The sequence below is a fragment of the Pimephales promelas genome, chromosome 11 (assembly GCF_988280905.1).
Source record: "Pimephales promelas chromosome 11, fPimPro1.hap1.1, whole genome shotgun sequence".
Lineage (NCBI taxonomy): Eukaryota > Metazoa > Chordata > Actinopteri > Cypriniformes > Leuciscidae > Pimephales > Pimephales promelas.
In genome coordinates, this window is record NC_142779.1 from 17,691,554 (window position 1) to 17,811,774 (window position 120,221).

A 120,221-nucleotide genomic window follows, 5' to 3' on the forward strand; every position below is an offset into this window, starting at 1 on the left:
CGACCAGAAAAAAAAACGACAGTGTTACCCCTTACGTTTTTTTTTTTTGGGCAAAAATTAAAGTATCCCCAATCTTCTTGAAACTCTGCATTCTGATAGAGGGCCTTGAGACTTACACCTGAGTGCAAAAATGGAGGCTCTAGACCCATCCAGAGCTGAGATATCAAAAATCAAAATTTTGACCAGAAAAAAAAACGACAGTGTTACCCCTTATGTTTTTTTTTTTGGGCGAAAAATTAAGTATCCCCAATCTTCTTGAATCTCTGCATTCTGATAGAGGGCCATGAGACTTACACCTGAGTGCAAAAATGGAGGCTCTAGACCCATCCAGAGCTGAGATATCAAAAATCAAAATTTTGACCAGAAAAAAAAACGACAGTGTTACCCCTTATGTTTTTTTTTTTGGGCGAAAAATTAAGTATCCCCAATCTTCTTGAATCTCTGCATTCTGATAGAGGGCCATGAGACTTACACCTGAGTGCAAAAATGGAGGCTCTAGACCCTTCCAGAGCTGAGATATTGAAAATCAAAATTTCGACCAGAAAAAAAAAGACAGTGTTACCCCTTACGTTTTTTTTTTGGGGCGAAAAATTAAGTATCCCCAATCTTCTTAAAACTCTGCATTCTGATAGAGGGCCATGAGACTTACACCTGAGTGCAAAAATGGAGGCTCTAGACCCTTCCAGAGCTGAGATATCGAAAATCAAAATTTCGACCAGAAAAAAAAACGACAGTGTTACCCCTTACGTTTTTTTTTTTTGGGCGAAAAATTAAGTATCCCCAATCTTCTTAAAACTCTGCATTCTGATAGAGGGCAATGAGACTTACACCTGAGTGCAAAAATGGAGGCTCTAGACCCTTCAAGAGCTGAGATATCGAAAATCAAAATTTCGACCAGGAAAAAAAAAACGACAGTGTTACCCCTTACGTTTTTTTTTTTTGGGCGAAAAATTAAGTATCCCCAATCTTCTTGAAACTCTGCATTCTGATAGAGGGCCATGAGACTTACACCTGAGTGCAAAAATGGAGGCTCTAGACCCTTCCAGAGCTGAGAAATCGAAAATCAAAATTTCGACCAGAAAAAAAAAAACGACAGTGTTACCCCTTACGTTTTTTTTTTTTTTTTGGGCGAAAAATTAAGTATCCCCAATCTTCTTGAAACTCTGCATTCTGATAGAGGGCCATGAGACTTACACCTGAGTGCAAAAATGGAGGCTCTAGACCCTTCCAGAGCTGAGATATCGAAAATCAAAATTTCGACCAGAAAAAAAAAAGACAGTGTTACCCCTTACGTTTTTTTTTTTTTTTGGGCGAAAAATTAAGTATCCCCAATCTTCTTGAAACTCTGCATTCTGATAGAGGGCCATGAGACTTACACCTGAGTGCAAAAATGGAGGCTCTAGACCCTTCCAGAGCTGAGATATTGAAAATCAAAATTTCGACCAGAAAAAAAAAAAAGACAGTGTTACCCCTTACGGTTTTTTTTTGGGGCGAAAAATTAAGTATCCCCAATCTTCTTAAAACTCTGCATTCTGATAGAGGGCCATGAGACTTACACCTGAGTGCAAAAATGGAGGCTCTAGACCCTTCCAGAGCTGAGATATCGAAAATCAAAATTTCGACCAGAAAAAAAAAACGACAGTGTTACCCCTTACGTTTTTTTTTTTTGGGCGAAAAATTAAGTATCCCCAATCTTCTTAAAACTCTGCATTCTGATAGAGGGCCATGAGACTTACACCTGAGTGCAAAAATGGAGGCTCTAGACCCTTCCAGAGCTGAGATATCGAAAATCAAAATTTCGACCAGAAAAAAAAACGACAGTGTTACCCCTTACGTTTTTTTTTTTTGGGCGAAAAATTAAGTATCCCCAATCTTCTTGAAACTCTGCATTCTGATAGAGGGCCATGAGACTTACACCTGAGTGCAAAAATGGAGGCTCTAGACCCTTCCAGAGCTGAGATATTGAAAATCAAAATTTCGACCAGAAAAAAAAAAAAGACAGTGTTACCCCTTACGTTTTTTTTTTGGGGCGAAAAATTAAGTATCCCCAATCTTCTTAAAACTCTGCATTCTGATAGAGGGCCATGAGACTTACACCTGAGTGCAAAAATGGAGGCTCTAGACCCTTCCAGAGCTGAGATATCGAAAATCAAAATTTCGACCAGAAAAAAAAAACGACAGTGTTACCCCTTACGTTTTTTTTTTTTGGGCGAAAAATTAAGTATCCCCAATCTTCTTAAAACTCTGCATTCTGATAGAGGGCCATGAGACTTACACCTGAGTGCAAAAATGGAGGCTCTAGACCCTTCCAGAGCTGAGATATCGAAAATCAAAATTTCGACCAGAAAAAAAAAACGACAGTGTTACCCCTTACGTTTTTTTTTTTTGGGCGAAAAATTAAGTATCCCCAATCTTCTTAAAACTCTGCATTCTGATAGAGGGCCATGAGACTTACACCTGAGTGCAAAAATGGAGGCTCTAGACCCTTCCAGAGCTGAGATATCGAAAATCAAAATTTCGACCAGAAAAAAAAACGACAGTGTTACCCCTTACGTTTTTTTTTTTTGGGCGAAAAATTAAGTATCCCCAATCTTCTTGAAACTCTGCATTCTGATAGAGGGCCATGAGACTTACACCTGAGTGCAAAAATGGAGGCTCTAGACCCTTCCAGAGCTGAGATATCGAAAATCAAAATTTCGACCAGAAAAAAAAAACGACAGTGTTACCCCTTACGTTTTTTTTTTTTGGGCGAAAAATTAAGTATCCCCAATCTTCTTGAAACTCTGCATTCTGATAGAGGGCCATGAGACTTACACCTGAGTGCAAAAATGGAGGCTCTAGACCCTTCCAGAGCTGAGATATCGAAAATCAAAATTTCGACCAGAAAAAAAAACGACAGTGTTACCCCTTACGTTTTTTTTTTTTTGGGCAAAAATTAAAGTATCCCCAATCTTCTTGAAACTCTGCATTCTGATAGAGGGCCTTGAGACTTACACCTGAGTGCAAAAATGGAGGCTCTAGACCCATCCAGAGCTGAGATATCAAAAATCAAAATTTTGACCAGAAAAAAAAACGACAGTGTTACCCCTTATGTTTTTTTTTTTGGGCGAAAAATTAAGTATCCCCAATCTTCTTGAATCTCTGCATTCTGATAGAGGGCCATGAGACTTACACCTGAGTGCAAAAATGGAGGCTCTAGACCCATCCAGAGCTGAGATATCAAAAATCAAAATTTTGACCAGAAAAAAAAACGACAGTGTTACCCCTTATGTTTTTTTTTTTGGGCGAAAAATTAAGTATCCCCAATCTTCTTGAATCTCTGCATTCTGATAGAGGGCCATGAGACTTACACCTGAGTGCAAAAATGGAGGCTCTAGACCCTTCCAGAGCTGAGATATTGAAAATCAAAATTTCGACCAGAAAAAAAAAGACAGTGTTACCCCTTACGTTTTTTTTTTTGGGGCGAAAAATTAAGTATCCCCAATCTTCTTAAAACTCTGCATTCTGATAGAGGGCCATGAGACTTACACCTGAGTGCAAAAATGGAGGCTCTAGACCCTTCCAGAGCTGAGATATCGAAAATCAAAATTTCGACCAGAAAAAAAAACGACAGTGTTACCCCTTACGTTTTTTTTTTTTGGGCGAAAAATTAAGTATCCCCAATCTTCTTAAAACTCTGCATTCTGATAGAGGGCAATGAGACTTACACCTGAGTGCAAAAATGGAGGCTCTAGACCCTTCAAGAGCTGAGATATCGAAAATCAAAATTTCGACCAGGAAAAAAAAAACGACAGTGTTACCCCTTACGTTTTTTTTTTTTGGGCGAAAAATTAAGTATCCCCAATCTTCTTGAAACTCTGCATTCTGATAGAGGGCCATGAGACTTACACCTGAGTGCAAAAATGGAGGCTCTAGACCCTTCCAGAGCTGAGAAATCGAAAATCAAAATTTCGACCAGAAAAAAAAAAACGACAGTGTTACCCCTTACGTTTTTTTTTTTTTTTTGGGCGAAAAATTAAGTATCCCCAATCTTCTTGAAACTCTGCATTCTGATAGAGGGCCATGAGACTTACACCTGAGTGCAAAAATGGAGGCTCTAGACCCTTCCAGAGCTGAGATATCGAAAATCAAAATTTCGACCAGAAAAAAAAAACGACAGTGTTACCCCTTACGTTTTTGTTTTTTTTGGGCGAAAAATTAAGTATCCCCAATCTTCTTGAAACTCTGCATTCTGATAGAGGGCCATGAGACTTACACATGAGTGCAAAAATGGAGGCTCTAGACCCTTCCAGAGCTGAGATATCGAAAATCAAAATTTCGACCAGAAAAAAAAAACGACAGTGTTACCCCTTACGTTTTTTTTTTTGGGTGAAAAATTAAGTATCCCCAATCTTCTTGAATCTCTGCATTCTGATAGAGGGCCATGATACTTACACCTGAGTGCAAAAATGGAGGCTCTAGACCCTTCCAGAGCTGAGATATTGAAAATCAAAATTTCGACCAGAAAAAAAAAAGACAGTGTTACCCCTTACGTTTTTTTTTTGGGGCGAAAAATTAAGTATCCCCAATCTTCTTAAAACTCTGCATTCTGATAGAGGGCCATGAGACTTACACCTGAGTGCAAAAATGGAGGCTCTAGACCCTTCCAGAGCTGAGATATCGAAAATCAAAATTTCGACCAGAAAAAAAAACGACAGTGTTACCCCTTACGTTTTTTTTTTTGGGCGAAAAATTAAGTATCCCCAATCTTCTTGAAACTCTGCATTCTGATAGAGGGCCATGAGACTTACACCTGAGTGCAAAAATGGAGGCTCTAGACCCTTCCAGAGCTGAGATATCGAAAATCAAAATTTCGACCAGAAAAAAAAACGACAGTGTTACCCCTTACGTTTTTTTTTTTGGGCGAAAAATTAAGTATCCCCAATCTTCTTGAAACTCTGCATTCTGATAGAGGGCCATGAGACTTACACCTGAGTGCAAAAATGGAGGCTCTAGACCCTTCCAGAGCTGAGATATCGAAAATCAAAATTTCGACCAGAAAAAAAAACCGACAGTGTTACCCCTTACGTTTTTTTTTTTGGGCGAAAAATTAAGTATCCCCAATCTTCTTGAAACTCTGCATTCTGATAGAGGGCCATGAGACTTACACCTGAGTGCAAAAATGGAGGCTCTAGACCCTTCCAGAGCTGAGATATCGAAAATCAAAATTTCGACCAGAAAAAAAAAACGACAGTGTTACCCCTTACGTTTTTTTTGGGGGGGCGAAAAATTAAGTATCCCCAATCTTCTTGAAACTCTGCATTCTGATAGAGGGCCATGAGACTTACACCTGAGTGCAAAAATGGAGGCTCTAGACCCTTCCAGAGCTGAGATATCGAAAATCAAAATTTCGACCAGAAAAAAAAACGACAGTGTTACCCCTTACGTTTTTTTTTTTGGGCGAAAAATTAAGTATCCCCAATCTTCTTGAAACTCTGCATTCTGATAGAGGGCCATGAGACTTACACCTGAGTGCAAAAATGGAGGCTCTAGACCCTTCCAGAGCTGAGATATCGAAAATCAAAATTTCGACCAGAAAAAAAAACGACAGTGTTACCCCTTACGTTTTTTTTTTTGGGCGAAAAATTAAGTATCCCCAATCTTCTTGAAACTCTGCATTCTGATAGAGGGTCATGAGACTTACACCTGAGTGCAAAAATGGAGGCTCTAGACCCTTCCAGAGCTGAGATATCGAAAATCAAAATTTCGACCAGAAAAAAAAACGACAGTGTTTACCCCTTACGTTTTTTTTTTTGGGCGAAAAATTAAGTATCCCCAATCTTCTTGAAACTCTGCATTCTGATAGAGGGCCATGAGACTTACACCTGAGTGCAAAAATGGAGGCTCTAGACCCTTCCAGAGCTGAGATATCGAAAATCAAAATTTCGACCAGAAAAAAAAACGACAGTGTTACCCCTTACGTTTTTTTTTTTGGGCGAAAAATTAAGTATCCCCAATCTTCTTGAAACTCTGCATTCTGATAGAGGGCCATGAGACTTACACCTGAGTGCAAAAATGGAGGCTCTAGACCCTTCCAGAGCTGAGATATCGAAAATCAAAATTTCGACCAGAAAAAAAAACGACAGTGTTACCCCTTACGTTTTTTTTTTTGGGCGAAAAATTAAGTATCCCCAATCTTCTTGAAACTCTGCATTCTGATAGAGGGTCATGAGACTTACACCTGAGTGCAAAAATGGAGGCTCTAGACCCTTCCAGAGCTGAGATATCGAAAATCAAAATTTCGACCAGAAAAAAAACGACAGTGTTACCCCTTACGTTTTTTTTTTTGGGCGAAAAATTAAGTATCCCCAATCTTCTTGAAACTCTGCATTCTGATAGAGGGCCATGAGACTTACACCTGAGTGCAAAAATGGAGGCTCTAGACCCTTCCAGAGCTGAGATATCGAAAATCAAAATTTCGACCAGAAAAAAAAACGACAGTGTTACCCCTTACGTTTTTTTTTTTTGGGCGAAAAATTAAGTATCCCCAATCTTCTTGAAACTCTGCATTCTGATAGAGGGCCATGAGACTTACACCTGAGTGCAAAAATGGAGGCTCTAGACCCTTCCAGAGCTGAGATATCGAAAATCAAAATTTCGACCAGAAAAAAAAAAACGACAGTGTTACCCCTTACGTTTTTTTTTTTGGGCGAAAAATTAAGTATCCCCAATCTTCTTAAAACTCTGCATTCTGATAGAGGGCCATGAGACTTACACCTGAGTGCAAAAATGGAGGCTCTAGACCCTTCCAGAGCTGAGATATCGAAAATCAAAATTTCGACCAGAAAAAAAAAACGACAGTGTTACCCCTTACGTTTTTTTTTTTTGGGCGAAAAATTAAGTATCCCCAATCTTCTTGAATCTCTGCATTCTGATAGAGGGCCATGAGACTTACACCTGAGTGCAAAAATGGAGGCTCTAGACCCATCCAGAGCTGAGATATCAAAAATCAAAATTTTGACCAGAAAAAAAAACGACAGTGTTACCCCTTATGTTTTTTTTTTTGGGCGAAAAATTAAGTATCCCCAATCTTCTTGAATCTCTGCATTCTGATAGAGGGCCATGAGACTTACACCTGAGTGCAAAAATGGAGGCTCTAGACCCTTCCAGAGCTGAGATATTGAAAATCAAAATTTCGACCAGAAAAAAAAAGACAGTGTTACCCCTTACGTTTTTTTTTTTGGGGCGAAAAATTAAGTATCCCCAATCTTCTTAAAACTCTGCATTCTGATAGAGGGCCATGAGACTTACACCTGAGTGCAAAAATGGAGGCTCTAGACCCTTCCAGAGCTGAGATATCGAAAATCAAAATTTCGACCAGAAAAAAAAACGACAGTGTTACCCCTTACGTTTTTTTTTTTTGGGCGAAAAATTAAGTATCCCCAATCTTCTTAAAACTCTGCATTCTGATAGAGGGCAATGAGACTTACACCTGAGTGCAAAAATGGAGGCTCTAGACCCTTCAAGAGCTGAGATATCGAAAATCAAAATTTCGACCAGAAAAAAAAACGACAGTGTTACCCCTTACGTTTTTTTTTTTTGGGCGAAAAATTAAGTATCCCCAATCTTCTTGAAACTCTGCATTCTGATAGAGGGCCATGAGACTTACACCTGAGTGCAAAAATGGAGGCTCTAGACCCTTCCAGAGCTGAGATATCGAAAATCAAAATTTCGACCAGAAAAAAAAAACGACAGTGTTACCCCTTACGTTTTTTTTTTTTGGGCGAAAAATTAAGTATCCCCAATCTTCTTGAAACTCTGCATTCTGATAGAGGGCCATGAGACTTACACCTGAGTGCAAAAATGGAGGCTCTAGACCCTTCCAGAGCTGAGATATCGAAAATCAAAATTTCGACCAGAAAAAAAAACGACAGTGTTACCCCTTACGTTTTTTTTTTTTTGGGCAAAAATTAAAGTATCCCCAATCTTCTTGAAACTCTGCATTCTGATAGAGGGCCTTGAGACTTACACCTGAGTGCAAAAATGGAGGCTCTAGACCCATCCAGAGCTGAGATATCAAAAATCAAAATTTTGACCAGAAAAAAAAACGACAGTGTTACCCCTTATGTTTTTTTTTTTGGGCGAAAAATTAAGTATCCCCAATCTTCTTGAATCTCTGCATTCTGATAGAGGGCCATGAGACTTACACCTGAGTGCAAAAATGGAGGCTCTAGACCCATCCAGAGCTGAGATATCAAAAATCAAAATTTTGACCAGAAAAAAAAACGACAGTGTTACCCCTTATGTTTTTTTTTTTGGGCGAAAAATTAAGTATCCCCAATCTTCTTGAATCTCTGCATTCTGATAGAGGGCCATGAGACTTACACCTGAGTGCAAAAATGGAGGCTCTAGACCCTTCCAGAGCTGAGATATTAAAAATCAAAATTTCGACCAGAAAAAAAAAGACAGTGTTACCCCTTACGTTTTTTTTTTTGGGGCGAAAAATTAAGTATCCCCAATCTTCTTAAAACTCTGCATTCTGATAGAGGGCCATGAGACTTACACCTGAGTGCAAAAATGGAGGCTCTAGACCCTTCCAGAGCTGAGATATCGAAAATCAAAATTTCGACCAGAAAAAAAAACGACAGTGTTACCCCTTACGTTTTTTTTTTTTGGGCGAAAAATTAAGTATCCCCAATCTTCTTAAAACTCTGCATTCTGATAGAGGGCAATGAGACTTACACCTGAGTGCAAAAATGGAGGCTCTAGACCCTTCAAGAGCTGAGATATCGAAAATCAAAATTTCGACCAGGAAAAAAAAACGACAGTGTTACCCCTTACGTTTTTTTTTTTTGGGCGAAAAATTAAGTATCCCCAATCTTCTTGAAACTCTGCATTCTGATAGAGGGCCATGAGACTTACACCTGAGTGCAAAAATGGAGGCTCTAGACCCTTCCAGAGCTGAGAAATCGAAAATCAAAATTTCGACCAGAAAAAAAAAAACGACAGTGTTACCCCTTACGTTTTTTTTTTTTTTGGGCGAAAAATTAAGTATCCCCAATCTTCTTGAAACTCTGCATTCTGATAGAGGGCCATGAGACTTACACCTGAGTGCAAAAATGGAGGCTCTAGACCCTTCCAGAGCTGAGATATCGAAAATCAAAATTTCGACCAGAAAAAAAAAACGACAGTGTTACCCCTTACGTTTTTGTTTTTTTTGGGCGAAAAATTAAGTATCCCCAATCTTCTTGAAACTCTGCATTCTGATAGAGGGCCATGAGACTTACACATGAGTGCAAAAATGGAGGCTCTAGACCCTTCCAGAGCTGAGATATCGAAAATCAAAATTTCGACCAGAAAAAAAAAACGACAGTGTTACCCCTTACGTTTTTTTTTTTGGGTGAAAAATTAAGTATCCCCAATCTTCTTGAATCTCTGCATTCTGATAGAGGGCCATGATACTTACACCTGAGTGCAAAAATGGAGGCTCTAGACCCTTCCAGAGCTGAGATATTGAAAATCAAAATTTCGACCAGAAAAAAAAAAAGACAGTGTTACCCCTTACGTTTTTTTTTTTGGGCGAAAAATTAAGTATCCCCAATCTTCTTGAAACTCTGCATTCTGATAGAGGGCCATGAGACTTACACCTGAGTGCAAAAATGGAGGCTCTAGACCCTTCCAGAGCTGAGATATCGAAAATCAAAATTTCGACCAGAAAAAAAAAACGACAGTGTTACCCCTTACGTTTTTTTGGGGGGGGCGAAAAATTAAGTATCCCCAATCTTCTTGAAACTCTGCATTCTGATAGAGGGCCATGAGACTTACACCTGAGTGCAAAAATGGAGGCTCTAGACCCTTCCAGAGCTGAGATATCGAAAATCAAAATTTCGACCAGAAAAAAAAACGACAGTGTTACCCCTTACGTTTTTTTTTTGGGCGAAAAATTAAGTATCCCCAATCTTCTTGAAACTCTGCATTCTGATAGAGGGCCATGAGACTTACACCTGAGTGCAAAAATGGAGGCTCTAGACCCTTCCAGAGCTGAGATATCGAAAATCAAAATTTCGACCAGAAAAAAAAACGACAGTGTTACCCCTTACGTTTTTTTTTTGGGCGAAAAATTAAGTATCCCCAATCTTCTTGAAACTCTGCATTCTGATAGAGGGTCATGAGACTTACACCTGAGTGCAAAAATGGAGGCTCTAGACCCTTCCAGAGCTGAGATATCGAAAATCAAAATTTCGACCAGAAAAAAAAACGACAGTGTTACCCCTTACGTTTTTTTTTTTGGGCGAAAAATTAAGTATCCCCAATCTTCTTGAAACTCTGCATTCTGATAGAGGGCCATGAGACTTACACCTGAGTGCAAAAATGGAGGCTCTAGACCCTTCCAGAGCTGAGATATCGAAAATCAAAATTTCGACCAGAAAAAAAAAACGACAGTGTTACCCCTTACGTTTTTTTTTTTGGGCGAAAAATTAAGTATCCCCAATCTTCTTGAAACTCTGCATTCTGATAGAGGGTCATGAGACTTACACCTGAGTGCAAAAATGGAGGCTCTAGACCCTTCCAGAGCTGAGATATCGAAAATCAAAATTTCGACCAGAAAAAAAACGACAGTGTTACCCCTTACGTTTTTTTTTTTGGGCGAAAAATTAAGTATCCCCAATCTTCTTGAAACTCTGCATTCTGATAGAGGGCCATGAGACTTACACCTGAGTGCAAAAATGGAGGCTCTAGACCCTTCCAGAGCTGAGATATCGAAAATCAAAATTTCGACCAGAAAAAAAAACGACAGTGTTACCCCTTACGTTTTTTTTTTTTGGGCGAAAAATTAAGTATCCCCAATCTTCTTGAAACTCTGCATTCTGATAGAGGGCCATGAGACTTACACCTGAGTGCAAAAATGGAGGCTCTAGACCCTTCCAGAGCTGAGATATCGAAAATCAAAATTTCGACCAGAAAAAAAAAAACGACAGTGTTACCCCTTACGTTTTTTTTTTTGGGCGAAAAATTAAGTATCCCCAATCTTCTTAAAACTCTGCATTCTGATAGAGGGCCATGAGACTTACACCTGAGTGCAAAAATGGAGGCTCTAGACCCTTCCAGAGCTGAGATATCGAAAATCAAAATTTCGACCAGAAAAAAAAAACGACAGTGTTACCCCTTACGTTTTTTTTTTTTGGGCGAAAAATTAAGTATCCCCAATCTTCTTGAATCTCTGCATTCTGATAGGGGGCCATGAGACTTACACCTGAGTGCAAAAATGGAGGCTCTAGACCCATCCAGAGCTGAGATATCAAAAATCAAAATTTTGACCAGAAAAAAAAACGACAGTGTTACCCCTTATGTTTTTTTTTTTGGGCGAAAAATTAAGTATCCCCAATCTTCTTGAATCTCTGCATTCTGATAGAGGGCCATGAGACTTACACCTGAGTGCAAAAATGGAGGCTCTAGACCCTTCCAGAGCTGAGATATTGAAAATCAAAATTTCGACCAGAAAAAAAAAGACAGTGTTACCCCTTACGTTTTTTTTTTTGGGGCGAAAAATTAAGTATCCCCAATCTTCTTAAAACTCTGCATTCTGATAGAGGGCCATGAGACTTACACCTGAGTGCAAAAATGGAGGCTCTAGACCCTTCCAGAGCTGAGATATCGAAAATCAAAATTTCGACCAGAAAAAAAAACGACAGTGTTACCCCTTACGTTTTTTTTTTTTGGGCGAAAAATTAAGTATCCCCAATCTTCTTAAAACTCTGCATTCTGATAGAGGGCAATGAGACTTACACCTGAGTGCAAAAATGGAGGCTCTAGACCCTTCAAGAGCTGAGATATCGAAAATCAAAATTTCGACCAGGAAAAAAAAACGACAGTGTTACCCCTTACGTTTTTTTTTTTTGGGCGAAAAATTAAGTATCCCCAATCTTCTTGAAACTCTGCATTCTGATAGAGGGCCATGAGACTTACACCTGAGTGCAAAAATGGAGGCTCTAGACCCTTCCAGAGCTGAGAAATCGAAAATCAAAATTTCGACCAGAAAAAAAAAAACGACAGTGTTACCCCTTACGTTTTTTTTTTTTTTTTGGGCGAAAAATTAAGTATCCCCAATCTTCTTGAAACTCTGCATTCTGATAGAGGGCCATGAGACTTACACCTGAGTGCAAAAATGGAGGCTCTAGACCCTTCCAGAGCTGAGATATCGAAAATCAAAATTTCGACCAGAAAAAAAAACCGACAGTGTTACCCCTTACGTTTTTGTTTTTTTTGGGCGAAAAATTAAGTATCCCCAATCTTCTTGAAACTCTGCATTCTGATAGAGGGCCATGAGACTTACACATGAGTGCAAAAATGGAGGCTCTAGACCCTTCCAGAGCTGAGATATCGAAAATCAAAATTTCGACCAGAAAAAAAAAACGACAGTGTTACCCCTTACGTTTTTTTTTTGGGTGAAAAATTAAGTATCCCCAATCTTCTTGAATCTCTGCATTCTGATAGAGGGCCATGAGACTTACACCTGAGTGCAAAAATGGAGGCTCTAGACCCTTCCAGAGCTGAGATATTGAAAATCAAAATTTCGACCAGAAAAAAAAAAAGACAGTGTTACCCCTTACGTTTTTTTTTTGGGGCGAAAAATTAAGTATCCCCAATCTTCTTAAAACTCTGCATTCTGATAGAGGGCCATGAGACTTACACCTGAGTGCAAAAATGGAGGCTCTAGACCCTTCCAGAGCTGAGATATCGAAAATCAAAATTTCGACCAGAAAAAAAAACGACAGTGTTACCCCTTACGTTTTTTTTTTTGGGCGAAAAATTAAGTATCCCCAATCTTCTTGAAACTCTGCATTCTGATAGAGGGCCATGAGACTTACACCTGTGTGCAAAAATGGAGGCTCTAGACCCTTCCAGAGCTGAGATATCGAAAATCAAAATTTCGACCAGAAAAAAAAACCGACAGTGTTACCCCTTACGTTTTTTTTTTTTGGGCGAAAAATTAAGTATCCCCAATCTTCTTGAAACTCTGCATTCTGATAGAGGGCCATGAGACTTACACCTGAGTGCAAAAATGGAGGCTCTAGACCCTTCCAGAGCTGAGATATCGAAAATCAAAATTTCGACCAGAAAAAAAAAACGACAGTGTTACCCCTTACGTTTTTTTTGGGGGGGCGAAAAATTAAGTATCCCCAATCTTCTTGAAACTCTGCATTCTGATAGAGGGCCATGAGACTTACACCTGAGTGCAAAAATGGAGGCTCTAGACCCTTCCAGAGCTGAGATATCGAAAATCAAAATTTCGACCAGAAAAAAAACGACAGTGTTACCCCTTACGTTTTTTTTGGGGGGGCGAAAAATTAAGTATCCCCAATCTTCTTGAAACTCTGGATTCTGATAGAGGGCCATGAGACTTACACCTGAGTGCAAAAATGGAGGCTCTAGACCCTTCCAGAGCTGAGATATCGAAAATCAAAATTTCGACCAGAAAAAAAACGACAGTGTTACCCCTTACGTTTTTTTTTTTGGGCGAAAAATTAAGTATCCCCAATCTTCTTGAAACTCTGCATTCTGATAGAGGGCCATGAGACTTACACCTGAGTGCAAAAATGGAGGCTCTAGACCCTTCCAGAGCTGAGATATCGAAAATCAAAATTTCGACCAGAAAAAAAAACGACAGTGTTACCCCTTACGTTTTTTTTTTTGGGCGAAAAATTAAGTATCCCCAATCTTCTTGAAACTCTGCATTCTGATAGAGGGTCATGAGACTTACACCTGAGTGCAAAAATGGAGGCTCTAGACCCTTCCAGAGCTGAGATATCGAAAATCAAAATTTCGACCAGAAAAAAAAACGACAGTGTTACCCCTTACGTTTTTTTTTTTGGGCAAAAAATTAAGTATCCCCAATCTTCTTGAAACTCTGCATTCTGATAGAGGGCCATGAGACTTACACCTGAGTGCAAAAATGGAGGCTCTAGACCCTTCCAGAGCTGAGATATCGAAAATCAAAATTTCGACCAGAAAAAAAAAAACGACAGTGTTACCCCTTACGTTTTTTTTTTTGGGCGAAAAATTAAGTATCCCCAATCTTCTTAAAACTCTGCATTCTGATAGAGGGCAATTAGACTTACACCTGAGTGCAAAAATGGAGGCTCTAGACCCTTCCAGAGCTGAGATATCGAAAATCAAAATTTCGACCAGAAAAAAAAAACGACAGTGTTACCCCTTACGTTTTTTTTTTTTGGGCGAAAAATTAAGTATCCCCAATCTTCTTGAAACTCTGCATTCTGATAGAGGGCCATGAGACTTACACCTGAGTGCAAAAATGGAGGCTCTAGACCCTTCCAGAGCTGAGATATCGAAAATCAAAATTTCGACCAGAAAAAAAAACGACAGTGTTACCCCTTACGTTTTTTTTTTTGGGCGAAAAATTAAGTATCCCCAATCTTCTTGAAACTCTGCATTCTGATAGAGGGTCATGAGACTTACACCTGAGTGCAAAAATGGAGGCTCTAGACCCTTCCAGAGCTGAGATATCGAAAATCAAAATTTCGACCAGAAAAAAAAACGACAGTGTTACCCCTTACGTTTTTTTTTTTGGGCAAAAAATTAAGTATCCCCAATCTTCTTGAAACTCTGCATTCTGATAGAGGGCCATGAGACTTACACCTGAGTGCAAAAATGGAGGCTCTAGACCCTTCCAGAGCTGAGATATCGAAAATCAAAATTTCGACCAGAAAAAAAAAAACGACAGTGTTACCCCTTACGTTTTTTTTTTTGGGCGAAAAATTAAGTATCCCCAATCTTCTTAAAACTCTGCATTCTGATAGAGGGCAATTAGACTTACACCTGAGTGCAAAAATGGAGGCTCTAGACCCTTCCAGAGCTGAGATATCGAAAATCAAAATTTCGACCAGAAAAAAAAACGACAGTGTTACCCCTTACGTTTTTTTTTTTTGGGCGAAAAATTAAGTATCCCCAATCTTCTTGAAACTCTGCATTCTGATAGAGGGCCATGAGACTTACACCTGAGTGCAAAAATGGAGGCTCTAGACCCTTCCAGAGCTGAGATATCGAAAATCAAAATTTCGACCAGAAAAAAAAAACGACAGTGTTACCCCTTACGTTTTTTTTTTTTGGGGCGAAAAATTAAGTATCCCCAATCTTCTTGAAACTCTGCATTCTGATAGAGGGCCACGAGACTTACACCTGAGTGCAAAAATGGAGGCTCTAGACCCTTCCAGAGCTGAGAAATCGAAAATCAAAATTTCGACCAGAAAAAAAAACGACAGTGTTACCCCTTACGTTTTTTTTTTTTGGGCGAAAAATTAAGTATCCCCAATCTTCTTAAAACTCTGCATTCTGATAGAGGGCCATGAGACTTACACCTGAGTGCAAAAATGGAGGCTCTAGACCCTTCCAGAGCTGAGATATCGAAAATCAAAATTTCGACCAGAAAAAAAAACGACAGTGTTACCCCTTACGGTTTTTTTTTTTGGGCGAAAAATTAAGTGTCCCCAATCTTCTTGAAACTCTGCATTCTGATAGAGGGCCATGAGACTTACACCTGAGTGCAAAAATGGAGGCTCTAGACCCTTCCAGAGCTGAGATATTGAAAATCAAAATTTCGACCAGAAAAAAAAAAAAGACAGTGTTACCCCTTACGTTTTTTTTTTGGGGCGAAAAATTAAGTATCCCCAATCTTCTTAAAACTCTGCATTCTGATAGAGGGCCATGAGACTTACACCTGAGTGCAAAAATGGAGGCTCTAGACCCTTCCAGAGCTGAGATATCGAAAATCAAAATTTCGACCAGAAAAAAAAAACGACAGTGTTACCCCTTACGTTTTTTTTTTTTGGGCGAAAAATTAAGTATCCCCAATCTTCTTAAAACTCTGCATTCTGATAGAGGGCCATGAGACTTACACCTGAGTGCAAAAATGGAGGCTCTAGACCCTTCCAGAGCTGAGATATCGAAAATCAAAATTTCGACCAGAAAAAAAAACGACAGTGTTACCCCTTACGTTTTTTTTTTTTGGGCGAAAAATTAAGTATCCCCAATCTTCTTGAAACTCTGCATTCTGATAGAGGGCCATGAGACTTACACCTGAGTGCAAAAATGGAGGCTCTAGACCCTTCCAGAGCTGAGATATTGAAAATCTAAATTTCGACCAGAAAAAAAAAAAAGACAGTGTTACCCCTTACGTTTTTTTTTTGGGGCGAAAAATTAAGTATCCCCAATCTTCTTAAAACTCTGCATTCTGATAGAGGGCCATGAGACTTACACCTGAGTGCAAAAATGGAGGCTCTAGACCCTTCCAGAGCTGAGATATCGAAAATCAAAATTTCGACCAGAAAAAAAAAACGACAGTGTTACCCCTTACGTTTTTTTTTTTGGGCGAAAAATTAAGTATCCCCAATCTTCTTAAAACTCTGCATTCTGATAGAGGGCCATGAGACTTACACCTGAGTGCAAAAATGGAGGCTCTAGACCCTTCCAGAGCTGAGATATCGAAAATCAAAATTTCGACCAGAAAAAAAAACGACAGTGTTACCCCTTACGTTTTTTTTTTTTGGGCGAAAAATTAAGTATCCCCAATCTTCTTGAAACTCTGCATTCTGATAGAGGGCCATGAGACTTACACCTGAGTGCAAAAATGGAGGCTCTAGACCCTTCCAGAGCTGAGATATTGAAAATCAAAATTTCGACCAGAAAAAAAAAAAAGACAGTGTTACCCCTTACGTTTTTTTTTTGGGGCGAAAAATTAAGTATCCCCAATCTTCTTAAAACTCTGCATTCTGATAGAGGGCCATGAGACTTACACCTGAGTGCAAAAATGGAGGCTCTAGACCCTTCCAGAGCTGAGATATCGAAAATCAAAATTTCGACCAGAAAAAAAAAACGACAGTGTTACCCCTTACGTTTTTTTTTTTTGGGCGAAAAATTAAGTATCCCCAATCTTCTTAAAACTCTGCATTCTGATAGAGGGCCATGAGACTTACACCTGAGTGCAAAAATGGAGGCTCTAGACCCTTCCAGAGCTGAGATATCGAAAATCAAAATTTCGACCAGAAAAAAAAACGACAGTGTTACCCCTTACGTTTTTTTTTTTGGGCGAAAAATTAAGTATCCCCAATCTTCTTGAAACTCTGCATTCTGATAGAGGGCCATGAGACTTACACCTGAGTGCAAAAATGGAGGCTCTAGACCCTTCCAGAGCTGAGATATCGAAAATCAAAATTTCGACCAGAAAAAAAAAACGACAGTGTTACCCCTTACGTTTTTTTTTTTTTGGGCGAAAAATTAAGTATCCCCAATCTTCTTGAAACTCTGCATTCTGATAGAGGGCCATGAGACTTACACCTGAGTGCAAAAATGGAGGCTCTAGACCCTTCCAGAGCTGAGATATCGAAAATCAAAATTTCGACCAGAAAAAAAAACGACAGTGTTACCCCTTACGTTTTTTTTTTTTTGGGCGAAAATTAAAGTATCCCCAATCTTCTTGAAACTCTGCATTCTGATAGAGGGCCTTGAGACTTACACCTGAGTGCAAAAATGGAGGCTCTAGACCCTTCCAGAGCTGAGATATCGAAAATCAAAATTTCGACCAGAAAAAAAAAAAAGACAGTGTTACCCCTTACGTTTTTTTTTTCGGGCGAAAAATTAAGTATCCCCAATCTTCTTGAAACTCTGCATTCTGATAGAGGGCCATGAGACTTACACCTGAGTGCAAAAATGGAGGCTCTAGACCCATCCAGAGCTGAGATATCAAAAATCAAAATTTTGACCAGAAAAAAAACGACAGTGTTACCCCTTACGTTTTTTTTTTGGGCGAAAAATTAAGTATCCCCAATCTTCTTGAAACTCTGCATTCTGATAGAGGGCCATGAGACTTACACCTGAGTGCAATAATGGAGGCTCTACCAGAGCTGAGATATCGAAAATCAAAATTTCGACCAGAAAAAAAAACAACAGTGTTACCCCTTACGTTTTTTTTTTTTTGGGCGAAAAATTAAGTATTCCCAATCTTCTTGAAACTCTGCATTCTGATAGAGGGCCATGAGACTTACACCTGAGTGCAAAAATGGAGGCTCTAGACCCTTCCAGAGCTGAGATATCGAAAATCAAAATTTCGACCAGAAAAAAAAAACGACAGTGTTACCCCTTACGTTTTTTTTTTTGGGCGAAAAATTAAGTATCCCCAATCTTCTTGAAACTCTGCATTCTAAAAGAGGGCCATGAGACTTACACCTGAGTGCAAAAATGGAGGCTCTAGACCCTTCCAGAGCTGAGATATCGAAAATCAAAATTTCGACCAGAAAAAAAAAACGACAGTGTTACCCCTTACGTTTTTTTTTTTGGGCGAAAAATTAAGTATCCCCAATCTTCTTGAAACTCTGCATTCTAAAAGAGGGCCATGAGACTTACACCTGAGTGCAAAAATGGAGGCTCTAGATCCTTCCAGAGCTGAGATATCGAAAATCAAAATTTCGACCAGAAAAAAAAACGACAGTGTTACCCCTTACGTTTTTTTTTTTTGGGCGAAAAATTAAGTATCCCCAATCTTCTTGAAACTCTGCATTCTGATAGAGGGCCATGAGACTTACACCTGAGTGCAAAAATTGAGACTCTAGACCCTTCCAGAGCTGAGATATCGAAAATCAAAATTTCGACCAGAAAAAAAAAACGACAGTGTTACCCCTTACGTTTTTTTTTTGGGGCGAAAAATTAAGTATCCCCAATCTTCTTAAAACTCTGCATTCTGATAGAGGGCCATGAGACTTACACCTGAGTGCAAAAATGGAGGCTCTAGACCCTTCTACAGCTGAGATATCGAAAATCAAAATTTCGACCAGAAAAAAAAACGACAGTGTTACCCCTTACGTTTTTTTTTTGGGGGGGGCGAAAAATTAAGTATCCCCAATCTTCTTGAAACTCTGCATTCTGATAGAGGGCCATGAGACTTACACCTGAGTGCAAAAATGGAGGCTCTAGACCCTTCCAGAGCTGAGATATCGAAAATCTAAATTTCGACCAGAAAAAAAAACGACAGTGTTACCCCTTACGTTTTTTTTGGGGGCGAAAAATTAAGTATCCCCAATCTTCTTGAAATTCTGCATTCTGATAGAGGGCCATGAGACTTACACGTGAGTGCAAAAATGGAGGCTCTAGACCCTTCTAGAGCTGAGATATAAAAAATCAAAATTTCGACCAGAAAAAAAAAAACGACAGTGTTACCCCTTACGTTTTTTTTGGGGGGGGGCGAAAAATTAAGTATCCCCAATCTTCTTGAAACTCTGCATTCTGATAGAGGGCCATGAGACTTACACCTGGGTGCAAAAATGGAGGCTCTAGACCCTTCCAGAGCTGAGATATCGAAAATCAAAATTTCGACCAGAAAAAAAAAACGACAGTTACCCCTTACGTTTTTTTTTTTGGGCGAAAAATTAAGTATCCCCAATCTTCTTGAAACTCTGCATTCTGATAGAGTGCCATGAGACTTACACCTGAGTGCAAAAATGGAGGCTCTAGACCCTTCCAGAGCTGAGATATCGAAAATCAAAATTTCGACCAGAAAAAAAACGACAGTGTTACCCCTTACGTTTTTTTTGGGGGCGAAAAATTAAGTATCCCCAATGGAAGCTCTAGACCAGTGTTTCCCAACCCTGTTCCTGGCGGCACACCAACACTGCGTGTATTCTTTGTCTCCCTTATCAAACACACCTGATTCAACCCATCAGCTCATAATCAGGTGGGTTAATGAGCTGATGGGTTGAAAAATCCACGTTTCTCAGGATGTAATTTTTTGTCAAGTAATTTGAAAGTTGCATTCAAAAGGGAGGGCTAAGAAAATACACTCAGCTGAAAATTGCATTTTTAAGTTCACTTATCTGTTCTAAAAATCCGTTCAAAAATGTGATGACGTCACACAATAGCAGAATGCTAGCGTGTTCCAGCCAACAACGGCCTAACCTGTAAGAAATCAAAAGGAAATAAGTACTCGTTCATTCAACTTTTGGCCTATAATCTATATTGAACTTGCGGAATCAACAATAAAATCTTTGTTGATTTAACGACAAGCAGGTGAAAGAGACACATTTAGCCGTTTAGCCCCATAAACTCCCATTCATTCTGCTCTCGCCCGCGATCACCTCCAGTGGAATTCTAATGGAACTGCAACCAAGATGATACACAACGGGGCTAATAGGAAGTGCCAAGGCTCTCCGTTAAACGGGCTCTGGTTACCCCTGATGGCAGTGTATGCCCTGCTATGTCTGTTTGCTTTATATTCGTTTGTTTCTCATTATATGGTGACCTTTTCTAGTTTGAGGTGCACATTAGACTGATAAAAAAACACCAAGAGATTTATTTCTTTATTTCTTTTATTTTGGTATTTACATAAATCATTAGTTTTATCCACATTTGCAAAACTAACCTTCTGGGTTCGTGTCTGCAGCATGGTTTCCGGGGGTGGGTGTTAAGAGGACGGGCGGCCTTCCTGTTCCTCATTTTATGCCATCCCAAAGAATTCTGGGTAGTGTAGGCATAGTCCATTTCTCAATGGGAGCAGGGGGTTATTGTTTCATGTTTTATTGTGTTTATGTTCATTGTATGTAGAAATGTATTTGTTTATTATTTGTATTGTTTTCCTTGTGTAATTAAGGCTGATGTATTTTGAATATTATTTTCATTTTAAGTGTAGTTTTGAATTATGTGTGTGAACATTATTTAATTTCCCTATTACTGTAGAATGGTTGACCCTTTCAGTATAAAGGAATGTATGTTTGTCTGTGAAATCAGTTCTGGTGTAGAGGGTCACCTTGAGTGAGTTTTTTTTTTTTTTTTTGGTTTTGTTTTTTTGATAGGCTATTCTTTATTTGGAAGTCAATAAAGATTTCACTGACTGCAAGCAGTGTCTCCTGCCTTTGCTCTGGTCATGTCTTCGCAATAACAAATCACGTTGGTCCACTTTGGAAAACGTGTAGATGTCACGGTTTAACCCCATTCAAACGTGAAACTTACACGTTTGCGTTAACACATTCCAGTGGAGAGATACCCGGATGTTAACCTATTTTAAATGTATAACATTACAAATGCAGCGAACACACTAATGTCTCCTAATATGTAAGCACTAAAATGCTAACGGCACTGAAGTTACAGGAGTTTCTTCCCGTTGCTAAGCAACGGTATGTCGAGTATTTAAAAGGTTATGGTTAACACGGTTAACGTGGTTTAACATCGATGTAATTCGTTGTTTTAGCGAACCTCTTGCTTAAATGAGGAGCTGGGGGACGCCGGAAAAATAGACGTTTTACTCATTTGGCTACTTCATTAAAACGTGACATTTTGACGTTTTTTTCGGCGTGGATCAAGGCAAATTAATCCTTTTCACTTTGAAAATAATACTTTTTTGCATTTTAATTAATAGAACATTTCTCAGTGATCGTCAATAAAACAAAATTCCATTTTTTCTCGGTTTAATGAAAACCAATAGGTCGTTATGGCAGAGCGTGTAGAATAGGTCAAACAAGTAAGTTTCACGTTTGAGGGGGTTAAACCGTGACATCTACACGTTTTCCAAAGTGGACGAACGTATTTCATGTCTTGTCGTGATATCGGGTTGCATATCCGGTAGAAATATTTAAATTTTGCTGCGCATCGATGTAAGTTTATCATTTAAACGCGTTTTTAAACATTGCGGTTTGGATACAAATTATTTCAAACTGCTCAGGCACAGTGAGCAGCGGGAGAGAATTCATTTTGTAAATGCTGGTTTTGAGACCATGGTGAACCTGAGACGGTTTTGCACAGCGCACTTGAATCCGACTCTGAGGTCTGAAAGTGACAGACGCTGCTAATAAAGATGCTGTCGCCATGTGTGTCAATAATGTTAATCAAACATCAGAAAGAAAGTAATTTAACGTTACTGTATTTGACTGAATTACTTTTGCAAAATTAACAAGAATGAATGTTGAATTTATAGTGAAAACCATGTAGGCTATTGTATATTTGATTACTTTATATAATATAATATTATTCAGTGCTTAAAGTTTTTCATAAGTCGATTTATTGTGCCTTTGTTCTATTTTAATTTGTGACTCTTGTCATCAGTAAGCTTGAGATTATTTTCTTAAGCTACTATTATTTTTTGGTGATATTGAAATTGGTCACAATAATTATGAAATTTTAGTCGCAATACATTTTGATATGATAAAAAAAATCGTGTTAAAAGTAACATAACTTAACTGTGAAGTATATCATAGATGGATAAAATGACTCGTATAATAATATAACATTTAACTCATGTAGTTGGTGACCTAAAGTGGTGGGGGGGCCCTGCAGTAACTCATAGCCCCGGGGCCCAGTGAGCTCTTAATACGGCCCTGGGGGTACCACTGTCTTTTTTTTTTTTTTTCGGGTCGAAATTTTGAGTTGCTCTTCTTGAAACTCTGGATTCTGATAAAGGGCCATGAGACATAGACCTGAGTGCAAAAATGGAGGCTCTATAGACCCTTCCAGAGCTGAGATATTGACGTCCCACGTAGCATTTATGCCATTATAAATATCTCAATATCTCAGCTCTGGAAGGGTCTAGAGCAGTGTTTCCCAACCCTGTTCCTGGCGGCACACCAACACTGCGTGTTTTCTTTGTCTCCCTAATCAAACACACCCGATTCAACCCATCAGCTCATTAACCCACCTGATTATGAGCAAATGGGTTGAGTCAGGTGTGTTTGATAAGGGAGACAAAGAAAACACGCAGTGTTGGTGTGCCGCCAGGAACAGGGTTGGGAAACACTGGTCTAGAGCCTCCATTTTTGCACTCAGGTCTAAGTCTCATGGCCCTCTATCAGAATCCAGCGTTTCAAGAAGATTGGAGAAACGTATTTTTTAACACCAAAAAAAAAAAAAAAAAACGTAAGGGGTACCACTGTCGTTTTTTTTTTTTTTCGGGTCGAAATTTTGAGTTGCTCTGATCTTCTTGAAACTCTGGATTCTGATAGAGGGCCATGAGACATAGACCTTAGTGCAAAAATGGAGGATCTAGACCCTTCCAGAGCTGAGATGTTGACGTCCCACGTAGCATTTATGCCATTATAAATATCTCAATATCTCAGCTCTGGAAGGGTCTAGAGCCTCCATTTTTGCACTCAGGTCTGAGTCTCATGGCCCTCTATCAGAATCCAGAGTTTCAAGAAGATTGGAGAAACTTATTTTTTCGCACAAAAAAAAAAAAAACGTAAGGGGTACCACTGTCGGGTTTTTTTCGGGTCGAAATTTTGAGTTGGTCTGATCTTCTTGAAACGCTGGATTCTGATAGAGGGCCATGAGACTTAGACCTGAGTGCAAAAATGGAGGCTCTAGACCCTTCCAGAGCTGAGATATTGATGTCCCACGTAGCATTTATGCCATTATAAATATCTCAGCTCTGGAAGGGTCTAGAGCCTCCATTTTTGCACTCAGGTCTAAGTCTCATGGCCCTCTATCAGAATCCAGCGTTTCAAGAAGATTGGAGAAACTTATTTTTTAGCACCAAAAAAAAAACGTAAGGGTCGTTTTTTTTTTTTCTCAGGTCGAAATTTTGAGTTGCTCTGATCTTCTTGAAACTCTGGATTCTGATAGAGGGCCATGAGACATAGACCTGAGTGCAAAAATTGAGGATCTAGACCCTTCCAGAGCTGAGATATTGACATCCCACGTAGCATTTATGCAATTATAAATATCTCAATATCTCAGCTCTGGAAGGGTCTAGAGCCTCCATTTTTGCACTCAGGTCTGAGTCTCATGGCCCTCTATCAGAATCCAGCCCTGTATCAGAATCCAAACGTATTTTTTGCACCAAAAAAACAAACAAAAAAACGTAAGGGGTACCACTGTCGTTTTTTCTTTCGGGTCGAAATTTTGAGTTGCTCTGATCTCTGATCCACAGGGCTATGTGTTTTAAGTTGCTCTGATCTCTGATCCACGGGACTATGTGTCCTATAGAGATTGTAAAAAAAAAAAAAAAAAAACTTTTAAGACTGAGTAGGTGTGTCCTAGTATAAATGGTCTACTTGAGCCTAAATTACATGAAATCCTATACTTTAGACAAGCACGCATTGATATAATCAACCCGGTCTCATCCCAAGACGTCATATAACTGACGTTTTGGGACGTCTTTTGACCATACGTCAATATTCGCCTTTTTAGGGCCCCCTTAAACGTCGGTAGATGAGGTTATGGGATCCTAACTCTACCCCAGACCTAAACTTAACCCTAAACCTAACCCGTCACCTAACTGACGTTAAAGGTAAAGCATCAGTTGTAAGACGGCCCGGGATCGCCATCTACCGACGTTTAAGGGGGCCCTAAAAAGGCGGATATTGACGTATGGTCAAAAAACGTCCCAAGACGTCAGTTATATGACTTTTTGGGATGAGACTGTGTTAACATAATAAAACAGACAGACAGAGACTATTAGCAGATAAATCTTTTCAAAACAGAATCACATACAAATGTTTCTTTTTAATGTATCATGTAAGACTTCATTTACAAATCAAACTACAGCAGTTGTACAGAAGTATGAATACACAAGGTGACATAACATCGCTGTATAGGAATGCTGCAACGTTTCAAAAACATCATAAAAACATTCTCCAGAGAAAAGTAAGGCACCGACTGAATCGGTGGGTAAATAGGCAATTCATTTAAAGCATTTTGAGAATAAAGTGAAAGAGCAAAATAAAAAGAATCTGAAACACATACACAATGTTCAGAACATGTATTGTTTAAAACTGGTTTTAGTTGGAACACACCTTGTGAAAGTTGAAGGTGTCAGTGGCATGTTACACCTGAATCATGTTGGGACACAGAGAGCAAAGGTAGAGTGCTTAATGTGCAATAAATCCTAAAACATTTTTATGCTGGTGTTTATTAGTTCTGTAAATTGAACAGAACCTCAGTCACTGAGTAAGAATAAGATGGGTTCCTAAAATGACCATCACTGGTCTGTTGTCTTCTCGCTTACAGACTTCTGAAGAGCTGTGGACAAGCCTTATGGGAGAGGAGGTGTGACAGCTGTGAGCTTTCATCAGGCACTGTTCGGACTCATTCACACACATTAAACATTATAAGAGAAAATGCCGTTTCATCTGTCAAGCTGTAAAGACACAGCAGAGCGTTTGCTATATGATATAAAATGGACACAAAAATGTTCTATATTCTAGATTTTAAAGACAAACACTATTGTAAAAGTTTGGGGTCAGTACGTTTTGTTGTTTGTTTGTTTTAAGAAATTAAAGTTTTTACTCAGCAAGGATACATTAAATTGATCGAAAGTTACAGCAAATACTTTTACAGTACATCGATACAACAAAATCTATTCAAGTAAATGCAATTTTTTTTTTTACTTTTTGTTCATCAGAGAAACCCTAAAACATGCATCACAGTTTCTACAAAAACTTGTTCTGTCTGCACCAAATCAGCATTTCCAAATCTGATTTCTGAAGGATCATGTGACACTGAAGACTGGAGTAATCAACTTTATGGTCACATGAATAAATTAAATTTTAAAATGTATTAAAATAAAATGCCTTGGTGAGCATAAGAGACTTCCATCAAAAACTGTGACAGATTTGTGTGTGCAACAGTTCAATCTAAGTCAAATGACATTTGAGAGTTCTGGCAGAAGGAAAGATTATCAGTGTATATTGTGCTTTTAGTCAATAAAAAAGGCACTTTTACACACAACGAGTTCTGGCAGAAGGGATGATTATCAGTAAACTGAGTTCAAATTTGGTCTGTTCTGTAAAAACTACCATATAATTTCTTGGAAACACCTGGAAAATAGCAGTTATATTCTGACATAAAAGAAATCAGGATGTTTGTTGTGTGGAAAAGTGCAGCTTGGACATTCTGCCTAACATCTCATTTTGTGTTTCATGGAATAATACAAGGTTAGAACAACATGAGAGTGTATAAACGACAAATTTTGAAAAAAAAATTTTTTAGGGGGAACTGTCCCTTTAAAGATGGACAGGTGAAGCTACTGGCAGGGTTGAGCCGAAGGGACTGCAGGTACAGTCAAATTCTCATTTACTGTATCGTGGGAAAATAATTTGGAAGCCATATCTGTAGGAGGCAACAGTGTTCCCTGTTTTCTAGTCATAACGCATTTAACATCCTACATTTCAAAATTTTGCTGTATTATGTCATCACAATTTTGACAGCTGTGGCATTTTCTCAGGCTTAATGGTCGACAGAATGGTAAAATAAAATTTTGGGACTATCTACTCAGTTTGCCAAGAAGAAACTGAGAACATCTCCCAGCGTGAGAGAGAAAGTTCAGCCCAGCTATGTGTTTTGTGGAAGATATTGTCCAGTTGTGACTCTCTGAAGACCGTTACAGTCTGACTCTTTCACAAGATGTGTTTAATGACTCCCTTTATGTGCCCTAAAAATGTGCTTAATTTAGGTCCTACAAAACATACCAGCTCAGAGTTGCTGACCTTTTTCTGCTCTCTCTTTTTTTTTGATGGGAGTAAACAGGTTCATACGTCAACTGAAATGACGACATCAACAGAGCTAAGAATACATATGACAATATGCAACATCACACAAACTACACCCTCTTGTTTCACACTTTTTTCTATCAACCTGCAACTGTAACAGGGAAGATACATTTTTTTTAACATTTATCTTGTCATATTTAGAAACGGTACATTGAATGACTGACACATTCACTAATAAAACAGTTCCTTTAACCAAATAGTACCAAATATCAATTGGCTTTAAGCCCAGCTGCACTACTTCCTGAACTTCAGCCAGCTCCTTGTTTCCTGTCTGCCATTATTGGTTAAATTGATTAATCCAGGTGTGCCTGACCTCAGTAGTCATGGCAACAATAATCAGACACACCTGAATTAATCAATTTGGCCAATAATGGGAGACAGGAAACAAGGAGCTGGCTGAAGTTCAGGAAGTAGTTTAGCTGGGCATAAAGCCAATTGAACTGTGAAAGTAGAACAAAGTCTACAACTCCATACTGCTCACAGAGCTTCATACATTTACCAAGAAAGTGAGTCCATTTTCTCAAATATATAGATACAAAAATAGATCAGCAAAATCTGTGCCGTTTACAGTACGTAACAATCACTGAGTGAGTTTGACCATCGCTCAAGAAAGGAAAGAAACTAGTTCAAGACAGTTTTTCGCACAGAGATCAGGACACTTGAAAAGACAGAGCAAAAGCGCCGAGAAGCCTCCTCATCATCATGTACTTTAAACATCCTCACAGTTTCATACAGGTCCTCTACAGGACATTTAGCCAGAACACTGGCAGTCTGTATCTCTAGTGTTGCAGTACTGATTGTTGAGTCTCTCAGGTACTCAAATTCAACATTCAGGATCGTAAGATCGCACAAATTCAATACAAAAGATAAGAGGGAACAGTCTGTTGTTAAAGTATGGCGTTAACTCTTCATTTCAACACATGTTAGCAACTACTCAAAAATGGTTTAGTAAGGTCTCATGGCTCTAAAGTCAAAGTCATCATTTTTTAAATCCTATTTGTCAAAACTCAAACATTGGCGTGTCTAGGACATTGATTTGGTACCAGCAGAAGTCAGCGAAGTCAACAAAGAGTTTACTGTATTCCACAAGACTTTAGGCCTGTTCACACCAAAGACCATAACTATGACTATAACGGTTGAATTACCCTTCTCATTCAACGAGTCAACACAGTGTGGACGATAACAACACAGAGGGACGATATTGTTGGAATCAGATTTTTTCCCTAGCCGAAGAATGATTAAAACATTGACAGCCAATCAGAATCCACACTGCTTTAACACGCTTGGGAAATTAAGCGGCAAGCGACACATGAACGTGTTCATAAAGCACACAGCATCACTTCAGGTTAAAGAGGTGGAAATAGGCTCATTTTACAACTCCCCCAGAGTTAAACAGTTGAGTTTTACCATTTTCCAATCCCTTCAGACAATTTTCTGATATTTAGAAGAATATCAGTAACCAGACCGTTTCTGGTCTCATTGACTTCCATAATAGGAAAAAAAAAATATACTATGGAAGTCAATGAGACCAGAAACTGTCTGGTTACTGATATTCTTCTAAATTTCAGAAAATTGTGTGAATGGATTCGAAAACGGTAAAACTCAATTGTTTAACTCTGAGGGAGTTGTAAATGAGCCTATTTCCCAAAAAAGTGGAGTATCCCTTTAAGGGTCAATGCATACGAGATCACCATTTCACATCACTGTCTGAATATATTGTATGGGCTGAATCTCGTTTACAATGAACAGAACATGTCGTCTGTAACTATAGTTATCATTATACTTATCCTTTTAGCTATTCTTGGTGTGAACAGTTTTTTACAGTGGTGAAAGCATTTTGGTCAACATGACCAAATATGAATTTGCATTATATTATTTTATTGTAAGGGCTTTCTTCTATAATATATAGTTTAATATGAAAGCAGTTCACTTAGCTTACCTATTTGCTGGTAAACTGAAATAAATTAATAAATGCATCTATTTTACAAGGTTTTCATGTATATAAAATAAATAGATTTAAAACTAATAATATGCGTTCCATATCATGACTGTACAAGTTAACAAATAATTTAATATATTTTATATTTTATATCTCATATTTTTATTATTAATGTATTATATTAAATATGTATTATATTAAATCAATATTGTAAGTTTCGTCTAGAAATCTATAGGCCCAGTTAACACATGAAAGGTTCTATAGGCTACTTATTGGCTGTTATTGTCATATTGAGAATGAAAAGAATATTTTTCTATTATTTATTCTATTTTGTGGCATGTTTCTGATTGCAAGGTATTACATTTAGAATGAGTGGAATAAAATAGCTGACATATAAATGCCAGCCGGATGACAGACTGTATGCAGTGAAGTCTGGATTGGCACTCTGATAGTAGATTTCAAAGTGGAATGAACCACATTATGTATTAGAATTAGATCTAGACAATCTGTTCAAATGTCAAGGAAAGCCAGACCCTGCACATCTGTCAGAGTATCCATTAAAATTGCCTCAGAATGGCACAAACAGTAGTCAACCGGACAGTCATTTTACTCCTGCTTTAAGGTCAATGGATTATAATCTCAGAATGCCAGTTTATCATCTCAGCCAAGACATTTTAACTTGCCTCATCTTTGCAGATCTTGGATCTTACACATATATTCATTCATCATTTCTCTCATTAACCCTTTGGAAACATTACAACTATCTTAAGCAGAACAAAAATAAAATAGAAACATCAAGTCAAGTCAGAAAATATGCAAATAAATATCCAAATAAACATAAAACTCTGTCTCATTAGTGTTTTCTCCATTAACGGTGTGGCATCTAACCATGTTTTCATAATTTCTCAAACCCATTTCCTGCAATGCATTGGGAAAGAAAGCAGATTGCATCCCCAGAACTGCTCGCGTTTCTCATAATGCACTGCAGTTGGGGGCCAGCTCTGTCGATTCGGGACCGTTCGAGGGCCTGACCTGCTCTTGGTCCCCCAACTCCATTACACATATCGTTGCAGTCACTTACTGACATTCTAGGACTCCAAAAGACTGTGCCATCGACACACCTGTTGTCCTTTCGATTCCTTCATCTGAGTCCAGTGTGTTAGCTCCTCCTCCCCAGAGCTGTTCAGCCCCAGAGAGATCCAGCCAATCATCTCCTTGCGTTTCATGCTGCGCTTGTTGTAGACCGACAGGATGAGCGTGACATCAGAGAGCTGGAACAGAGCTACTTGGAACACAAAGGTCTCCTTGTAGGTGGGGTTGGGCTGGCCGCGGCAAATCGATGTCTTGCACTTGGACATCTCCTGACCCATTGAGTTCAGTAGAGTCAGCTTTACATAAGTGTCTGAAACAGGATTAAACAGGATGTCAGTCAGATAAACTTTCATTCTATGACCAGTAGTCCTAAAACTTTTAATCAGTCCATCCAAACCAAACCAAAAGAGTACTTTGAGAAATTTGAGAGAGAGAAAAAAAATCGTAACCAGTATTTTGATTTTGTTTTCCAGTGAAAAAAATATGTAAAAAATGTTTTAATATTATAACCTATTAAAGAAAATATATCTTGAATTAAGTTTATCAGTTTTTACACCGGTGGGAAATAGATTTTTTTAGGGTAAATCTCACACATTTTTTTTGTTCAAGGTTTTAATATTGTTTATATGTCTTATATGTTAATATACTTTAAAACAAATCCATGTGTAAATTCAGAAGTAAACATCATTGCAAAGTATTTTCTTCTTAAAACCGCAGTGAACCAAAGACTGTCTCAGAAACGTGGTTTGAAATCACTGGTGGTCCAATCACATCAATGTGATACTCAACGAGAAGATCTCTGAGCTGGTGTGAGTGAGTAAAGGTGGGGCTAATTTGCATAGTCGTAGAACAGCGTATACTAAATGAGGCAAGAGTGTAGAGTTACATTCAAGGTAATTTAAGGCATAATTTAAAAGGGAAAAATGCTAAAATATGTCATTTTGGTCATCAAAGATGGTATTAAATATATGACAACAGGGGGACTTTAAAAAAAAGTGGCATAAGATAATATTTGTTTTAAAATAGTTTAGACATTTTTACAGGAAAACAAGACAAAAATAAAAAAATTGCGTTTAAAATATTAAAATAAATGGTATATATATATATATATATATATATATATATATATAAACAACACAATAATCACAGTTTTCAGCTGTGAAAAATTATTTACAAAAACATAATACTATTGTAGTAATTGTAGGTTCGGAAGTTGAGACGTTAAATTAAGTAACACGATATTGTTATGGTGCGGTTCTTCTGCCAGCGTGGAGGTTTTCAATGCTACGGTTCCTGCCTGGCAATGCGTCAATCTCTCAATTTATCTGAAAAGCAATTGATTATTCCATTCATTAATACAGGATGAAATGTATTGGTTGAAAATGAGCCATTCAGTTTCTTTTTTGCATTAGCGCACGGCACAAATCAATGCTTACTGATTAATAATTGAGTCCCACAGCACTCCTCTGTCTTCTCATTTCGGAACCTTTTGAACTGCGACTCTACAGATGCACTCAAAGCAGACTCTGCTGCAGCACGGGGCCTTTCACGGGATTGAATTAAGAGCACATTTGAACTCCGCAGTGTGCTTTCTGCTGCCCTGCCTGAATACACTAGAATACAACAGACATTAGTATTCTCTATGTCTTTGTGTCAGTGCGGGCTTCCTGTGGAGTTCATCTTGCTGCATTTTCAAAAAAAAAAAAAAATGTTTCACTCTCCTCTATTTTTCTAACTAATAGAAGAGCCGAGCTAAAGAAGCGCTGATTTCAGAGATGGGAACGCAGACTCATACCTGGCACTGAGGAAATCATTGCAGCTCCACAGGCTGAATGTGAAAGAGTTCAATAGCGGTTTAAGAAGGCTGATTAGCCTCTGTGATGCAGTTATTCAGGAGTCTAAACACTTCCTGCCACAGGCATCGACCTTCGGAAGTTGACAGTACATAAAGTACTAGTCATCTGCACTGCTAAAGTTATGGAAAACACTAGGATTATGCATATCTGTTTGCATGTATTAATGCTGTAAACGAGACAAAGTTATTGTGGCGTACCACAGTTTTTGCATTTTTTTGATCCCAAAATGAAGTTGTCCTTGTGAAGCACTCTCTTCCCAAAATATAAAAACTGATATTATATATTTTATACACTCACCTAAAGGAGTATTAGGAACACCATACTAATACTGTGTTTGACCTCCTTTCGCCTTCAGAACTGCCTTAATTCTATGTGGCCTTGATTCAACAAGGTGCTGAAAGCATTCTTTCGAAATGTTGGCCCATGTTAATAGGATAGCATTTTGCAGTTGATGGAGATTTGCGGGATGCACATCCAGGCCACAAAGCTCCCGTTCCACCACATCCCAAAGATGCTCTATTGGGTTGAGATCTGGTGACTGTGGGGGCCATTTTAGTACAGTGAACTCATTGTCATGTTCAAGAAACCAATTTGAAATGATTTGAGCTTTGTGACAAGGTGCATTATCCTGCTAGAAGTAGCCATCAGAGGATGGGTACATGGTGGCCATAAAGGGATGGACATGGTCAGAAACAATGCTCAGATAGGCCGTGGCATTTAAACGATGCCCAATTGGCACTAAGGGGCCTAAAGTGTGCCAAGAAGCATCCCCCACACCATTACACCACCACCACCAGCCTGCACAGTGGTAACAAGGCATGATTGATCCATGTTCTCATTCTGCTTACGCCAAATTCTGACTCTACCATCTGAATGTCTCAACAGAAATCGAGACTCAGACAAGGCAACATTTTTTCAGTCTTCAACTGTCCAATTTTGGTGAGCTCTTGCAAATTGTAGCCTCTTTTGACTATTTGTAGTGGAGATGAGTGGTACCCGGTGGGGTCTTCTGCTGTTGTAGCCCATCCGCCTCAAGATTGTGCGTGTTGTGGCTTCACAAATGCTTTGCTGCATATCTCGGTTGTAACGAGTGGTTATTTCAGTCAAAGTTGCTCTTCTACCAGCTTGAATCAGTCGGCCCATTCTCCTCTGACCTTTAGCATCAACAACGCATTTTTGCCCACAGGACTGACGCATACTGGATGTTTTTCCCTTTTCACACCATTCTTTGTAAACCCTAGAAATGGTTGTGCGTGAAAATCCCAGTAACTGAGCAAATACTCAGACCGGCCCGTCTGGCACCAACAAACATCTCACACTCAAAATTGCTTAAATCACCTTTTTTCCCATTCTGACGTTCAGTTTGGAGTTCAGGAGATTGTCTTGACCAGGACCAAATGCATTGAAGCAACTGCTTTGTTATTGGTTATTCCATTAATTAATTCCATTAATGTGAAATTGAACAGGTGTTCCTAATAATCCTTTAGGTGAGTGTAGATTATGTATATAGTATGTGTGTAAAGTGTCTAAACATAGTTACAGACTAATTCATTTTTATAAGGAAATTATTTATATTAATGAACCATGATATACAGATCACAAACAGATCTAGATAAAATGTCCCACTGTCTGCATACAGAAGAACCACTCACATGGCTACATGCCTACAAAGACCTCTACATCTCTCAGGCATCTTGGACTAGAACTACCAGTCACATGACGGGAACAATTCAAATGATTCAAGCAAATGATCTAATAAATGTGTTTTAAATAAAATCATAAAAAAAGACACAAGGTTGGGGGACGCATGCAAATATCACTACAGAGGACAGATATCAGAGGACAGATAAAATAATAACATACTGCACCATCCAACATAACATGGTCTAAAATAAAGAAAAGCGTTTGAACCTTCTCCATGGATGAAGACTAAATGGATAACACGCTTCACGTTTTCTAAATCTTCCTTCTGTATATATTTTTACATTCATTTGCGCTCAAATTTTCCACAGATCAAACCTTCAGCATCCATGTAGAAGTATTCGCCAGTCTAACACTAAGGAGGATCGATGATGAAACGAGGTAGCGTGACAAAAGAAAGATGGATGAACAACGTCCAATGCTGATAAAGGTAGCCACAGAAAACTCACCTCGGATTATGTACACCTGCCCACCTATCAAGTGCTTTAGACAACAGAACAAACCGTCTGACAACAGGAGAGGAGTGAGCGAGAGCAGAGGGGATCGGCAGTCATCGGGAGAAAGAGAGAGAATATCAACAACAGCAGGAGGAAAAAAGCAGGTAAAAAGGTTTTGAAGGTTCAATGACATTAGGTCAGATGTAACGAGTTCATAAAGCACACAGCATCACTTCAGGTTAAGGGTCAATGCATAAGAGAGACATGCAGCCTTCATCACCATTTCATATCACTGTCTGAATCTATGGGCTGAATAACGTTTAATGACATGGAGTTATGAGTGCTTTTTGAAGGCATAAAGCTCTTATACTGCACTCTTTGACTGAAGTGTGATGGAAGCTTTGGGAAGGTTAGGTCATTTAGGGCAGCGTTTATCAGAAGGGTGATATGACAGAAAATTACAGAGCGAGAAAGAAAGAGGGAACATACGGTTACGGGCACCTTTGGGGTCAAAGGTGAGAGGTGACACGTTTTGATCCTGCAATCCTTATATAATTTGATACAGGAAATACAAAGACAAATTTGTTGGTGAAGTGCTCTGGAACGGCTATCTAAAGCAATCGTGTTGAGCAGCTCTTGGACTCACTGGGAGGTTTATTTGCCGCCAGGTTTTTAAAGTGGCTTCCTTTGATGACCTCCACAGAGAGTCGTCCTGTAGTGGCGTTGTACACAAGCCCCAGCAGAATCTCTGGAGCCGCCCCCTGACCGGCAGACGGGAACGACGAGGCCGTCTCACTGCACGACACGTCTGACATGCTTGCCTGAGAGTCACTGCCCTGGGACACAAATCATTTTAGTTTAACATTTACAAAGTTTTTAAAGAATGAATATATATATATTATATATATATATATATTTTTTTTCAATGTACGGTACATTTAAGATTTTTTTTAAATAAGCCGTTAATGAAAAACAGTAAAACATTAATATTGTGAAAAATAATTTTTTCCTATGTTAATATCTTTTAAAAATAAATTTTGTTCCTGTAATGCAAATTACTCAGCATCATTACTCCAGTCTTCAGTGCTGTGCCTTCAGAAATCATTCTATGAGTGTCATAGAATCATTCATATATATAAAGAGTTCAGATGCAAAAGCCTCTTAGAGGCTTTTGAAATTTTGACATTTCAAATGGCTTTTGACATTTGAAATTTTCTTCTAGAATGATCATTTTTATCAAGCTCGTATATTTAAGTTCAGTAATTTCACTTAAATGGCAATGAAGATTACCTATGAATTGTCATTTAAGTGAAATTACTGAACTTAAATATACAAGCTTGATAAAAATGATCATTCTAGAAGAAAATTTCAAATGGCACTTAGAGGCTTTTGCATCTGAACTCTTTATATATATATATATATATATATATATATATATATAAATATATCTATATGTATATATATACATTATCTTTTTACGCATTGTGATAAATATCTTTTTATGAAATTAGAAAGAAGCATTTTTGAGACTTTTGTGCACTTTTTATCACACTCACAGGTATGTTGCAGCAGGGGTCCAGTATGATGGGGACTGACATTTTGCCCTGCAGGTTGAGTTTGGTGAGGTAGAACACCTTCTCTCCGAGAGCCTTCTCCTTCTTCATCCTGCGAACGCTGTACAAGCGGAACCGGACGGCATAGTTCCCGATCATCTCCGACTCAATATGGCTGAAGTGAAATGTCTCTGTAAAGACGGGGCAGGGGCCACGCTGGATGATGGTTTTGGCCCTCTGTTTTTTGGTGGGCAGCAGCACTAGATGCACCTGCCAGGAGATGTTACCCGTGCGTTTGAGAGAAGGAATGTCCGTCAGTGCTGTTATTGTGACGGACAGACGATGGTCAGACGAGTCATGGTCGAAAATGACGTCGAGAGTTCCGTATTTAGCGAGAGGCTCAGGGTCATAACCTTTTGGAAGCTGAGCCGCTGATCCACGAGCTGACAGATCCTAAAGAGATTAATGATAGAAAAATCGAGATATTTAGGGGGAGGAACAATTACCATCTGAGGCTTGATGTGGTACACGAAAGATAGATTTATTTGGTACATGTTCAGAGTGTGTTTACATTCATATGAGCTCATACAGTTGTGATTAGAATTATTGGCACCCCTGGTCAATATGATCAAAGATGGCTGTAAAATTAAATCTGCATTGTTTATCTTTTTTGTAAAAATCAAACCTTCAATTGAAGTGAAATAATTGAAAGTGGGGGGGAAAATCACTTTATGAAATAAATGTTTTTCTCCAAAACACGTTGGTCACAATTATTGGGACCCTTGAATTTTTTTATGAGTAAAATTTCTCTGAAGTATATTCCCATTATACAGTATGTAAATTTATTAGCACACCAGAGTGACAGTCAGGGTGACTAGGAACATGAAATTGTCAAGCCATGACTTCTTGTTTCACAGGAGTATGAATCTGAGGAAACACAAATGCCAAATTCCCTAAATCATCCATCACAAGGAGTAAACCCAAAGAATATAGTTCTATTGGCAGCAAAAGATTAAGCTTCACAAAATAGAAAGAGGCTGTAAGAATACAGCTAAAGCATTGAAAATGTCCATTTCCACCAATAGGGCAATAATTAAGAAGTCTCAATCAACTAAAGATGTTACAAATCTGCCTGGACCGTGTGAAAGTTTGAATGGCTAAAGACTCTCCAAGGATGACAGATGGAGAATTGCAGAGATTAGTTGAGTCTTGAGGTCAGAAGGCTAAAAAATAAAATAAAAAATAAACTCATCAAAAAACAAAACAAAAAAAAAACAACAACATAAAAACTCCAGCATATTCAGTTGTCAGACACGAATGGAACTTCAAAAGGGACCAGATTCTATGTTCATAAGAAAAAAAAAATATATATATATACAGTATATATATATATATATATATATGTGTGTGTGCAAACAGGGATAAAAAGTATCCCATCCCTATGTTAAATATATTGCTGGATATTTAATGTTGTGGTCCTATTTTTTGCTGGAGGTCCTGGACATTCACATACATGGCATCATGGATTCTACCACATACAGAACCTACAGATAAAAAAATCAAAACCTGACGTCCTCTGCTAGAAATCTTATAATGGGCCGTGGTTGGATCTTCCATCAGGACATCGATCCAAAACAAACGTAAAAATCAACATTAAAAATGTGTCACTGAGTACAAAATGAAACTTCTGACATGACCATCCCAGTCCCCTGAGCTCAACCCTGCAGAAAAATGAGTGAGCTTAACTGAAGAGAAGCAGCACCAACATGGAACTGGGAATCTGAAGGATCTGGAGAGATTTACTGTATGCCAATAATTCTGACCACAACTGTATATGACAGCTTTAAATCCACAAAACAGACAGTAATGACATATTCGCTGATAGATGAAGATATTTTCAATGATTTATGGCTGAGATGAGATTTTTATTGCTATAATTCATTTAATTCATTCATTAAGTTAGACTAAAAATGTGTCTCAGTGCTGTACAATGAGTCCTTCTGCATCACACTGCTGTAAAAATATAAATTATTACGTAGGTGTCTACAGCACATACATAATAAATTATAAAGACATTTGTGCATGAATCTGTGTTTGAATGCATGTGATGTTAAGCTAATGAAGTCATGAAAGTACTTCAGCAAATCACACGACAGCAAAGTCCTAAAAACAACTTTTAAAAATACCAATCAAAACGAGCTATATACTGGAAAACAGGCTTTGAATGAATAAGCAAGGAAGCAACGTGTCTTTTTAAACAAAGAGAGGTATTTGTATTTTTGAAATTGCCAGATTACACTGGTCTACAATTCTCTCGTCTGCTTTAGAGATAAAATGTGCTTTTTATTATGTAATTTGATGTGTTGAATTTAAATATGAGAATTGACTGATTGGCTACTGTTTTCGGGATATTTAAGTTATAATATTTTACGTTTAGATAGTACCTTTCATCTATCCTATTTATTTAAGACTTTAAACCTCCAATAAATCAAATTTATAAGCAATTATAAATTAATATAAATCAAATTTATTATGAAACAAAAGGCAAAAAACTATTATGTACATAGCTTAGTCCTATTCAGGCGATTCTTGGCTCGTTCTCTATTCATTAAATGGAGTCTCTTGTCACTATCTAGCAATAGTCTGAAAACAATGATGGGCAAAATTTGAAGTTTTCTGCACTGTTCAAAAAGTACGAGGCTCTCTGGATCTCTGCTCACTTTGGCTAAATAGAAATGTATCCCTTTGCAAAATGAAACACTGACAAATAAGAGAGCATGACGCAGTATAACAGCGGTGTAAAACTCAGTTCCTGTAGGACCACAGACCTGCAGAGTTTAGCTTCAACCCTAAGTAAACACTCCAGCTCATCGAGTTCTTCAGGCTTATTTGAAACTACAGGTATGTGTGTTGGAGCAGGGTTGAAACTAAACTCTGATGGGCTCTGGCCTTCATCGGGCTCCATTATATGACTGATAGACAACAACGGTTTGACTGAAAAATATCAAAATTGAAAATACTGTGGAAACAAAGACACCTACATCTTGGATGCCCTTGAGGTAAGCTAAAATCAAAAATTAATTTCAAAGTGAACTACCCCTTTAAAATCTTCAAATGTTTGACCAGCCTCACGTCGCTGTATGGGAAACACACCACTATGATTTTTTAGAGCTGATATAGGGCAATTTGTTCAGCATATGGATGTAAGCTTTGTTAAGATTGCATCATCCATGCCTTCTAGGTATAACATGATACAATAATATCATGAATGATGCAATACCAGCTTCAGATTGCATCATTTATTGTTTTGCCTAAAAAGCAAGAACTGTCCAAACCCATTCATATATTTATTCAAAGATCCAGTCAAAGATGTATTTGAAATCATTTCGGGTTTAAATTGAGATCCCTTTTCTTTATTACTCAGAACCTCCACCATTCAAATCAAGGGTTGTATGTAATGACCTAATAGCATATCTTGAAAACTAGAGCCAATCAACAATTTTAAGCATCATTTTTGTTCTCAGTGACTTGGAATTAGTTTTAATTAGTTGATCAAAGTTAAAAAAAAAGTTATGTTTTCTTCATAATCATTTTGGCTGTAGACCAGTGTTATTGTAGGTAAGTATTTTGGTAAGTACTTCTTTGCTCAAACACTCACCTCTGGGCTGAGTACAGCTGTGCTGTCGCTGGGTACATCTTCTTCAAAGCCCTTGTTAAGGAAACTCTCTGTTTCCTGTGCTTCACTGACCTCGCTTGGACATTTCCCATAGCTGTGCCTTGGGCTCTCGCTCCCATGGGAAAGGTCACATTTGGCATCGCCCAGGTCAGAGGGTGTGCACGACATACGTGGTGACCCATCCTCATCCTGATAAGGCGGAGGCTGCAGCTCGTCCAACGGCGGAGTCCGCCTCATCCGCTGGATACAGTTTACTGATGTAGGGCAAAGTGAAAGAGATGCATTTAGTGTTATTTAGCTTAATGTTCTCAGCGTTCAATATCAAAAAGTTAAAGTGTAGGACAAATATCATCTTACAGTAAGTGGCTTAGAAAGTGCATTTGGATTGACCCTATGACATTGTATTAATCTCAGAAACTCTAATGCATGTGTCACTCCTACATGAGACTGAAACCGAAGCCTTTGTCTTTAGCAACACACGTCATGTGACTAGGCTTGTCATTTACGATACAGAAAACTATATGGTATTCAAAGGTCTCTGGTAAAGTCTAAAAAAAAAGTGTGGTTCTTTGAAACCTTAGCTAAACTCAAGAAAAGGTCAATGTTTTTACGCACAGTGTAGACATATTCGTTACACCTGCATCTTCATAAATGAATCAGTTGTCCTTCAAGAGATACAAATCACTGAATGTGATCAATAAAACAAATCTGCGTTTCTCTTTTTAAATGTAGAAAATCAAGGACATTTGAGGATACACCGATGCTGCTAGTGGCTTTATGAGAATCTGAAATTGAAATAAATGGCAAAGCGTGCTGTGATTTACCTGCATGTACTCAACAATATAAACTGCTCTGTAAAGAGAATGAACCAAGTGGCTGTTGCCATGGTAACATGCTACTGGCTAGGACAGGAAGATTTAGCGATCTCATATATATATAGTGCATTCTCACTCTCTCTCACTCACACACACAGTTGGGAGTGTGGCAGTGATAAGTGGTTCTGACTATTGGGAAGAGCCACCTCAGACATTGCTGATGCTGTGAAATATATATATACTGTATATATATATATATTTAAATGTACTTATTTGATTAGTGACCTAAAAAGAGTGCAGAAACTGAAATATTCCTTGCTTATTTTTAAATCATAACATTTCAATTTCAGAATCCTATGGAAAAGCACCAAGGTATGGAACAGAAGATGAAAACTCAGAATCAAAAGTTCACTTTTAATGAGGATGGAGGAAAGAAACATCACTGTTTACAATGATGGAAGAGCACGTCTGTTTGTCTTCTGTCTCAATGTTGAATGACGTCTTTGATCATAAACTGCACCATTTCTAACCTCAGGCTATGAACAAGAGCAAGAGAAAATGTCTGTCTGTGTGCATGAGAGAGTGTGCCCTCTATCTCTATAATGTTTTGATCAACTATCATGTCAGACATCTCTGATGATTCAGTTTGATCTGATGCCATAATATTCAGTATTGAGGACATGACTGAGTGATTACTAACATGACATTTTCTGGGGGTCATGGACCAAACATGCACCTTCCTCAGAATAGCAATGCTAATGCTTTAGAAAAGTTGTATAACCCTCTTTAGTTCCAACAGCAAACACTCGGCTCATTTGTGTATGAGTGTAAAAATGTGAGTGAGTATGTGTGCAAAACAGTATGGGTTTGTGTTTTTATATGTACTTGTGGGTATTCAAGCAACATGAGTGTGTGAGTGTATATGTAAATGTGTGTGTGCGTGTTAGCGCCTCATGTATTATACAGATAGCCTGAGGCTATAGCCTCTCCTGCCTCTAGGAAAACAGCTCAAGAGAAAAGCATGCAGCTCTATCTGTCTCTCTGTGCAGTAGTTCAATGAAGCAGAGGGTGAAATCAGAGAGAGATATCCACCAGCTTCCTGCTTTTTTCTTTCTGAAAGCAATTCCCTTTGACACATTTTTATTCTTTCTCCTCATCATCATCCATTATCTTCCTGCACTGAGCATCTGCAATGATTCCAGCAGGGATTTTGGCACGGAATGGAATAAAGACAAATGAATAGACAATTGGAAGGACAAAAAAAAAAAAAAAACCCAATTATTTCAATTACAAATGATCATTGATCATCCGTTGATATAATATCTGACAATCACCTTCCTCCGAAACACAGAATAACATTTGATCTTCTCCTGTTCAGTGAGGAGCAAAACAGAGCCAAGAACTCTCTTATTCTGTTCTCTCATCTTTCATCTTAAGCAAGGAGAAAAAAAAAAGTGTTCTGGCTTATTTTATTACGCCCATATGTGTTCTTCTAGAAATGTCAAAATTCAGTTGATATTTGATATATTCATGATCTTAAACCCTGTGCTCTCTGTAAGAATCTCTCCTGCCAGGGAAAGAACAACCCACGGTCATTTTTATTGAAAACAGGTTTCATTCAGATTTTTCTACTGTGTCTGTACTGTGTTCTTCTTCTTCAAAAAAGGACACTCAGATGTCAAACAACCCTGAGCAGAGGATTTGTAGTTGAGCAGCGCCATCTGGTGGTTTTATTTGGGTTTCAATCTATTTGCTTTGCCCACTCACCATTTAAAAGTTTAGGGTCAATAAGAATTTTAGAGGTCCCTTTTTATAGGAACCCAACTGTGTTTGTTACTACTTTTTGAACTACTCCTAGGCAGTTTTCAGACCTTCACCAAACTTTGCACATGTCATTTCTAGACAATGCTGGAGTAAAAAGAGTTATTCTGATCCCTTTAACCTTTAGAGCTGCAAATCTTCACAATCATTTGACATTGTCCTATCCATGCATCTACAGTAAATCTATGAGTTGAAAATGAGGGCAGGAAAAAAGAGGCAATGGTGATGAAGGAAACCAGGGTGGCGATGACGGTGGGAGAAGCCAGGAGCAGAAGTAGCCAGGGAGTTATCTAGAGAGCAGCCAGTATGAAAGCTCACGGTGGAGTAGATGGAGCGAGGAGCCATGGTGGAGACTTGGCTGACAGAGATAAAGCAGATGGTCCTGGAGGCTGAGGCAAAGCCACAACAACGAGCATTCGAGGTGGAGCAAGGGTGCCTGAGGATTGAGGTGGAGCTGGTGGGACTGAGGGCCGAGGTGGAGTCGTAGGGAAGGCGGAGCCAGACGTAGCGAACGGGTGGAGAGATGGAGCACAGCAGGCGGCTTGTAAGTCCATGGCTTAGGCAGGGCGACATCTGACCAAGGCGGAGACGAAGGATTGAGTGGTGGGCAGGAACTCCAGAGAAAAACCCGGGAAAAAGCTGGACGGGACCAGCGTCAATGGGAGAAACAAGAATTTATCCTCTACCAAATCAAAGCTTCGAGGGAATGGAGCATCTCTCCCAAGCAACCCCAGAGGGGCAGACGATGTAGCCAGCTCAAGCGCTTGGTCAGACGTTTCACGAGGCTCGGGTTCTGGGGTGATGGCTGGCTCGGTCCTTCTTTCAGGATCTGGCTTGCACATCGCAGCTCGCTCGAGCTCTCTGTTTGCGATGTGTTCTGGCATATGCTATGTACTCGGACCTGCACTCACTCCACGAAGTTGGTGAAAGTTTCTCGAGGACCAACACCGAGCAGGTGGGCACTATCTAAACTAGTTTGAGCTGGTATACATGAAGGCGCACAAGGAGAGATTAGGACAATAGGGGATTATCACGCTGATACGTAGGACTTCCGGATTCAGTGATCTTTGTGCACTGCCACTTCCGTTGAATCACCGATCTCGCTGGCGAACTGATGAAGGACTACACTAAGTTTATTTATACAGCATCCCTGGTAAATTAGTCTGATTCACTAAAGTGCCGGCTGCAAACAAACGTGCTACCTTGATTTATTTTAATGTTTTAATCCAGTTCTTTCTTATACTCAATTCAGTCAGGAATCCATGAAAACTTAGGTAGGGTTGGCGTTGTTGGTTAGATTTACAAAGTGGAACAGAGCAGTGACATATATAGCTGACATATTGAACTGCGTCGGAAGTGGACATGCACAAAGTTGACAAATCCCGCCCATGAAACGCGGAAGCATGATAATCCCCTATTAGTTTGGCTTGCCCGATGTTGAAATCCATGGATGTAGTCCTCGAGGCACTGCTCTTTCTGCTCAAGGTATAGCAGCTGAACAAAGGAAGTCCATCTTTTTGTTGTACCCTTTTATAGAGGGTCTGTCTGTCATACTGTAACGCATTGGTGTTGGAGAGTAATGCACAAATGAACTAGGGAACCTCTGGACCTAAATACAGGCAACAAGCAAAGGGAACTACATAAACAGAATCTAATAATCAATGAATAACCATAGCAACAAACTAGAACGTGAATGAGTAACCAATGATACGGGAACAGAGCAAATAGAGAGAAAAATAAAATAAAACAGAACATAATCAGTCAGTATATTAGAACGATTTCTGAAGGATCATGTGACACTGTAAACTGGAGTAATGGTGATAAATTCAGCTGTGCCATCCCAGGGATAAATTTTACTTTAATATGTATTAAAATTAAAAACATTATTTGAAATTGTATTCATATTTAACAATAAACCTGTTTTGATGTACAATTTTTGATCAAATAAATTAAGCCTTGATGAGCATAAGAGACATCTTTCAAAGACTCAAATCTTAAAGACCCCAAACTTTTAAATGTTAGTGTATAAAAATACCACCATTGTTAAAATCAACATGATTTAGCAATCCATTTCACATAATGTACTAACAACAGAATATTGTATTTTATCCACAGTGCTCTATAGAAAGCTATTCGCTAGTGATCCTCCCATCAGTATTAATAGCAGATGTTCGCTAGCACAGACACAACCAATCCCATATAGCTGTGAGAAAGCCATTTATTGTGTGAAATGTAAATTTACCATCATCTGCGGAGGCCTCACTGCTGTACCCATCATATTCAGCCGCTAGGGGGCAGTATTTCTTCCGTGTGTCCCAGCCATAGTCCTTCTGGTGGTGTGAGTTAGTCCCCGCTGAGCCCCCCCGGAGACCCTGTGATCGAGACACAGCCTCCTGGTACTGGCCAATCACCTCGTCATCACTGTCTGACGACGAGCAGTGATAGTCTGCATTCACATAACTCTTATCTGAGGGGGAGAAAGAGTAGAAGAAAAAGTGAAAATGTATTTTTTAAGCACAAGAAAGCAAAAATTATTTTGAGGAAATTTCATGGATGTCAAATGTTCTCCAACTTCTCTCAACAGCCGATTTATTAGAGATGCAGCAATTTTCATGTTTCCGATTTCTATTTTTTTTTTAGTAAACGTGATTGATTTTTGCCGATTCTGATTTTCATAAAAAAAAACAAGTAAAAAGACTAATAAAATAAGAACAAATAAACAAATTTCAAACAACAGCACAAATAAATGCAATAGAATAAGATAATTATGTAATAAAGAACGTCAAGTTTCGTACAGTATATTCAGGTGAGAAATACTTAAGAAATTAATGTAATCAAATGTAAAATAACACTGGATGGTCTTCTTTGTGTTATCAGATTCTTCATTGAATTTAGAAATCTAATCTAGAAAACAAACACCACAAAGCAGATAAACATCTTCCTCTGTCACAAACACTAGAGGGCGATATGGTTTAACAATAAAAACACATTCTAACATAACATGGGACTCAAAGAAGGTACATGCAAGTAGTACAGTAATATGTATATCCTCTTTTAGCCAAAATTCCCAATTAACATCTGTGAAAGTTCAGTTAAATCGAGGCCAAGCAAGAAAAACAAATCCCCTGTACTTTTACAGAGAAAGAGAAATAAAAGAGTGACAGAAAGAAGAGCATAAAACACAGTGAGTTCAAGACTTCCCAAAGAGATAAAATGGCGAGAAAGCAAAACATCATTTTGACCGCAGCAGAAATCATTCCCAACAGATGACAGACATGACAGATCAGTTCAGTTCAAACGAGTCCAGACAGATTCAAAAGAAAGAAAAGATAGTGAACATTTTTTGGACAAAGTCATCCAATGAGGTTCAGAGAGCGGAAGGAAAAGTTAGCAGCTTCATTCTCTCACCTCCAACACAGCTCTCACTATTGCTAGATTTCTTCTTCTCACCATCCACTGGGCTTCTTGATGTTTTTAATTTAGTCGAGCCGGTTCTCTCTTTAAGACAGGATTCATTTGTGTGAGGAGTCTGAGAGAGGTCACTTTCTGTAGAGGTCTCAGTTGACAGCACTGAACCATTGTCTTCGCCTGCTGTCTGAGGCTGAGGGTCCTTCACTAGGCCAGATGCAGCCTGGGTCTGGATTTCAGTCCTATACAGAAAAGGATCTCTCTCCTGGGCCTGCCGTGCTGAAGCCTCTTTCTCTTCCGCCTCTTTCTTACGAATCCTCTTCAGCTCTTCGGCCTGGACTTTGTGAATGATGGTGTTCACATGCTCGGCGAGTTCACCGCTCACTGTGTACGTGACGTCGCTCAGCGCATAAGCCAAGTCATCGACCTTCTCCGTCACTGATTCCAACATGGCAGACATGGAGGGGAGTCTTTGCTGGAAGCTCTTAAAAAATGCCATGTTGCAGCTATTTATTTAATTGCTTAGTTTATGATTTATCTGAAATGTCCCATTTTCCAGGCCAGTCTTAAATTTAGCATGGATGGAACAGTCGTTTCAAAATCCTCCATAAACAAAATGTGTTTACATCATAGACTACTTTAAATCTACGGTTAAAATCCATTTTAAATGGCGAAAAATATTCTACGCAACACCTGAAAAAAGAAAAAAAATGAAAAAATGAAAAAATAAATCATCATTAAATAACCCATAATTTCCATATTTATGAAATCATGATTCAAGAACTAAATAACAGCACACAAAAGTCTCTCAGGAGGTGAGCAATCCCAGCATGCTCTGCCAAACAACTGCTACACAGGTGAAGTGAGTCAGAGAGATCAAACTCTCACCATGACAGTAATTTATGCTTTTCCAAAATCCACCAGAAACCACACACAGACTGAACCAGGAATGAACCAATTTGCCTCTGAACACAATCATATGTGCGTATGTTACGATGTATAATTGTAATTATATATAATGATTGTAGTTTATGCAGCTGTAATGCAAGCAGCAGATGATTCAGAGTTTTCGTGGACGTTTCCATGTTTACTCTACTGGAGTCTGATCAGTTTGGCAGCGGACATAAGTAGATTTTTTTTTCCTGAGACAGAGGGCAAATGAGTTCTGTTCATATTTTTTAGACAGAGAACACCACAACAAGGGAGGTCCTTTCTGGCAGGGTGTGAAGTTGAATACACCCATCATAAGTGCAGAGGAGGGTGCCCATAATACCTAAATGACCTGACATCCACTTTGACAGAGACAGAAGAATCATGGCTAGCATCCATGCAGCACTTCAGAGCAAAGACATGATTACAAACCGTCACAGTCAATCAGTGAACATTCACACCTAAAAACAATTTAATAGTGAATATTTACTATTAAATATAAGTTGTATTTTGAGTTCTGCGTATACAGCGACATATAACATGCATTATCCTTGTTGGGAATGGTGGGAATGCTACTATTGTCAAGGTACAAGGTACTCATAATTTAAAGTAGGCAAACTTCAGTTAAGATGCTATTTTAAAAAAAGGTAGCCATCTATAAAACAAGCTGCAAAATATATATATACACGCAAATATATATATATATATATTTCTATCAGAATAAAATCACTGTTTCTACACAATTGTTTATTTTATAAAAATAAATTGTTTAAATTTATAAAAATTATTGTTTAAATTTATATTACAATTTATAATACGAAATGTTTCATGAGCACCAAATCAGCATATTAAAATGATTTCTCAAGGATCATGCGACACTGAAGACTGATTTTGTTTTTTTATTTTAATAATATTTCACAATTTTACTGATTTTACTGTATTTTTCAAATAAATGCAGCCTTGCTGACCATAAGCGACTTTCAAATATATATATGTAATGTACAGGATAATGTTAGTCTGGATGCCAGCCCGAACTCTGCCCACAACATTTTTTGGTCGGGAAGTTCGGTCTGGACTCGATAAATTGAGGAGTAATTATGATCAGGCAAAAAAAGTTCGGGCCAATCAAATTGCCAGGGCGGGCTTTATCCGATGATGGACAGATGATCTGCAAGGACGTAATCATCACGTTATCAAAGAGCGCTTAACTGGTTTCCCTCAAAGATGACTGCAGCTGGAGAATTGAGATGTATAGATTCCGCTGTCACGTCTTTTGTAAAATAAATCGACAGCGCATTAATTTTAATAGACAAACAGAACTGCAATCAATGCATTTGTCGATCGGAAAGATATTTTTGCCTTCCTTCCTACTTGATTCGGCAAAAGTGTAACTTATCAGCAGGCTCTGACGGTCGCTAAGAAGATGAGACGTAATGAAAAGCCTGTGGTCATTGTGGTTTCTCCTTTGGTCGCACTCATGGAGGACCAAGTAAAAGAAGCAACACTCGTTATTTTACTTCTAAAATAAGTAAGTTCTGTAATTGACAACTGTATGCAAAGAAGTTGACTTACTGCGTTGCCCTGATGTGTTGTAGGTTTACCGACTATCCAATTGAGTGCAGAGTTTTTTTTTTTTCCTGGTTCGGTTAAGACACGCCTCATAATCAAAGCCCTACGGAGCAGTTTCAGACTCATATTCCGACAAGAATATGAGTATGACGAAGTCAGGCTAGGATAATGTACCTCCAAGCTGGTTATCATTTCAGAATAAACCCAGACAGGATGATCAGGCATCCGCTTGAAGGGGTTTATTCTGAGATAACAAATGGCTGGATGTACTTTATCCCGCCTATTACTCGGCTACTTTTGCCACATAAGTAAATAATTAGACAATAAATATTGATCAGACTCGAATAACTTTATTAGGTCTTTAAACACAAAGCCTCCACAGAGAGAGCAAGGTCTTGCACATGTTTGTTATCTTATAATTAGGGTTGCACAGATATGAAAATATTTGCATGTAACTATTACCGATAATCTTTATATTTGAAAGCCAATAACCGATGATGCACTAAACTGTATTTTCCTTTTTTTTTTTAAAGAGTTCCATCATATTTAAAGCAATTCAAACCATCAACTTTAATTTATCGGGCAAATTTTCTTATCGGGTCGATAACGAGAACATAAAAAAATTAACATACATCAGCCAACACCGATTGGTGGCCAATATATCGTGCATCCCTACTTATAATCCAACAGTGTACAAAACAATAGGCGCAATAATGGCAGTAGCTGCATTTGTATGAAACGAGAGAGGGAGTTCACGATACTGGATGGCATAGTTAAATAACTGCGCACAAAATATTAATTTGACTGAGTTTTAATATTTTATTAGCTAATCAAACACAAAACATCCACAAAGAAAAAAACGTTCAAGCGTATAGCGCTGCTGACATCAGTAACCCGGTTATCCGTTATCCGTTTCAGTGGTTGTTATCGGGGAATGACAGAGAATGTTTGTCTGACCAATCAGGATCAAGTATTCAACAGAGCCATGTAATAAATAACAAATATACCAACCGCAAGCTTTTAAAAGGAATGGTGATGTATTTTTTTATTGTAAATGCATTTTATATTTGCTTTCAGCATTGTTTTTTTTTACTGTTCACATGACCCTAGCATAACAGATTTGCAACTGATTTTTGGATCACAACATAAACAGTAAACGAAGAACCACTACACTACGCAACTACAACATGACAATATCATGTTCATTACACATCCATGTTTATTGTGCTCCACCAGGTCGAATAAATGCAAACATACATATCCAGTAAATGACATTCTGATTATGCCACTGATTCTGAGAAGAGTTATGTAAACCCCTGTGTGTGGGCAGCACAGTCATGCCATGGATCCAGAACCTGTCTGTAGGATGTGTGTGTGTGGGCATTAAGTGCCCCTGTCAATAGTATAAGTGCGTAGGTGTGATTGAGTACTTCATGTTTTAAACAAAAGGTAGTTGTGTGTACAAATGTGCATGGTTCATTTAGTTTATTCAAGCCAGTTTCATTGTGTGAGTGTGTGTGTGTGCACGCATGTATACTGACAATGTGGACATTTGATCCTGAGTGTATTTGGATTTCTGCCCAGATTTCCTCTCAGGGCTGCAACATGATCCCCATGATTTCACCCACACACCCACACCCATATACTATTGATCTAATAATTGGCTAGTGGCATCTGTCCTCTCCGATCAATGTCCTGCGCTGAAGATCACAAAACAAACCAGTTCAGCACGTCACCGTGTCTGACAGACAAACAGGAAGGAGTTTACAGCCTATAAATCATGTCTAACAAACATCTCCAAGTCCTAAGTATTGCTAATTAAGCTCTGTTAGTAATTCTCACAGACTCTAAGCTGGAGTTAAACAGATAATTACTTCTCTGGAGATTGTCACGCAGTGTTTGGGAATTTGGACTCATGTTATCCTGAACCTCTCAGCTTCATAAAATTGGTCTCAGTTTGGTCTCAGTCATAAGAGAATGTTATGTAATGAAGTTATTTTAAACTACAGGAAAGAAATAGAAATAAATCAATTTTTAACGAATGACCTCTATTGTGTTAAAAATACCAGTGTGAAGAGTTCAACACAGACTGAAGCACTTACAGCCATTGTGATGATCCATACTGTACTGTTAATTCTCAATTTCTGTTTCTCTGCATTTTGACTAACACTCAACCAGTTCACCCCGTGGGAAAACATCTATATTCCATTTTGAACTATTAATATCAGTAGTTACACATCCGATATAGTCAACTTTAAAAGTATTTTGGACCCTTCTGTCATGACAGAAGGGTCCAAAATAATTTTTTGGACAGTCAAAATACTGTACAAAGCACTGTCCTGAAAAATTAAAAATATCTAAAAATAAAAAAATTAGGTCTATTTCAATACTACAGTTCAAAAGTTTGGGGTCTGTCAGAAAAATACAGTAAAAACAGTAATGTTGTGAAATATTATTAAAAAATAACTTTCTTGCATTTTAACCAATTTAAAATGTATTATAGAAAAGCTTTATGGAAAAGAATTTTTAGCATCATCACTCCAGTCTCCTTAAGAAAATCATTCTAATAGGCTGATTTTCTGCTCAAGAACCATTTCTTATCATCATCCATGTTAACATTTGTGCAGCTTCATATTTTTGTGGAAACCGTGATACTTTTTTGCAGAATTCTTTGGTGAATAGAAAGTTCAATAGAAATAGAATAGAAATCTTACTGACCCAAACATTTTGAACAGTAGTGTATATAATTAATTATTTATTATAAATTATAAGCATGGCTAAAGTGCCCAAATCCAGGGATCTCTGTATGTCGCACACGCACGCACACTTAGGAAAAACAAACCCAAACCTGCTGCCTCTGTGCTCTTCCTGTACTGGTCAAGGCTGGGCAGTTGGTTGGCACTCTCAAGGGACAGTTTGTTATTGAGGTAAAGAAAGAGTACAATCACAAGGAAGATGAACACGCCAATGCCAGACAAAAACCCCAAAGCCTCAGGAGACACTATAGAGAGAAAGAGAAAGAGTGAGAGTGTTATTAATATTAATATTAGATTACTTATTTAAATACATAAAAGAATTTCCATGATTTTTCCAGTTGGTTGGGGTAACAGGATCAGCATCTAAATTCTGTTTCTATTACATTGTTTTTTCTTTGGCCTGGAAAACCAAATTTAAAATCCAGGTTCACCTTGAAAGTGAGAACTTTTATAAATATTTTTTCAGTACTTTTGAAGCAGGTTTCAGCTTGATAGGATGAATCAAGCGTTAAATCAATCATATTTCAGTCCAAGAGAAAGACATTAATCCAGCGATTGCTCAGAGAAAGAGACCAACAATGCAGAAACAGACAAATTAGAAATGTTCCCAATGAGTGAAAATGGTTTGACCTAACATCCTTTCCTTCCTTAATTAAAAGCACCAACCACAAAAAAAGATATAATGTAACTGCTCTGTGGCCACATATTCCAGGATGACGGAGGGAAATGACCCGATTCCAGATGGTTGATTAATCACTTTGAGAAGAAATAACTTACCAGCGATGATTTCTGCACTGAAATGTATCACAGCTTTGTGTGAGGGGATTTGACTCTAAAGCTCCACACACACACACACATTCTGCAAGAGTAGGTGTGAATTATTCACACAAATTATGCTATGTGATTTTGTCCCAACATCCTCTCTGTCCCTCAGGATGGCAGTTTTAGTGCTGCTGTCTGACAGGAACACAGTGAAATTTTAAAAGGAGAAATCCTTCCATTTTGGACCACTTTAATTCATGTTTTAAACTATTAAATCACTTTATTATTTAGAATATGTGGTTCTGACTGGTCAATCACAACACTGAGTGATCTTGTATCTCTTTTCCAATTCAAAATAAAATCTATTTAATCTCTGCTGCTGGTTAAAAGATAATAAAAATGTTACCATCTACAAATGAAGAGTTCAGATGCAAAAGCCTCTAAGTGCCATTTGAAATTTTCTTCTAGAATGATGATTTTTATCAAGCTTGTGTATTTAAGTTCAGTGATTTCACTTAAATGGCAATGATAATTACCTATTAATTGTTATTTAAGTGAAATTACCGAACTTAAATATACAAGTTTGATAAAAATCATCATTAAAGAAGAAAATTTCAAATGGCATTTAGAGGCTTTTGCATCTGAACTCTTCAAAAATACCATCGAAAATCTTATTATGGACAAATGTAACACTACTAATGACTAATAAATTATAATACAGATTTACGGATGATAAGATTTAAATTTATAAATGCGTCCGAGGTCCAATCAGGATAGGACGAGGTCAAAAGTCATTAACGACATGTTAATGCAGAATGGAGAGAATCCATTATGTTCCATTCCAGAGTGTGAAAAAAAGCAATGTAATGATCTTTGTTACATAACAGCAGCACTTAACCATGGCAACAGAGCTCCTGCTGTCACTGATCCTGTTAGCCAGTTAACCGCTAACTGCATGATCTAGGCCTGACACCAGCTATAGCTGCTGCTGTTTTTAGCACAGAGGACAACGTCACAGCACAGGATCAGCAGAACAATGGCTGAATGTAAATGACAACGCTCTTTTCTCATGGTGTACCCTGTGAAGAGTTAGACCAAACAATGAATTATTACTGAACTACCATATCTTGAAGAAAAAAATAATAATCTCAAACTTTGAAAAGAATACCTGTCAGGTATAGTGAATCTGGTCTCTGTTGTTTGTTTAGCCTAGTCATGCACACAGCCTATTTGTAGTGGGCTAATGGAAATTTGAAATCTAATTTTCCTTGATATCTGCTATAGTGCTTCCTGACAACAGAGACATTAACATCCCTATTGCTTCTAAACGATTACAAACTGCGGTAAGACATCAATAGCATAAGAGAGCGCTAACCACATGATACATTTTTATACATACAGTACATACATGTTTTGTTGTGAATTCAGGCACTGAGAGAGTTAATACAGTCTTTGAGAGTATGAATTGATTCTGGTCAAACAAGCACTTATAAAACAGCTCTCCCTCCATCTGCTATTTTTAGTGATGCTAATTGATTTACAGCCTCTATGTTTCCTGATCAATGCAATGAAAACATTTCCCTGATAACCCATTTGCATCTTCTCCCCCTTGATGTTTCCCCCTTCCGTTCAGTCATTTATGATTATTTCTGGTTTGTGTTCTGGCATGTCCTATTGAAATATATTTAACTTTCAGTGAGGTGCATTTAGCCACCTTACAGAGCGGGAGAAAAAAAATCTATGAGTCACAAGACCTCCTGAAAGTCAACGAGGCCTGAGTGACGGACATCAATTACAGGACAAAATAATCCACTGTTTTGAGAGTTTTTACTGTAAGTCTCCACACACTATTAGAGGGGACATGACAAGATAAACCAACAGGCTTTCCAAACCTGCCAAGTTTAAAGGAGTAGTTAATGAATTGTTCCTCAATAAGCATTAATTTCTCTTAGAAAAAACATAAAAGGAAAAAAAGCAAGAAAGACAGACAACAGACAGACAGAAAGGAAGAAAGAGAAAGAGTGAATTTGAAGAATGAGAATATTTAAAATGCCTTTCATTCCCATAAATCACTCTTAATTAAACACTTGTTACACAATAATATCAGATAAGTACAAATAAATTACACTAAAAAAATTAAAAATAAGTTATCCTCAACAACAGAGCACAGCGCTCCATTTCAACACCACTTCATTTCAAATGTTAATAGATTAGATTTGTAGACTTATAAAAACAAAAAACGTGTGACAGACGGACTACACAAGTTCGATTTGGGAATAAAGTGCGAGTTGTGAGATGCCAATCGCCCTGTGAGTGTCTGGCCTCTGCATGCAATAACTTCAGTTGTGAGCTATCCCTATTTTTCTCCCTGAAGCAACACGTTACAAAATGTACTTCAGTTTCTTTGCGGGGACACCGCCGGCCCTTCAACCACCATCACTTTCGGGTTAAACTTTCCACGACTGCGCAACATTGTAAATGGTCTGTGGATTGTGTGAGTATAATGCATTACAAAATGTACTTCAGTTTCTTTGCGGGGACACCGCCGGCCCTTCACCCACCATCACTTTCGGGTTAAACTTTCCACGACTGCGCAACATTGTAAATGGTCTGTGGATTGTGTGAGTATAATGCATTTAATACAGTCTGGCAAATGGTCAACATTAGACAAACATATTGGTCCGATTATTCATAAAGGATAAATTACGATAAATTATGCAAATTATGGGAGTTTCCCGGGATTAAAATAACAAACTGGGAGGGGTCCCAGTTTTATACACTTTTTATGAGGGGCAAAACTCATTTCACGCCATAGACTGTAAAAAATATGGACAAAGCATCTATGACATCACCCATAGACTTTCTAAAGAACAGTTTTGAGGCTGCTTATGGGGGTGTGGGCGGCGCCATATTGGAAAATCTTGGGAAATACAAATGTTCAGAAAGGATACAGAGGTGGTATGATGTGGTGTGTCAGATCATGGCGAGACGTCAAATTCTACTCGGCGCAGCCCGTTATCAGCTGTCAATCAAAGTTAACCGCCCTTATTTGTCATAGATTTTATATCTAAATACGATATAAACTAACGAGTTAGAAAAAAATTCACTCTCCTCACAGTTGTCAGGCACTCAGAATCTATCGAAAAATACAATAAAAGTCCATGGGACAAACCTGGAAAAGCATGAATTTATGCTGTGAAAACGCACATTTTAACATGGGGTCTATGGACATTTGCTCCCTTTTGGGACCTCCCTCTAGCGGATTTTAGATGTATTGCAGTTTTTCACACTCTGGTAGGCTTCATTTTTCAGATTAGAATGTTGACGCTTGGTTCACACGCATGCGAAATGCCATTTTGCACGCTCAAAATATGATCTTGCGTGTGCAGAATTGTGACCGAAATATAACCCCATACTTTTACCCTGTGACGACGTGTGAGTGAACTCAACCCCTGTGCACATATAATTGCCATGTTACTCACACACCAAAAAAACAAATTTTTCTCACACACCAAAAAAAATTTCCACTCCCAGCATGCACTCCGAGAGAGAGAGAGAGAGAGAGAGAGAGAGAGAGAGATGGTAAGAATCTGCACACCTGCATCTCTGATATAAATCCAGGTCATCAGACAGAATCACCTGAGCCTGACAGAATCTGGGCCAATGAGAGGAAGCCAGAGAAACGCACAGCTCACAGAGCAGGTGCATCTCAGCCTTTCAAACTGAAAGAGGAGAAAACCTGAAACTACACTAAATCTAAATCTAACCCTTCAGATATACACAGATACCACATCTACCAGAAATAAATCCACCTCATATAAATACGTTCTACTTACTAGTTTCTCCTTTGATACGGAGTCTCTGAGATAGTTAGTCTGAGCACTGATTCAAATAATGTTTTATGGTGAATTATTATCATGCTATTACAACAAGAAATTGCCTTCTGCTTCTCTGATACTTTTGGCAGGTTCTGTTGTCATAGAAACAGGTAAAAGCATGTCAGGATGCTCAGCCACCCCTGAATTACAAAATACTACACTCACAAAAAAAAAAACCCAAAAAACATTGCACGCTGTTGTAAACTCCCACATAACAAAAGACCTTGGTCCCACACACACGCCCTCTGTCATAACACACTCTCACACACACACAAACACCACCGCTGTGTACACACACTCAGAGATATACAGCCACGTCTTCTGACCACACAAACACACGTCTGCTAAATTATGCTGCAAACACACAAGCACACACACTTGATGAGAGAGGGTTTTATAAGCCTCATAAACAGCTCTTCTTCTGAAGCACATTATAATATCATCAGTGTCATTATACAGGATTTAGTCTGCTTCTGTTTTATAATGAAAACACTTTAAGATTTAACAGTATCAGTGATGAAACATTACACAGCTTCTACAGTGCTGCTCCTCGTATTCTTTCCTTCCATTATTTCCATCTCTCTCCTCTCAAACGAAACTATAGGCACTCATCTAAAGTTGTTAAATTACAGTTTATGGTAAGCTACTAATAAACTGTAGCTAACTCCTGTCCATTAACTAGTGAAAACTGTTTAAACTAATTTAATATCCTTTTTAAAAATGTATTACATTATATTGCATCACTACAAAACATACCAGATGGGAACAAATTAACTGGTGAATTGTTTATTGAACCAGTTCATTTAGATGAGATGATTTACTAAAATGAATCCGACTTCCGAAAGCTTCATATCAGAGATGGAGGACATTTTTAATTACCATTGAAGTTCACTCAGTTGTAAAGCTGTGGAAATCAATGCAGTACAGCACTTTGTTATGCTAAACTGATTCTTGCTGGAAAAAAGCATCTAACAAACTAAAACATTTAAACTACTCTCTTATCGCTGAAATTTGTAGCTTCTTCTAGCATCAAAATTGTAGTTTGTTACTCCCTTAAACTCGCAGGAAATTGGCATTAGCCCTAGAAATAATGTCTTGTCAACAGATACTTATGAGTTTGACTGACAGTAGACAGATGTTTCCTGAGGAGTGTACAAACTAACACACACTACATACACATCATGCAATCGATTCAACGGTTAAAAGGATACTTCACCGTTTTTTCATAAACTATGTTATTCCTTTAAAGTTCATTTTTAAAAAAAACACTTGCTGATAATTTACTCACCCCCATGTCATCCAAGATGTCATTCTTTCTTCAGTCGAAAAGATATTGAGGTTTTTGATGAAAACATTCCAGGATTTCTCCATATAATGGATTTCAATGGGAACCAAATCGTTCAAGGTCCAAAAGACAGTTTCAGTGCAAACTGCAAACTGTTCAAAGGGCTTTAAACGATTTCAGACGATGAATAAGGGTCTTATCATGCGAAACGCTCATTTAAAAAAAAAAAACAACAACAACAAAATTTAAGTTTAGTTCAAATGCTCGCCTTGCTCTGTTCTGTGATGCACGTTCATGACTCTCCTGTTTGAACTCGTTCATCAAAATGAACAAATCTTTTTTCGTATCATTTGGTTCATTCAACGAATGAAATGAACAAGTTGACTCTGGAAAAGATTTGTTCATTTTGATGAACGAGTTCAAATAGGAGAGTCACGAACGCGCATCACAGAACAGAGCAAGACGACCATTTGAGCTTATAAAACTTAACACTTTGTTATTATTTTTTTAAATGAGCGATCGTTTCGCTTAATAAGACCCTTATTCATCATCTGGAATCATTTAAAGCCCTTTTAAAAGTTTGCAGTTCGCACTGAAACTGTCTTTTGGACCTTGAACCGTTTGGTTTCCATTGAAGTCCATTTTATGGAGAAAAATCCTGGAATGTTTTCATGAAAAACCTTAATTTCTTTTCGCCTGAAGAAAAAATGACATGAATATCTTGGATGACATGGGGGTGAGTAAATTATCAACAAAAGTTTAAAATTTAAAAGTCAATCAAAAGTTTTAAAAGTGAACTACTCCTTTAACTATGACGAGTTGATACTTACTTCTCTCGTCTCAGTGCGTGCGCTCAATCGTTATGGCGCGCGAGACACTTTGATCGCACTTAACTAGCCAAGTCGAGTCAAGGTCAACTTATGTCAAGTTGACAACTTATGTCAAGGTTAACTTGTGTCAAGGTCGAGTTACACTGCTCGAGTAACTGTATTTAAAGGGGGAAAACGTGGAGGTGTTTGGTATTGAGTGACTTGGGCTAGTTAAGTGCTATCAAAGTGTCTCACATGCCAGAGTGATTGAGCGCACGCACTGAGATGACAGAGATGCATCAACTCATCTTAGTTAAGGAAATAACATAGTTTAATATGAAAAAAACAGTGGAGCATCCCTTTAAATGGTCTTGAAAAAAATAGTCACACTTGAACTGTTCCCAGAATTTCATCTAGAAAAAGAAAATAAATCTTACTGAAAGCTAATATTTTTAAGATGCCAACCTCAATTTTGGAACACAACTTGATTAGATTTATGGCTTTGATTTTCTCACAGTTTTAGAAAATATATACAGTATATATAATCTTCTTTAAAATGAGACCAAACTTAAGTCTGTGCTCCAATTGCATTCAAGACCACAACTATTCCATAAATACAATTGAGTGCCATAAAATCCCCTAAAAATACAAGATAATAAAAAATCATTTTTATAGCAGCAAGGTTGAGAATGGTCAGTGACACAGAGTGATGCATATTAAGCCCTGCGGTTGGTCACTGAGAAGAGTCATATCTAAATAGGGTCATCAGTAGGTTGGCAGTGCTGATTGGTTCAGCCTCAGGAACAGCTCTGCAGGACCCAGCGCTCATCCGGTCCACCTGGAACACGAGACTTTATTACTCTGGGACCGCAGATCCTCACTAATGACGTTAAATCTGCAGAGAATGAGCTCTCACTAAACACGCCAGCCAGCCGATAACAAACAAGACAGCTGGACAAACCCCAGAGGACCTCAAGAACAGCAGCAACATCCAAAAAACAAAATCATCCACTGAAATTTCATAGCCTACACTTCAAACTGATTTCACAATTCACACCTTCCTTCCTTTTTTTTCAAATACCACAATCAAGAGAATGATGGACGAAAAGTTAGGTGAAAATGTACACACTTGCAACAAAAACCATAAGATTGGTGTCAAAGACTTGAGTATGAAAGCTGAAAACAACACATTCAACAAGGAAAGAGCACTAAAGACCAAATAAAGATGCATTTACATAGTGTGACATTACAAACACGTTGAGAAGAAAACAGGAAGACATCCCTCCAGACCAGCGTAAATGTGCCATGTCTGGAGTCAAAGCTGGAGTAAAGGACAAGTGGTTTTATGTTTAAACTGGCCGCATACCTTTTCTAATGCAGATAAGCTCATGTACTCCACAATTCCGCTCTCCACCTGCAGAAACAAAGCAACATTTAATGACAAAAAATAAACACATGCAACAAGACATTAAACAGACAAATACACAGAGAAACAGACACTTATAACTGGTGCACGTGAGACTTGAAGACTTAATCACAATGACAAGTCAAAAGATGGGAAATGGTTTTCAAAGAAACCATGTAAGATTTCATATAGGCTACAAGGGAACTATTTTGTGTTGATACTTGGCACCTTGAACCAGTGCTGCTATTGTTAAAATGAAGAATCAGCACATACTTAAAAAAAAAATTTAAACTAAAAATATTAAGATTAAAACTATGATACAATAGTATATAAATAATACAACATTCCAAACCCGACAAAATATTAAAACGTCAAAACATATGTGATTATTTCAGGGATTTTCATTAGCAACTAAGTCGGTAAGATTTTGAAAAAAAATATGAAATGTCAAAATCAATTTGATTTAAATAGCCAATTCAGTGAATGTATAACAATGTGTCTGAAGCCGAACACTGTGTACGGAAAGGAAATCATGCATTCTACTGAGTCCATAAAGGGACATGATGATGAGAAAAAGTATGATACGAGTTCCGAGAAAAAAATATCTTTTCAATACATTTTTGCATTCTCTCGCAATTATATAATTGGGTAATTATAATTTGTGGGCACCAATGAGCTGCTATCAATATGTGGGTTATTCAAATCGATTGTGAATGCACTCGCTTTTTACTTTCACTTTCCAATTCGCGATCACCCGTGCTCCGTGTATAAGGAGCAACGGAAATGACAGCACATTTTACAAGACAAGATATTTGTCAATGACGCTCAATTCAATTCAATATGCTCACATAAAAACTGTAGCACATCAAATTTTGGCATCAACTCTCCCCGAACAACCTCAATGTACATCTAACTTATTCTAAAGTATACAGTAATCTTTAATTATATGTCCTGCCAAATCACCTTTTAAAGGTAACGATTTCAAACAGGGATCATCAGCATGTGAATCTGAACTCAGTGCAAAACAATCTCTAAAACTCAGACACACAATCTCATACATCACCTCAGCAGAATGTCTCAGTTTACACTTTGCAGCTGCAGTCAGGTGTTTCCTGAGACCGTTTAGGTCAGAAATGTCTTAAATGCTGAAACTCACACTCATGCATTAGAAATCAGCAAATAGGAGTTTCCATTATGTCCAGCGTAAGACTAACCCAAGATGGTCTGCAGAAGATTTCAGTTGGCAGTTGAGTGGTTAGATTCAAACCTGGGAATGAATGAAGTGATACCCTACTCCAGAGCTAAGCATTACATTTAAACATGAAGCCGTGTTTAAGGGGTAAAATATTTGGACTCTGTCTTGTATGATGACAATTACAACATTATTAATGTTCAACTTCAAACACAAATGAATAAGTAGTTTAAAGGCAAAACACAAAAGAAGATATTTTGAAGACTATGGGTTGCCACACAGTTGATGGACACCATTGACTCCCATAGCATGGAGAAAAAAAAAAAACATGGGGTCCATCAACTGTTTGGTAACTGACAATCTTTAAAATCTTTTTTGTGTGTATGTGTGTTCAGCAGCAGAAAGAAATTCATACAGGTTTGGGACAACCTGAGGTTGAGTAAATTATGACAAATATTTAAAAACATTTAATAAAAAAAATAAAAATAAAAATAAAAACATTAAAAAAATGTACTGACCCCAATCTTTTGAATGACAGATTGTATGGTTCTACACTGTGAGAACACTTGGGAGTCCTGAATGAGAAACACTGCACTGACAAGAACTGTATTCAATTGCAAATGGGACATTTTAAGTCTATTAAACCACATTCAGTTTAAGGGTTTAGTGACCTTAAAAAATTAAAAAAAAAATTAAACATTAAAAAGTTTATCTGAATTTTTCACAATATCATTATAAAAGAACTTTACAAAAAATGCAAGTTCCAATGTTCCAATGGAGAAGTTATCGGTCAGAGGTGACTGGGTCAAAGTAATGCCCATTGTCCGAATAATGTCAAATTATAAAATGGTTAGTTACAATCCTTGATTCTGATTGGTCAATAGCTGTGCTTTATTCATGATAAAACAAGGCCGCTTCACCCAACGGTTCGATTTATCACTGTGCAACACTGCAGTTCCTATGTTATTATTTGAGCTCTAATGCATATTACACATTGGAACGTTGTTGCTGTTCATGGTCAGGGACTATTTTTTTCTAGTGAAGGAAGGCTTTTAGTGATTTTACTTCATGAAAGTTGCACATTAATATTTGTATTGCGTGGTAACCATTTTATTATATGCTTTTATAAAAAAGCATATAAAATTATTTACAATAAATTATTTACGGACAAATTATACTCCACTTCATGCCTAACAGCGCCCTTCTACTGTTACTTATTCACGATACACTACAGCACAGCCTCTTGTACCTTATTGCTTACATAAGAGTAAGTGAAGCAAAAGCCATGTGTTTCACTTTAAGATCATTTCACAATTTGTGCTTTAAATCTGATTAGAGCTGGCTTTGATTCTGGCAGAGCATTGGTGTGAATCAAATACCTTTGGGCTTTAGCTTGTGGGAGATTGTAATGCCCCGTTGACCTGCAGAGGTGAGGTTGTTTGTGGTGAGTAAAGGTCATTCTGGGGGAGAGCGAGATGGATGCAGCCAAGGATGTCAGTTTATGCATTCTTAATGCATGCTGTCAAGCTGTAACCCGAGTGAAACCCTAGACATCTGTGATGTGGAGTCTATCATGGTGGAATTACATCTAAGACTAAATTTCACAATGTGGATCTTTCCATGGTAATGAAGCTTGATCACTGATATTATAGCAGTACTGTAATTAGGAAGCATCCAGATTACTCGCTGGAAAATCACATACTGTACTGTTATATGACAAAAGCAGAGGCTTCATGGCTGGCTGGTCAGGTCAATGCAAAGTAATATTTTTATAGCAGGATTAACGGTTATATTAGTATGTCTAACATACATTTTTGTTTAATAAAAGAGAAAAACTTACTGGTCTTTACTGGAGTAAAAGTTACCAGTATCGTTCAAAACGCTGAATGAGTTTTATATTTAAGCGCAAGTTTAATAAGAAATACATGTGCACAAATGCTCTCATTATAACACACAAAGCAGAGACACAATGTTAAAAAGATTTGTAAAAAAGATTCATTGTGAAGTTTAGTCAGATTCATTGATTATTTTTTTTTTTCAGTTTTCGCACTCAATGAGTTTGCACTCAACTGACTGACAGCTTCAATAATTATAAAGTGAAGCTTTTAGTTTTACAAACGTGGGCAATACTAATACTAATCATAACCCCCAAAATGCTGTAAATATCTACCACACAACTGTGTGTAAAATGGATAACAATTTTTTTTAAAGCTGTACGCAGCAATTATCGGGGCCAATAAGCCCAAAAAAGATGATAAGACATGCCAACATGGCTGGGAGTGTCTGACCAATTGCAACTGTTATGTTATGTGTATTTGTCCTTATGTATTTATTTATATAAGGTTTGTGTATGTTTTGTTTTCTTTGGGTTTTAGGTTACCATTGATTGGATAATAGCCTGCCGACGGTAATTGGTGGATCAGCTGGCGGTCCTGTTTAAAAACTCCTCTTCCGTTTGACAGTGGAAGACTATTGCAGCTTCGGGTCGGTCACAATGGCGCGGACTTCCTGCCAGCCGTTAGATCAAACATAAATCTTGTGATGTTTCTTTTTGTTGTGTGTTTTATGTAGAGGGTGGTTGTGTAGGAGAGAACTGCTCCTTTGTTTGGGGAAATATTATTTTCTTATATTTTTTTGTGAAGAGTGTAGATTCGGAAGCGTTATTGTAGTTTTCTTTTCTTTTGTGTTAGGTTAGTTACATTTTATGTTTGTTAGATTGGGGTTTTTGTTTGTTATTTTGGGTCTTGGGTCTCTCTTTTGATTTCATTGCTTTACTTGGTTTTCTATAGATTAATTATAGCCTACTTTATTATTTGTTTTGTTTGGGCCAGTGGTCCTCACTAATGAATGTGGTTTCATTTATTGTTATCTACTTTTGGTGATAACTCTTAATTATAATAAATGTGTTTATAATTTATGGTGCTTATCTTCTTTGGTTTCGTTCTTCGATTCTTTTGGTGTGACGGCCTGCTGGAAGCCTGTTTTTTTCAGTCTTTTTTTTCAGCATAATAGCAACAATGAGCGAATAAAGACATTTAAAGATGATTTAGGCAAAATTGCTGGTAAATCATATATACAATAACTAAAAATAAGATTTAATAAATTTTCAAGACACATACAGTACGAAGTTTCGTAACGGTACACCAATGCATTTGTAAAGTGTAGCATTTAATATCATGAAATTATATTGTAATTAATGGCTATGTCCTTGTTTTGTTCTATTATAGCGCCACCAAGTGGTGCAGTTTCAAAGCTTTTTTCCATGTTTTTTCGAGTGAGCCCATTCATGTGTGACCAATTTGCTGAAAATATATCATTTTTTTAGAGTTATAGACATTTATACGTATGAGAGCATAAAAAAGGACCGGGTGATTTTGATTGGAAGTTTTTGCCACTTACTATCAACATTTTGACATTTGGGTAGAAGCATGAGGCCACCAACCTACTTTACCTAATTTCTATATGGCAGAAGAAGAAGACTGATGAAAATAACCCTCCAGTTGCTGTTTGCTAATGGAATCCTGACAAATACCTTTAACAGAACTAGCCTGCAGAGAGAGAAAGATTTCTCCACAGTCACACTGAAGAGCTACTGACAAGGTTTTTTGTCACACAGCCAGTTTTTTCAGACCCGCAGTGTATAAAGCAGATTACAATTACATTAAGGGCTAACAGCCCTGCCTCTACTAAATATACATATTCCAATCTAGTTGAACCTAGGTTGAACTCACATGCTCAGATACAAAGATCTAGCTGCTGGATTTGAGTTTGTAGACTTATGTGGACATATCAGTTTTATTTGGGTGGTTCATAGTCAGCTTAATCTGCAAACTGGACCAGATAAGTCAGAAGTTCTGAGGCCTGTGGTTTATCTTCAAGGATTTTGCTCTGGAGGCCAGTTTGATTTCAGTTTTGTGGGAAATTTGATTGATGCCAAGTCTGTAAATAAAGTAAGTAAACTAAGCCAAGGTGAGGTTGCAGGGCCAAACCCCAAGTACTTTTGTCCTCTTTCTCGCTTTCATCCATCTCCCCCTTTCAACTGTTTTGTATTTATAGAGGCCCGTCCCAGTTTTACATTTGTTCGAATCCTGGACTGAGGAAAAAAGAAAGAGAGAGGGGGAGAAATAATTGCCTTGTACCTGGAGACATGCCAACCTTTGCATCTCCTTTGCTGCTAAAGACCAGTCACACATTTGTCTCCTCAGAGAAAAATCTCAAATCTCAAGCAACAAGAAAAAAAAAGCCATCGAAAGGACCATACACAATAATAAAGTAATTCATAGCTCTACGATGTACACAACTTATTTTCAAAAAGATCAAACAAAATGAAGAATACTCCTTCAATATTCTCTACTAATCATAATGCATTTTAAACTCTTCACAAGGACCACATATGGGTGCAGATTATCAGCTCATGAGGAGAGTTAAGTACATGTGAGTACAATAAATACTAACACTGACCTCCCAGCCAGATCACAACTATAGTAAGACCAAGGTAGAGATTCAAATATATCCTTCGCCTCCCACTATATCTACATCATATCTAAATCTGGAATCCATCCTGCCTGATCTTAACAGCTCCAGATTTCATTTGCTATTTTCAACATCTCTCACTCTCTTTAAAGAAATAACATCTCATCCCCACAGACTGACAGATTTACACAAAAATCCGCTTTGGCTTCAGAAAAGCAGCTCCCCAGAATGGATGTAATGAAAATGCCACTGAGAAACAGCATTACCTGTGATTTTCCAATATCCCATGGTGGGTTTGCCGACTGAGTACTGAAGCTCTATTTTCTCTTTCTTTGGGTCTTTTAAATGTGGCTGTGGATTATTATTGGTCAGGCTGAGGTATTGTCTGCATTATGATGTGCTATATAGTAGGATATGGTTGAGTGTATGGGTGTTTTTCAGTTACCTTTGGCTCTGTGAATAATGAATGAAAATAATGAGAGACAAAACAGCATTCTTATTAGATTTAGTAAAATGCATTTCTTTGCCACTTTCAATATAAAACATTTTAAACTTAACAAAAGGAGAGAGTTCTGACGGCAAGTATAGTTGGGGGAAGACCTGTTTAGGCCATAATATTGTAAATTCTGACTAAAATTCTGTAACTCTAGAATAATTTAACAGTGGAGCAACTGCTGAAGTGAACAGAATACTGTAAATCACTATCAACCAGAATGATTTAATAATAAGAAAAGAAATAGGGGAAAGAAAATGTAATTAACAAGAAATCACAAAATAGTATTGCATGTGTGTTAGACAGAGTGTTACATGCCTTTACTATCAAGATTTTAGAAATGAATAATATCTGACAAACAGTTTCAAGACAGAAGATCATTTTTAGGAACTAATTTAACTTTGTTTAAAAACTCATTTTAGGCCATTTTTATCTCATTAATCATCTTCAAATTTGGCAAAAGTAATTGCTTGCTAAAATAATAGCTAAAAAACACACTCATTAGAATGACAAGTGCTAAGGGGTTGGGTAGCGTCATTTAATATGAACCAACTCTATCGTCCAACAGTTTAAACCTCTGCCAACTCCATTAAAGAATCATTAGAGCTGATTCATAGGATCACTTATCACCCTTGCACACCACACTCTCCACAGAGATCATAGCTTTCAAAGTAAGATATTACAAACTGCTCCAAATGCACAAGGGTCATCTGTGCTTTTGTCAGGCATGGTTACAAATTTAACTTAATCTAAATCAAAATGGTTTTTCTAAAGACATATAAATTACTCAATATCATCGGCTAAGGAATTTGCTCATTTAGCTGATGCTTTTATTCAAAGTGACGTGTTTTGATCCACAATGTTGGTTCGGGAGTGCTATATACAGTCCAGTAGCACTGGGACTTTCCACTGTTTTATCAATTTGCTTGTCAGTGTTGTTTCAGTGACTCTTTAGGTTGCATTGTTGAGCCAACCAAAAGAGTCACTGGTGGTGCTGAAAGTTTACTATCTTTTTGAGTGATTAATTGAATCACTTACTCAATAGATGGGTTAAAAACATTAATTCATTTAATAAATAAACAAGTAAATTTCTTTCTAAGTGAGTTATTGAATCATTGACAACCAATTTGTTCAAAAACTATTCAGAAACAAAAACACCTTTAAGTGACTTCATGAGCTATTATGCCTCTATAAATGAGTCAATGAATCTACCAATGCCACAGTTCTGTTAGTTTAGACTTTTTGTGTCTTACCACCTTCTGCCTGAGTTAGTCTTTTGTCGTCTTGGTTACTCATTATGTTCAGCTGTGCACTCATTATCTCCCTCATTATCACTTGAACTTAGCCTACTGTAAGTTCTGTTCTGTTCATGTTTCATCATTTGGTCTCATTTGTGAATAGACGTGGTGCACTTTCTCCTGCCTTCTTTGTTGTGTATCTAGTGAATTATCAAGAAAAGAGTCTGTCTGAACTAAATTAGCCTTATTCGTGTGTCTACACCACCAGTTTGTGACAACCAATTTGTTCATATTTACTGATTCATTCAGAAACGCCACTATCTGGCATCATTTGGAACCATTTTCATTGGAAGTACAAAAATAAAATTACAGGCAAAATTTTGTTAAACAAATAAATAGTAATAAAACAAATTAGTTGTTAACTCTTTTAAAACAATAAAAGCAATGTTGGTCTGAATTTCAAAACCATCTTTCTTCGCAAGACTTTTCTCTTTCTGTTCTGTGGTCGTGTTGAAGGTTCCAGCATCGGTTACATGTAGCTGTCTTGACTAACAGTGACCCAGACTGATAACCAGACAGAGAAGAGACAACTTTGCCCTAGAGAGTCTCACTCATTCTCTCTCTCCAGCACACACATTACCAGTCTGACACACAACGCCGCAATTAACAGTTTGGTCCTCTAAGGTAGATCCTATTCACTACAGTCTACATGTCTCTCCTTTCCTTTCTTACTCGCACACACTCTCTCTCTCCCTCAAGAGAGAGAGAGAAGCAATTTATGTCAAGACACATAAAAGCTAATGGGCATTTGCAAACAAGTCTTAAATCTGCACTAGATCTCAAGTGCCTAACCGATTAGAGAGAAGATTGTGATTGCTGGGATATGCCTCCTTCTCACAAACTCCTTCAGGCTTACCTACAGTCCTGTGAAGAGTTGTAAATCAGACGTTAAGCTCAGCTAGTTTAAATAACACTTATTAAACTCTACTTGATCTCACGGATTATTTATTGATTAGACAATTACATGTCGTAATCTGTGAGATGCAATTACATCTTCCTAATCTGGAAACATCAAAAGAGAGGAAAAAGGTGAAACTCATCTAAATTTCTGCTTTATAAAATATAAAGAGCTCTCTTAATCAGCACCCAGTAGAGCAATTACGGCCCTACACCTGCGCTATCTGGAGTCCTACACTGCCTTTGGGAGAAGGCATGGGGTTCTGTGGGTGTGTTTTGGCGACTGGACTCTGCTGGGACTTCACCAACACCACACTCTGCAGACTTTGCATTGGATCGGGTTCATGGCCAGTCTGCACTGATCTGAGTCATGAAAACAGACTCAGCAGAAGTCAGACTCTTGAGGGCCGTGCTGCAGTTGATGCAGTGGATTTCATGCACAGAGACGCCCCTAAAGACCAGCGTGTGGGTTTGTATGTAAATGTATGTCTACAGGCTAAGTACAGGCAAGTCTTGTCAGTTTTACTCTTGAAAAATGTGAAAATTGGCGAGAAACAAAAAATGCAAATCATAATGTGTACTGCTAAATCCAGTGTATAAGATTCTCTTTGGGATAAAGTAAACCACAGTTGGCCAAGCAGAGACACCAACATCTCATGGGCAGCAGGAAAGAACCGAAGAGAGAAATTACTGTAAAGATATTAGATACAGTCTGTTTGGAATAAGGTCTATTCAAAAGCGCCCCCTCAGATTTTTGAGCCAAGTTGATTTTAAATGCAACTTTCAAAAAAATTATTTTTACATTAAAAATGACTTTTGGTTATTAAGTTAAATTATCATTTTGTATATATTATTTTAAAAAAAAATTAACAAAAAAATAAAAAGGATGCATTAAATTAATTTGGTCAAAGTGACAATAAAAACATTTATGTTACAAAAAACATATTTCAAATAAGTGTTATTTTATAACTAGTTATTATAATGTATCACTGCTTCCACAAAATATTAAATAAATACAGCCTTAGTAAGCATTAGAGACTTATTTTCAAACATATTTTGAATGGTAGTGTATATTACAAAAGAAAAAAAGAAAACTCGGATATCTAAATTTGATTAATCAAATCGAGTCACGTCTTCCACAGATCCCTTTGCATCAAAATGAAACATTTGTCATTTACCATCATGTCACTCGAAACTCTTATGACTAATTCGGAACGTGGAACACAAAGGCAGTTATTATCAAAATGTCAAAGGAACTAAAAGGAAAACAGAATACACAGAACATCTATATTGATTCTACATGGCTGTTAACCAGTTCTAAACCAGAGTTCTGTCAGGACCACTATCATCAAATTCGATTGACAATTAGCATAGAGCTAATGTTCTGTTCTGGGCAAGAACTCCCACGCATCCATGCAGCCTGCGTGTATAAGAGCAGGGAGAGCAGCAATAATAACCCCCATAGGCAAAATATATTCTGATTCAAAGTACACTCAGACTGACGAGAGGAGCTGGGGATGGAGGAGGGCAATTCACTCCTGAGAAAGGCGATAGCTGCTGATAATACTGAAGGATATGTATACAGTGATAGGCGTTGTATTCCAATAGGTAGACGTGGATCAGCTGAGAGTCACTGACACTATACAATTAAATTCAACCAAACATTATAAATAGGTAAAGAAAACCAAAAAATACCTCTGCAGAGAAGTAGAAACCAGATACTGTAGCAGATCTAAAAATGCACATATTTTAATAATTATATCGAATACTTTTTTGTTGACAGTCCCTCTGGTGTCAACAGGAAATGGCAGCTATTTAATGTGATTAGCAATGGAGCTTTAAGGAGCTGAGAGTAAGTTGCCTCCAGCGCTCTGAAATAACATCTCTTATAAAACGTGTTGTCATGTTTTGACAAGCTACTTTCCTCATGTACAGGTAAAACGAGGCAACACTCTAATGGTGAGCCAAATAACTGATGAGACGATGAACTGATGAACCACCTTCAGATTAAATAAAAAACAACTTCAAAAACAAAGCAATCTTGCATGCATCATATGAGGGTTTTAAAGGTCGTCTATTACAGAGATCCATCAGAGTTTGAAATTCACCTGTCAGAGTAGATGATAAAGTGCCTTCTTTTGGGTATGGTTTAATAACTTCCCAGTACATGGCAAATTCGTCCTGAATGTGAAACAAAAGGCCGCAAGTGATATGTGAAATTAATGCAGCATGCTTTCAAAATCCATTACGTCGGCAATCAAGTTCTCTTCCTTATAGCATTTATCTAGGAAAGTAAACAACTCACCAAACACTTACGCTGCAAATACAACCTCACAACACAGCAGATGTTTGCCATTAAAAAGAGTAAAAAAAAGAGATTCATGGGGAACCAAAGAGTAAAGAACAAAAGCTGCAGCTCTTTCAGAGGGAACACACTTCACTGAAGTGACAACAGTTAAACAAATACTCAACAGCCCCTTTTTTTCATCCTATTCTTCCTTATCAGCAACGTACATCCTGCTTGATGTGCAGCTCTTTTGTTATGCCAACATGATTTGGGGTTTTATTCTCTGCAGAACAGCAGTGAAGTGCTGTAAATATTTGATATGGACTGACTGTGCCAACAGATGAGAGAGGAGAGGTGATAAAGTATCTGATTGTCCTGAGGCAGAATCGGTTTGTTTGGATGTAAATGTGTCAATATGGTTAACTGACCTGCAACACAATGCAGAATAACTAGCCCTTGTAAGCTTCACCGTGTTTATGGGATCTCTACATGACACAAACCATGCATTTTTATGCAATATTAACATTTACACAGAATCTAAGAAGACTACTTGTAAAATAGATTCCCCTTTACACTTTCTTACAGATTTCCTGATTTCTGGCAAAAGGCATGGACCCTGGATTCAGTGCTGTTAGCTTAAGCTATTGTTTAGCAACAATTGGTAAGGTCGAGATATGACATTGTGCACGTCATAATAATGAAGACAAAAGTGTAGTTCAGTCCCTGTCGAATGTCAGAATTTGCGGTTCGTCAACTTCTATGTGACAATGATAAAACTCATGCACCATTTTTCAGTATTTTAATTTTTCCAGGTTAACTTGGACAGATCATCATCAAAAGTTGGACAGTGATTTTATGGTTCTTTTATCAGCAAAAATACTCATTAAAAACATACAAAATAATCAATTTCCATTCCTTCTAAACATTTAGAGCTAAGTTAATGTGCATGCAGATCTAAATCATGTTAAATTAACTGAATTTTTAAAATCAAGTTAAAATATTACTATTCTCTCTTAACCAGTACAATTTAAATGAACTGAAAGCATTCAATAAGAAATAATTCCATCTCTTCTGGTGTGGAGGATGTGTGTGTGTGGGTGTGTTGGTACTGGCTTGTGCAAAAAAGAAAAAGGGAAAAAAGGCCAGTTTCACAGAGAGCAACAGTCTTTAAATACAAAAGAACATTTTTATAAAATTGAGCCAACTGACATTACACACACCGCCTACATACAATATACTGTATATAGGCTATACATTCAAAAAGACAGCAAAAGCTTTTTCAATTCTTCTCGATGAGAAGCCAATTAAGAAACCGAACGCTACGAAATGAACATGGTACAGTTTATACCTATGCAAACAGACAATTCTACTTATGTGCAAAGATTAGAGAGCGACGTAAACATTCAGCAAGGAAATCTCTGCTAAATAGACATTGCGCGACTCTTCGAGCAACCTGTATGAGTGTGTCAAATAACGCTAAAAGACTGAACAGTGACTTAGAAGAGGTTCGGTTTCTATTGAAAGAGTACCGGTTCTCTCGCACTATATAGTGAAAGAAACCATCAAATAGCGATGTGAGTTGATCAGGGAGTCGCCAGTGCGGGAGCTGTTCTTTCAGCACCACAATCACTTCACTTCATACAACACACAAACTTTAACACTAGCGTCCCAACACAAAAAAAAAAAAAAAAAAAACACTCAATGCCACAACCAGAGGGAAAACATTCGATTTTAGCCCCGGCACGCACAGAAGCGCGGGGGGGTTTTAAAAGAGAAGAGAGTTTGAGAAAGCGGGAGAGCGCTATTGGCCTACTTACCATCTATCGCCATGATGTTCTGGTCTGGACTGAACCATGGCGCACGCTTAAGACGGGGTGGGCTCGACCGCTCCAGTGAGCAGGGGGAGGAGATGGGGACGCGCATCAAATGGTACATTCTGGAATCATATAAAAAAAAAGTTTGAGTTCCTGCCGTGCCCCATAGGATGCTGATGAACTGTTTTAAAAAAAAAATGCTTAAGATGAATTAGAAAACAGCTGTCGAAAACAAAATTATGCGTTATAGCTAACGGTAAGTATAGGTAAATATGATTTAAATTCAATTCAAATTTATTTGTGTAGGCAACATTAGGTTATTTATTCACAATATACATCGATTCAAAGCAGCTTAACAGAAAATGTGTCTACATTTAACTGTGTCGAAATAGCTAACTCGATTTCGATCTATCGAATAGCTATGTCAAAGTTTGTCTTGTTAAACGAGTAAATACAAGGCATAGCAAGAGATTTACGTTTATTACATGATTATACCGTGTACGTTTTCTGCTGGTTATGAATAAGAGCAAACATCAAAAATAGTTTATGATAACATTTGTATTATTATTAATACGGCTCTATGAAATACTTGATTTTGATTAGTTAATCAGGCTTTTTACCGAAAAATTATTGCAATATTTTTGAACAATAACCATTGGACATGGCAAGGATATAGAATGTAAGCTATAACAACATATATCCAAACACACTTAGACTCATGAAATCAATCCATCCATTCATACAGTAGCTGTGAATTGATATGGATAATTAAACCTCTGATACATAGCCTATTAACTCTTTCTGAATGAAAAAAATATGAATTGCAAAAAATATTAGCAATGATGGTTTATATTCAACATTCCTACCAGCTCTCCAATGGGCTTTTAAAAAATTCATAGCCAAACAGCAGGCATCTCGCCTAATGACAGTGACCTTTAGAAAGCATCTGCATTCAAAAGCAAGTCAATACATATGCAGCTTATTTCACTCCCTGAACAGGCTCTAAATTGTTCACCATAGTTTTGAAAATGTTTTAGAGATACACACACACACACACACATATACTGTGTACAGGGTGTGTATATATATATATATATATATACATATACATATACATACACTGTATTAGTACCTAATATGATTATATAACCATGTCCAATTTGTGAGGCATTGTTCAACACTGATAACTGCATTATTTGTTGTAAACTGGGCTTCGCTTTTTACTCTGAGAGAAGTGCTTGTGTATTTCCTGTCAACTGGGATGTCATTAGATTTCTGTAAGTACCGGAAGGCATTCAGAGCACTTACTGGAGAAACGATGAAAGGGAGAGCGTGAGAAACACATTTGGGAAATCAGCTTTGTCCTTTCAGAGCTTCGATGGAAAAACACAGTGTGTCTGAAATACCAATAAGGACTTCATAAGATATGAACCTGACAGTTTTGGCACTGTTATCGAAATCATAATCCCATCCAACTACCAAAGTCGCCATGGTTACCCGCTGTTGCCATGTGCCCATTGTTCTGGTTAAAAACACAAGCACGTGCCATCATGCTAGAAATAACAGTTCCCCATCAGTGTCTCTATCCATCTATACCATCATTTCCTGTCATCTTTTGTATCCGCTCATTGGACCCCTCAGTCTTTCCTGTCCATTTTACATTAAATACCAGCCTAAATACAGGAACAAAAAAATGTTCAGTGTAAACTGGAGCCAGGGACTGAGGTTTGATGATGTGTATGAGGTCATCAACTCTAATTCTTAAAGCTGTATCATCACAGTAATGTCACTGACAATTAAGAGACACAGAAATTACTTATTACTTATTACTTATACTTATAATTTGGATCCCTCTTTCTCATTGGTGTAAATTAGAATAATGGGTTTTGACTGCTAACATCTCTCTATTTGTTCTTCATTTGACTGTTGATAATTGACACCGCAAATGAAAGGACTCACAGACACACACCTCCACTAGCAGGGATCCCAACACATAAAATAAATGGATCAAATGCTCGCACAAACATATTAATGAAGGATCATGGCAAATATGCTATTACTTTAAACCCTAAATGCATGGTTAAAATAATTTTAAAAAATACAAATTTATTTAATTTGAATTTGCTATATTTCATCTGGTATCTGGTTTTATGATCACATTTTATATAGAAAATAGTTTTCTATTTTTATATATTATATTATAGAATTTATTACACAAACTTTTAGGCTACAATGGCCATGATTTTTGAATTGGTATTTAGCTAAATTTACAGGCCAAAACAGTTAGGTTACTAACATTCTTTCAAAATATCTTTTTTTATATTCAGCAAGAGAAAGAAAGTCATGCAGGTGTGAAATAACGTGAGATGAGTACATGTTAATAAACAGAATTTTAATTTTTGGGCAAACTATCCCCAAAATATGATTTTTTTTTATATTTTTTTTATATAAAATAAGAATAATCTAAATAAGAAACTAAAACTGCTAGTAAGTGGCAGTAAAAGTCTAAATGATTAAGTCAATGAGTCATTCATTCATTTGATTGGTTCAAATGGCTGATGCATTCATAAATTAAGTAATTAGGTGTGTTTGACTTGAACTGCGCTGTGCAGATCTATTGGTGAATGACATAAAAGTACCATGAAGTGATTCGGAAGCATGCGGTCTGCTCTCTAATCACACACGTGGTACTTTGATGTAGGGCAGGGCCTGACCAATTTGCTGCCTGGTGCCCAATAACAAGCCTCAGGGTGAAAGAAGATGGTGGTGGAAGAAGTACTGTCAAGATGAGGCTGAACAGTGGGCCAAGGCAGTCTCCCTTGGCAAGCATGGACAATGAACAAAGTGGAAAGGAGTGGAGAAGAGGAAGTTTACCTGAAAGGATTTGTGAGCGTTGGAAGTCATGTCAGTTGAGCTTTACCATCAGAGCTAAATGTGACATCTACACCGGCCAATCATTTTCAGTGGCTGGGCGAAGACCCAGAATGTGACCTCTGTTGATTGCCAGCCCCCTTCAAACACATACAGCTCGAAAGGCGATCTCCTGTAGGGACAGTATTGGCGAGTTCTCCACCAAGCTCTTAAAAGAGCCTCGCCTCCATCCTGGAAAGTAAACGAAATACAAATTTCCTTTTACCTCAAGTAATGAAAAATTGCTCTCAATTGCTCTCGTCAAGAGTGGGTCAAGGAAACCAGAAGTGTCTCCCCACCACCACAGCGAGGCCAGCTCTACTTAGCCTGTGACTGTGAGATGCTGGTTGACATCGGCAAACAGCTGGCATTTCCTTTATAGATTGCTGATGCTGATTGCACCTTAAGGCCTGACTTGGTGCTCTGGTCACTCAAGAAGGTGTACATTGTTGACCTTACTCTACACTGGGAGGATAGGGTGGAGGAGGGCTTTGAATGCAAACACCTGTGCTATGCAGAATAGCTGCTAATGCTGCTAACTAGCACACCAAAGTGTACCCTAGTGGAGGTTTGATCTAGAGGCTTTGATGGCATTGACAACCTGACTCCTCAGAGACCTGGAGATTAGAGGCCAGAGCTTCAGCCTTTTCCATCAAAGCCTTGTCGGAGGTTGCAGAAAGAATTAGTGGCTATGGATGAAAAAGCACGACTCCAGCTAGGCACAAAAGTAACTTAGTGGCATGGAAGTAAGTGGATGGGGTGATTCTGGGACACCATAATTTGCTGTTGAGCCCTCTGGAGGCGTCATGGGCTCATCAATGAAATGTCAAAGAAGGAGGGTGCCCACTTGAGAACTCTTATCATTCTTCCCCCAGTAACTGGTCTCCATGGAGTTGGGTACGTACTGTAGTAACAAAGCAACATCTTATCCTCTGTATGTTTAAACATGATCTAGCATCTATATGAAATTCTTTTTTTTTTTTTTTACACCTGATAAAAGTAATTTTATAAAGAATATGCATCTAATTGTGTATTCAAAGGATAATTTAGCAATGTGTTTTACAGGTAATGAAAGCAGGCAGCATCTGTTCAGGGCCAAACATTTTAAGAGAAACCTTTATAGCCTATCTGTCGCCTTTGTGCATTAAGGAAATGCCAAGCTGGATGCAGATTGCCATCAAGATCTATTTTAGTCTAAAAGTAGCCGCTGAGTTGCAGTCGGTGTAAGGTTATCAGACTGGGGTGGTTTCTGGGCAGAATTTTGTCTATCAATAATTGACCTCCTCTTCCTCCCTTGCCATCCCTTTAGGTTTGTTTTGTGGTTATTTTTGGAGTCTCTTCCAAATGGTTGCGCTCATCAGTCTCATCTGTGTTGTCATAGAAACACTCAGACACCTATTAACCCTTTCAGTTTCAGTAAGAAATGAAGAGGAAGATTGATCTGACTTCAGATAAAATCAATACAGCTCTCTGGTCTTTTCTCTGGGAGAGACGAAACCCAATGAAACGGTTAACAGCATCTTTTCTTAAAATAAACTTTAAAAACAACATTCTCTATATGTGTTTAACTGCAAGACAAATATGATCTTTGCTTTTTTTTTTGGAACAGAACCCAGGGCTTGTAAATCGGGAAGGGATGTGCCTCCTAACCATGTCTGTTTCTGTCAGCGAGACGAGTTACTTGAGTTCTTCAGGGGAAACGATAACCTTTCAGAAGACAGAACTGTCTGATTTCGAGACATTCTATACCCAGTCAGCTTCACTTTGGAGGGCTTTCTAACGGACAGAACCTTAAGTGACTATCAATTCACACAGGAGCTTACCACCTGACGTAAAAATAATCAAGAAGAAATAGTACATTAGCTTAATTTAAACTTTGTTTCATACTTACAAAATCAGAGGGGCACTGTTCCAAAAACCATATATATTCAGACCATAATAATTTTACACAACAGCTCCATAAACAAGTTCATATTCAAATAACTCACATTTGTATATACTGTTTGTCTATATAAATTGTCCAAAACCAAGTTAAGGCAGAATTATTTCTCACGGCTGTTATCTGTCTGTCTATCTATCTATATAGTGTGCACATTAATCTAAAAAAATAATGTTGTGCATGGATAAATCAGGTGATTTTATATTTCTATATTCTTATTAAGCCTTGCTTAATGTTAAAGTTTGAGGAATTTCAGTACTTCAACTTTTAAGTTTGTTTTTCCATCTTATACTTTATTATATTTCAGCTTTATTTCCATTAAAAACTATTTCTAGTTTTAGTTAACAATACCAACACTGACCTGGAAAGCATAGCCTATAGACAGACCAGCTGAGTAATATAAACAATGAAACATTTGAGTGCTGTTGGTTTGTTATACAAGTGCTCTTGGAACACCGCTAGCTAAGCAAATCAGAATTGAGGACCAGAACTGTTGTATAATGCAAAATGCAACATGATTAAACACTCAAGTCTGAGTACAGGTGAAAAGAAAATGTGCTCCTGCTACCTACCACCTGATGGGCAGAGCTCCAAACACAGGTCAGAGCTTTCACTCTCTCTCTAGACACAGGAGTCATGATGGGAGTTTCCAAGGCAACAGACTACCCACACTACAAAAAAAAACACAAGAAAGGCTGGACACACAGGAGAAAGATGGAGTGTTTCACAAAGATGGAGCGTGTGCGCAATTGAGAAAAAGGTCACCTTCACTGGTCAGGTCTGTTTTCACAAGTCATCTATTCCGTGCACAATCGGCCTGATTGAAATTGTCGATGCAAAAATATTTAAGTACTGTTAAAATTAAAAACATGACTGAAAATGCACCATGCGAGAGGAATAAAACACACATGAACAATCCCAAAAACTCTAAACACAGAACAATGGGCCTCAGAAGCAGAGGTACATACAGACCAGACTTAAAGGGATACTCCACTTTTTAGTTAAACAGTTGAGTTTTACCGTTTTCGAATCCATTCAGCCGAGCCGATTTTATGATATTTAGAAGAATATCAGTAACCAGACAGTTTCTGGTCTCATTGACCACCAGTAGGAAAAAAAATATACTATGGAAGTCAATGAAACCAGAAACTGTCTGTTTACCGATATTCTTCTAAATATCAGAAAATCGGCTTAATGCATTTGAAAATGGTGAAACTCAACTGTTTAACTCTGGGGGAGTTGTAAAATGAACCTATTTCCAAAAAAAGTGGAGTATCCCTTTAAGATATGCACACTTCTTCCACATCATGCAATAAAACGCAGCCTTAGCTAAAGCGCCTAAAACACCAGCTTTACCATTTAATATTTCATAACATACCACTCAAGGAAAAAGCTACACTACAGTCCTTCCTTGGATCCAACAAACATGAGGTTTTATTCTGATATAGTTCCTCAGATTCTGTAATAATAAAATGATACAGTATATTAATACAAGCAAAGCAGAAATAATGTTTTCGCCGTGAGGGAGGTCAGAGGCCAGCATATGAATCCCAATGGAGTTTTAAGAGGATTCAGAAAGCATCACAGCAGGATTGTGTGTTCAGGGGAAATAACTGGGAGATTTGTAGGATGGAACAATTGTTTCGTTTGATACAGTCAGATGCTGACCTTAACCAAACAACTCACACACTCATTCTTTTATTATTTATGAAATGCGAGTGTACTGTATATGTGTGGTAGCTACACACAGAGAGCGAGAGAGAGAGAGAGAGAGATTGTTTGTGTGCCAAACAGCTGCTGCATTTTTTAAATTAAGAGACAGAGAAACAGAACAACAGCCAAGTAAAGAGAACAGAAACAGAAGAGTGCATCTGATCACTGGGGAGTTCGAATGTTTGACAACCAAACTATCACATGAGGAGGTAATTAGATGAATCAATTGTTTCCAGCGTGATCATTAGGTGAACTCATGCTCATGTCATTTAACAAGCCACAATCAAAAGAAGAGATTATTATCTATTATATTGATATATTGTGTATTTGCTACACTCAACAGTAATTGTTGAATACAGATTGCACATATTACACATTCCCCCTGTATTTTCATTTATTTACTGTTTTTGAATTAATTCACTTATGCTCACAAACTCTGCATTTATAAATTACTGTAAATATTTTAAGTATTATTAAATTTTAAACGGTTTTCTATTTTAATGTGTTTTAAAATGGTACTTTTTCCTCTGATGGTAAAGTTGAATTTTCAGTAACCATTAGTCGAGTGTTGAAGTTGCTGCTAAATTTTTTATGTGGGAAGAGTGATAAAAACAGCGTTTATCTGAAATAGAAATCTTTTGAACCATCATAATTGTCTTTACTGTCACTTATGTTCAATTTTAAGCATCCCTAATAAAAAAAAAATCTCTACATTTTTTATTTTGTTTCATTATTGGTCACAGAGAGTCTATACATAAATAAACTTAATTAAACTGTCACACTTCGTGACGGCTATAAAACATTAAAAACTACGGAAAATTTTTTATTGCATGCAGTCTGAAACCTTATTAAATACTTTAAAATGTACAATTACTATTTAATACAAGTGACCCTGGACCACAAAACCACATGGGTCAATTTGTTGATTAAATTGAGTTTTATACATCACCTGAAAGCTGACTAAATAAGATTTCCATTGATGCATGGTTTGTTAAGATAGGACAACTATTTGAAAATCTGGAATCTGAGGGTACAAACAAACTAAACATTGAGAAAATCACCTTTAAGTTGTCCATTTATGTTCGCGATTTTGCTGCATCCACTCGCAAAAATAAATGTTATATTGGCTATATTTACGGCAGGAAATTTACAAAATATCTTCATGGAACATAATCTTTAATGATCCTAATGATTTTTGGCATAAAAGAAAAATCGATAATTTTAACCGATACAATATGTATTTAAAGGGACAATGTGTAGGAATTTCTCCCATCTAGTGGTGAAAATGTATTTTGCATTCAAACGAATTGTGCTCTCCAGCACCTAGCTTTTTCAAATGCTTGTTGCATCTATGGTAGCCATTATGTACCAAAAAGAATGTCAGGATGTCTTCTAATAGCACTTCGTTTAATGTTCCTTCAGGTGAACAGGTTTGTTATTTCAAACAGCAACCGGACACAACGAACAAACGAATGTTACAGTATGAAATACTGACTGTGAAAAACATTAAGTAGTTATGCCTTCTTTATTCGTAATATTTTCTGAAGTATGTGCATTGTAAGATATCAACTTCTAATTATAAATGTTCATCTGTCATAAAATAAACAACCAAACAATGAAAAAAAAAGTTTGTAATTAAGACTGTAAGATTGACTTACCTGTCGAGAAGAAAGCAGGCGACTTCAGTTTCTCTTGAAATCTTTCTCCTGCATTAGCTCCATCCACCTGGAAAAGGCTATCCCGATATTAACTCGTGTTTTTTGTAATCTCCGGTCACGTTTCCTTTTACAATCTATTCTGGACTTTTCTGGCGTTAAGGATCTGCGATGCAGCCTTTTAAACTTGCCGGGGCAGTGACAAGCGCCTCACTGTCACTGCTCCTCCGTTTCTGCTGCTTTCAGTTATGTCACGCTGACTCTAAACGAAAACTTGTTGTGGAAACGCGCTGGCCAAGTACTTTTTTTCCCTCTCTGCTATTAATGTTTTTCAAGATGGTGGAACAACATGGAAGCCTCCTTGGACCTACCCGTCCCATCTATATAAAGATAATAAATCCTTTGTTTACGAGGTTAAGTCCGATAATTGGCAGAGGTATTTGTTCATCATTGAGGACATATTTATGAATAAAAATATTGATTTTAAATAATAAAATGCATAAAAAGTAAACATTGTCCCTTTAATATATCACCATTGCTACTTTTGACTGGTTTTGTAATCCAGGGTAACATCGACAACATATCAGCCAATACTTGCTTTTTTTTCCTGTCAGTATCAGCTGATATTTGATATTTAATTGTTTAACCACTTTGAAATTTAGATGACATTTGCTATAATTCTGTACTAACTTCAAAGGAGATTTAATCGTAATCTCTCTTGAAGAGCACATGTCTGTGCAATTTCCTTGGCACACTTCAATGTTCAATTAACCAAACATTTAGTTTTTAGATGTTAAAGGGATACTCCATTTTTTTTTTTTTTTTGGAAATAGGCTCATTTTACAACTCCCCCAGAGTTAAACAGTTGAGTTTTACCGTTTTCTAATGCATTCAGATGATTTTCTAATATTTAGAAGAATGTCCGTAACCAGACCGTTTCTGGTCTCATTGACTTCCATAGTAGGAAAAAAATATACTTCCTATAGAAATATATTCTTCTAAATATCAGAAAATCGGCTGAATACATCTGGAAAACGGTAAAACTCTGGGGGAGAGGTAAAATAAGCCTATTTCTAAAAAAAAGTGGAATATCACTTTAAGATATATAATTCATGCACAGTACGTGATCAGTGATCAGAAGTAAGACAACACAGCACTTTTCTAACAGGACAGGTGACACTTCAACTAGTCTCAATCTCTGGATACTGGCATGAAGCCATCCTTATTGTAGAGTCCTGTAAACCTTTTGGGACACACACACCCATTGGGAGCCAATGGTCTGGGCGGTGACTACAGCAAAGGAAGACTTTATATTAACGAAAAGAACACAAAAGGACATGAGAACATCATTACATTCAGTCTTATGAATGAATTTTAGGGGGATTGAAGGGAAAACATCTTTCTGTACATTACCGCAAACACGGATTATGTTCTTTCTCTTAAAGGTTAAAAAATGTCACATTCGATTTTCAGTCCCCCTTCATGTGTTTTTCTCCTCCCCTGTGATGAAAAGGTGCACTGGTTTTTTGGACTGGAGCATCTGAGCGGCGCGGTCGGCCCCAGCGATGGCAGCCAGCCGGTGCGTGTCATAACGGGAGTACAGGGCTGTGCAGGTGAAGCTGACAGAACCACCACCCTCTCTGACACCAGCCTGGAGCATATTACACACTTCAGTGTAGAAGTGAGGGTATGTAGGCAACCCGTAGAAGATCAGATTATGGATGCCCTTGATAGTGTACCTGAGAGAAAGAGAATAAAAAAACAAAACAAATATTGTGAAATATTACTATAATCTGAAACAACTTTTCTATAATATATTTTAAAATGCAATTTATGTGTTGGCAAAGATGAAGACTAGACCAAGTATTGCTGAAAATTCAGTGTCACGTGAACCTTCAGAAATCATTCTAATATGCTGATTTGCTGCTTAAACATTTCTTATTTGCAGTTGTGCAGCTTTTTTTTGTGGAAACTATATTGTGTTTGTTCTATGATGAATATAAAAAATGCAAAAGAACAGTATTTATTGGATTTTTTGCTGCATTATAAACATCTGTACGATCACTTCTGATCAATTTAAAGTATCCTAAATAAAAGTATTAATTTTATTCAAAAAATATCTTGCCTCAAAATTGAAGTATAATGTGTATGAAGTATGCAAATGATAATACAAACACACACCTCTTGTAGAAGTGGAATCTCTCAGAGAAGAGCATAAACTGTTTCTCTCCAGTCTGGAAGTAATGTCGTGCTCGAGACACCTCTGATCTCTGAGAGTACTCGCTGACACTGGCAAAACTGACGTCTTCTTTCTTCAGGTAGTTTCGCAGGCGAACAAAATCAAAGTACGAAGGCACATAGATGAAAGTGTGGGACATAACAGAGTCTCTGTACTGGGGGAGGATCTTATCCACAAAGAACTGGAACCTAAAAAATCATGGGTAATGTAGTTAAAATATGTGCAAATAATTATCAAACATCATAACTATAACATTAAAGTTTTCTCTAAGAGGTTTCCCTGCAAACTGTCGCCCTCTAGTGCTCAGAATGATAAACAGCACTCGTCTCTAACCTGGCATCCTGGTCCATGAAGCTGTCAGAGTGAAACATCTGGAATACATGCGGTAGCTGCACGAGAACCTGACAGATTGAGCCCACCTTTGGAATGGTTTTACTGCACACCTGAGAGAAAGAAGTACATTATTTATCAAACACTTATGCATTATGCAGATGTCTTTATCCAAAGCACCTAACATTCCATTCAACATTCCTATATTTTATTAGTTCATGCATCTAAGGGAATGTGCATCTACTTATATAAAAAAATTGTATGAGTTCAGCAATGATGTAAAAACTCTAAGACCAGAGTCAATCATATGAACAATTGTCAGAGTGTTTTACCTGGCCCCTGTAGTTATGGCAGTGTTTGGTAAGGATGTTGGTGATCTGGGGCTCTTGTATGGCACTGAACACCAGCGTCTGTCTGTAATATGAGGCCCAGTTGTTCAGATTCCACATGCGCACACGAGAGAAATCGACTCCGTGAGAGTCCAGCGGCTGCATATTCAAATGCTTCAACACATGCTGCAACACACAAAAAGGATCAAGGGAAATTAAGTAGAAGCCAAAAGCTCATTTGACTGCAAATATAAAATGCATATATATATATATATATATATATATATATATATATATATATATAATAATTCGTTAAACAGACAACAATGCAATTATCTATATCTAACATTTAAATGAAAACCAACCAGCAAGTGTTCCCAATTCTGCATGAGGAACACATCCGCCTGATCCACGATCAGAAGTTCGATTGAAGACAGGAAGTCAAAGTCTCTTTTCTTATCACCGTCGACACCCAAAACTGTGCGCAGACCCAGTGGAGACGCAATGATAATGTCAGAGGAGTAGAACGGAGAATAGAGACGCATGCTACGCTTCATGATAGACACACCTGCCCACACAGAGAAAATAAACATTATGCACAATAAAAGGTTATATGCAAGAGGTGAAACAAAGGTAAATAAAGTTAAACTCTTTAATCTAAATAGCATCAGGGGTTAAAAGTGAATGACGTAATTTTTGTGCCAGCAGGGGAACCAAAGAGAAACTTTAAATGTTGGCTTGATCCAGCTTTATATTTAATACCATATCCTCCAGTTTCACAGACAAGGCTTAAACTAATCCCAGACTAAAATGCATGTTTGAGCTGTTTTAACAACTTCCACTAACATATCTTAAAATATGTCAAGATGTACATCAGTTGTATTTAAGGCATGTTTTTAAAAACTACTTACATGTCCTATTAAACTAATGCCTAATCCTGGCTTAATCTCAACCTTGTCTGTGAAACCAGGTCACAGTTTCTTCAAATAAAACCTTAGGTTTGAGAGTTACACAGGCTTGATAGATGTGGCATTTAAAAGTATACTATAGTTGTTTTTCTTACATTTTTAAAGGAACATTTTTTTGTGTGTTTGTGTGTATCAGCATATTTGGTTAGGGTTTAGTACTCTAACATCTAAACAAGGTACATTATAGTTTAAGATTTTCACTTCTTGTACCTATCCTGAAATGGTCATCCACATTTCCAGAAAAGATGGCATGATAGTCGTCAGGTCTGTGCAGGTTAGGTGGCCTTTCACTTGACTCCTCTCCAAACTCTTCCTTGAATCGCTTCTTGTTACTGGCGTCCATCTTCTTGCCTTTGGGTTCCAATAGTGTTATGAAGGTCTGGACCACTCGCAGTGCTCCATCTCTGAACGGCACCAGAATCAAAACCTAGAAGATGGAGAGTTAATTATGAGATTGTGATTGGCTGATTTAAAGTTATTTTATTCATGTAAAAAAGTTATTTAAAAATGATTGCAAACCAACCCAGAATTAACTTTTTTCCCGCCAGCAATTTTATATCATTTTCACAAAATTTCATATCCCCCATTTATATTTTTAGATGGAGTAGATCGGGTCCATCAACACCCCCAAGGCTCGCACAATCATATAACTCTTACTGAGTCGACATTTCATTTGGTAATGTTAGGCAGTTTTGATTTATATGTTTAATGTTCGTGTTATTTTACATGTGCATAAGCATAACAGTGAAAACATGGAATCCTGGTAAATTGTCAATGCGTTGATTCATAAATGACAGAAAAATTCCATCAATGGCAGGGAAAGAGTTAAAAATCAAGAAACAACACACTGGCGGTATAAATCTGAAAACAGTGGTACCTTTGGTCTAGTTAACCCCTGATCCCGAAAATCCTCATTCACATCTTTAGATTCCTTCAACTTGGCATTATTTCTAAGCACACGAGTGTTTGCCTTTAACACATGGTTCAGCACATGAAGACAGTACGCACTCCGTACTTCCTTAGCCTCCTTCAAAGGAGAGCGGTTTGAAAAATATACATCCCTGTAAGTACCTGGAAAAACAAAAAATGGGAGATGATTACAAAAAAAAAAAAAAAAAACAGCAAAGTGTCATTTTAAAAATTAGGATGGGTGGAGTAATGAATTATTTAGATTTTGCTGAAATACCCATGAGCCCAAGCAATTCCTTCTGTAGCTCTGTGACATCTGTCAGAGCGCCTCCTTCAGGTCCGAAGGGCTGGTTTAACAAGCGCCAATTTGCCTCCAGGGTTTTGTGAATGAGTGGAACAGGGGCAGATGAGGGCTGCCCTACAGCTTTAAAACGTTCCAGTGGACACACACACTGCAGAACGCCTAGCTTTGGCCACTGGAGGGGGAGAAGGAAGGAAATAACGGTGATATTTTACAGTTCTTTTGGGGGGCAGTAAGGGTCACTTTAAATTCATCAAAAATAATAAATCACTTTTTAAACTAAAAAAAAGAAAACAGTTATTTAAACTGTAATCATTTCCCAAAATGACTGTTTTTTACTGTATTTTTGTTCCAATAAACTATGCAACTGTGGTGCACATGAGAGACGTCTTATCTCATCAACCTGGTATACACGCACTAGGGCTGGGTAATAAATATCGATTTCTCTATATTAATCGATTCTCATTTTTACAAACCGATATCGATTCTTAAATTTCAAGAATCGATTAGTCATCCTGTTGTTTCATTTGAATGAATGAGACATTGTATCGCGGCTGCGCGCATCCAACAAATCGCAATAATCTTTGTCCTTTGTTACTATTGATATGAAACAAAAGTCTTAATTTTCAAATTACGTCCATTTTCTTTAGAAATTCAAAAACATAAATAGCGTTTTGCCGTTTTGGCGCTGTGGCGTGAGATCGCTCTGACGCAGCTCCAGAGAAGCAGCAGCGCTGATCTCTCTTCCGGGTTAATAATACCGGTCACAGCGCAAAATAAACATGAATGAGCATCTGAAAGTGTGTTAAAAGATCGAGTACAACTTATCGAAATCCGTATCATGTCACATTGATTCGCTCAATCTGCGTTTCAACCGTGGAAAGACGTCAATTAAACAGCTTGTAATCAATGTCATGTATCGTCATATTTACCTCAGAAAACGTACTTGTTAGTCCACACTCGTTAGTGTTCTTCAATATTTAATGCATATTTGAATAAATCTGGCAAGTTTTTATGACAGCCACCATTTAAATGTTTATATTTCATATAATCTTCTTATTATAAAAATAAATAAAAGTGTAATTTAAGTGTTTGTATAGCTACAAAACAGTTCATTATTACCTTCATATTAGGCTAATGAAGCCTAGTAGGCTACAACTAGACAATATATATAGACCATAGTTCACAGCATTTAAGAGATTTGATTCCCTTGAGAAAAATTGCCATTTATTGCAACTGATATCCAAAATAATCGTAATCGAAATCGAATCGAATTGCAAGCTTGTGAATCGAAATCGAATCGAATTGTGAAATTTGTCTCAATACCCAGCCCTAACACGCACTGTAATATATATATATATATATATATATATATATATATATATCAAATCAAAGCAGCAAATAAAAACTGATGACTGGCATACCTTAACCTGAGTCTTGATTGTTGATCCTTGCGAGATTCGGCCTACTTCCTCTTCACTCAGTTCGATTTCCTGGTGCTTCACAAACATGTCTACAACAACCAGAGAGTCACAGAGGCATAGTTGGGCCAAGGTTTTCAACTTGTCAAGCCATCTTGTGTACTAGACTTAAGAGTTTACAAAACAATAAATCCCACATCAATAGCAATTATTAATGATCTTAGGTCAGAATTTAAATCGCTGCAGTGAAGAATCATGGGAATGTCTCACCTTGCTCCTGATCTTCTGTGTTTTCCTCTTCTTCGGCTGGAAGGTTGGTCTCCAAACAGAATGCAGCTTCATTCTTCTTATCTGTAAACTCTCCCTCCATGTTCTCCTCAATATCTCCATTTGTCTTTTCAGGGTGTTCTCTATCTTGTGAATCATCAGGTGTTTCACCCTCCTCATCATCATCATCACCTTCCTCCTCCTCTTCTTTTTCTTCTTCACCACTCTCTCCTACTTGAGAAAGATTTTTAATTACAGGCCCATTAGACTCTTTCAGAAGAAGCACCGCAATTGATAACAAATAAGAGACTTTACCTTCAACCTCCTCTCCGTCATTCTCATCCTCATCTCCGTCATCCTCATCTTCACTTTCTTCATCTTCACTGTTGTCATCGGCAACTTGGATCATGGTGGACAGCAGTTTCTGATAAGCAGACTGCTGCTCTCTATCACTGTCTTCCTCACTGTCAGGTTCACGATGTTGTGGCCTGTTAGGCTGCAAGAAACTCTTTTAATTTGATGGTTTATAAACAAAAGCATTTTAACAAGATAAGGACTTCAACCTGAGCATCAAACTATCACGATTGAACCAGGGACAGCTTCTCTTTTTTATGCAAGCCAATTTCTCTACATAAGGAAAAAGATAACGCTTTTGTAAGTCATAATTATACAAAGTCGATATTCATAATTAAAGGGATAGTTCACACAAATGTTGTTTTTTTAACGTCATCAATTACTCACACTTAGGGTTTTTACTGTGGAAGTCAAAGGCAATTGTCAACTCTCTAGTTACCAAAATTCTTTAAAATATCTTCTTTTGTTATCAACAGACGAAACTCATTGGAACACGGTAAGTAAGTATTGACAGCATTTTCATTTGGGGGTGAACGTTATTCCTAAAATGGACCAAACAAAGCATGTTTTCATAATTGTCAGATCTAGCCAAACATTTTTAATTTACCCTTTATGAAATGTTACTCGTCGTGTACATGCATTCAGATTCACCGTCTGCTGTAAAATGCAGCTCATTAACTGAAATATGAAGGAGGTTGTTTGACTCGCAGGATCAAGTCTGTCACCACTCAAGAAAGAATATAACGTTAGTCTATCATTTATTTAACTTACCAAGCGCAAAATCTCAGTCTTCTCCGGTCTATCGACAACACTAAAAGGCAAAACAATGATGAGTAACTGTACTACAAGCTAACTTGAATGCTAACTTGTAACGTTACTGTCTACTCTTCTGAGAACACCACATTGTGATACTTACTTATCGTGAAAAGGGTGCTGTTCTCCAAATTCTTTTAGATGTTTCTTCTGTTTCTTAGTTAAATTGGTAACCTCTTGTTTTCCTCGCCTTCTTTTGCCCATGTTTCTGTTCTACACACACGTGTAGTGTAACTCGCGCTTTCGTTTTCTTCACGGATAGTTAGTGTGTGTCACCACACTCTGTCGCCACCTGTCGGCATGGGGTAAAGGTAGCAGAGCGAGAGAGAAACCAAGATTGAAAATATTCTTGGTAAAATTCAAACCCACATTTTAGTAATAGGTTTTATTATTTCTAAAGTGTAATCGTTTCCACAAACACAGACCGTATTACTAAACACAAAGGAATAAGACAAGCACTCGTGTGGGCCCGATTCAATGATGTTTTAGCACCTGTCAAAGCAAAAGGATCATGTCATTGGTTTATCTTTCACCTCATTTTGAGATTTTTCACTGTTACGTTAGATGATGTTCTGCCACAATATGATTCCCCATAAGAGTCAACGAATCAGACTTTTCCTCCGGCTGTGCGTCACACAGCTTTAACTAATTACAAACACTGCGGGCGTGGAGGAATGGATCTCACCATCCGTTCAGGTGCAGCAGACGTATCGGGTGTTCATCAGAATCAGAGCAGAACTGATGTTTGATGTGCGTTAACTCGACTGCAGCCGAAAATATCTTGGCCGGCGCGTGTGTAAGAATGTATGTAATTGATTTGATCATTGAAAATTGTTCCATAACATTCAATGAAAACAGATGTGTGGTTACCAAATACGGAGACATTTTTTAAAAGTTATTTATATATTTATTTATTTAATTCTCCCCGAGAGACCCTCCTCCCCCCCAGCCTCTGAGAACATGTGGTCTGTGATTATAAAGCATATTCCCCGCTGGTGATTAGGGTGCCTATGAATAACAGCAGGGCTGGAGGCCAGTGAAAACAAGGGGAGTGAAACAAATGAACCACACACATCTCGGCTCAGGGGTGAGTCATAAACACACCAAAGGTTAGAAAAACACGGTTGGGTGCCAGCGTAAAGGCGAGGTGAGTGTCCGTGAACACCACCGAAAACGCCGTCCCAAAGAGACGAAGCGCAGCTGATCTACTAGGCCGAGAGTCTCGTGAGCACTTCCTGAACTCCTAAGGCTCAGACTAAAATGCATCTTTAAGCTGTTTTAACTGAAAGCAAATTGCACTGCCATATCTTAAAGTATGTCAGTGCCATTGTTTTGTTTAGTAATGTTTCTAAGACATGTTTATATAAGCTAAATGTCCTAACTGAACTAAGGCCTAATATGCCTAATGGCTTAATCCCTGTCTGTGAAACCCGGCAGCTATGTCAATGATCTGGCTCCAGCAGTTAAAGTTGCGACGAAAAGGAAGTAGCAACAGATATTGAACATGTGCAGATGAATTGTTCACATTTAGTTCTACCAGAAATACTCTGCAAGAATACGATAAGATAGATGAGAAGGTAATGAGTGATGTAACAATTGATTGTTATTGGCAGAAATTATTCTAAAGCTTAATTTCTATGACATTAATTCTACAGAAACTAACCCTTAACCCGGGTGTTTCCAATCCTGTCCAATCCTCCTCTGTCCTGCAGAATTTATCTCCAAGCCTCCAACCCCAATAACAACTGAACCAGCTCATCAAGCTCTTACTAGACATACTAGAAACTTCCAGGCAGGTGTTTTGAGAAAAGTTGGAGGACAGGGGCCCTCTAGAACCGAGTTTGGACACCCCTGCCCTAACCCTACCCCTACCCCTACCCCATACCCCATACAGACAGCTTTCACAACCAATTATAAAGGCTTTTCTCCACGCCTTACCTTTCGACAAGCCCATTACTCCTACCTGCAGATACCCACACTTGTTTCCATTTAATAAACAGGCAAGTACTTTATGTTGGTGAGACGGGAGGACATAGCAGCATTAATGTTCATTAGAAGTGCAAGAGCAGTGTTCAGAATATTCCTCTCCCTGATCCAAAACTGGCACCAAATGAATTGCACAATTATATGAACATTCTCAGATTACGATAATTACACACACATATCAATAGCACTTACTTGCCCAAATTGCATTTAATTGAGCAAATATTTATCCAATTTCCAACTTAATGGAAAGGCTTCATTTTTTTAAACAGAAAATCTTTATTCTGTTCAGTAAAGGATCCAACACACTCAAATCCCATTGTTGATCATTTGTGTTGACCTGTTGCAGCTGGTTTGCATGTGTTGGAGTCTGATTCCTATTGAAGTGTTTTCCAGCTTGTTAAAGAAATGAGAGACAAAACTACAGCACTCTGAAAGAAAAATGCAGACGTTTACGGGACTCTTGTTAAATTACCCACATCAAAATGAAACAGCCTTTCGCCAATAATTGGCAGCAGAGTTAGTTTTACAGAAACGCTCAGCCTGGGGCAGATAGTGGCTTATGTGTTAGCATGGGGCAGATAGTGGGCTAAAGATGGATAGCGCAATACATGCACATGTGATATGGGGTAGACTAGGGGCAGGATAGCAGCAAACAGACGACGTAGACGGTAACATAAGCATAGGTGATATATAAAATCTTTGCATGTTGTTGTTGGACGTTTTGCACTTGTGAAGTCAGTTGGCACTTGGCTGACATGCGTTGAAGAAAGTTGCGTTGGGACCATGCCTAAATGTCCGGCTGAGATCCCACACCTGGGGTTTCAGTAAAAAGTGACCTGAACTCAGGGCTAATGCTAATGCATCGTTAGCAAGACAACATTTCTATGAGAGAGAGAGATTGCATGTCAAGGATGTCTTCAATTTGAATGCAAAATATAAAATGTAAAAACAAAAATGTCCTCATTTAAAAAAAAAAAAAACTCTCTCTATATAAAGGCCTATATATATTTTCTACAAATGCTTTTTAATATTTGAATTTATAAATTATAACTATAAATATAGCTGCGAGCAGCGATGAAGGGCCCAAGCCGGTGGCACCGCAACCCCGGTTCCTTAGTTACCTAAAAGCACCAGGGTGGCCATGCCACTGGCTTTGGCCCTTCATCGCGGATCACAGCTATATATATATATATATATATATATATATATACTGTATATATACATATATATATGAAGCCGGTGGCACCGCCACCCTGGTGCCTTTAGGTTTATTGTGCACGACATGCAAAATGTAACCCTGCTTTGACTGATGCAAGCTCTACAGCACAGTTTATAGTAAGAAAGAATATAGTAAGAAAGAAAAGTAAGCTGTTACTCTGAGATGGTTTGGGAAACAAACATTCATCATGTCGCATTGGTTTTAGTTACTTGTCCTCAAACAGAGCCCTACTCTGTTTATATTTCAGTTACACATTCTACATTGATTAAAAAAGAAAAATCAAATGTGTTTTTAATTGATACAGAAATAAAATATTTATAATTCAGCTGAGAATAAAGTTAGTTCAAATTTTAAGAAAAACAAATATATGATCTGAAATATAGCACATTCATTTTTAAATTCATTCAGGTTCAATTACCAAAAATACAATCTTAATTTAATTTAAAGCAAATAATAAATCTAAAATATATGGGTTATATGCATATTTTGTAAAAAAAGAAAGAAAGATATATATCCAAAAACACAAGGCCTTAAACTTTAACAAGGGTGCAACTCTTTTCACTACAACAAACATAGTCACACACACAAGTCAAGTCACTTACATTTTATATGCAATATTGACTTTTTAGATGCAATATTGACTTTTTTCTGTTTCAGCAGAGAAAATAGTTAAACAAAGATCACAGCGACCCATCGCGCATCTCAAAGCAATGTGTTTTCTCATTACTGAATGATTCAGCATTTTGAATCCATGACTCGTTCATTAAGACGGTCATCTGGCGACACCTTATGGTGATTTAGGGTTATGTTTAAAAGTATCGTTCTTTACAGCGATTTTTAATTGACTCCTGTTAAACCAATCTCGTAACATTATTGTGTAACCGATTTAATTTGATCAGCCTTACCTAGGGTAACAGCCCTATAGTGTCTTATTATTCTAAATTATTGAATTTATTGATCAAATTTACTAATGAAAAATGAAGCATACATTTATTAAGACTAGGCTGCCCTGCAGATATTAGGCTACAATATGCAGATTTAAATATACCATTTATCAAATAATCTGTTTATTTTTAGGTTACACATTACATTGTTTAAAAAATAAAAATCAAATGTGACCCGCTCTGGCGAAATGAGTCGGAAGTTGCAACCTTCCATTTTAAGATATGGGCCGATTATGTGGAAAAACCATGAAATAACAAAAAAAAAAAAAAAAAAAAATTTTTTTTTGCTAATTTCAAAGAACAGACATTCAAAAATAATCTCACAGGGTTTCGTAGTCGAGATAATTGAGTAAAGGTATTTAAATAACGATTAAAGTTGTCAAAGCTTTAAATTCGCTGAAATAAACATTGCTCTTCTCAACTCCCTTCGTCACCTCTGAGCATTTCCTATCCCCTGAAACGTTGAACTCACTGGAGGCTTCTAACCTAAACTGCGTGAGTATATTTATCTGCAAGAAGAATATAGCCTATGTAAGGCTAACGATCGCGACACTCAGATCCACGAACCTGTGTCGCGGTGTGAGAAGACAGAATCACGACACCGACACGTCCCTTCAACTCCCGAAGTTATCCTTCACGTCCAGACCCAATGCTAGCTACAACATCTTTAAATTACTAGGCTATTAGTATTATTTGAAGTTAACATTATAAAATACGTAGACTTACACCACAAAACTTAAATTATTACTAATTTTTTTTTTAAATTGGGCAATTTCAGCATTATGGAGGAGATCCAATTCCCAGATAATTAAATATTTTAATAAATTGGCCTATGTGAACCACACTGCACAAACCAAAAGTAATACTCACCCGATGAAGAAGGGTTGACTCTCTCCAGAACATAAAATCTTTATTTTATTTTCCGTGTTCGCATTTATGAGGAAAAACAATCCGAACGTGACCGTTCTCTGGAAGCAGCACTAAAACTTTCACATAGCTTAAACATGCAAGCACAAAGCCTTTCTTTAAAGTAAATTTCGTTTTAAAATAATTATCTTAATTTAAATCAATGTTTCATCAACCAATTACTAGGATTTAATAATAAGAAATAAATTGCAGACAATAGGCTAGGCCTAATCACGACGCGGAGACGCGCGGCACGTGAACTGAAGCTTGTCTCATGAACCGAAAGTCAGCGTATAAGGTATCCTCACAGACATATATATTGAAATGTCTACTTTTAAACACAACCATTCAAAATGAAAGAAAACAGACTGCTCTCTGCTTATGTGGGCTAATCCGTATGAAAACTGAATTTCTCTCTGACTCCTCTTTAATCTTTCTGATTTTAGAACATTTTTGTAAAAGTGACTTTTTAATTATTTATTTCAAAAAAATTAAAAATAAGTTGAGTTTCAGCCTCGTTAAATTGCATTTATATATGTTAATCTATTTGGTCAAATTAAGCTATATAAAATAAATAGTTTATCCCTTAAAATGCTATGGATTTTGAAAGATATCAAAAAAAAAAAAAAAAAAAAAACGGGCAAAAAAACTTTAAAAGCGATTTTCTTAGGTTTTCAATTGGAAAAAAAAGGGCAGACGACCAGAATTCAAATCTGTATATCGTTACAACCATTCAAGGTATGACCAAGGTATCATTTGAAAGCTTACAGTGTCCTCTTTCCATTAATATCAAAATCTCAATTTTTAAATTTGGGTCACTGTGACTAATTTTGCTGGATCAGGTCGGTCACAAATGTGTTTTTTATTGTAGTATTATTTTATACAGAAATACATTATAATTATATATAATATACAAAATATAACCGTGGGCGCGATTAAACAGTGTTACAATAAAACTCAACATTGTGTTTTTTAAAAATAAATTCAAATAATACAAATCCCGAAATTGCGCTAATTTTAAAATTAAACTAAAACTCATGGCTGCACAAGCATTCATAACTGTGCGCGCCAACAGCGAGGAACCAGCAGAACAGAGTGAACGTTCATTCTGTTTAGTTCAATCCTACTTAATAGGAATTTATTTAAAATGCTTGCTCTACTCCACAACATTAATGTCTTGTGCGGATATCTGTATTTTGACTTTCGGTTTTAAGTAAGCGATTTAAAAGTTCCCGAGTCCCAGCGGAGTCACACGTTGATTAACCGGTGGGAATATACACAATAGGCCTACCTGATATTGAACACAAGAGGGCAGTATAGCACTACGTATGACTCAGATTATTTTTTCTTCTTCTGAATTTTAAAACCATTCTGGCTGTTTTTGAACGTAAACATAATTCTTAAATGAAAAAAGGGAAAAACTGGTTTAATTATAATATTTGTATAATTTAATTTAGAAACAAATGATGTATAATTACATTTTTAGAAGATATGAGGCTTTTAGTGTTTACTGTTTACTTTTTTGACATTACTTTAATCTTTTGCCAAAGTTGCACATGCCTACTGGCTAATAAATGTGATGTATCTGTCGAGCTATCTGTATCTATCTGTTTCAAGCAATTTCAAGCATGCTAAGAGTCCCAAAAGTATCAAAAAAGAATGTTAAAGTTTGATTTGTTGCCACAGCAACAGTATCAAAGATATCAAGAATCCATTCACAGGTCTACATCTGCTGTATTTTTACATTATACAGATGAAGTTTGAAGCAAATCGGTTAAAAATAAGAGGGTGATATCAAAGCATTTTGAAAGTGACACACTTCCTGCTGCCAGTTGGTGGCGCTATAACTCTGACTCACAATAGTCACATCCATGTAATCAGCCTCTTACAGTGAACACACTGCTGAAGTTTCATCAAGATCAGTTAATGTATGCTGAAGTTATAACACACTTCCTGTTTCACGTTTCTCGCCATAATTTTGTTTCCTCGCCACGGCCAAACCGTTCGAGATATCAAAAATCCCCTCGCAAACTTTCATCCTCAATGCCTTGACTTCATGCTGACCGAGTTTCGTGCCGTGTGTTTGAATTCTCTAGGATGAGTATTGCACATTCCATTGCGAGCGTTTTACAAACAAACCTCAATAGCCGACTTCCTGTTTGGCTGGGGTAAAAAGTAAGAGCGTGAGGTATAGATGAAACGATGAGATCAACATGTGTACCGAGTTTCTTATTATTACATGCAAGCGTGTTTGATTTATGGACCAAGTGTTCGGACCCCGTTCCAGGGGGCGCTGTCTAGCCCCCCTGCCACACCCAGGTACCATCTTCAGCCCGGCTCTGATGGCTGTGGGATCTGACCTGTGTGCAAAGTTTCAAGAGTTTTCAAACCCGTTAAGGGCCCCAAAAGCCGCTAAGAGTCTCAAAATCATAAAAAAAAAGAATTTTAAAGTTTGATGCGTTGCCACGGCAACAGTATCAAAGATATCAAGAATCCATTCACAGGTCTTCATCTGCTATGTATTTACATTATACAGATTAAGTTTGAAGCACATCGGGTAAAAATAAAAGGGTGAGTTCAAAGCATTTTGAAAGTGACACACTTCCTGCTGCCAGTTGGTGGCGCTATAACTCTGACTCACAATAGTCACATCCATGTGATCGTCCTCTTACAGCGAACATACTGCTGAAGTTTCATCAAGATCAGTTAATGTATGCTGAAGTTATAACACACTTCCTGTTTCACGTTTCTCGCCATAATTTCGTTTCCTCGCCATGGCCAAACCGTTCGAGATATCAAAAATCCCCTCGCAAACTTTCATCGTCAATGCCTTGACTTCATGCTGACCGAGTTTCGTGCCGTGAGTTTGAATTCTCTAGGAGTAGTACTTCAAATTCCATTGCGAGTGTTTTATGAACAACCCTAAATAACCGACTTCCTGTTGGGCTGGGGTAAAAAGTAATAGTATGAGGTATATATGAACGATGAGATCTATATGTGCACCGAGTTTCATATTATTACATGCAAGCGTGTTTGATTTATGGACCAAGTTTTCGGACCCCGTTCCAGGGGGCGCTGTCTAGCCCCCCTGCCACGCCCGGGTACCATCTTCAGCCCGGCCCTGATGGCCGCGGGTTCTGACCCGTGTGCTAAGTTTCAAGAGTTTTTGAGCATGTTAAGGGCCCCAAAAGTGCCCGAATAGTCGTATAAATAATAATAATAATAATAATAATAAATATAGCTGCGAGCAGCGATGGCGGGCCCAAGCCGGTGGCACCGCAACCCCGGTTCCTTTAGTTACCTAAATGCACCCGGGTGGCGGTGCCGAAGGCTTTGGCCCTTTTATGATTAAATGTTAAAACGGCTTGCCATACTCTGTCATTTCAACTAGTCACAATTATGTTACAGATATCTTAAATGATAATACAAACTATCCAAGATGTAATTACGAATAGACAGAAAGACGTTGATGATATCTACAATGTTAATTCCGGACAGGCAAACTTAGCTTTTAAATGTTAAAAGGGCTTGCCATACAGGGACGTAGGCTCAGAGAGAGGCTCACCATATTCAAACCAAAATATCTGACTTCCTCTTGGTCCGAGCTAATGACTATGTATTAGAAAGTTGTCCGGCTTGAGGAGTACAATGTATATACCGATTTTTGTAACTGTAGATAAAACTAACAACCCCACTTTTGTCAAAAGGTGGCGCTATTTAGTCCTTGCACTATGCCCGTTTCTGAAACTTTGCACATGTCTACTGGCTAATAAATGTGATGTATCTGTTGAGTTTCAAGCAATTTCAATTTCAATTTGACTGTTGAAAAGAAGTGCGCCGATTAGATACTCAGGATCGGTATCGGCTCTGACACTGCCATCTTTGACGAGGCTGATTCAAATTCTATATTGTGCATATACTATTCTATGTTAGGCACAAAGGCACAAAAACTTTCTAAAGTACCATAAAGTTTTTGTGTACTGTATTATTAGTGTTCTGAAGCTATGTGATATAGAAATTAATATTTAAGTCATTAAATTCAAGAACACAAACTTTTCCCTCTCTGCGCCTGTCAGTCATTCTCCATTCAGCATTCAAACAGCACGTCACATTCGGTTACAGTCAATGATGAAACGATCTTCAAGATGATTGAATGTTAATCCTATTATACTGGATCTTTAAGATAAAGGTCTAAAGGTCTATATTTTCGAATGAAGAAACTTTTTCTTGCTGGACTTTATTGCTGTAACTTAATCGTATTACTTTCTACCGGGTGTCGGACGCTGTCGGTTAGATCACAACACTAGAGTCAGAGCACTATAATTGTTCTTCACGCACACAGTAACTGAAATTTAAAACCTTTAAAAGAAAAGGCTCAATAAACTATTGCATAGATAGATAATGTATAATACACTGTTCATAAATATGTATTTCCTTTGTGCTTTGAACTTTTCAATACGGACTCACTGCGCTGTAACTTCATGTGGCTTCAAGCACATCATTCTCCGCTCGGGATGCACATAAGTGCTTTGTGCTGCACCGTATTAGAGCCGTAATATCATAATGCAGTGACGTAATGACAGATTATTAATTGCCTTTCAATTATATGTTGCTGCGTCATTAAACATCTGTCCTATGCATTTCAAACATGTATAGCAGCCATGGCTATATGTTTTTATGATTTTTGTTATCTTGTTTTTCATGAATGTATTTTTCAAAAATAAGAGCAATGTGTATTATCTATTATTAATATGGTTTATAATAGCATTTTTGTCATAGATTATGACAAAGTAATCATATGATCCACCAGCGAGGAACCAGCAGAACAGAGTGAACATTCTTTCTGTTTAGTTCAATCCTACTTAATAGGAATTTATTTAAAATGCTCGCTCTACTCCACACCATTAATGTCTTGTGCGGACATCCGTATTTCGACTTTCGGTTGTAAGTAAGCGATTTAAAAGCTCCCAAGTCCCAGCGGAGTCACACGTTGATTAACCGGTGGGAATATACACAATAGGCCTACCTGATATTGAACACAAGAGGGCAGTATAGCACTACGTATGACTCAGATTATTATTTTTTTATGAATTTTACTACAATTCTGGCTGTTTTTGAATGTAAACATAATTCTTAAATGAAAAAAAGGAAAAATTGGGGAAGTTATAATATTTGTATAATTTAATTTAGAAACAAATGATGTATAATTACATTTTTAGAAGATATGAGGCTTTTAGTGTTTACTTTTTTGACATTACTTTAATATTTTGCCATAGTTGCACATGTCTACTGGCTAATAAATGTGATGTATCTGTTGAGTTTCAAGCAATTTCAAGCATGCTAAGAGTCCCAAAAGCATCAAAAAAGAATGTTAAAGTTTGATTCGTTGCCACGGCAACAGTATCAAAGATATCAAAAATTCTTTCACAGGTCTGCATCTGCCGTGTATTTACATTATACAGATGAAGTTTGAAGCAAATCGGTTAAAAATAAGAGAGTGGTTTCAAAGCATTTTGAAAGTGACACACTTCCTGCTGCCAGTTGGTGGCGCTATAACTTTGACTCACAATAGTCACATCCATGTGATCGGTCTCTTACAGCGAAAACACTGCTGAAGTTTCATCAAGATCAGTTAATGTATGCTGAAGTTATAACACACATCCTGTTTCATGTTTCTCGCCATAATTTCGTTTCCTCGCCACGGCCAAACCGTTCGAGATATAAAAAATCCATTGGCACCTTTTCATCCTTAATGTCTTGACTTCACGCTGATCGAGTTTTGTCGAATTTGGTTCAGTGCTCTAGGAGCAATACTTGAAATTCCATTGCATGTGTTTTAAACACAACCCTAAATAGCCGTCTTCCTGTTGGGCTGGGGTAAAAAGTAAGAGTGTGAAGTAGGCTATATATGAAACGATGAGATCTATATGTGTACCGAGTTTCATATTATTACATGCAAGTGTGTTTGAGTTATGGACCAAATTTTCAGACCAAGTTTATTGACCAAGTTAATCTGATTAATAAACTAATTATATAAAACTATTGTCAATGCACTACAATTAAACTAGTTATATGCCTTTACTTATAAAAAATAAAAATAAAAACTTATTTAAAAAATACCAGGCTTGAGAAATGTATTTTCTTTATGCAGGTCATACACACAGCAGTGAAATGGTTAAGCCCCCTCCCCCTGCACACTCACACACACACACAGACAGCCAAAGACAGAGACACAGAGACATATAGGCTCAGAGTGACCATATTCAAACAAAAATATCTGAGTTTCTGTGGGTCCTAGCTAATAAGTGTAAATTAGAAAGTTGTCCGACTCGAGGAGTACAATATACATACCAATTTTTGTAACTCTAGTTAAAACTAACAACCCCACTTTTGTCAAAAGGTGGCGCTACTGAGCCCTCACCACGCCCGTTTCTGAAACTTTTCACATGTCTACTGGCTAATAAATGTGATGTGTCTGTCGAGTTTCATGCATTTTGAAGCATGCTAAGGGTCTCAAAAGCATCCTAAAAGCATCCTAAAAGAAGGGTAAAGTTTGATGCGTCGCCACGGCAACAGTTTCAAAGATATCAAGAATCCATTCACAGGTCTACATCTGCCGTATGTTTACATTATACATATGAAGTTTGAAGCAAATCGGGAAAAAATAAAAGGGTGATATCAAAGCATTTTGAAAGTGACACACTTCCTGCTGCCAGTTGGTGGCGCTATAACTTTGACTCACAATAGTCAAATCCATGTGATCGTCCTCTTACAGCAAACAGACTGCTGAAGTTTCATCAAGATCAGTTAATGTATGCTGAGGTTATAACACACTTCCTGTTTCACGTTTCTCGCCATGATTTCGTTTCCTCGCCACGGACAAACCGTTCGAGATATCAAAAATCCCCTCGCAAACTTTCATCCTCAATGTCTTGACTTCATGCTGACCGAGTTTCGTCGAATGTGGATCAAAGCTCTAGGAGGAGTATTTCAAATACCATTGCGAGCGTTTTACAAACAAACCTCAATAGCCGACTTCCTGTTGGGCTGGGGTAAAAAGTAAGAGCGCGAGGTATAGATGAAACGATGAGATCAACATTTGTACCGAGTTTCATATTATTACATGCAAGCGTGTTTGAGTTATGGACCGAGTGTTTGGACCCCGTTCCAGGGGGCGCTGACGAGCCCCCCTGCCACGCCCGGGTACCAGCTTCAGCCCGGCTCTGATGGCCGCGGGTTCTGACCCGTGTGCAAAGTTTCAAGAGTTTTCGAGCACGTTAAGGGCCCCAAAAGTGCCCAAAAGGTAGTAAAATAATAATAATTATAATAAATATAGCTGCGAGCAGCGATGGCGGGCCCAAGCCGGTGGCACCGCAACCCCGGTTCCTTTAGTTGGCGGTGGCAAAGGCTTTGGCCCATTTATGATTAAATGTTAAAACTGCTTGCCATACTCTGTCATTTCGACTAGTTACAATTATGTTACAGATATCTTAAATGATAATACAAACTATCCAAAATGTAATTACGAATAGACAGAAAGACGTTGTTGATATCTACAATGTTAATTCCGGACAGGCAAACTTAGCTTTTAAATGTTAAAAGGGCTTGCCATACAGGGACGTAGGCTCAGAGAGAGGCTCACCATATTCAAACCAAAATATCTGACTTCCTCTTGGTCCGAGCTAATGACTATGTATTAGAAAGTTGTCCGGCTTGAGGAGTACAATGTATATAGCGATTTTTGTAACTGTAGATAAAACTAACAACCCCACTTTTGTCAAAAGGTGGCGCTATTTAGTCCTTGCACTATGCCCGTTTCTGAAACTTTGCACATGTCTACTGGCTAATAAATGTGATGTATCTGTTGAGTTTCAAGCAATTTCAATTTCAATTTCAATTTGACTGTTGAAAAGAAGTGCGCCGATTAGATACTCAGGATCGGTATCGGCTCTGACACTGCCATCTTTGACGAGGCTGATTCAAATTCTATATTGTGCATATATACTAGTCTATGTTAGGCACAAAGGCACAAAAACTTTCTAAAGTACCATAAAGTTTTTGTGTACTGTATTATTAGTGTTCTGAAGCTATTATGTGATATAGAAATTAATATTTAAGTCATTCAATTCAAGAACACAAACTTTTCCCTCTCTGCGCCTGTCAGTCATTCTCCATTCAGCATTCAAACAGCACGTCATATTCGGTTACAGTCAATGATGAAACGATCTTCAAGATGATTCAATGTTAATCCTATTATACTGGATCTTTAAGATAAAGGTCTAAAGGTCTATATTTTCGAATGAAGAAACTTTTTCTTGCTGGACTTTATTGCTGTAACTTAACCGTGTTACTTTCTACCGGGTGTCGGACGCTGTCGGTTAGATCACAACACTAGAGTCAGAGCACTATAATTGTTCTTCACGCACACAGTAACTGAAATTTAAAACCTTTAAAAGAAAAGGCTCAATAAACTATTGCATAGATAGATAATGTATAATACACTGTTCATAAATATGTATTTCCTTTGTGCTTTGAACTTTTCAATACGGACTCACTGCGCTGTAACTTCATGTGGCTTCAAGCACATCATTCTCCGCTCGGGATGCACATAAGTGCTTTGTGCTGCACCGTATTGGAGCCGTAATATCATAATGCAGTGACGTAATGACAGATTATTAATTGCCTTTCAATTATATGTTGCTGCGTCATTAAACATCTGTCCTATGCATTTCAAACATTTATAGCAGCCATGGCTATATTTTTTTATGATTTTTGTTATCTTGTTTTTCATTAATGTATTTTTCAAAAATAAGAGCAATGTGTATTATCTATTATTAATATGGTTTATAATAGCATTTTTGTCATAGATTATGACAAAGTAATCATATGATCCACCAGCGAGGAACCAGCAGAACAGAGTGAACATTCATTCTGTTTAGTTCAATCCTACTTAATAGGAATTTATTTAAAATGCTCGCTCTACTCCACACCATTAATGTCTTGTGCGGACATCCGTATTTCGACTTTCGGTTTTAAGTAAGCGATTTAAAAGCTCCCAAGTCCCAGCGGAGTCACACGTTGATTAACCGGTGGGAATATACACAATAGGCCTACCTGATATTGAACACAAGAGGGCAGTATAGCACTACATATGACTCAGATTATTATTTTTTTATGAATTTTACAACAATTCTGGCTGTTTTTGAACGTAAACATAATTCTTAAATGAAAAAAAGGAAAAATTGGGGAAGTTATAATATTTGTATAATTTAATTTAGAAACAAATGATGTATAATTACATTTTTAGAAGATATGAGGCTTTTAGTGTTTACTTTTTTGACATTACTTTAATCTTTTGCCATAGTTGCACATGTCTACTGGCTAATAAATGTGATGTATCTGTTGAGTTTCAAGCAATTTCAAGCATGCTAAGAGTCCCAAAAGCATCAAAAAAGAATGTTAAAGTTTGTTTCGTTGCCACGGCAACAGTATCAAAGATATCAAAAATTCATTCACAGGTCTACATCTGCCGTGTATTTACATTATACAGATGAAGTTTGAAGCAAATCGGTTAAAAATAAGAGAGTGATTTCAAAGCATTTTGAAAGTGACACACTTCCTGCTGCCAGTTGGTGGCGCTATAACTTTGACTCACAATAGTCACATCCATGTGATCGGTCTCTTACAGCGAAAACACTGCTGAAGTTTCATCAAGATCAGTTAATGTATGCTGAAGTTATAACAGACATCCTGTTTCATGTTTCTCGCCATAATTTCGTTTCCTCGCCACGGCCAAACCGTTCGAGATATCAAAAATCCCGTGGCACTTTTTCATCCTTAATGTCTTGACTTCACGCTGATCGAGTTTCGTCGAATTTGGTTCAGTGCTCTAGGAGCAATAATTTAAATTCCATTGCATGTGTTTTAAACACAACCCTAAATAGCCAACTTCCTGTTGGGCTGGGGTAAAATTAAGAGTGTGAAGTATATATGAAACGATGAGATCTATATGTGTACCAAGTTTCATATTATTACATGCAAGTGTGTTTGATTTATGGACCAAATTTTCAGACCAAGTTTATTGACCAAGTTAATCTGATTAATAAACTAATTATATAAAACTATTGTCAATTCACTACAATAAAACTAGTTATATGCCTTTACTTATAAAAAATAAAAATAAAAACTTATTTAAAAAATACCAGGCTTGAGAAATGTATTTTCTTTATGCAGGTCATACACACAGCAGTGAAATGGTTAAGCCCCCTCCCCCTGCACACACACACAGACAGCCAGCCAGCCAGCCAGCCAAAGACACATGTAGGCTCAGAGTGGCCATATTCAAACAAAAATATCTGACTTTCCGTGGGTCCTAGCTAATAAGTGTCAATTAGAAAGTTGTCCGGCTCGAGGAGTACAATATACATACCAATTTTTGTAACTCTAGTTAAAACTAACCACCCCACTTTTGTCAAAAGGTGGCGCTACTGAGCCCTCACCACGCCCGTTTCTGCAACTTTGCACATGTCTACTGGCTAATAAATGTGATGTGTCTGTCGAGTTTCATGCAATTTGAAGCATGCTAAGGGTCTCAAAAGCATCCTAAAAGCATCCTAAAAGAAGGGTGAAGTTTGATGCGTCGCCACGGCAACAGTTTCAAAGATATCAAGAATCCATTCACAGGTCTTCATCTGCCGTATGTTTCCATTATACATATGAAGTTTGAAGCAAATCGGGTAAAAATAAAAGGGTGATATCTAAGCATTTTGAAAGTGACACACTTCCTGCTGCCAGTTGGTGGCGCTATAACTTTGACTCACAATAGTCACATCCATGTGATCGTCCTCTTACAGCGAACACACTGCTGAAGTTTCATCAAGATCAGTTAATGTATGCTGAAGTTATAACACACTTCCTGTTTCACGTTTCTCGCCATGATTTCGTTTCCCCGCCACGGACAAACCGTTCGAGATATAAAAAATCCCCTCGCAAACTTTCATCCTCAATGTCTTGACTTCATGCTGACCGAGTTTCGTCGAATTTGGATCAAAGCTCTAGGAGGAGTATTTGACATTCCATTGCGATCGTTTTACAAACAAACCTCAATAGCCGACTTCCTGTTGGGCTGGGGTAAAAAGTAAGAGCGCGAGGTATAGATGAAACGATGAGATCAACATGTGTACCGAGTTTCATATTATTACATACAAGCGTGTTTGAGTTATGGACCAAGTGTTCGGACCCCGTTCCAGGGGGCGCTGACGAGCCGCCCTGCCACGCCCGGGTACCAGCTTCAGCCCGGCTCTGATGGCCGCGGGTTCTGACCCGTGTGCAAAGTTTCAAGAGTTTTCGAGCACGTTAAGGGCCCCAAAAGTGCCCAAAAGGTAGTAAAATAATAATAAATATAGCTGCGAGCAGCGATTGCGGGCCCAAGCCGGTGGCACCGCAACCCCGATGCCTTTAGTTACCCAAAGGCACCGGGATGGTGGTACCGCCGGCTTTGGCCCTTTATCGCTGCTCACAGCTATATTTATATTTAATAAAAAGCCGGTGGCACCGCCACCTTGGTGCCTTTAGGGTTATTCTGTACGACGTGTAAAAACGTAACCCCCGCTTTGACTATCAAAAAGAAGTGTATTGTAGAGCTTGCATCAATGCGGACTCGATGCGCTGTGCGCTGTAACTCCATGTGGCTTTAAGCGCATCATTCTCCACTCGGGATGCGCATAAGCGTTTTGTGCCACACTGTACTGAGCCTTTCATATCATAATGCAGTGACGCAATGACAGATTATTAATTGCCTTTCTTGTTCTGTTCCATCTATTATATGTTGATAATAGATAGGACAGAGCACTAAAAACCTCAAACAAAGCACTAAAAACTTAAGCTGTTTGCTGTGTAGTCTGAGAATGAGCTGTTTGATTTGCACCCTCTTCCTCTTCACTGTCCTCCATAAAAACCAGCTATCCAGGTCCATGTTGTTCTAGAAAGTTTGTATGTTGCTGCCTCAATTAACATCTCTGCTATACATTTAAAACATGGCTATATCTAAAATAATTTATCTTTTTGATTTTTGTTATCTTGTTTTTCATGAATATTTTACAACAATACAAAGAGCAATGTGTATTTTCCAATAATATAGTTTGTAATGGCTTTTTTTGTCATAGATTATAATCATATATTTTTTGGATTTGTTATTTATCTTTATAATGAAGTTGTCTGTATTAAGTAGATTGTGTTTAACACACACAAGAGTGATTTATTAGTTCAACACATAGTTATAGAAATTCTACTTTATCTAAAAAAACCCTGCACTTTATATATACACACACACACACACACACACACATAAATACATGTAAATAAAAATACAAAAAAAAAAACATCAAATGTGTTTTTAGTCAGAGTATTATTTTATACAGAAACAAATATTTGTAATTCAGATAACAATGAAGTTACTGTTTTAAAATCTTAAGGAAAACAAATATATTGAATGAAATATAGCACATGAATTTTAAATTCATTCAACTTCAATTACAAATACAATCTTACTTTCATTTAAAGCAATCTATACATTTAAAAGATGGGGGTTATATGCCTATTTTGTCATTTAAAAATATTGTTATACAAAATTGTTATGCAAAAAGACAAGGACTTAGAGACAAGGACTTGAAGGAAAAATCACAGCCAGCCACACACACACACATAAACACAGACAACAGCCCTCCCCTCCCCACACACACACACACACCCACACACACACACACACACATAAACACAGACAACAGCCCTCCCCTCCCCACACACACACACACCCACACACACACACACACACACACACAGAGAGAGAGAGAGAGAGAGAGAGAGAGAGAGAGAGAGAGAGAATCGCAGGGGAAATAAATCCATTCAAACTACAATATCTGACTTTCTGTTGCTCAGAGCGAATGACTTTAAATTGGAAAGTTGATCGGCTTGACGAGAACAATATACGTGGTAAGTTTTGTAACTGTAGGTAAATTGAGCAAAGTTATAACACACTTTATGTGTCCTTTTTTAGTCATAAAATTCATTTCCTCGCCACGGCCAGACCGTTCGAGATATCAAAAATCCGTTCGGAATTGAGCATCCTCAATGTCTTGACTTCATGCACACCGAGTTTGGTTGTGATTGGTAAACACATGCATTGTGATTTGATGTATTTCTCCTAGGACAATTATTCAAACAACCCATAATTCATAATTCATAAATAACTTCCATTTGAACTGTCATAAAACTTAGAGCACGAAAGTTGTTTGGCCTGATGTGATCTATAATTGTACCGAGTTTCATATTAATTCATGCAAGTGTGTTTGATTTATGGACAAATGTTCGAATCCCAGTCCAGGGGGCGCTGTCGAGCCGCCCTGCCACGCCCGGTTACCAGCTTCAGCCCGGCCCTGATGGCCATGGGTTCTGACCCGTGTGCAAAGTTTCAAGAGTTTTCGAGGATGTTAAGGCCCCCGAAAATGCCAGAGAAGTCGCACACAGCAAATAAAGGGTTAAAATTAACCTGACAGGCGCCCCTCCTCTCACTCACACAGAGGGACACTGAGAGACTGGCAAAATTCTGAGATTTTCTCTACATTCAAACAAACATATCTGACTTTCTGTGGGTCCTAGCTAATGAGTGTCAATTAGAAAGTTGTCCGGCTCGAGGAGTACAATATACATACCGATTTTTGTAACTGTAGATAAAACTAACAACCCCACTTTTGTCAAAAGGTGGCGCTACTGAGCCCTCACCACGCCCGTTTCTGAAACTTTGCACATGTCTACTGGCTAATAAATGTGATGTGTCTGTCGAGTTTCATGTAATTTGAAGCATGCTAAGGGTCTCAAAAGCATCCTATAAGAATGGTAAAGTTTGATGCGTTGCCACGGCAACAGTTTAAAAGATATCAAGAATCCATTCACAGGTCTACATCTATCGTATGTTTACATTATTCAGATGAAGTTTGAAGCAAATCGGGTAAAAATAAAAGGGTGATTTCAAAGCATTTTGAAAGTGACACACTTCCTGCTGCCAGTTGGTGGCACTATAACTTTGACTCACAATAGTCACATCCATGTGATCGTCCTCTTACAGCGAACACACTGCTGAAGTTTCATCAAGATCAGTTAATGTATGCTGAAGTTATAACACACTTCCTGTTTCACGTTTCTCGCCATAGTTTCGTTTCCTCGCTACGGACAAACCGTTCGAGATATCAAAAATCCCCTCGCAAACTTTCATCCTCAATGTCTTGACTTCACGCTGACTGAGTTTCGTCGAACTTGGATCAAAGCTCTAGGAGGAGTATTTAACATTCCATTGCGAGCGTTTTACAAACAAACCTCAATAGCCGACTTCCTGTTGGGCTGGGGTAAAAAGTAAGAGTGTGAGGTATAGATGAAACGATGAGAGCAACATGTGTACCGAGTTTCATATTATTACATACAAGCGTGTTTGAGTTATGGACCAAGTGTTCGGACCCCGTTCCAGGGGGCGCTGACGAGCCGCCCTGCCACGCCCAGGTACCAGCTTCAGCCCGGCTCTGATGGCCGCGGGTTCTGACCCGTGTGCAAAGTTTCAAGAGTTTTCGAGCATGTTAAGGGCCCCAAAAGTGCCCGAATAGTCGTTAGAAAAATAAAAGAAAAAATATAGCTGCGAGCAGCGATGGCGGGCCCAAGCCGGTGGCACCGCAACCCCGGTTCCTTTAGTTACCTAAAGGCACCCGGGTGGCGGTGCCGAAGGCTTTGGCCCTTTCATGATTAAATGTTAAAACGGCTTGCCATACTCTGTCATTTCGACTAGTCAAAATTATGTTACAGATATCTTAAATGATAATACAAACTATCCAAAATGTAATTACGACTAGACAGAAAGACGTTGTTGATATCTACAATGTTAATTCCGGATAGGCAAACTTAGCTTTTAAATGTTAAAAGGGCTTGCCATACAGGGACGTAGGCTCAGAGAGAGGCTCACCATATTCAAACCAAAATATCTGACTTCCTCTTGGTCCGAGCTAATGACTATGTAATAGAAAGTTGTCCGGCTTGAGGAGTACAATGTATATACCGATTTTTGTAACTGTAGATAAAACTAACAACCCCACTTTTGTCAAAAGGTGGCGCTATTTAGTCCTTGCACCATGCCCGTTTCTGAAACTTTGCACGTCTACTGGCTAATAAATGTGATGTATCTGTTGAGTTTCAAGCAATTTCAATTTCAATTTGACTGTTGAAAAGAAGTGCGCCGATTAGATACTCAGGATCGGTATCGGCTCTGACACTGCCATCTTTGACGAGGCTGATTCATATTGTGCATATACTATTCTATGTAAGGCACAAAGGCACAAAAACTTTCTAAAGTACCATAAAGTTTTTGTGTACTGTATTATAAGTGTTCTGAAGCTATTATGTGATATAGAAATTAATATTTAAGTCATTAAATTCAAGAACACGTAAACTTTTCCCTCTCTGCGCCTGTCAGTCATTCTCCATTCAGCATTCAAACAGCACGTCGCATTCGGTTACAGTCAATGATGAAACGATCTTCAAGATGATTCAATGTTAATCCTATTATACTGGGTCTTTAAGATAAAGGTCTAAAGGTCTATATTTTCGAATGAAGAAACTTTTTCTTGCTGGACTTTATTGCTGTAACTTAATCGTGTTACTTTCTACCGGGTGTCAGACGCTGTCGGTTAGATCACAACACTAGAGTCAGAGCACTATAATTGTTCTTCACGCACACAGTAACTGAAATTTAAAACCTTTAAAAGAAAAGGCTCAATAAACTATTGCATAGATAGATAATGTATAATACACTGTTCATAAATATGTATTTCCTTTGTGCTTTGAACTTTTCAATACGGACTCAATGCGCTGTAACTTCATGTGGCTTCAAGCACAACATTCTCCGCTCGGGATGCACATAAGTGCTTTGTGCTGCACCGTATTAGAGCCGTAATATCATAATGCAGTGACGTAATGACAGATTATTAATTGCCTTTCAATTATATGTTGCTGCGTCATTAAACATCTGTCCTATGCATTTCAAACATTTATAGCAGCCATGGCTTTATCTTTTTATGATTTTTGTTATCTTGTTTTTCATGAATGTATTTTTTAAAAATAAGAGCAATGTGTATTATCTATTATTAATATAGTTTATAATAGCATTTTTGTCATAGATTATGACAAAGTAATCATATGATCCACCAGCGAGGAACCAGCAGACCAGAGTGAACATTCTTTCTGTTTAGTTCAATCCTACTTAATAGGAATTTATTTAAAATGCTCGCTCTACTCCACACCATTAATGTCTTGTGCGGACATCCGTATTTTGACTTTCGGTTTTAAGTAAGCGATTTAAAAGCTCCCAAGTCCCAGCAGAGTCACACGTTGATTAACCGGTGGGAATATACACAATAGGCCTACCTGATATTGAACACAAGAGGGCAGTATAGCACTACGTATGACTCAGATTATTATTTTTTTCTGAATTTTACAACAATTCTGGCTGTTTTTGAACGTAAACATAATTCTTAAATGAAAAAAAGGAAAAATTGGGGACGTTATAATATTTGTATAATTTAATTTAGAAACAAATGATGTATAATTACATTTTTAGAAGATATGAGGCTTTTAGTGTTTACTTTTTTGACATTACTTTAATCTTTTGCCATAGTTGCACATGTCTACTGGCTAATAAATGTGATGTATCTGTTGAGTTTCAAGCAATTTCAAGCATGCTAAGAGTCCCAAAAGCATCAAAAAAGAATGTTAAAGTTTGTTTCGTTGCCACGGCAACAGTATCAAAGATATCAAAAATTCATTCACAGGTCTACATCTGCCGTGTATTTACATTATACAGATGAAGTTTGAAGCAAATCGGTTAAAAATAAGAGAGTGATTTCAAAGCATTTTGAAAGTGACACACTTCCTGCTGCCAGTTGGTGGCGCTATAACTTTGACTCACAATAGTCACATCCATGTGATCGGTCTCTTACAGCGAAAACACTGCTGAAGTTTCATCAAGATCAGTTAATGTATGCTGAAGTTATAACAGACATCCTGTTTCATGTTTCTCGCCATAATTTCGTTTCCTCGCCACGGCCAAACCGTTCGAGATATCAAAAATCCCGTGGCACTTTTTCATCCTTAATGTCTTGACTTCACGCTGATCGAGTTTCGTCGAATTTGGTTCAGTGCTCTAGGAGCAATAATTTAAATTCCATTGCATGTGTTTTAAACACAACCCTAAATAGCCAACTTCCTGTTGGGCTGGGGTAAAAAGTAAGAGTGTGAAGTAGGCTATATATGAAACGATGAGATCTATATGTGTACCAAGTTTCATATTATTACATGCAAGTGTGTTTGATTTATGGACCAAATTTTCAGACCAAGTTTATTGACCAAGTTAATCTGATTAATAAACTAATTATATAAAACTATTGTCAATTCACTACAATTAAACTAGTTATATGCCTTTACTTATAAAAAATAAAAATAAAAACTTATTTAAAAAATACCAGGCTTGAGAAATGTATTTTCTTTATGCAGGTCATACACACAGCAGTGAAATGGTTAAGCCCCCTCCCCCTGCACACACACACAGACAGCCAGCCAGCCAGCCAGCCAAAGACACATGTAGGCTCAGAGTGGCCATATTCAAACAAAAATATCTGACTTTCCGTGGGTCCTAGCTAATAAGTGTCAATTAGAAAGTTGTCCGGCTCGAGGAGTACAATATACATACCAATTTTTGTAACTCTAGTTAAAACTAACCACCCCACTTTTGTCAAAAGGTGGCGCTACTGAGCCCTCACCACGCCCGTTTCTGCAACTTTGCACATGTCTACTGGCTAATAAATGTGATGTGTCTGTCGAGTTTCATGCAATTTGAAGCATGCTAAGGGTCTCAAAAGCATCCTAAAAGCATCCTAAAAGAAGGGTAAAGTTTGATGCGTCGCCACGGCAACAGTTTCAAAGATATCAAGAATCCATTCACAGGTCTTCATCTGCCGTATGTTTCCATTATACATATGAAGTTTGAAGCAAATCGGGTAAAAATAAAAGGGTGATATCTAAGCATTTTGAAAGTGACACACTTCCTGCTGCCAGTTGGTGGCGCTATAACTTTGACTCACAATAGTCACATCCATGTGATCGTCCTCTTACAGCGAACACACTGCTGAAGTTTCATCAAGATCAGTTAATGTATGCTGAAGTTATAACACACTTCCTGTTTCACGTTTCTCGCCATGATTTCGTTTCCCCGCCACGGACAAACCGTTCGAGATATAAAAAATCCCCTCGCAAACTTTCATCCTCAATGTCTTGACTTCATGCTGACCGAGTTTCGTCGAATTTGGATCAAAGCTCTAGGAGGAGTATTTGACATTCCATTGCGATCGTTTTACAAACAAACCTCAATAGCCGACTTCCTGTTGGGCTGGGGTAAAAAGTAAGAGCGCGAGGTATAGATGAAACGATGAGATCAACATGTGTACCGAGTTTCATATTATTACATACAAGCGTGTTTGAGTTATGGACCAAGTGTTCGGACCCCGTTCCAGGGGGCGCTGACGAGCCGCCCTGCCACGCCCGGGTACCAGCTTCAGCCCGGCTCTGATGGCCGCGGGTTCTGACCCGTGTGCAAAGTTTCAAGAGTTTTCGAGCACGTTAAGGGCCCCAAAAGTGCCCAAAAGGTAGTAAAATAATAATAATTATAATAATAATAGTAAAGAAAAATAATCCTTAGGAAAACAATAGGGCCTTCGCCCTTTCAGGGCTTGGGCCCTAAAAAAAAATATAGCTGCGAGCAGCGATGGCGGGCCCAAGCCGGTGGCACCGCAACCCCGGTTCCTTTAGTTACCTAAATGCACCCGGGTGGCGGTGCCGAAGGCTTTGGCCCTTTTATGATTAAATGTTAAAACGGCTTGCCATACTCTGTCATTTCGACTAGTCACAATTATGTTACAGATATCTTAAATGATAATACAAACTATCCAAAATGTAATTACGAGTAGACAGAAAGACGTTGTTGATATCTACAATGTTAATTCCGGACAGGCAAACTTAGCTTTTAAATGTTAAAAGGGCTTGCCATACAGGGACGTAGGCTCAGAGAGAGGCTCACCATATTCAAACCAAAATATCTGACTTCCTCTTGGTCCGAGCTAATGACTATGTATTAGAAAGTTGTCCGGCTTGAGGAGTACAATGTTTATAGCGATTTTTGTAACTGTAGATAAAACTAACAACCCCACTTTTGTCAAAAGGTGGCGCTATTTAGTCCTTGCACTATGCCCATTTCTGAAACTTTGCACATGTCTACTGGCTAATAAATGTGATGTATCTGTTGAGTTTCAAGCAATTTCAATTTCAATTTCAATTTGACTGTTGAAAAGAAGTGCGCCGATTAGATAGTCAGGATCGGTATCGGCTCTGACACTGCCATCTTTGACGAGGCTGATTCAAATTCTATATTGTGCATATATACTATTCTATGTTAGGCACAAAAACTTTCTAAAGTACCATAAAGTTTTTGTGTACTGTATTATTAGTGTTCTGAAGCTATTATGTGATATAGAAATTAATATTTAAGTCATTAAATTCAAGAACACAAACTTTTCCCTCTCTGCGCCTGTCAGTCATTCTCCATTCAGCATTCAAACAGCACGTCACATTCGGTTACAGTCAATGATGAAACGATCTTCAAGATGATTGAATGTTAATCCTATTATACTGGATCTTTAAGATAAAGGTCTAAAGGTCTATATTTTCGAATGAAGAAACTTTTTCTTGCTGGACTTTATTGCTGTAACTTAACCGTGTTACTTTCTACTGGGTGTCGGACGCTGTCGGTTAGATCACAACACTAGAGTCAGAGCACTATAATTGTTCTTCACGCACACAGTAACTGAAATTTAAAACCTTTAAAAGAAAAGGCTCAATAAACTATTGCATAGATAGATAATGTATAATACACTGTTCATAAATATGTATTTCCTTTGTGCTTTGAACTTTTCAATACGGACTCACTGCGCTGTAACTTCATGTGGCTTCAAGCACATCATTCTCCGCTCGGGACGCACATAAGTGCTTTGTGCTGCACCGTATTGGAGCCGTAATCTCATAATGCAGTGACGTAATGACAGATTATTAATTGCCTTTCAATTATATGTTGCTGCGTCATTAAACATCTGTCCTATGCATTTCAAACATTTATAGCAGCCATGGTTATATTTTTTTATGATTTTTGTTATCTTGTTTTTCATGAATGTATTTTTCAAAAATAAGAGCAATGTGTATTATCTATTATTAATATGGTTTATAATAGCATTTTTGTCATAGATTATGACAAAGTAATCATATGATCCACCAGCGAGGAACCAGCAGAACAGAGTGAACATTCATTCTGTTTAGTTCAATCCTACTTAATAGGAATTTATTGAAAATGCTCGCTCTACTCCACACCATTAATGTCTTGTGCGGACATCCGTATTTCGACTTTCGGTTTTAAGTAAGCGATTTAAAAGCTCCCAAGTCCCAGCGGAGTCACACGTTGATTAACCGGTGGGAATATACACAATAGGCCTACCTGATATTGAACACAAGAGGGCAGTATAGCACTACGTATGACTCAGATTATTATTTTTTTATGAATTTTACAACAATTCTGGCTGTTTTTGAACGTAAACATAATTCTTAAATGAAAAAAAGGAAAAATTGGGGAAGTTATAATATTTGTATAATTTAATTTAGAAACAAATGATGTATAATTACATTTTTAGAAGATATGAGGCTTTTAGTGTTTACTTTTTTGACATTACTTTAATCTTTTGCCATAGTTGCACATGTCTACTGGCTAATAAATGTGATGTATCTGTTGAGTTTCAAGCAATTTCAAGCATGCTAAGAGTCCCAAAAGCATCAAAAAAGAATGTTAAAGTTTGATTCGTTGCCACGGCAACAGTATCAAAGATATAAAAAATTCATTCACAGGTCTACATCTGCCGTGTATTTACATTATACAGATGAAGTTTGAAGCAAATCGGTTAAAAATAAGAGAGTGGTTTCAAAGCATTTTGAAAGTGACACACTTCCTGCTGCCAGTTGGTGGCGCTATAATTTTGACTCACAATAGTCACATCCATGTGATCGGTCTCTTACAGCGAAAACACTGCTGAAGTTTCATCAAGATCAGTTAATGTATGCTGAAGTTATAACACACATCCTGTTTCATGTTTTTCGCCATAATTTCGTTTCCTCGCCACGGCCAAACCGTTCGAGATATAAAAAATCCCTTGGCACCTTTTCATCCTTAATGTCTTGACTTCACGCTGATCGAGTTTTGTCGAATTTGGTTCAGTGCTCTAGGAGCAATACTTTAAATTCCATTGCATGTGTTTTAAACACAACCCTAAATAGCCGTCTTCCTGTTGGGCTGGGGTAAAAAGTAAGAGTGTGAAGTAGGCTATATATGAAACGATGAGATCTATATGTGTACCAAGTTTCATATTATTACATGCAAGTGTGTTTGATTTATGGACCAAATTTTCAGACCAAGTTTATTGACCAAGTTAATCTGATTAATAAACTAATTATATAAAACTATTGTCAATGCACTACAATTAAACTAGTTATATGTCTTTACTTATAAAAAATAAAAATAAAAACTTATTTAAAAAATACCAGGCTTGAGAAATGTATTTTCTTTATGCAGGCCATACACACAGCAGTGAAATGGTTAAGCCCCCTCCCCCTGCACACTCACACACACACAGACAGGCAAAGACAGAGATGTAGGCTCAGATTAAGCAAGACCACATTCAAACAAACACATCTGACTTTCTGTGGGTCCTAGCTAATAAGTTTAAATTAGAAAGTTGTCTGGCTCGAGGAGTACAATATACATACCAATTTTTGTAACTCTAGTTAAAACTAACAACCCCACTTTTGTCAAAAGGTGGCGCTACTGAGCCCTCACCACGCCCATTTCTGAAACTTTGCACATGTCTACTGGCTAATAAATGTGATGTGTCTGTCGAGTTTCATGCATTTTAAAGCATGCTAAGGGTCTCAAAAGCATCCTAAAAGCATCCTAAAAGAAGGGTAAAGTTTGATGCGTCGCCGCGGCAACAGTTTCAAAGATATCAAGAATCCATTCACAGGTCTACATCTGCCGTATGTTTACATTATACATATGAAGTTTGAAGCAAATCGGGTAAAAATAAAAGGGTGATATCAAAGCATTTTGAAAGTGACACACTTCCTGCTGCCAGTTGGTGGCGCTATAACTTTGACTCACAATAGTCACATCCATGTGATCGTCCTCTTACAGCGAACACACTGCTGAAGTTTCATCAAGATCAGTTAATGTATGCTGAAGTTATAACACACTTCCTGTTTCACGTTTCTCGCCATGATTTCGTTTCCTCGCCACGGACAAACCGTTCGAGATATAAAAAATCCCCTCGCAAACTTTCATCCTCAATGTCTTGACTTCACGCTGACCGAGTTTCGTCGAATTTGGATCAAAGCTCTAGGAGGAGTATTTGACATTCCATTGCGAGCGTTTTACAAACAAACCTCAATAGCCGACTTCCTGTTGGGCTGGGGTAAAAAGTAAGAGTGTGAGGTATAGATGAAACGATGAGATCAACGTGTGTACCGAGTTTCATATTATTACATACAAGCGTGTTTGAGTTATGGACCAAGTGTTCGGACCCCGTTCCAGGGGGCGCTGACGAGCCGCCCTACCACGCCCGGGTACCAGCTTCAGCCCGGCTCTGATGGCCGCGGGTTCTGACCCGTGTGCAAAGTTTCAAGAGTTTTCGAGCACGTTAAGGGCCCCAAAAGTGCCCAAAAGGTAGTAAAATAATAATTATTATAATAATAATAGTGAAGAAAAATAATCCCAAGGAAAACAATAGGGCCTTCGCCCTTTCAGGGCTTGGGCCCTAATAATAATCGTTAGGAAAACAATAGGGCCTTCGCCCTTTCAGGGCTTGGGCCCTAATAATAAAATATAGCTGCGAGCAGCGATGGCGGGCCCAAGCCAGTGGCACCGCAACCCCTGGCTCCTTTAGTTACCTAAAGGCACCGGGGTGGCGGTGCCGAAGGCTTTGGCCCTTTCATGATTAAATGTTAAAACGGCTTGCCATAGTCTGTCATTTTGACTAGTCACAATTATGTTACAGATATCTTAAATGATAATACAAACTATCCAAAATGTAATTACGACTAGACAGAAAGACATTGTTGATATCTACAATGTTAATTTCCGGATAGGCAAACTTAGCTTTTAAATGTTAAAAGGGCTTGCCATACACGGACGTAGGCTCAGAGAGAGTCTCACCATATTCAAACCAAAATATCTGACTTCCTCTTGGTCTGAGCTAATGACTATGAATTAGAAAGTTGTCTGGCTTGAGGAGTACAATGTATATAACGATTTTTGTAACTGTAGATAAAAATAACAACCCCACTTTTGTCAAAAGGTGGCGCTATTTAGTCCCTGCACCATGCCCGTTTCTGAAACTTTGCACATGTCTACTGGCTAATAAATGTGATGTGTCTGTTGAGTTTCATGCAATTTCAAGCATGCTAAGAGTCTCAAAAGCATCCTAAAATAATTTCAAAGTTTGAAGCTTTGCCACGGCAACAGTTTAAAAGATATCAAGAATCCATTCACAGGTCTACATCTACCGTATGTTTACATTATACAGATGAAGTTTTTCATCTGTTTTTCATCATTATACAGATGAAGTTTTTCATCTGTTTACATTATACAGATGAAGTTTTTCATTCATATTATTACATGCAAGCGTGTTTGATTTATGGACCAAGTTTTCGGACCCCGTTCCAGGGGGCGCTGTCTAGCCCCCCTGCCACGCCTAGGTACCATCTTCAGCCCGGGCCTGATGGCTGTGGGATATGACCTGTGTGCAAAGTTTCAAGAGTTTTCAAACCCGTTAAGGGCCTCAAAAGCCATTAAGAGTCTCAAAATCATCAAAAAAAAAAAGAATTTTAAAGTTTGATGCGTTGCCACGGCAACAGTATCAAAGATATCAAGAATCCATTCACAGGTCTTCATCTGCCATGTATTTACATTATACAGATGAAGTTTGAAGCAAATCGGGTAAAAATAAGAGGTTGATTTCAAAGCATTTTGAAAGTGACACACTTCCTGCTGCCAGTTGGTGGCGCTATAACTTTGACTCGAAATAGTCACATCCATGTGATCGTCCTCTTACAGCGAACACACTGATGAAGTTTCATCAAGATATGTTAATGTATGCTGAAGTTATAACACACTTCCTGTTTCACGTTTCTCGCCATAATTTCGTTTCCTCGTCACGGCCAAACCGTTTGAGATATCAAAAATCCCCTCACAAACTTTCATCCTCAATGTCTTGACTTCTTGCACACCGAGTTTGGTTGTGATTGGTAAACACATGCGTTGTAATTTGATGTATTTCTCCTAGGACAACTATTCAAACAACCCATAATTCTCAACTTCCATTTTAATTGTCGTAAAACTTAGAGCACGAAAGTTGTTTGGCCTGATGTGATCTATAATTGTACCGAGTTTCATATTAATTCACGCAAGTGTGTTTGATTTATGAACAAATGTTCGAATCCCAGTCCAGGGGGCGCTGTCGAGCCGCCCTGCCACGCCCGATGACCAGCTTCAGCCCGGCCCTGATGGCCATGGGTTCTGACCCGTGTGCAAAGTTTCAAGAGTTTTAGAGGATGTTAAGGCCCCCGAAAATGCCAGAGAAGTCGCACACAGCAAATAAAGGGTTAAAATTAACCTGACAGGCGCCCCTCCTCTCACTCACACAGAGAGACACTGAGAGACTGGCAAAATTCTAAGATTTTCTCTACATTCAAACAAAGATATCTGACTTTCTGTGGGTCCTAGCTAATGAGTGTCAATTAGAAAGTTGTCCGGCTCGAGGAGTACAATATACATACCGATTTTTGTAACTCTAGTTAAAACTAACAACCCCACTTTTGTCAAAAGGTGGTGCTACTGAGCCCTCACCACGCCCGTTTCTGAAACTTTGCACATGTCTACTGGCTAATAAATGTGATGTGTCTGTCGAGTTTCATGCGATTTGAAGCATGCTAAGGGTCTCAAAAGCATCCTAAAAGAATGGTAAAGTTTGATGCGTTGCCACGGCAACAGTTTAAAAGATATCAAGAATCCATTCACAGGTCTACATCTGTCGTATATTTACATTATACGGATTAAGTTTGAAGCAAATCGGGTAAAAATAAAAGGGTGATTTCAAAGCATTTTGAAAGTGACACACTTCCTGCTGCCAGTTGGTGGCGCTATAACTTTGACTCACAATAGTCACATCCATGTGATCGTCCTCTTACAGCGAACACACTGCTGAAGTTTCATAAAGATCAGTTAATGTATGCTGAAGTTATAACACACTTCCTGTTTCACGTTTCTCGCCATAATTTCGTTTCCTCGCCACGGCCAAACCGTTCGAGATATCAAAAATCCCCTCGCAAACTTTCATCCTCAATGCCTTGACTTCATGCTGACCGAGTTTCGTGCCGTGTGTTTGAATTCTCTAGGAGGAGTATTGCACATTCCATTGCGAGCGTTTTACAAACAAACCTCAATAGCCAACTTCCTATTGGGCTGGGGTAAAAAGTAATAGTTTGAGGTATATATGAACGATGAGATCAACATGTGTACCGAGTTTCATATTATTACATGCAAGCGTGTTTGAGTTATGGACCAAGTGTTCGGACCCCGTTCCAGGGGGCGCTGTCTAGCCCCCCTGCCACACCCAGGTACCATCTTCAGCCCGGCTCTGACGGCTGTGGAATCTGACCTGTGTGCAAAGTTTCAAGAGTTTTCAAACCCGTTAAGGGCCCCAAAAGCCGCTAAGAGTCTCAAAATCATCAAAAAAAAAGAATTTTAAAGTTTAATGCTCTGCCACGGCAACAGTATCAAAGATATCAAGAATCCATTCACAGGTCTTCATCTGCTATGTATTTACATTATACAGATTAAGTTTGAAGCAAATCGGGTAAAAATAAAAGGGTGATATCAAAGCATTTTGAAAGTGACACACTTCCTGCTGCCAGTTGGTGGCGCTATAACTTTGACTCACAATAGTCAAATCCATGTGATCGTCCTCTTACAGCAAACAGACTGCTGAAGTTTCATCAAGATCAGTTAATGTATGCTGAGGTTATAACACACTTCCTGTTTCACGTTTCTCGCCATGATTTCGTTTCCTCGCCACGGACAAACCGTTCGAGATATCAAAAATCCCCTCGCAAACTTTCATCCTCAATGTCTTGACTTCACGCTGACCGAGTTTCGTCGAATGTGGATCAAAGCTCTAGGAGGAGTATTTCAAATACCATTGCGAGCGTTTTACAAACAAACCTCAATAGCCGACTTCCTGTTGGGCTGGGGTAAAAAGTAAGAGCGCGAGGTATAGATGAAACGATGAGATCAACATGTGTACCGAGTTTCATATTATTACATGCAAGCGTGTTTGAGTTATGGACCGAGTGTTCGGACCCCGTTCCAGGGGGCGCTGACGAGCCCCCCTGCCACGCCCAGGTACCAGCTTCAGCCCGGCTCTGATGGCCGCGGGTTCTGACCCGTGTGCAAAGTTTCAAGAGTTTTCGAGCACGTTAAGGGCCCCAAAAGTGCCCAAAAGGTAGTAAAATAATAATTATTATAATAATAATAGAGAAGAAAAATAATCGCAAGGAAAACAATAGGGCCTTCGCCCTTTCAGGGCTTGGGCCCTAATTATAATAATAATAGTAAAGAAAAATAATCCTTAGGAAAACAATAGGGCCTTCGCCCTTTCAGGGCTTGGGCCCTAATAATAGTAAAGAAAAATAATCCCAAGGAAAACAATAGGGCCTTCGCCCTTTCAGGGCTTGGGCCCTAATAATAATAATCCTAAGGAAAACAATAGGGCCTTCGCCCTTTCAGGGCTTGGGCCCTAATTATAAGTAGCATATAAAAGAAGTCTATAGTATGGTGTGTCCTTAGATTAGCTAAAGCTAATTAAATTGTGTGTGTGTGTGTGTGTGTTGGTGTGCATGCATTTTATTAAATTACTTCACCTGTTAGTATTTGTTTAGTCTGTTAACCACAGATGGAATGTAATCTGTCTTGAGTGAAGGTTCTTGCCCACAGCAACCGGGAACATTCCAAAACCGGCGATGACAACTTTATGATTAGAACTAATTCCCTCCTTTGTGTCTGCATGCATTGCGGCTTTCATACAAATGTTCTGAAAGTTTACATTGAATGAATCTCAAGGGCAGGAATGTACCTGTCCTCAGAGTGCTGAAAACGTTAACATACTGTATAATACTGATATAAACTGAAATTATTTTTTTTTGCATTTAAATTGCCTCTGAGAATTACAACAGTGTCAGTTTGTTGCCTATATAGGAAATCTCAGTATTAAAGGGGTACATGCACTTTTTCAAGTTGATTGTACTGTGTTGACTGTAAAAAAAAAAAATATTGATGGTTTAACTTAAAAAAGTAAGTAACCTGGTTGCCTTAAAATTTTAAGTTCATTGAACTGGAAAAAGTGAGTTTATACAATGAAGGAGATTAATTTAGCTATCAGAAACTCAAAATTATATGTTATCTGAACTAAATAAATTATTTAAGTTGATTTGACAAAAGAAAAAATGTTGTGATTACTACACTGAAAAAAAATATTGTTGGTTTAACTTAAAAAAAAGTAAGTAACCTGGGTTGCCTTAAAATTTTAAGTTGATTGAACTAGTTGATTTGACAAAAGAAAATATGTTGTGATAACAAATCTTGAAAATATTTTTTACAGTGTTGGCAGTGCCTGTACACAACCATCATACAACTCTATCCAGTGTTTTTATTTTAAACTCCTTATATGTTTCTCTCTGACTCAAATCGAGCCGTGTGATGTCACACAGTCGGACGCCCCTCCCACTATTGTTGATTGACAGCAGCATTTCCCTGCCCTGAGCGAGCTGTCATCATATCCCGCTATTGTCGATACGCTGAAGCAGAATGGCGTCTAAGCGATTGAGGTATTCTGTTCTTGAGTGTAATAACGCACACACCAGTCATTTTGATGTTCCTAAATCCGAATCGCTGAAGATGCAGTGGCTGAGTTTTGTTTTCAAAGGGAATATTCCCCACGATCAACTGCAATGCTTTCATGTCTGTGCGATTCGCAAATACGGTAACCTCTCACCACACTGCTTTAAACGAGGGTCAGTATAAAGCTGGTTTTGCTAAGAAGCTGCTTCTGAAAAAAGAATTGG

At 38.0% G+C, this 120,221-nt stretch overlaps 2 protein-coding genes across 9 annotated transcripts; both read right to left on the minus strand.

The window, feature by feature from the left end:
• Window positions 1-28,112: 28,112 nt before the first annotated feature.
• On the minus strand, window positions 28,113-70,822 carry syt14a (synaptotagmin XIVa). 7 transcript variants are annotated; one of them, XM_039672121.2, is made up of 10 exons: window positions 70,669-70,822; window positions 58,173-58,220; window positions 50,165-50,317; window positions 43,652-43,876; window positions 38,756-39,027; window positions 35,101-35,550; window positions 34,191-34,380; window positions 34,034-34,090; window positions 33,557-33,613; window positions 28,114-29,860 (listed from the first exon to the last, which is right to left on the minus strand). In XM_039672121.2, the coding sequence occupies exons 1-10, from the start codon at window positions 70,784-70,786 to the stop codon at window positions 29,547-29,549; spliced, it is 1,884 nt and encodes a 627-aa protein (XP_039528055.2). In that variant the 5' UTR covers window positions 70,787-70,822; the 3' UTR covers window positions 28,114-29,546. The 7 variants fall into 7 exon arrangements, with proteins under 7 accessions (XP_039528053.2, XP_039528051.2, XP_039528052.2 ...); XM_039672122.2 differs by lacking the exon at window positions 34,034-34,090; XM_039672119.2 differs by lacking the exons at window positions 50,165-50,317; window positions 58,173-58,220; window positions 70,669-70,822 and adding an exon at window positions 44,818-45,848 and having other exon boundaries at window positions 28,113-29,860; window positions 38,846-39,027.
• Window positions 70,823-79,384: 8,562 nt separating this feature from the next.
• utp25 (UTP25 small subunit processor component) lies at window positions 79,385-87,100 on the minus strand. Of its 2 annotated transcripts, none has more exons than XM_089117136.1 (13): window positions 86,917-87,100; window positions 86,772-86,811; window positions 85,962-86,142; window positions 85,650-85,880; window positions 85,383-85,471; window positions 83,935-84,133; window positions 83,626-83,819; window positions 82,959-83,175; window positions 82,146-82,348; window positions 81,784-81,966; window positions 81,455-81,564; window positions 81,064-81,309; window positions 79,385-80,621 (listed from the first exon to the last, which is right to left on the minus strand). In XM_089117136.1, exons 1-13 carry the CDS (start codon window positions 87,015-87,017, stop codon window positions 80,363-80,365), a joined length of 2,253 nt encoding a protein of 750 aa, XP_088973262.1. In that variant the 5' UTR covers window positions 87,018-87,100; the 3' UTR covers window positions 79,385-80,362. The 2 variants fall into 2 exon arrangements, with proteins under 2 accessions (XP_088973262.1, XP_039528527.2); XM_039672593.2 differs by having other exon boundaries at window positions 85,650-85,877; window positions 86,917-87,080.
• Window positions 87,101-120,221: the final 33,121 nt, after the last annotated feature.

Bases quoted from the DNA above. Each gene is read 5' to 3' on its own strand.
- syt14a (XM_039672117.2), bottom strand. From the start codon at position 45,316: ATGGCATTTTTTAAGAGCTTCCAGCAAAGACTCCCCTCCATGTCTGCC. The intron at 33,614-34,033 runs GTATGTTCCCTC...TCCTGTTGTCAG, and splicing joins CCCCAAAGGTGCCCGTAACC to ACGGTTTGTTCTGTTGTCTA. The intron at 29,861-33,556 runs GTGAGTTTTCTG...ATCCTGTTTCAG, and splicing joins GCAGGTGTACATAATCCGAG to ACACTTATGTAAAGCTGACT.
- utp25 (XM_089117136.1), bottom strand. From the start codon at position 87,017: ATGGGCAAAAGAAGGCGAGGAAAACAAGAGGTTACCAATTTAACTAAG. The intron at 83,820-83,934 runs GTATTTCAGCAA...TTGTTTTTCCAG, and splicing joins GGAATTGCTTGGGCTCATGG to GTACTTACAGGGATGTATAT. The intron at 81,310-81,454 runs GTTAGAGACGAG...ATGATTTTTTAG, and splicing joins TTCATGGACCAGGATGCCAG to GTTCCAGTTCTTTGTGGATA.